This window comes from Orussus abietinus, unplaced genomic scaffold, assembly GCF_000612105.2.
Source record: "Orussus abietinus isolate OABI.00-Male unplaced genomic scaffold, Oabi_2.0 scaffold277, whole genome shotgun sequence".
In the NCBI taxonomy this organism is placed as follows: domain Eukaryota; kingdom Metazoa; phylum Arthropoda; class Insecta; order Hymenoptera; family Orussidae; genus Orussus; species Orussus abietinus.
In genome coordinates, this window is record NW_019394424.1 from 1 (window position 1) to 126289 (window position 126289).

Consider the following 126289-nt stretch of genomic DNA (forward strand, 5'->3'; position numbering starts at 1 on the left):
CGAATACGTGAACCGCCAGCGGCAACTGGTAAATGGCACAGCCATCGCGATTGCGCGAGCCCCTACCAGAAATTCGTTGCGCCGCCCTTGGGGGCAAAAAACGGTGAAAGCTAACGTACGAAATCAGAGGGCAGCACACGGGGCGATCGCGCGACCATGCGCGTGAGCAATCTCCCAACTCATCTCTGTAACTGATACGATTAACGAGTCAATATCACAGAATACGCATTATTAATATTAATTAATTGGCTAGGGTTCAGCATTAAATGAAAAGAAAGGAAAGAAAATTGAAAACATTTACACTTTGATTAAACTATCGCATATTTATCGTTCGTCATCCTGACCACAAAATTATCGTTCGTTTGGTCATTCTCCGTGGACCACGCAACCAATTTGTTAGGTTTAACCCGTTCGTAATCTATAAGTTATACAAAACATTTCCAAGTGCTCCGAGGGTGCTATATAGTAGATATCTGCCAGATATCTGCTACTCAAAACTATCATATAACTTTATCCAACGGATAACTTTTAAACTGGAAGTGAAAAGAACCGAATTGAAAGATATCTTCCGAATAACCTTATCGGGAACTTATCTATAGGTGAAAAAATCGGGCATAAATGTTACTAGCCTCTGCTCTCATCTTCTCTCTGGTAAAATTGGGTAAAATCCAGTAAAATTGAATTCAATTGGCGGCACCGCGAAACGTAAATACCGCCATGGGGGATATAAACGTGAAGATGGAGAACAAGTCTACAGAAACCGAATGAAAAGAATTGCACGCGAGTGTGTCGCCACCTGTTGAAAGAAAACAGAAACAGCATCAAATCACATCTCTACCGTCTTCCTTACAATCTCCTCACCCTTCTTTTTCCTCTTCCACCCAGAAACCATCGAACTTGACATGTAACATTTTTTTTTATTCAAAATATCTGTGATACACTTCAAATAAACAATTTCCGAATATTTAATGTTTTTCTTTAACGCATACTCTAGAGAGGTAATCCCCTTACTCCGTGGCAAGGGAATGAACATTAATTCTATCTTATTCGAATTAGGTGTAACTCTTTTTTTCCATATCGCTTTCAAACGGCACAAAACATCTGATAATGGTACCAAGCAGAGCCGAAGAACCCTTACGAAGAGACGTTACTTCATTTCCGTCGCAATTTTCCTAACACTTCGGATGACTTTTAAAAAGCGACTTGGTTCGCTTGCGCACCCTCGATAAACAATTACATCGTAAGGGCATTTCCGTACTGCTATTATCAATGCACTTCAAAGAAGACGAAACAGGTGTTTGAAACTACTCCCCATACTTCGATAAGCAACTAGGTATTATTTCTCAACAACTAAACTACCAACGCAAGCACCGACGAAGGATACAGAAGAGATGATTCGCCTAGAGATGAAGAAAAAAAAAAGAAAAAAAAAGAAAAGAATTATACGTATCAGAAATGAGAAATCCTTTTTGCCAAAAGATCGCCACATAAGCTTTCACGCGTACGCAATCAACGTGGAACTCGATTATTCCCCCCACGACGTAGATTCACTCGTTACCTTAAGGCTGTAATTTTGTAAAGTTTCGAGATTATGTTTATTCTTAGAATTAGACTCGACAGACGAGGTGACCTTCAGTCTGTTCTCCACGATCCGAAAGAATTCAAAGGGTTCAACCCTAGAGTGGAGATTGAACCTTTACAACAATTACCAAATAGTTCGGTCGTTATCCGCGTAAGGCAAATCGTGGCAAAGCTTTTGTACTTCTTTCTTTTATTTTTTTTTTTTTATCGCCCGTAGGCCAAGGGCGGGACAGAACTTAAGAATTGAAAGTTACCGTCAGGTAAATAACAAGCCATCGAAATCATTCAGAAATGGGCACTGGGTTTAATCAAATTATTACCGACCCTCGAAGAAGAAATATTACCAACCCAATGCGATGAACGTTCTCAAGAGAACGGCTATAATAATCATTTGTCCACGGTTAATTGATCTTATTTCGAAGGAAACCATTGTTATCTCGTTTTTACAGGTGCACCTCACCCTTCCGCAAGTGGAGCTCTAAATGTCAGGATATGTAATTACAGTCGGTAAATCTATCAGTAAGACGGAGAAGCTACTGCAAGAAAATCCGACACAACGAATGCGCGATTTAAACCGCCGAAAAAGTGAACACCGTTGCCCATGTCTGGAATAATTATCTCGTTTTTTTCTTCTCTTCGAGTTTCTTTTTTCTTTTTCCCCCCTCCTTAAGATAGAATTATTTTTCGTTAACAGTTACACAGAGGAAAAAGCAGATTCGTGGAGCTAGCCAGTATGCAAATGGCGTAACGGAAAAAAAGACCTAATTCAGACGAAGTGTCGAAGGAAACGAGAGATACCGTCCTTGCCGCAAACAAAAAATAAAGGAAATGAAAATTGAAAATGATAAAGACCTCGCGGGTTTCGATATATATATGTATATCCCTATCCTAATCAAAGTTATACATATTAATTTCGTAAATTCGACTCCTGTTAATCCTTGTTATCCAAGTAAAAAGGTTCCCCTCGATAGTCTAACTTTCTAACGCCCTAATTAGTTATTCATGGCCTGTATATTTACAATTGCAACTCGCGAGTTGCATATTTCAGTACGCACTTTACAAGGTTCGTGTACTTCGTTAAGGTGATATGAAAGGGTCATTCTAAATGTTTATAAAACTTTTCTCCAAACTAGATGCACCAAAACTGTAGCACGTGATTATGAAGGCCTTAAGGAAGAACGCGATGCTCGTGAAATTTCATTTTTCAAAGAAAATTTTTGTTATTTAGCCTCGACTAAAACGGAAACCACATTTTTTTTTCCCTCCATAATCACGTGTTGAAGTTTAAAATGATTCGATGCACTCAGTTTGAAGAAAAGTTTTATAAATATTTTCACATTTCATATATATTTATATATATATATATATAAAATAACTCTTTCATATCATCTTAAATGTTCAAAGAGAGGTGCTCCGTTTAACAATTTTTATAAGTTCATTCACACTAATCACCGTTACTTGTACAATCTAAAAGAACCCCACGACAATCCTTCACCCGACAAAAAACGGCCGAGCCGCGTACACGTTGAAATTGAAGTATCATTGCGCTTTCCTTCGGGAGAAGAAAGGGGGGGAAAAAAGGGAAAATAATTCCACGTGCCTGCCCTCGTAAGAAACATTCGCACGTGACGTTTACCCATTTATCGTCGACCGATAAGTCGTGTCGACGTCGACTTACAAGCACGTGTTCATTTACCGAATGGCGCTGTGAGAGCGGACTATTAAAGTAGATCCTATACCGTGCTAATCTTTACAATACTTTCGTAATAATACAATAAAAAATAAACGGAAAAAAAAAAGAGAGAAAAGTGACCAACATTATACCTAACTATCAATCTAAAACGTTAATTTCCTAACGTTAAGAGTCCAATTATCCTGGTGTCTCCCGAATAAAACCGGAAATGTTCGGTGTCGATAGAAGCCTACCGAAATGTGGGAAAAATTTCAGTTGGATATAAACGAAAACACTTGAAAAGAAAGAAAAAAAAAAGAAGAAGAAGAGGGATGGAAAAATGTCGCGAGACGTGTGACGGGTGTCGAGGAAACGAATCAAACGCGGAGGATATTAATACACTCGGCTCTTTGAACTGCCTTTACAAGTGCAATGTAAGCGTCGAATGGAATTCTAACTCGCGAGGCGTGAGACTGAAATTGCAACTAGAACGGCTAAGAGTTGTGTGTCGAGACAACGTGGCCTGGAAACGACGTTTAAATCAATCGAGGTGCAAGCTTACGAAAAAGGCTCGCCCTGAAGTTACCCGGTGAAGTAACATTCGCAGATAATTGACGACTAATAATTTCATCCCCTCTGGTAGGTCCTTAAGAACACTCGTGAGAAAATATTTACTGCTCGCCAGAAGAACTACAACACGTAAAAAATCGAAGAATCTGATACCCAGATGTATGGTTTAGCACAATGAGAAGAGACAGCGTATACTTCAAGCTTCATACATTATCCTAAACGAAATATGTTAGTTTCTGATTATCACGATTTTTTTTTTTTCCGACGCACCGTAATGAAAGAAGCTACGAGACTTTAAACCAATTTATGCTTGCTCGGTTGCAATTTGAAGAACTGAGAATTCCCAAGTCTCTAACCGAGGAGTCTTTTCCGACAAAATTGTTTTCCGCTTGCAGGACGCACCTCCTCTGAGCAAAGTTACGTGTCCTTAATAGCCGAATGCTATTTTCATAAAATGCTTTACTTAATAACGCCGTTTCAATGGCCACTCGTCTCTCAACAATTAGACCCCTAAACAATATTACGTCTTTATTGCTAAGCGATACCGGTAAATTGCGGCGAAGCGGAGTGTCCTCTTTGGTGCGCTCCAAGTGTACCAGCGACGAAACAAAAGCCTCGGAAATACGAGAAACAAAGTATGGGTACCGGCGCAAAGGACGACCTCGTATTTGGTTGACGAGAGGGACGCTCGTCGCGTTCGCACCGTTTAAAGCAAACGAAGGGGCCTTATTTGCGAATAAAATAAAAAAAGAAACCGATGCTCCTTCTTTGCTAGACTCTCGGTAGGCCAAGAGATGATTTCAGCGCGAAAAAGTTCTCGCACTGCGCCTCGCCCGGTTAAAGCGTCTCTTCTTTGTAGACATGTACAGCGACTGGTGGTAGAAAAAAAGAGAGAAAAAAAGAAAAAGAAAGCTCTTCTTCGAGTCTTCCAATCGAAAGGACCGTTCGACGTTACTTGGTCTCAGTCTCTGTTGGCGTGGTACGTCTTGCTGGTGTCCTTTCAGCCTCCGCTTCCGCGGTTGTTCCCGAATCCGGTCGGCTGTTACCCTCGTCCGGTAAGGTGTCTAAAGATGTGGGTGCGTCTGTGGAATTACACATACTCGATAAGTTTCTCCAACTAATATAAGTTACCGACTAATAACCGTAACCAGACGATATACGAAAAAGAAAGTGAAAATTAAAAATGGAAATATATCTAAGTTTCAGTGAAAAATGCCCGGACAGACGGATGCTGCAGAGTGTTCACCTGGACACGCGGGATCTGACATTAGAGAGAACATTTTTTCCTCGGGCATATCTTTCGTCAGCTCCTTGAAATGTACCACTTGATCGGAGAAGGACTGCCAGAAAGACTGACCTTCCGGTATGGTGAACATAGCCTGGGAACAGAAAAAAAAAAAAAAATCAGAATACAATTCAGCAAGTCCGTTTTATCTGCTGCATGATTGTCAGTAAAAAGACAAGGTATACCTTAAATTTGTTGTATATGTGTTCAGCCTTCTGCCTGATTTGTTCCGCCTTCTGCTTGAACGCGACCTGGGGAAGTAACAATCGAAAAAGATATATAAATTCTGAATTTATGACTGTAAAATAATTAAAAACGATCGTATATCCCACTAACCACTTCCTCCTCGGTCAGTTTCCAGTCCGCTAAATTGCCGATGTAACGCCGCAACTGAAAGGATATAAAATCAATTTATGCTCGTGTTATGAATAGTGAATGTGACTTTTTAGGGTGTCGCGTTTTTCTACATTCACTTCTCATTGATTCTTACTTACCCTTTTGATGGTTTCAACTATGTGAGGGTGTTTCTTCAGCATCAATGGATCGATGGGTAGACCCAGAAGATCGTCCATAGCCTGTAAGCATTTGTTGGCGTCGATGCGATCCAGGCCCAGGTTAGACTTTATTTGAGCGTCTAGCTGAAGCATCTGCGATTCTATGCGAAGCCATCTGAAATTAACAACGGAGGAAGATGATGAAAATGCCTTAAATACTCATTAATAACTCTTGCACCCACAAATATCTTCGGTGTACCTTAGCCTGTATTTCTTACGATGAACGGCCCCATCCTTTTCCAGGACCCTCTTCTCGAACTCCGGAACGTGCACGTTGAAGTCGAGGGAATCCTTCACCTGTTCCGGCAATATCTCACCACTTTCTAATTGAGCTTTCAATTTCATCGCGTTCCTGGCGGTCGACCAATCCCATTGTGTCCTAGCCTTTTCGCTTTCGAAGGTCTTCGGTCTGTCCACGTCGAGTTTTATGCCAACGTACTCCCCGGCGAAGGTGCGTGCTAACAAGACACGCCCCGGAGAGTCCGAAGAAGTTGTACTGGAGACAATGGGGCTTTCCGTTGCCAAGGAATCCGCAACGTTATTCTTTTCTGAAAAATTTCACATACTCTTGTAAATACGTATCATTTAGATTTACATCTAAACGTCCTAGAATTCTAAACAAAACAGTTTTTTATTAAATTATTAATCCTTTGACTGCTAACTGCTCCAAGTTGAAGCGCTTCGCGTGAGCGGCATGCGGCCCGCAATAGTGATCGCTGGGGACTGAATACTTTTTCGCCGAGCTTTCGCCGAGCGCGCATTTGCGTCCATAGTCTACACCGAGAGCTTTCGCCTGGAGCATATATGCGTCCATAGGCCACACTGATAGCCTTTGCTGGACGCATATATGCCCCCATAGCAGTCAAAGGGTTAACCAATCAGATCTATCCTACCAAACAACTTTGTAAACAATTTAATGAGTTATTATTTTTAGAAATAGTGATATATGAACTGCGAAAATTAATAAACTATTATTAGAAATAACATCATCAAAGTTTGCAAAATAATATTATTATCTTCAAGAAAGATAATGAAACAGCCACAGCGTTAAAGCATCGCACTCACTTTCAGCCCCGCGTTTTCTGTGGACAGCAATCGAAGGTGAAGCTTGACTTTCACTGGAATCTTCTAGTTTCGGTCTCCCCCTGCCACGTACTGGAGTATCTAAAACAAAATAACATTTGTTTCTTAAACGAAATTGTTAAATAATTTCGTACGCAATATATTATTTATTGTAAATATTAAATATTTGTAAATTGTGGCCAATATCGATACGTTATACGGATTAGACAGATGACCTAATAAAATAACAGACATAATTTCCCAATATTAAATATGAAGTAAGCAACAAGTCACTTTTCTAAGGAAAGAAACTGAACAGGAATTATCTTTTCAATGCACACCTTTCGCTCTAGACAAAGTAAAACCATGACGATGCTTAAAGTTGATAACCCACGAGTGAGAGGCCCTAAACTCTTGACGAGAAATGCCTTGCAGGCTTGCTAGCTCAAGAGCGTTTCGTTTGATCTCTGAACACGATACAGCAACGTTCCGGCTTAATTTTTCTTTGACATAACTAGCCAGCATTATCTCGAGCTCAGCATTGCGTCCAGTTTTTGGCCCCGAGAAGGATTTTCTCCGGTCCTGGCAATCTGACAGGGCTTGTATTTGATTTCGCCAGCGACGAATGCACCTAATGATGGGAAAGCATCGGATAGATTTAATCTGGAAATTTTCCTGAGAGCAACTATTCCAGAAACTCTTACAACATGGTGCCTCAAGCTTTTGTAGTCTGTATGTTCTGCTATGTAACTATACCAGATCGCTTAAATTTTCTTCTATTCAAAATGACGCTAAGAGGAAAATTTCCAGATATTTTATGACAGGCCACTACTAGCTGAGGTGACCACTTCGCAAGGTGTTATAATTTAAAATCTAAAGTTAGATCTATCACAGAGATCTCATTTGGTCAACTAATTCAGGAATTAGATAAGAACGCGAGAACAAGTGGTCACCAAACTAGACTGACCTCTCATCGATGCCATATTGTCGCTGTGCAACACGATTGCCAAATTGTTCCGCAAAGGTCACTACTGTCAACTTCAGTTGAGCTTCATACGTCGTGCGAGGTACTATTTCCAACTTGGAGCTATCATCTGTTTGAGCGATTTCTATTTCTGTCAGAATTTTTAAGAGGATCGTAATCTTAGAAATTTAATAAAACCTCATATGATACTTTAGAGTTCCCAAAGTTTGTATCTAAATTTATTTAATATTATTAACCCTTATAGTTAGTTTTATTAATGACAACAGAAATCAGATAATACAATTAAATTAACAAAATAGTACATACCATTTTTATTCGCCTCAGTTTCTTCTGAACTGGAGAAGTCGGCAAAACGTTTAGGTTTTATTCTTCTACCACTGCGACTAACAACTTCCTTTCCAGGTGACTCCTCGCCTTGTGAATCAAGTAACGCACTTTGTTTCAATGAAGTATCAGCTGTAGGCGTCGCCTTTTGCCTACCACGACGTTTCTTTACTTCAGGAGCACCCTGCTTACAAAATAAAATGCGATTAGATATCTTAGGTTACTGGATTCATCAAATCAAAATCATGTATACTAATTTATCTAACGTCAAGATAATTCAAAGGTATCCGATATACTGAAGTTTTATTAACTACTATGATTTCTAACATCTTTATAATTTTGAATTCCTCGTGCCTTGTACTATACTTTAAAAAGTATTTTATAATTTGTAAAGAATAATCGCACAGGACTTCTAGGCTTAAAGACGTCCTGTCGGCAATTCTTTATTGATATAGGGAATTAAAATGTATGCAGCACCATTACTCAACAGTATGCTACATGGGAAACATTGTATATCCCAAAATTCATTAAAGTTAAATTAAATTAAAGGAAGTTCTTAAATTTTTCATAAAAATGTTTACCGGAGTAGTGGCCATGGTAGGCAATGATTTTCTCGAAAGTGGTTTTTTCTTGTCTCCTTCGTCAATAACCAGAGGACCACCTTCTGCATCACTATCCATGACGCTAGTGGATTCTACCGTACTGTCCTTTTCTTTAACCGTTTCTTCACCTGCAAATATGAATCCCAGCACTAGAATACTATCAAAGAATATCGGCAAAATATCCACTTTAAGTTATTGAACAGTGTATTATTTTGTTATGTAATTTATTGTACTTGCCTTTAATGTCTGCGACAGTAGTTGTGGGTGCTGATCGGTCGTTTCTGAGTTCTCGCTCAAGTTGCTCTAGACCGTCGGTAAAACGTTTTCTTTTCGAGGGCTTTGCAAATTTATCCTTATTTTCGGCATAAACGTACAGTTCATCTACTTTACAAATAGCTCTGAAACATACATTTCATGCTATGTTCCATTTCCTCTTCCTAAGAATGAAGACAAATGGCTATCTCGTCTCGTTACTCACGTTTCTCCAGTACCGTAAAAGTACACGTTATATCTAGCATTCTTTGTGTTGGCATCAATGACTCCTTCTATCTACGAGCAAAAGGAATAAACTGCTAACCGATAATATGAGGCATGTATGCACAAGTGCTCCATAGAAATGCAAAACTGTAAATCTATGCTTGGACTTATTTCATAAAACTTAAGTATCTTTAAATGTATAAAGTTTAAGACTCCAAGGTGCTCCTTGCCCAAATATATAGACGTTCAAAAAGCTACAAGTCTAGAACATCTCTTGGATGAATTAAAATCGCTAAAAAACTTCAGCAAAAGGTGACTCGTTATTAAACGACGATCTAAGCACGTAGAATATATATAGTGGCATTCTTAAAAATACACAGAAGTGGATCATGAGTGCTTGGTCTAAGCAGTGATTAAAATATGTAGTAACCTTACTCCCTTATTCCCTGTACTATCGACTACTTTCCACAATAAGTTTACCGTGGACTACCTACTCGCCCTGCTAAACTATTTCCTACGTCGCTACCGTATCTCGCCCGACTCTTGGTACGCGTACACGCAAGCTTCAGATGGCGACGAGAAGCGGGAAGAAGCGGTATGCTCGCCCAGGGGATAGGATGCTCCAACGAGGTCTTCCTCTCTGCGGGATCTAACCTAAAACCAACGCTTCTACGAAAACCAGAAATCTCGCACCCTGTATTCGAAACGGGGGACGATAATCAACGAGAAACAATCGTGACGAGAGGATGCTTACCTTCGCTGGCCATGGCGGGTAACCTCGAACTTTCGCAAAGACCTTATCGCCCGCGTAGAACTTCTTCGCGAGTTTGACCATTACTTGTCTGCAGGATCCTTAAGAAACACGACGGAGTCCTTCTCTCCAGCTTCCCGTTTACCGCTCGCAAGTGATGAATCTCAAATTTCCGAAAACATTGCGCGGGACGCATCGGATTCGACAACCATTTGCACAATTTTGTCGCAAAACACGACGCAACGGTCGCCGCTCGGGAATGTCGGCTCCGGGCCGCCAAGTGTTCTCAAACACGCCGATAGTGACGCCACTATTACGTAGCTTCGCCTTATGGAACTAAGAATCTACACAACCTCTTAGATAGTCGATAAAGTAGATTTTTACAAACTTTAATAGTTTTATTATCTGCAAATGGAGATATGTATTGAAAACTGAGTAAACACAAGTGAGACACTACTTCTTTCATGATAATTTGTTTTTTTATTGGCGTACTCAATACAAACCGTTCCAAAAGTGACAAGAGCGACACGCAAAGTCCCTTTTTAATACACGACGACCTAACCTTCAACTCTGCATTCATTGGCTGTTGAGAATTTAGAGGGGCGATGAGTAAAGGCGAATTTCTAGTAGAATTTTTTTTCGTGATCTGCACGTTTTGTAGTGGTTTAGGAACACGTCGGTTCAGTTTGGCGATTTCAATGGATCCAATGGATGTGGTTTGCCTGTCAAACGCGTAGACGTCGAACCGATATTTTTTTTCAGAGTCGTTATCTGCTTTCGTCGCGGCACGGGACGTTGGCGCAGCCAAAAATGCGTCCTCCTTGGGTAAGGTTTCCGAGATTCAGGCCGATCTTGACGTAAGTGGAAATTCCCTGAGGAGAATTGTCAAGCGCCCTTCGTGTTTTTTCCTTTTCCTTTCGTCCTTTCTAAATGCTCCAGAAATATACTTCTCCACCGTTGCCTTCAACTTTGAGTTACTAACTTCAGATGTGAGCTTTAGTCCCATTGTTTAAATTTCGTTTCGTCAAATTGTGCATCGAACATAAGCTCCAATTATCTTGTAGTTGGTTTTAGAAGTCGTAATTGCTATTCTTTTTAATTCGCTGTATTTCGCAGTGCAAAGGATTGCCATGTGCAGAGTGATCGATTTGATGGCTTGGATGTCATGTATGTAAGAATTCTGTTTATCGATCTTCTTTTATGCTAAAACGTCATGAAATGAGTTCTGTATTAATAAAGTTTTGAAATTGCAGGTAACCTTGTGTGGATGATGACAGCGTGAACACATTTTTGCCAGGGGCCAGAAACATAACATGTAGCAGTGGACCAAGAACAAACAAAGATTGGAAAATAGTAAAACAAGGAATGGTGAGAAAAGTATACAATTATTCGCATAATTGGGTGTGCACAGAAGTTGTTTGTACACAACGTACTTTGCCTTTGATAACGTGTATTCTTAGCTAACGTGATCCAAGCCATATAATATTCTGATAATTAATGTACTGAATTCCATTTATTGTTTAGTAATGTATAACAAGATTTTTCTATTACTTCGTAAGTTGACATTCTGTTATATAATTAACATGTACTGTGTCATATACAGTGTCATATACAGTTGTTAGATATTTAGTACTTTTTTAAATGTTTTAAAAGCGTGATATATTAATTTCCTAGGTTCGACGTGGCTTAATATTCTTTGTACGAATATTTACAAAAATTGCTTGAGATGATCAGTTGCCATACCAGTTCTTTAATGTGAATAACTGTTGGCTGGTTGCTTAAGAAACAGCTTGTAATTAAGGCTCAGCTTGTTCCACCAAGCAGAAGGGAAAAAACCAAAGGCATACTTTTTATTTGCTACGTAACTCTCTTCATAAACAGATGAACAGAGAAGGCTTATGCCAGAGCGATAGAACGCTACAGCCAGATATGCCAATACGTAAGAAGCAACTCTTGTGAAGTGGCTTGGGCTCAAGAGGCCTGCCAACCCACAATGAGAGCCATTGTCTCTATGGTCCTAGCCACTCTGCTTTATGGGATAAGTTCGGCTCCCATTAATGCTAGCAGAATATGTGCTAGTCGAATGAGAAATAATGACACTGTCGTTGCTCTGAAACAACATGGTATATCCCACAGTGCATCAGATGATGATTTGGCTTTAGGACAGGTAAATACAAGTTGCACTTAGTCTACACAGTTAATAAATCATTTCCTAACTATTTGAAATGTACTAAGTATATTCGTGATCATGAGTAAATTTGTTTTTCATTATTCAAAAGAAAGTATCAAAAATTGCTTGAAAATATTTTTCCTTTGCAGGGTGACAACAGCGTTAAACATGAGAAATGTAATAATTTTTGCTATGCTCTGTGGAGGGAAGATAAGACGGCAAATGGTAGTCAGATTACTATTTTATTGCAAGGTATGTGTGTGTGCGCGCACGATAATGATTTATATGAATTATATGTTTATTTATATATTTGACAAATTCATATTGCATCATTGCAGGATGCTGGAAACAATCTGGTGAGCAAAAATGCGAGAACACAGAGTGCATGGCTTTACAGCACTCGACAAAAGCAATGAACAACACGAAGTTTTGCTGTTGTCAAGGAGATCTCTGCAACCTGAACATCACCGACACACCTGAGGTGTCTTACACGGACAATAAGCTGCTTCAGCCTAATCCTGCCAGTAATGATGAACTAAATGCAATCCGTAGGTCAATCTATGAAATTTTGAATGAAATATCCCAGTTTCTCGCAGAATATATAAGAATAAAGTGGTATCCATTGCGATTTGTAAATCTAAATTACTTAATATTTTACACTTCAATTCTATAAACAATGTTATTGTGGTGTCAACATATGTATTTCATTCAATATTTTTCTAATAATTCCTAGGACTACATACATGGTAATTGTAGCAATCGTTTTCATGGATAGCTTTCAATTTCTTGAATTTAATTTAAGTGACAGAGTATGTGGAGCAGTTGGAATCGGAGCGCTGGCTGCTTGTTGTGATAATAACATTGGTGTGCACATTGCTGGTCCTGGGAACCATATTTATGGTTATTTATAAAGTATGTAATAACAATATCTTTACAATGCTGAGGAAGCCCTTGTCATATAACGATCATCTGATGGAGAGTACAGCTTTGAGAACAGGAACTTATACGGTTGACCACTTAAAGCTAACTAATATCGTGGGTAAGACAAATGCGTACTTTGTTCATAATTATAAACAATTACAATTTAATTATAAGTTTTAAAAGTTGTACAACTCGTGGATTAATGGATATTGTAGGTCAAGGAAGGTATGGATCGGTGTGGCAAGGCAGTATGGGAGATCAAGACGTAGCTGTTAAAATATTCCCTTCTCATTATCGCAACTACTTTCAAAATGAGAGGGACACGTATTGTCTGCCATTCATGGAGCATCCATCGTTACTAAGTTATTACGGTAGGCATAAACGAATTGGAAATAGTGACAAAGATTTAAACGTACGTTCTACTACGTTAAATTAATCAGAGGCGTGTGGGTTCCAAAACGACTCCTGTAATTTTTATTTAAGTACAAATTTTATCTTATTTAATAGGAGTGCGAAATATTACTTACACGCCTTTGAATATTTATGTTAAAAGCTCACAATGTTATTCCAGCCAGACTTGTCTGTCATCAATGTTAAATGTTCTTTCGTCTATGTACTGTAATGTTATGCTTGCATTGTTACATACTTCAATGTTATCCATTAATGTATCGTAAGACTTTCGATACATGCAAAGTATGCTCATGCTTTTAACAACTTTAACGCAGGTGTGGATGAGCGAATAAGCATGGACAGCAGTGTCGAATATCTTTTAGTACTGAGTTTTGCACCTGGTGGTACATTAACAGATTTCTTACGTTCTCACACGATCGACTGGTTGTCCTTTTGTAAAATGGGCCTGTCTATTATAAAAGGTCTGGCTTATCTGCACACCGATATGCGTAAAGGAGGTTAGTCATTATTTCAACTCTCTGTACATTAAAATTGTCTTTTGTAACTATTATAAATCTTAATTAATTCGAAATATATAATACGTTTTTTTCAATTATTAATAGATTAAAATGTATATATTTTCAGATAAATTCAAGCCATGTGTCGCGCACAGGGATATAAACTCTAGGAATATTCTTATAAAAGCCGATGGCACCTGCTGCATCTGTGATCTTGGACTTGCGGTGCAAATCTCTGGGTCAAAGTATTATAGTAACGGAGAGGAGCAACATGCTGAAACGAAATCGATTAATGATGTAAAGGATATTACGTTATTTTGTTGTGGATTGATCTAACTTATTGCATTGTCTTTTTATCTAATTTGCTTTTAATACGTTTAGGTGGGTACCTTAAGATACATGGCGCCAGAAGTGCTCGAAGGAGCAGTTAATCTACGCGATTGCGAGAGTTCTTTGAAGCAAATTGACGTTTATGCAATGGGATTAGTTCTATGGGAATTAGTGTCACGTTGTTCAGATATTTATGTTCCTGGATCAGAAGTACCAGCCTATAAGCAGCCCTTTGAAAATGAGATCGGTCAGTTATCATTGAACATATTGAATTCTACAGCATACATTATATTTCAAGAAATTATTNTTTTATATAGGGCTTCATCCGACGTTCGAGCAAATGCAAGTTTTGGTTTCACGTAACAAAGCTAGACCTATTTTGGAGGGGAACCTGGTTGATAAACCAGGTGTGAGATTAATCAAAGAAACAATGGAAGATTGTTGGGACTCGGATGCTGAGGCTCGTCTAACTGCACTTTGTATAGAAGAACGTCTCACTGAACTTCAGTCTCACCGTGGTAAAAAATGTTGCATTTTCTGTTTATCCTTCTACTACATACATAAGTCATATAAATCATTTTAAATCACACATGGGCATACTCGTTAATTGGTATGATCGTCTAATCTTCGTTAATCGAGTTTTTAATGTCATTTTCAGTAATTATGTATTTTACCGATGGAAGTCCAGTGGTTAACTCCCACTGCGGACTAATACCATCGACAACGAACAGCCTGTACAGCGAAGGTCCCCCTCATCATGATAATGCCCATGCTGTTCAGCTGGCACTTCATATAATGCATGATGCATCCAGCACCGATGGAATGGTAGACAACCTTGTAACACTGTCTCCAACAGACAGTGTCCCTCACGAACATAGTTGTAAGTAAATAGCCTATAGAATAAAATCGGGGAAAACAATTTATTTTTTCTTGTTTACCCTTTTTAATAATAAAATTCCTAATTGCTATGTATAAATACGAATAATTTTCTGTTTCATAGTTAAAAACTCGAACGAAGTAGCGCCGTGCAACCACGCTCAGACGCTACAGCCTTATCAGGGAAGGAACCCTTGCATGGAGAGGAACTTAATGTCCCAGTCGGACTCTTTGGAGGACCTGAGCTCCAACGGGAAGGTACTGGTAGACAAGTCCTCGAAGCACACGACCAATGAACAATTCCGCCTTCCCAGTGAAGCCCAGGGTCTGGTGTCTCACGATTATTTGAGTCAGCATGCGACCCAACTGACCCAGCTAAGGCCAGCAACGCCCATTCCTTACGTGCAGAATGTCATCTCGGAAAACGGGGTGCCTATATACACCAAAAGGAAGCAGACCAATATTCCCGAGACGTGCTGTCCCCAGGAAAGTCCTCGAAAGAGACGGTTCTCCGGCTGGTCGAACCTGAAGCGTTTGCTGGTCCACAAGAAGATGTACACTTATGGAAAGTGCCAGATCGACCGGGAGGACTCGAAGTCGAATCTCCTGTCGAGGCAGAACGTCCAGATCAAGACCGTGGATACGAATGTGACGATATCCCCAGGTGGGAAATATGTAAACGGCATCGTAGGCAAGAGTTCGACCTCGGGGCCCATTGCACCAAGAAACGAGAAGAACCTGTCCAGCCAGGGTGTCGTTCATCAGCAGAAACAGGAGAACGAAGAGATATCCAGTGTAAGGCCTTCTACCCTGCCCTTGGTAAATCTGAGGAATATGAGGAAGAGCGAGAACAACCTCACCAGACAGGAGAGCATCGATAAGTTCAACGAGGTGTTTAATGTGGGATCCAGCACGAACGCCCTGAAGGACCCAAACATGAGGATAAAGACTCCTGGTGACTTGCCTCCATCCGTTAGGAAGATGAGGGGAAGGGCACGTTCCACCGCTAGATTTTCCCTGTATGACGATCGCATGATGTGCAATATACTGAGCGAGGAGGATGACAGGGCTGGAGATAGGACGACCTCAAATTCGGTGCCTTTTGGCATGGACCTCGATATCGAGGGCAAAGCTTCTACGCCAAACTTTGGATGCAAGAACGTTACTTGCTTTTAATAAGATGCATTTCATTGTGGTTTGAGTGTTCCGGTATGATGAAGTGATGTGCAATATACTGAGCGAGGAGGATGGGTGGGAATAGGATGACCTTGAATTTGGTGCCTTTCGGCATGGATCTTAATCTTGATGATAATGAAAGCCTCTATGTGGAAATATGGTGGCAGAGATGATATTTGTATTTAAAGTAGGATGCATTTTTTGTGGTCGAAATGAAGTCATGTGCAAAGTGCTGAGCGAATAGAACAGGACTTGGGATGACACGACCTTAAATTTGATGCATTTTGATATACAGATTGATGTAGAAGATGAAGTTTGCCTGTGCAGTTTTGATGGAAATCGTATCGTCTCAAAGTATATGTTAAAACGCATTTTTATCATGAAATGTTTTACATCACATCATGACTGTAGAAGTCCTAATACAGAGGATCCAGTTCACAGAGGAGTGCTGCACTTTTTGAGCAGCATGATAATTATACATTAGTAACTGCAGGAAGTATGTTAAACAATGAATAACAATGAATGCAGGTTAGGTAACCTGATTTGCTGGCATAATCAATAAATAATGTCATGAACACTTTAAAGATTAAAAATCCAAGTGAGGCATTGACAACCCATTGGAAAAAGCGACAACAGTTGACTGTTGATTTCACGAGCGAAATATTTTTCTGCTCCCTGATAATAATTAATTGATACCAGTGAAAATTCAAGTTGCGGTTAAAGAGTATCTTGACGATGAGATCAAATGAAACTGACAACCCACTCAGCTGGGCACCATTAGGTAAGAATCGTTGCCCAATTATCGAGTGTACAAAACTCTGTTTATAGGTGTAGGATTTTATACTCAACTCAATAAGTTGAAGGTGCAATCGATAGGAAGAGATAAGCACAACAGGAAGACACACTGGAAAGAAACTGTAAAAATATTTTGTATTTACTTTATCATACCTTTTGAATTGTGTTCATCGATCACAAACTGTTTCTGCAATTCAGGACCTGTGTAACTCTCATTATACTTTTTCTGCATATAATGTTCTTTCTGTCTTTTATGAATGTGACTCGTTACATAAAAATTGGGTTTTAGTTTAAACACCAGCTTAATTACGAAATGAAAATAATTATTATGTATCCTTTTAAAGATGAACTCTCTTTTCTTTAATTTTAATAAATTTATTATGGTGCAAATCTCTGGGTCAAAGTATTATAGTAACGGAGAGGAGCAACATGCTGAAACGAAATCGATTAATGATGTAAAGGATATTACGTTATTTTGTTGTGGATTGATCTAACTTATTGNGATCAATTTATTTTTCTATCTGTTAAATGGAAACCACCTAAATAATAATTTGTATTTTTATCTGGTTTAATGAGAGGACCCAAATAATGGAGACAATCGACTTTTAGATACTCACCTTGTAGCCACTGACACCTTCTCAGAGCTCTGAAAAGACGCCATTAAACCGTGAATTCCTGCTGTACTTGTCTGTTCGCATAGTTAAAAAAACCACCGTAGGACTTCGGTACGAAGCCTTCATTCTTGTACATTGAGAAATCCAACTTAAAGAAGTTTCTAATCTACCTGTAGTTTTAACTCACTAAAATGTAATTATAATTAAGCGATTAAGCTGAAGTGCAATGAAACGATTAGAACTATAAATAAAAAGAAAGAAAAAGAGAAGTTATGTCAAGCGAAGAGAAATTTTTCGATTTGTCCAAAACGAGGCAACGATATGGCACATTCTATTATGACTGAAATATACTGTTAATTAAGCACATGATTGCACTTTGCCATTGTTTCTGCCATTAGTTATGAACTGATGTTGCGATGACGAAAGCTTTGCGTCCAAAAGCACAAAGTATATATTTTAGTTAGGCGGAAATTTCGTTTCGTCCCGGTATCTCTTGTATACTGTTTTAAACTAAGTGAAACCTGTACATACATATACGTTTGTCTTTCCTTTATATACATATATTTTTTTCTTCAACGTCTGCATGAGTAAATAAACAAATATAGAGCACAAATCCCATGGAACATATGGTCCACTTGTTTTGTACAAGTGCCTAGATGCTTTCGTATTGTTTGTTAATATAATCATTAGTTCCGCTTAAGAAACTATAAGATATCGTACGTTTTCTAAATACTCTCTGGATATTATTGGATTGGCGGGAGAGTTTTTTCTTTCTTCGATATGAAAAAGAAAAAAAGGGGAAAAAGCTTTTCCACCAACCATATAAGTGAGGCGAAAAGTCAGACTTTTTGTCCAAGAAATGGGAAATTCTTTATATTGTTATCTGTATCGATGTTCATTTTGCAATGTTAAATGTACGTGACCAAAGCTAATCTAAAATAATAGCTGACCACGTGATCACTGTATGAAAAATTGCGCTAATCTCGAGTCCAATTCGTTAACTACTTATGTAAACAATTAAGGAGCGACATATACAATATACACATGTAAATTATGCGACTTTTTGTTACTATTCGAGCGTGCTGCACGTTATTTTGCGGTGTGCACCACAGGTTCTGCGTTTTTGCGAGAAATTGTATATATATTTTCGTTAGCTTAACGAAATTCTTTTTTTTACACGTTTTGCAAGTAGCCGTTGGAAATGGAACATTTTAATAGCCAGGATTAGGCATGCTCTGCCGATTTATAAAATAAATTTACGTGCCTTTTAGGCAGATACCATAACGGCAAAGAATTCAGACGTCTGAAAGATTCTTTGGTGTCATTTAAAGCAATGAAATCCTTTTGTCAGAAAGTTTCTTTAACATTTAATTGTATAGTTGGTTTGGAATTTATTCAGAATGAAATGTTTACAAGAAAAGTTGTACGTTCGTGTTCTTTGCTATAGCCCTAGGACGGTGACATGGCGTCCGGTCAACGTTTTCCGTCGAAAATTCCTAGAAGAAGAAGAAGAAGACTTATATGTACGCGACATTTTATTACTTCGTATGCTTAGATATGACTTACAATGTAAATTGTACGAGGCACTGTTCATTCTTGTAACGAATACATCTTAATCTTGGAGAGACCCCATTGATTCATTCTTCATTGATTTTCTGAAAATCTAATACTGGTCAATATGGCCTTCAATCAGTAGTTATGAATTGGTTTGTATGATGGTTGAGTTGTTAACTTACAGCTTTAAGGTGAAGTGAAATCAGGTGATTCGAATACAACACTTTTTTTTTACGGGTATTGGACCAAACTATCCGAAACTTCGTCACATTACTCGTGATCATCTAAGAATTGTTCTGACACATTCAAAATTTGGATTTTTGGAAAGAATTTTTTAACTTAGCTCAGACCAGATCCAAAATGGTGTCGAGTTCTCATATTTCGATCAATATCGAAGAGTCTGATGTGAGAACGGAAAGGGTCAGGGCTCCTATACTGGCGATATACCGTCGATTGAGATTTACTGCACCATGTTATAAATTTTGAACGTAGTATGCAATACGTCCCTCGCGCCCCCCGCCATTTTCTTAATTTTTGACATCTTATCACGGCAATTTTTTATGGGCAACTGGCGATCACCGGCCGAGCCGCGACCCGACTCCATGATTGGACGATGTCACCAGCCCAATCACGGTCCATCATCGGGCCGGTGATGGACCGTGATTGGGCCGGCGACGTCGTCCAATCACGGAGTCGGTCACGGCCGGGGATTGCGGCCCGGCCGGCGGATCGCCAGTTGCCCCTGAAAATTTGCCGCAAAACGACGTCGTCAAAAATTAAGAATATGGCGGGGAGCACGAGGGACGTATTACATACCACGAGAGACATTTATATCAAAATGATGCTATAATTCTCAATCGACGGCATCCAGAGATCGTAACGAGGTGCAAGGACGCTTCGTAGATGACGAGGTGGGGTGTACGCGCAATTTCCGAACCGACGCGAAGACAATGAGGTTAGGACGCGACAGTGATCACGGTCCGCGAGTGCCATGGATAAAAGATCGTTCAGCGAAAGAAAAGGAATTCAACGAAGGCAGTAGAAGCATGCAGCGTATCCAGCGTATCCAGCGTATCCAGCGTATCCAGCGTATCCAGCGTATCCAGCGAATGCAGTGAATGCAGCGAATGCAGCGAATGCAGCGAATGCAGCGAATGCAGCGAATGCAGCGAATGCAGCGACTGCAGCGAAAGCAGCGAAAGCAGCGAAAGCAGCGAAAGCAGTGGAAGCGGACACGAAGGCGGAATGCAGCCAGAGCCAACGTCGAAGGGAGGCAGATGGAGAGGAGGCCAGAAACCCCAGGTCTCTGCGGAGGGATCTCCTGGGGGAGTACCGCCAGAAAAAGACGTATCGTCCCGTTGGTAAGTCTCAACATTTTCTTCCTCCGATCCCCTCATGTCGCAGGACGACAGATCCGTACCGGCACGGGGATCGGTTGTATGTTACGATTTGTTTGAGGGACCGCGAGTGGACGGGGAGTGAACTCTCGCCGGCTCGCGAGTGGCCGCGTAAACTTTGTTTATTTCTTGTGTATTGACTTAGACTAGGAATAGCTTTCTCCTGGGTCAGCGGTAGATTACGTTTCGCGTTTCTTTATCGTGCGCCGGGAAGTCGGACGACCCTCCGACTTCGGGGCCATCGGTTTCGCGATATATCATTCGAATGATTTCAAAAAGACTTGGGAGGAGGATCTCGCGAGGAGCCGACCTCGAGTCGAGGTGGCACTTCGATGTGCCTGTGGATCGATTTAGAGCCGCCGCCTCGACGAGGGGAACGTTTCAGGATTTTCAGCTATTTTCGGCCAAGCCTTCCACTACCCTGGGGCCGTAGTGCGTGCCGGGCTTGGCCTTTTTTTTGGAAAAATTATAAAATATGGATATCGAGTAGAGTCAGTAGCTCGTTTCAACAATGTATAAATTGATCAGCGTAGGATTCTTTCAGCCTCTACAACGGTAGGTGCCCTTTCTTGTGGCCGCGTTCTTTGCTGGCCTCCACTCTTCGACTCCTCCAGGAGCGAGTCGATCGGGTCGGGGCCAGGAGACGTGGTAAACCGTAACATCGCGAATCCCTCCGTTTGCCATCCGCGTTTCGATTCCGTGGAAAAGTGTAATTTTTCTTTCATTCAACTGGCGATGGCAATCGGAATGTATGAGTGTGAGAACTGAGCTCGGGGGTCGGAGGCATCCCGGGATGCTGTCCCTAGGATTAGGCTTTTTGCCCCGGGCGGAATGAGAGAGAACCGTGGAGTGAGTGTGTGGGAACGAATGTGTTTTTTCTTTTAGATATAGCTAGGGAGGTAGGTCAGTTGTCTCGAGTGAATGTCTAGATGTAAGCAGGCAGGGCCAGGGCGGGATCTCTTCCTGGGGGTTTGGGAGGAGATCCCGAACCTGGGGTAATTTTCCATCGTCCGCGCTTCCGGAAGCGCGGAGGATGTCCACCCTGTGATATATCCGCGATTGTATCAATTTTCTTTCAGCAATAAAATTAATTAGACCGCGCTTGGGAATCGAATAAATGTGCAATACGCACGGACTGCGCATCCTCGGATCGCAGGTCGCCGTTTTGCTAGCTTTTAGATCTCCCCGCGAGTGATCTCTTTTTTTTTTTATTAATCCGATAAATCAGGGGATTGCCAAGCGTTCGAGACGTAGGGGGCTCTGCCCGAAGAGACTGCAAGAGTCGAAGAGGCTATATGCCGAAGCGGCCCCTTAAGAAGAGGGCAACTACGATGGCCTTCCATTCTTTCGAATGGACAGTCATTCATTTTTTTCGCCACGCTGTCCCTCTCATTTTTTGTATATCCTTCCGTCTGGATTGACGGGGAGAGACGGTGAACTATCGTTTTCATGAGATTTTCTCGAGTCTGCATTTAAGCAAGATATATTTATTAGATTTTTGTCACGCCAAGTAATGTATAATTTAATACATTTTTACTGGGTCAATTATACGAGATCGATGTACTGCGAAATATTCTTGACTTTAATGTTAACTTTAGTAAGTTATTAGCTCTTTTATCACCGTCTCTTTCTCGATTTCCAATGGTTTCGTTTGTGTCTCTGTGTTCCCTTTCAGCTTTAGGTGGGCCACTTCAGAGAATCTGGCGACTTCCTGGTGTTTCTTCAATGTTCCGTTTTACCTGTACTCTTGTGCCCCTTTGCAGGTTTAGGTGGATCACCTGGAAGCAGCCATTTTTGGTAAAGTCATCATGGTCAGGCAATCGAAATCGAGCTTGCTGCACTTATTGGTAAAAGATGTTAAAATATGTTAAAGGATGTTTGTGAATTTTTTTCGCGATGCGAATTGCGTCCACGGTAGCTTGATGGGGAAGGTTGTTCGGTTTAAATTGATCACTCGAGCTAGTGGTTGCGATATTTTTTGCAGGAGATACAGGGTTTTGTAGTTTTTGTGAGGAGTTCTTCACTTTTTCAGCCGGTTCTCCGGCTGCTCAGAGTTGTAAATAGATGGCAAGTGCATTAGCCGTCTGCATCCTCCACCGGAGGTCGCACAGGACGCGGTCGCTCGATCCTTCCCGTGAATCTCTCAACTCATCTCTGATTTAGCAGAGATGAGTTGGCCCCTACCAGAAATTCGTTGCGCCGCCCTTGGGGGCAAAAAACGGTGAAAGCTAACGTACGAAACCAGAGGGCAGCACACGATGCGATCGCGCGACCCTGCCCGTGAGCAATCTCCCAACTCATCTCTGGTGTCTGCTAACGATATCTCACATACGGGAGGAAGAGAGACGTATATAGAAAGGCGAGTATTGTGAGTAAGAAAGAAAGAATCCAATTCGCTATATATCGCGATAAGATTAAGAGGGATGGAGATATGATTACAGCGCCGCCATCCGTTGGCTAACATACTATTTATCGAGCATCGAACGGCCGTATCCTCTTGGGCTTCAATTGAAGACTTCTGAATTCTTTGGTATCGTGGACGTAACAATATATTTAAATATTCTTATCCGCCCCATAAATATCTGTAACAATTTTTGCGAATAACATGTAGATAGAATGCAATCACGAATTGCCATACTTTCTACTTACTCTCGGAGTAGAGAGACATATTTTGGTTGGTTTTTTACAGCTTATATTTTATTTCCTTGTAACAATGTATGCAATATCCAGTGGTATATACTACTTCAATAATCATCCATGTAATCAACTGAAATTATCTAATATTTTCTAAAAACATTAATTTGACTCCAGTTTTATAATTCTATCAGCTTCTCTCCATCCAGTCTCAATTGCGCCGTGGACTGTTGAGAAATGGTGGTCGTTTGATGCTTCTCCGGCGAATAAAACGACCTTGAAAATATGAATAGATGTTCTGTGTCATAGTAGATCTTATAACATAATGACAAAAAGGAACGAATTCTTACTGGTTTATCGTTTTTCGTCAAAGGCTCCGCCAACTGGGCAGGTTTAACGTTTCTACTTTCCGTCTCGATGCCGTGATAGCTATAGGTTCCTCGAAAATGTTTGTTGCTGTACCATTGACTCCTAAAAGTGATAATTTGACAGCATAATCTTGTAATGATCGGCTACAATTTTTAATATTTCTTTAGAGTTATGATACTTCTTATTTTGTAATACCTTAATAACTTTACAGGCCTTGTAATATTATAATCTTTTCCTATAAACCTGTGAAGGACTTCCGTTACACCTTCCAGGACGTCTTCTTCGGAAACTTGCTCCATTTCTCGTGCTGCAGTACTACTCATCCAGCCACATAACAATTTAGGTCTGTAGTTATCCGAGAAAGCAGAAAAAAATCCTCGCAGCCATTTCTTTTTCGGCTGTGAATATTAATAAAAATGTTTCATGATTTAAAACGTTAATTTACACTGTCCAAAATAATTTTAATTAAACAAGATTCTAAGTATGCCAAAATTAAATTTAAAGAACGTCGTAACTAGTAATGTGGCTTATTTTTAAATTAGATTTTCTCAGCAATTGTAACCTTATCAATTAAAACCAAAGTTGTCCATAGGAGACTTACATCTTTCTCGAGTTCCAATCTATCCGTCTCCTTCCATGCGAAAGTTGCGTAAAACATTTCTGGCCACCATTGTTCTTCGAACAACAGAAAAATTTTTGCCACGTTTCCAAAATTTATACCCTACAACATTGATTTGCATTAATATTTACATACATGTATACCTACATACACAATTATAAGAGAATGATACAAATATACAGATAAATAATCGGTGCAAAGCCACCACGCGCGTTGGAAGTGAAACTTCTAAGATAAAAAGAGTTATTAGATATTACTAATTGTTCTTTTACAAAATGTCCTTGCGCCCTTACGCATAATTGTTTTTATTTCACTTTAAATGTCAATAATTATCTATGAAAATAACGCACTGATACTAACGAAAGCGTTTACGCAAATTGTCTCCATACTAACACAGAGAGATAAATACAAATTGTATTTATCTCTAATTAGTAAAAGTAATTAACTGTAAAAAGGCACTTCATTATTCAAAATGGCTCCTTTCATAACATGCGAACTTACTCGTACTATCGCTGCATTAAGAAGTTTCATTTAAAAATTAGCTACAATTGTTGCATACTTTCATAATAATATTGTTTAACTAAGCCTTACCTCGATAGCATTGACTTTCCAGTCAGGTAAAGGAGGCTCGAACAAAGTTTGGTGTTGTTCTTTCAGAACACCCAAAGACGGTGTCACGATAACATAATCCGCTGAGTATACATCACCCCGATTAGTAGTTATCGATACTATATCATTACTATAATCAATTTTGGTCACCTCAGCATTGAGAATAGTATTGTTCAGCACGGGAAGTTCCTTTCCCGGGTCTGGGTACTTTTTCTGAAGTTATAATAAAGGATAAACTGTTTTTATAAGACAGTCATGTGCAACAATTGGGGTGTATAGATCCGTATGAATGACTTGTTACCATCAGAATGTCTAAGATTGTGGCATAAGTTTTTTCTTTCCAACCGTACAGTTGACTGCCAGTGCACGGCCAATATTCTCCATAGGTTTGGAGAGAAATGTCCGTCCAATTATCGGCAGAATCCAACGTCAGTTCCATCAACTCGAACATGTATAGAAGACCTTGACTTAAGTCCGAATTAATCTCAGGATGCTCTTTGAAGTAATCCTGAAATCTGCAATAATATTAATACAAATATTAATTTCCTAAACGTAGATTATCTGATCGTGTTCAACTTCAAAAAATATTGAATATAACACGAAATGGAAGGAGGAAAAGCTTAGAAAGAAAAAATATGCAAGAAAAGAGATGACTTCTTTTTATTTTGAATCTGAATATTTTTAAAACTCAGTACTCTTACTCTTTACGTACTCTTTAATTGCAATGTCACCAATCGAAGCGTTCGTATGCTTCGGTGCGAACTTAACGTCGTCATCCATTAAGTTTATGAAGAAATCCGAAATATTTTTAGTGATTTCGTGATCAAGCTGAGACCCTGAAGAATCGAAGATCGATAGATTAAGTAGTGGATTTGGATTTTCCTCTATCAAGCCAAGTGGCGATGCCATTTCATATGCAACGTTGCCTACTTTCCCATGGACCCATTGACCTCCAAGGTCTACAAAGTACTCTCCTGTAGACATACATGAAATAATTTCTTGACATTGGAAAAAATAGTACTGAATATTTCGAATACACGTTTTGCACTCCAAATTGAACCATTTGTAAATCGAATTCACCTTCTTGCAAATCAAATTTAATCTTTGCAAAAGGTGGAATTTGGAGTACAAAACCTATGTATAAAATACACACTTTATTGTTAAATGATAAAAATTTTCATTGATGGCTTACCGAGCTGTTTACGGCACACTCGACCTCCAATGCGATTTTCTGCTTCCAAAATAGTGACATTTTTGAAGCCATTCTCAAAGAGCTTTGAAGCTGCGGCTATACCTGCACTTCCAGCGCCTACCACAATAATCCTAGAAGAGTCACAACGCACAAGTTGAAAGCATAAATTGAATGTAAAGAATATTACTACCCGAGTCCACATTCTTGTTTCGAGTACGACAACTTCTCTTAAAGTGACCTCTTAGAGTTCATCTTCAGTTGTAGACTTGACTAGGAGCGGGATGGGAGGGCGCAGCTGCTGGCCGTAAATTGGAGGAAGTTGACCTCAGATTGGAAGAATTAGAGACATATAGATTCTGTTATTTCACAATAATAACTTCTTTTTAGAGCCAGTTATCTAATTTAAGGTTAAAGTTGATTATGACGTTTGAGCTATGAATGGGCACTTACTGCATGTGATATTCAGCCTCTGTACACTATCTACAGTTGTAGAAATGATAAAGATAAGATGTGCTAGTTGGCTTCTCTCTCTTTTAGTAACGATTATTTCTTTCTTCTATTTTATAAATCATTCAACATTTTGAGAATAATAATTGTATTTCTTTCTGTAATATCATTATTTGAGTTTTGTTGAAGCGTGTTATGGAAACCATTAGGAAGCATTCCATCTTTAATAACGTATTACAAAAGAAACCTCTGATTTGTAAACTTATATTTTTGGTGCCATGAATATTCGTTACACTGGAAGAAATATTTTAAATTTAGATATACATGAATTTATAATATATAATCACTAGATATATTTAGGAATAAATACATACTTGTCATTATGTCTCAATTTTTGGGTGAGAATTTGGTTTCTTCTTTCCGGTATTTCAACCGACTCTGCAGAAATTAAAAACAATGCCATTAGGATTCGATTTTGTATGCTGTGCGTATAGAATTCAAACTAGTATGGAATTTTATTAAACGATTCGATAAATGGTCAGAGTGGAAAAGCATACCACCACCATGCAAAAGACTTTACAATATGATAGTCCGTACTCATATCTTGCCTTTAGCATTAAAGGATGTATGTTATCTGTACTCTTTAAATGGTTAGGAAAGGTCTTGTAACGCTAAAAGTAACACATGAGTACAAATGTGGCATAAATGTTTAGTATAATGTTTATCCTCAAATAAAAACGAATAACCTGTTAAGTTGTTATGGAAGTGGTATCCGAGAGGTCAATGATCCATGAAATTTTTCTCCGAATTGGTATACACAATTGGTTGAAATTTTACCACGTGAACACGGAAGCCCTAAGGAAGGTCCTTGCACCCATGAAATTTCATTTTTTAAGGGCGAACGGTACTACTCGACAAACTCCGAGTTGACCGTGCTGCCGTACAACGGCAAGAAGTGGCAACGTTTCTGACGACTTGTGACGTGCAAGCGCTATTACTGTGTCGTGACAGTTAGAGCACCGCAATTTAAGGTGAAGTGAAACCCCCTTCAAATCAGTCGATTTGAATACAACACTTTTTTTTAAGGGTATTAGACCAAACTGTCCGAAACTTCGTCACATGACTCGTGATCATCTAAGAATTGTTCTGACACATTCAAAATTTGGATTTTTGGAAAGAATTTTTTAACTTAGCTCAGACCAGATCCAAAATGACGTCGAGCTCTCATATTTCGATCAATATCGAAGATTCTGATATGAGAAAGGAAAGGGTCAGGGCAATTTCACGACAATTTAGAACACTCTGGTAATCGATAAACACGCATTTGAACGGGATAAAGGCAAAAAAAGTGTTTTATGCGGTTCTATGCCAAAACGATGGGAATACGAGGTCTCGAAGTGAAAATTTAATTGACCTGGTCATCACAGATGGCGCAGGGGGTCCCTCTGCAGTCAATTAGGGCCCCGGAAAGCATGAATTCAGAGGATTTCTGGAGTTTTACTTTGATTTCTTGATATTTATTGTACGAAAACGACAGGTGGAGTATGCCATTTGGTACAATATCCAATATAATTCGACACAGCTATCAATATAAAAACGAACGCAGGCAACGTAGGCATTTAGAAAAATCTTCTTCATCGACGTCGATCAAGTTCCTCGACGTGTTTCACTTCACCTTAAGACATCAAGCAGCCGTGCTCCAGTAACGTCGAACGTTAGAGTAATCTGACGCTAGGTCTCAATAAAAATTTCATATTTCACCTAAAGAAATAAAGAGGTTAGTACTAAGAAATTCAATAGAAAAGAAAAAATATCTTCTGTATCATACGACAAAAGAACTCGACATTTATAAGTTTCGTACGTTTTGTGATGCATGTATGTACAATGTATGTACATACTGGACTTACTTTTCTCTCTAAACGTCTTATGTTTGTCTCTTGGTAACCGCCAAGATAAAATGAGTAAACCAATCGATTGAAAGACGTAGTCCTCTATTGATGTATTTCGATAAACAGAGTTTATTTCTTCTATTTCTCTTTTAAACTGTTACTAATACATCGTTCAGTATTCCGCAACATTCGTCGCAGTGTTTTGTTTATTTCAGGGATTAGATTAGACATTTGATTTCCCGGCAGAATTTAAACGTAGTCACGTGCGTTTGTAGGTCACGTGTTGCCAGCCACGAAGAGCGCCATCTCTGTGCGCTTCTGTGCACCGTTAAGCGGGTCCATTTTACCGACACTCGGGATGATTGGTTTGAGTACAAGGTAAACCGCTCCCTTCATTGATCCAGAAACAGAAGTTTGAAAATCGAGGTTACGAGGACAATTCAGAGGATTCACATCAAGTAATCTCTCCGTAGAAATTCCAAAGGATAGCCCATCCAGGATTTTTAGTATATCACATCGCCCGGGTTTACGACTAATAAATTACGAATAATAATTTGTCCGTTTGTAGGACAATTCGCTAGATTCAAGGAGAAAGCGCATCTTCGTCGCAAGATACGGATCTAGGATGGGAGATGCATCAGCCGGTGGATTAGTTAAAATTTAATTCGACGGAATAAATATTTTAAAGGAACGCCAACACAATGTAACAACATTTAGTGTATTTTATATCAACAAAGCATATATTTCACAGTTTTGACAATGGCCACGTCGATTCGCGGCAAGCCCAGTGTACATGTATACATGTATATATATATCTATATATATATATACGTATAAATTAAAAAACGAGTCGATTGTTAATATCCAACACGATCAATTCGATAAAGAAACTCGAACAAGTTTCTCCCAGTAGAAACGACACGTCCTTAAATCCAACTGCATGGGTGTTACGACAAGCTCGGTTAAACGTAGCTTCGGGAAATGCAAATATAAATGTAGTTATAAATTCACGCGTATTAGCGATAAAATGAAATACCGTTAATGTCTAGTCTCCCGGAAAAATGTCGACTCGGTATTCGAATGAGTAAGCGGGTCGAATTTTTTCGTTGTACATCGTACGAGCGTTCATCCATGCGCGGGTGTTGTATAAATCACATGTGCAAAGGAACTATCATCAATGCGTACAAGATATGTAAATAAATATCGCAATTTGTTAATTAGTCGGCGATCGCTCACGGGGCGAGGGGAATTTGCATCTACTCAAAATTTGATCCTAACCGGATAAGTGGAGATTTTCACAAGGGATTATCAACGGGAAACAATGAGTTTCACTGCGTTTCTCTGCAGCGTTGTAATACACGTGTTGGTGATAAAAAGCGCTAGATTTGGTTAGATTTATTCCCCTAGGGAATGCCAGCTTATTATTCCAAAACATACGGAATGAAATTCGGAAGAGTCCCCTTAAGGGGACTTTCAGCTTGTGAAGTTCATTTCAATCGAAGTGAGTTTAAAAGCGAATGAAAATTCATCGGAATTATTCGCTTATGATATATTCCATGTACTTGATTTTAATTCACGTTGTACGGAGAACTTATGACAAAAAATATGTTCAAATGATTAAAAATGCTGAGAATTTCTGATTCTTTTTCACGGTTCATGTGATTCTAGGGAAATGAATTCTAGGGAAGTGGTTTACGAAACTAGAGAAGATCATTTAAGGACCGATGGGATAGTTTTTCGATTAAAAAGAAATTCAGACTCTAATAACGGAAAGTGAATAGATAGTAACTTTCCACTGATTTATGCGCTTCAGTTTCTGGTAAATTTTGAAGAAAAACTTTCCCACAGAAATCCATGGCATCTCAAATAATCTCTTTCGATTTTCATAACCGCCTTATGAAAGAACCTCGTGAGCGATTATTTCCTTAAACTAATTGTTCTCTTTCAAACTCACTTCATCGAAAGGCACTTAACCCCTTCAGGCCGCGAGGGTATTTCACCGAAATTCGTAAATAATGTCTCTTTTTAATAAACGATACAGCCTGTATACATTAAATGCACATAATACACGTCGCATTACCCTGGGAGTCCCGGGCCACGTAAATCGGTCTAAAATAGTAGGAGTCGGAAATTTACAACGACACATTTTATTCAGGTCAATTCTCGACACTTCCTTCTCTCAGGGGATAATATATATATATATAAATACTCCACGACACGCTTTTGGCGTAATAAGCGGACATCCTTACGGAAGATAAACAACGGTAGAACATTTATCGAGACACGTATACCCGGAAAGGAGTATTTAGCACAGGTTAAAAAACAAAAAGAGAGAGAGAGGGAGAGAGAATAAAATTAAAGGAAGAATCGCTAATGCGGGCAAGAAATGTCGCACACCTACTCAGACGGGATTCTTTTTTAATGAATTTTCCACCGGGCCTTCCGGGCCGGGATTTTATAAGGAGTAAAAGGAGTAAAAATTCACCATTCGAAATCCTGATCGCTAAATATATATGTATACATATATATATATATCTCTTCCTCCTCGGTGCACTTCTCTACGTATCACTGTCTTATCAATGAGATGGATGATCTCAGAACGACTTACCCGGTGCTCGTGGAAGATTACCTCGGACCTTTTCTTCGACTCTAGAAGAGTTCGACACTACCTTCCGAGCAATCTAACCCGAGCACCGAGGAATTTAAAGAAAGAGTGAGAAAAGGTAACTAAAGACTACGAACGAGGACTTACGTAAGTGAAAAATAGGAAAAAAGGACCACTGAATACGAAGACGCAAATGGCTTTTAAAACGCGTTACACATAATTAAGTTGGTGCCTACTGTTAGACCTATGTGTACGTAAAGTCTATGCTTAAAGCTTTACCTAGTTATACACTTACGTCTAACGCTATTATACCTATAGGTACACACGTAGCGAGGGTACAACTATGATTGTAGGGAGGTCGCGCGAGTACGCGCATTTCACGTTGACCTTCTCTGCACTTGTGTAACATAATCTCAGACGGAAGGTGAGGAAGAGAGAGAGAGAACGGTGGTTAACGGGTTAGAAAAGGGCCGGAAGAAGCGGGACATGAAGTCAAATCAAAAGTTCCAGGGCCAAGAATCATTCAATTACGAAAAGAAAAACAGAGAAACAATTCCCGACGCTCCGATTCCGATAACTACGAGCGTGAGTCGTAGCTCAACAATAAATATCGTTTTCCGCCTTAACAATGCTTGTTATAGAAAAATGTTTCCAACAAAAGTTATTCCGCGTGTTATTCTGTGCAACTTTTGTATGAGAGGTATTTCTCTAAAATCACTGGGGAAGGAGATTTCGTCAAATTTTCCCGGGCACTTCCCAGGGGGTACTCGAGTGTACGTAAAGAAACTTGGCAGAGTTTCGAGCCAAATACATTTTGAGCGAGGATGTAGGTACATTACAAGGTTATCGTTTTCCCCGCAATATTCATAGCTATCAACGCCAAGGATGATGGACGATCATCGAATCTTTGTTTCTTTGACTTCCTCGATCTTCCACCCGGCACGTCTACTTGTACGTTATCGCGCGCGTCTCTCTCCTCCCCTCTTCCTCGAATCAGGGTGAACACGGTGATAAGTGGTAATGAGTATCCTAACAGGGATATGGTAACCATAGTAAACAGCCACTCGTCTTATACCCTACGACCTAAACGTTAATCAACGTAATTCCGCGGCGATTCCCCCGCACTGGTGCTCTGTCCGCGCGACAATTACGCGGCAGGCACTTTGTCTCTATCTCTACCGCATCGTCCTCCTGAAAAAATAGGAAATAGTATCTTCTTTTTTTTTTTCTTATTTTTTTTTTCTCGCAGGCCAGAAGGCACTTGAAACTCCCCTGTCAAATCCAGCCCTCCAGCTCGTCTCGTTACTCCAACGCCGTCTCGCGATAACGCGTATCTACCTACATACATCTCGTTTCGATCGCCGCTAAAGAAGGGTCTTGAAGACGATACCGACATTGCAGTTTCTCACTATTCGACGAAACTGGCTTACCAAACTATCTAAGAGCAGATCTTTCCTTTACGAGGACCTTTGCCACCCTACAAACCCTTTGATCGGTTTTGTGCAATCGTTTGAAAAGAATTATTGAAAAAACTGTAATGTCGGTAATCGTGGTGTAGGGTTTATTTCTAACCCTTTAGTCAGATGGATCTTGACGAGAAGAGACCAAAAAAGGGAACTACCACTTATGTTAGGGCACTGTGAGGCGTTAGATAGTGTTTTTAGTACAGGTATAATTAATTTAATACATGTGGCTTGTTATGTAGGGTATCCGCAAAGTTTTTCGAGGAAAGGAAAGAGAAGAAGAGGCGGAACTAGGATGTGCTACAAGTGTGCTAGAATTTAATACAGAATAAGGTGCCACATCGAAATTTCGATTTTTCGACTTTGACTTGGCGAAACTCGAGATTTTTGGAAATCCGAGGTCGCCATCTTGCGTCTGAATTAGGTTATCACCCGGTTATTTCTGTTCGACTTTTCGATCTCTTCTCAGGAAGATCCCTCGGGAGGGAAATGAAAGTGTTGAAAAAGTCTATCGAGATCTCGCGAATTGCTGCTTGGCAAACTGCGGCGCAGCAACTGTTGCTCTTGTCGGTGTTGCTCCACGCCGCGGTTTAAATACACAAGTTCGTCACCCAGAGTGGCCACTAAAATTAGTACTAACGGTAACAATAGTAGGGTGTGACGGCGTTTTTATAAATAGGGTATCTATCTACCATACAGGTCGGTAACCGAGGAAGGAGCTGCAGTAGCAGCAATAGTAGCGATAGTAGCGATAGTTGGGGGCGATTTCTTTAGCTGGGGCACCGATGACCACGTTTGCACCGAAATCATCTTCCACGGCCAATACGTAACATTAATATAATTTGTAAAATAAAATAACAATTAGAATTCCGGGACATTTTGTAAACGACTTAATCGCACATGGCAAATCACGACACATTTGCCGGTTTTACGATACCGAATTTAAATACCAAAGATTGCACGAAAGAAAGATTCAAAGTCTAAGCAGATAAAAATCGACATTTCAAGTCCCGTAGTATATTCAAGTCATTTTTTTTTTACCTCTGAATACGTCGAATAAAGTCGTACACTGGGAGACATCAATGCCCTCCCATCCTGCACAGACGATGTCGTATCTGTAGGGGAGGCATTCATGTCCGCCATTGTACTCATCAGGAAAAAGCTTTTAAGTTCGAAAGATGGAATCAGATTCAGGATGTTAGAATCCGGCCTGGGGTCGTGGGTCATAATTTTACCTATAGGGACTTTCCCTATAGGGACCTTTCCCTTTAGGGACTACCACGTGCGTTTCGCTGTCACGTGACTGATGTGTTCGAGTAACAAAAGCTTTTGGACAAAAATTGTACACTTCGACAATACCTGGGTCGCGGGTCGTGATTAAGTCAATGGGCGCGAACGTGGTCGGTGTCGGCGATATAGTGGGATCGGTTCTAGTAACAGCGATAGTAGGTACAGACACTGGTAGGCGATAACGAGAGTTCACAAAGGTAGACACGAGGTGCATCCCTATCCACTAGAAGTAATAGTGCAGAGGCGGCCTTATTTGGAGCATAGTTGGCGGGATTAAAACGACACGTAGTGCGGCTTCCTGACAGGGATTACAACCACCGCCTTCGCCTCGTCGTCTCGGCACTGATATGTCACGAATAGTTGATACAGTGGTCCATACATCTCACAGCAAACGATATGACAAAAGCTACAACCCGCGCATTCACGGCCTCTCGGGCGTTCCGCGAGCTAACTCCCCTAATAAAAGCGCCCTTTACGAGAGAATGAAATATTGAGGACACCAAATTCACGTTGAAATTCCCGATGATCACCAGGCATTGAGATCCATCCTTCTAAGTTATTACCCTAATCTATTTATCCTTATGTACAGCATTTTCAGTAGTCAGCTAATTGCAAGCGCGCGGAGGTCCTTCGCACGAGTGCCGCCCTTAATTCTGCGTAGGAGCTGTTTTTCACGGGAAGACTAATCATCTAAATATTGCTGATCGTTGCTGGCTCTTGCTCTAAGGTATCAGAGATAGGTGCGATTAAACCTTTTAACCGTGGGTGATATCTCGCGATGCTGTCGTTTAATCGCTGTTCCGGATTCCTGGAGAACACAGCCGATCTATCCGTCTTCCAGGGAACTCGTTGCTCCACGCACCCTGATCATCGATCGAACCCAAAGGCGACCAGGATATCGCCCCTCCTTCCAGAATTTCAGTGCCCTCGATACCGTTTCTCCGCAACCTTTCCACGCAATTCCTAAAGGAACGACTCCGCTCCTACGAGGAGGTACCGCCGAAGGTGTGACAAAAACCTTGAAAACTCGTCGAAAATAACCATTTCTCTGTGAATTCGGTACCTTCGTTCACCAATCCCCGTAGGAGGGCCTCATGGAAGCACCATCAATGGCGCCGATCCTTCGAAAACCGGGAAAGTCATCGGCATCGTCACCTTCCGGCGCGATCAATGGTACCTCCGGGGGACGGAGCGTTCGATTCCTTACATTCCCTAGATATCGCGTTTACCCTTAAAAATGGTCCTAAAACATCCACACATGTTTGTTTGTTTTTTCTCCGTTCAAGCTTTCGCCCTCCATGCATCCTCGAAGGTAATGCCCGATCACCCTGGATGGTTCTCCTCCGACCGATCTAGGGGATAGGTCGGGGGAGAGGTCCTCGAATCTGGACCAAAATAGGTTTTCTGGACAAGAGACGCGGCGCAAAGGTAAGCTGCACTCCGAGCTAGGTCGCCGAAGGAACCGGCGATGTTACTCGGCGATGTTACTCGTCGACGAGGGTCCCCGGGTGAACGGAGGCTCAGAAGGGTAGGCTCGCGACGAACATGGTCTCGATCAGGGGCGGCGCCGGGACCAGATCCTCCAGCTTCAGGTAGAAGATCCTCTGGAGACCCTGGACGGAGAGACTCCTCAGCTCTGGGAGCTTCCCCAGCAGGTGCGACAGGTAGTGGGCTTTCCTCTGGGCCTCGGCGTTGTACGTCACGTGGTCCCTCAGCGAGGCGATGATCTTCATCTGTAGCTGCTCCACTCGATGGGGTTCCCGAAGACCGTGCCTCTCTGTTGGTTAATTGGAGGATTAATTCATGAAATAACAGGGATTTTAAGGTGAAGTGACACACCACCTCAAATCAGTCGATTCGAACGAGACACTTTTTTCTTAAGGATATTGGATAGAACCGTCCGAAACTTTGACACGTGACTCGTGAGCACCTAGGAATTGTCCCGACACTTTCAAAATTTGGATTTTTAAAAAAGATCTTTTAACTTAGCCCATACTAGAACCAAAATCACGGTTTCTTTTTTGTGAAAAATGAAATTTCACGAACATCGCGTTCTTCCTTAGGGCCTCTCCATGATCACGTGCTGAAATTTCAAAAGATTCGGTGCATCCAGTTTGGAGAAAAGTTTTATTAATGTTTTGACGTTTTATATATGTAGAATGAGGCTCATGAGGCTTTCATATGGCCTTAAGGTGATTCTATATATCTATTCTGAAGGTCATTCTATATATATAACGTCAAGATATTTATAATACTTTTCTCCAAGCGGGGTGCGCCAAATGATTTGAAACTTCAACATGTGATTATGAAGGCTCTAAGGAAGAACGCGATGTTCGTGAAATTACCCTTTTTTACAAAAAGATATCATGTTGGTTCCAGTCTGGGATAAATATAGAAAATTTTTCTTTGAAAAATTAAATTTCACGAGTATCGCGTTCTTCCTTAGGGCCTTCATAATCGCAATAAAAGATAATACAAAATGGAACAACCAATTTTATAAATGCTTTGACGTTTTATATGTATAGAATGAGCTTTTCATAATAGCTTAAACTGCTGGATTAAACAGCTTATTCCATTTTGTATTATCTTTCACTGTAATTATGAAGGCTCTAAGGAAGAGCGCAATGTTCGGGAAATTTCCCTTTTTCACAAAAAGATGTGATATTGGTTTCAGTCTGGAATAAATATAAAAAATATTTCTTTGAAAAATGAAATTTCACGAGCATCGCGTTCTTCCTTAGGGCCTTCATAATCAGAATGAAAGACAATACAAAATGGATTAAGCAGTTTTATAAATGCTTTGACGTTTTATGTGTATCGAATGAGCCTTTCATAAAAGCTTAAACTGTTGGATTAAACTACTTATTCCATTTTGTATTATCTTTCTCGGTTTGTAACGGATCAAGATGGGAGAAGGTGGAAGGTGAACCAACCAGTGACCAGGGTGAGCGCGCAGAGGCAGGCGAAGGCGCTTATGTCAACGTCGAGGACATGAAGAGCCTGACAGAAGTCGAAGATTCCGTGGAGCCAATCGCCAAAGCTCCGTTGACACTGGGATCTGGCTAGGACGACGCCGTTGCAGAAGGTGAGCCTCGTGTCGTTGGCCCTGGTGCGGTAGGCTAGCCTCAGGACGAACAACTCAAGGCTGGCTGACTGGAAGAGCAGCTCCTAGAAATAAAAAAAGCTCCGATTAACTTCAAATCCCTAAACATCATACTATATTAGACTATTCCACATGTTATTACGGACTTTACCGTCTTCTTTAATGGAGAACATTACGGACTTTCCCGTCCTCTTTGACGGTAAAATTCCCGACTTCATATTGAACAACCTAAGATCATCTCCAGATAGAAATGATGATCATTATAGAACGAGGAAATAGATTTAGAATTTGCAGACGCCATTTGCAGCATGAAATCTCTGCAAGGTATGCACACGCATACTACACAAATAAATTAGAAGAAAAATTCCCGGTGAATTTGTCATAAATGGTCGTAGCAGTATATTTACCGCGTACTCGAGTCATATGCCAGTTATGCCATAACCAGCAGTTATGAGCTGAAAATTAATGGAAAATTTAACGGGAGCTATAACGTCGTTCCGTGGCATTAATTTGCGGACATTGTATGAAGTTAGTTAAAGCTACAAATCTGAGTTAATATGACGTTGCTCCATGTTTTCGTTTCCATCACGCCATGGCTCAAATATCAGCTACGGAGGCTGCAATTGTTTATCGGCAATGCGTGAGATAAATTTAGCTGTACATATGCGTACGAACATTGAGGCATTGCATGTACTTAACTTTGTTTCATATTTAAGTACTTTTGGTTCGTCATTGTGTCCTGCAGATATGAGGTGCAAATGAGGACTCATAAGCGACACCCTCATGACTCATTTGATAGGAGGCAAATTTGACGCTAATTTTGCATTGCTCTTTTGCATCACTTTTGTCTCTCTGGGTCTCCTTTCGCTATCTTTCAGATCCGTACCTCGAAGAAAGGGAAAGCGACCGATGCACTTCTAGTTGATAGTGGAAACAATTGGTATCGGATCGGCTACCTAGTGGAGTATCTTCGAGACAAGAACCCGGCTAAGTGGAAGTCCTCGGGGTGGTCGATGACGGTAAAGGCAAGGTAGGAACGGAAGAGCGTGCCGGAACTATAAGTTATCGTGTGCGTGACTCGGAGCGACTCTTCCGCGAGGTGTTTCAATAGCCTCGGCAGACCCGGGCCGAGTGTCAGAACTGACCTTTTATAAAATGCACACTAGATCGATAACGAATAGCATTGCCTAGGGATCCCGCCAGTCCGGACGAAGACCAACGCGAATCCGAAATCGTAGAAAAGAGCGAAAACGTCATCGTCATCGAACAACGATCGAACAAGACCATGACCAACGAACGGCGATTCATGAGTGCGTTTGGGCTGGCAGCTAATTTCCTATTTGATCTGGATAATTTTCGAAATTATCGATCATTTATAAAATGAGATCGATAATGAATAGCATTGCCTAGGGATCTCGCAAGTCCAGGCGAAGACCAACGCGAATCCGAAATCGTAGAAAAGAGCGAAATCGTCATTGTCATCGAGCAACGATCAAACAAGACTATGACCAACGAACGGCGATTCACTAGTGCGTTTGGGCTGGCTGCTAATTTCCTATTTGATCTGGATAATTTTCGAAATTATCGATCATTTATGAAATACACCCGAGATCGTTAAAGAATTAAAAAATTTTGCATTCATCTCGGATAAGAACTAAGAAAGGATCTTTTTTTTCGAAAGATGATATTTCACGGACAGCGCGTTCTTCCTTGCAGCCTGCGTAATCACGTGTCAAAGTTTCCGATAATTCGGTGCACCCAGTTTGGAGAAAAGTTTTATAAATATTTTTACTTTTTGTTATGTATATGTCACACTTTCATATCACCTTAAGTTTCTTAATGAGTTCTTCACCAGAATATCTTTCTATTTTAAATTTTGCATTATTTTCCACATTTTGACGAGAGTTTAAGCGTCTTGCACGAGGTAAAAGTGTTCTATTCGGGAAATGTGGGCGACACAGTCGACCTTAATTCCGACCTGGTCCTCTCTCGTGAGGTCACCTTAATATCATCCTATTTTAAATTTTGTATTATTTTCCACATTTTTAAGGGAGTTCAGATGTCTTATACGAGGTAAAAGTGTTCTATTCGGGAAATGTGGGCGACACAGTCGACCTTAATTCCGACCTGGTCCTCTCTCGTGAGGTCACCTTAATATCTTTCTATTTTAAATTATGCATTATTTTCCACATTTTGACGAGAGTTTAGGTGTTCTATTCGGGAAGTGTGGGCGACTCAGCCGAGCTTGATACCCACCTGGTCCTCTCTCGTGAGGTCCGAAAAGCCAGGAATCTTGTCGGCGAAGTTGCGGATCACGTCGACCGAGCTCGTCAGGAGGTTGTAGAACTGTTGTATCTTCTCTGCCTCGGTGACGGGCGGGTCGTTGGGACCTGCTTCTCGGTACTGGGAGTAGTCCAGGTTCGCCAGGTCGGGCGTCGTGTCCACGTGGGCTCTGACCAGGGCGGTGATCAGGGAGACGGGTGGACTCGGAGGGGACTCCTGGGGCGACTTGGGCTTCGAAGGAAGTCTCCCGCGGCGGCCCTTTAAGGAATCCGTCCGAACGACCTGAAAACCAGCGGAATTCCTTATCCTGCACTGTCCCGATGATCGGCACCGAATGCGCCGTACTTAACGATAAAACGAATAATCAAGGGAACAACCATCAACAATGTTTCCTGTCGACCCGTTTCATGGACAAAGACCCCAAGTCTAACAAGGAAACATTCCCAAGTGTCCGCCGCGGATCTTATTGATATTCACATGTTAAAGAACATAAAAATCTAAGAGACACGTGGTTTTTTTGATCTGCAATGGTCCACATTTAGCGAGATTTACCTCCTTGACCATGCCGACCATCAGGCACTTTTGAAAGCGGCAGAACTGGCAGCGGTTCCGACGTCTCTTGTCGACGGGGCAGGCCTTCTCCGCGAGGCAGACGTACTTCGAGCCCTTCTGCACGGTCCTCTTGAAGAAGCCCTTGCAGCCCTCACAAGTCCTCACCCCGTAATGCTGGCAAGCGGCGGTGTCGCCGCAAACGGCACACAGTTGGCTCGGACTGGGAGGTGCTCGCTCTCCGTTGCTGGAACAGGGCGAGCCCACGGAGCTGGAGGAACCACCACCTCGCGGCTTCGGCGACTCGTTGCTGCTGTTCTCAGAAAGGAAAAAGAAGATCAAACCACGCGTCCACCCACCAAGCATTCTATGTTACAGCTACATATCACTGGAATAGCATGATATATAAGGACGACCTGGAGGAATCACCGCCCCTCGGGTTCGGCGACTCGTTGCTGCTGTTCCCCGAGGGAAATAAGAAAATTACACCATACACCTATGTCATAGATACATAACACTGGAATAACATGATGTGTAACGACGACCTGGAGGAATCACCCTCGGCTTCGGCGACTTGTTGCTGCTGTTCTCAGAAAGGAAAAAAAAAATCAAACCACGCGTCCACCCACCAAGCACCCTATGTTACAGCTACATAACACTGGAATAACATGATATATAAGGATGACCTGGAGGAATCACCGCCCCTCGGCTTCGGCGACTCGTTGCTGCTGTTCCCCGAGAGAAATAAGGAAATTAAACCACACATCCAGCCACGAAGCACCCTATGTTACAGTTACATAACACTGAAATTATTACCGTTCGGTAACATTGTTACAAACTTGTTGGCATTGCAGTTATATAATATTAACATAACATGTAACATGTTACCGAGATGTTCACGTTACATTATCCGTCTTATAACAGTGTTATATAGCTGCGGAAGAAATGGTAGTACAAATCTTACTTATATAGTACATGTAGGTATGTTACGTAAAATGTTACAAACGTTATGTAACGGTTGTATTATTATTACGTAACCGTGTTTATGTCATTATCGAGACAATTTGCGTAATCTTTTTTGTTAGCGCGTTATTTCGAAGTAACACCGCAAATACAGCACCAAAAGTTAGTCGGTAATGTAACGTCAGTCGGCATTCGATAACCAGTAAGTCAGCAATTAGAGTAACGCAAATCGTCAGGAAAACGGCAAGAAAGATTGCCAGAAGAGGACAACATTCTTGAAACGACCTAACACTTATCATGCTCCAAGTAAGCATTCCTCCCTGGGAGCCCTTTACATCAACTTTACAATTTCTGGATGAAGTCAGGAACCCATCAGCCCCATTTCCATCCAGCAACGCGACATTAACCATCCTCCTCTGACTTGATACAAAACCCACCACCATAACAGCAGCAACAGAAACAAACCTCGTGGACTCGGATCGCTGAAGCGGCAGAGAGGCGCGCCTCGACCGGGCGTTGCTGGCGGCGTTGCTGGGTGCGATGCCAGGAACGGGCTGATGATGATCCGCCTGGGGTGGACTGAGGACCGTGTTCGAAGGAACGGGGTTGATGCCAGCGATGCTGGGGGGTCCGTAGACCATGGACAGGGTGGAGTATGGCGAGCCTTGCTGACTCGCAGGAACTGAGGCCATTGCTGGAGCTGGGGGTGGTGGTGGCGGTGGCGGTGGAGGTGGTGGAGGTGGCGGTGGAGGCGGCGGTGGCGGCGTCGGAACGGCCCCAGCAGGTTGGGGGGTGATGAGGGCCACCGTCGTTACCGGTCCGCTCTCAGGCGAGAAGTAATCCTGCCTGTGGTGTTGCTGTTGCTGGTGGTGGTGATGGTTGTGGTGGTGGTGGTGCGCATGGTGCAGCTGGTGGTGGGTCGGCCGCTGCGGAGGCTGCTGGCGACGTTGCTGGTCCTGCTGATCCTGGTGCTGCTGATCCTGCTCTTGGAGTCGCGGATTCTGTTGCTGGTGGTGTTGCTGGGGGTGCTGCGCCTGGTGGTGGTGCTGGTACGGCAGAGCCGGGGAGAACTCCGTTGGGTAGAGGGCTCCGCACGTGTAGACCGAATCGTAGCTGTCCTCGTCCATCTTGAGCCCTAGTCCAACGATGTCCTGCCGCGAGTATCGCTGGACCGTGTACGTCTCCTGGAAGCTGGGGAGCGGCGTTGGACTGCAATGGATGCATATATTGTTCTCTCTCTGGCTCGCGGAGCAACGGCGCTTGGCATTGGCCATTGCTTGGGTATCGACTGAGATTACCAAGGACGTGGAGGAGCATGTATCCTGGGAAGCTCTTTTCGAAATCTCTTAACATTTCTATCTCATTGAAAGATCCCGAAATTGACCTCCCATTTGGGAACTTGTGAATTTGCAAAATTCAGACGCTGGAATTTACTGACTTTAGGCGTTAAATGGAACTCGATCGATACCCTGGTAAAAATATTCATAAAATTCATGAACCTTTTAGTACGTAAGGTTGTAATAAAATCATGTGTTTGATGTTTCAGATGTTGTTTAGTATATGTTTATGGTAAATCTATTTAGAAATTTATAATTTTCTAACATCATGATCATATACTTTTATGAAACTGTGTGTGAAAATCAATACCCAATTTTATGTTAAATTTATAAAATGTGCTATAGATTTATGACACACGCATATGTTTATAAGGTGTATCAATAAAATGTTATAAACTTAATATAACATTTATGAATGAAACTTTAAGAAGAGTGTTATAAAATGACAATGTTCTTTTCAACAGTGTACCTCTGATTTTGATACAGTGGACCAGAAGTACCTACCTAAGGGAATCGGTTTGCACGTCTCCCGGAAGCGGCGGGTGTTGCTGATGAGGAGGTTGCTGGGAATGGACCGACTCGATCCCAGCCGAAATCGCTCCTTGGGGGTTGCCCAGTTGAATTTCCGGAAAGGGGTCCAGCTCGTCCGGCAGACTTCCGGCATCTGTCGGTTCCGAATACGGCACCGTCAGCAGATCCGCTAGGGTACTACATCCGAAAGGGCTCTGAAATTAGAGTAAGTTCCACTTTTATCATATGTATGAATTGATAACATCGACATCAGCAATGAAACGTATTTTTCACTCTGAAATTAGAGTAAGTTCCACTTTTATCATACGTATGAATCGATAACATCGACATCAGCAATGAAACGTATTTCTCAGATTGCGGTATCGTTAACAGATCCGCTAAGGTACTATATTCGAAAGGGCTCTGAAATTAGAGCAAGTTCCACTTTTATCATACGTATGAGTCGACAACATCGACATCAGCAATTAAATGTATTTTCCAGATTGCGGTATCGTTAACAGATCTGTTACGGTACTGCATTCGAAGGGGTTCTAAAATTAGGGTAATGTCCATATTTAATATTTGCATGTATCGTTAACGTTGAGATTAGGAATCAAATTTATTATTTCTAGAACACCAATCATCTGTCTGTCACCATAGGTCATCTGTTAGAAACAAAAATATAGTATCCTCGTATGTTGGCTTCCTGGGTTAGGAAATTGAATCACGTTCAATAGTGCGCTGAATTATCGATCTGCATTCCTGCATTAAGGTGATATGAAAGGGTCATTCTATACGCATGAAACGTCAATATATTTATAAAACTTTTCTCCAAACTGGATGCACTTAATAATTTGAAACTTGAGCACGCAAATGATTCGGTGCACCCAATTTGGAGAAAAGTTTTATAAATATCTTCACGTTTTGATATGTATATAGAATGACCCCTTCATATCACCTTAAGGGTCGAAAACTAGTGAAAATGTAAAAGTCGGTGAGAAAGGGAGAAGGGGAGAAATCAAGGTAAAAATATAAAATGATAAATCCAAAAAGGGCACGAGCACAATGTTCTTCCTTAGGGCTTTCAAATGATTCGGTGCACCCAATTTGGAGAAAAGTTTTATAAATATCTTCACGTTTTGATGTGTATAAAGAATGACCCTTTCATATCACCTTAAGGGCTGAAAACTAGTGAAAATTTAAAAGTCAACAAGAAAGGGAGAAGGGGAGAAATCAAGGTAAAAACATAAAATGATAAATCCAAAAAGGGCACGAGCACAATATTCTTCCTTAGGGCTTTCAAATGATTCGGTACACCCAATTTGGAGAAAAGTTTTATAAATATCTTCACGTTTTGATATGTATATAGAATGACCCTTTGATATCACCTTAAGGGTCGAAAACTAGTGAAAATTTAAAAGTCAACAAGAAAGGGAGAAGGGGAGAAATCAAGGTAAAAATATAAAATGATAAAGCCAAAAAGAGAGCAGCTCTCGGCGAAAGGGGCCCAGAGGAGATGCCAAGGTAGCGACACGACGGGAGGGAAGGAAGGTGGATAATCAATTTGCAGCGTCGGTTCCGCTTGTGGCTGACATTTTGTTTATTGCTCCCTGGGGAAGCAGCGCCACTCTCGTTGCTTCCTCCGCAATTTCAGGCCCGGCGTTAACAGCCGTAACCGCCGCCTCCTGAAGCTTCATTGATCCTGTTGTTCAGCCTGTGCATTTTCGTCCTTTTATCGCGGCGATATATATGTGTACATGTTTCATAAGGATGTACATAAAGATGTATATGCAACAAATACGTACACACGTATATTGAGCCATTGATGATCGTACACCTTCCCTCCTACACAGCCGATGGAAAATGGGTCTTCTAAAAAACCTTCTATCCCTCGCATACGTACAACAATTATTATAATATTGCCATTAGTTGAAACGTATTATGCAATTCTATTGCAAAACAAACAATTATTTTAAATATCACCGATAACTGAAACACAGGGTGCAAGTTTATTGAAACTGAACAATTGTTTTTTTTTTACACTGTTATTAATTAAAATATAATATACAAATCTGTTAAAATTAAGTAATGATTCTTTTTAAACGTCCCTATTAATTGGAACATATAACACAAAACTAATGAAATTAAACGATCACTCCTTTTAAACTTCGTTACTAATTGTAACACCTCTAAATCTATTGAAAATAAACAATTACTCTTAAATGTCGTTATTAACTGGATCACATTATTCGAAAGTATTGAAATTAAACGTTGATTCTTTTTAAACATCGCTATTAATCGAAGCGTATTCTGCAAATGTATTGGAAATAAACAATGATTTCTTTAAAAGTCACTATTAATTGAAACATATACAAAACTATTGGGAGTAAACAATTAATCTTTTTAAATGTTGCCGATAACTAAATCATATTACCCAATTCTATTTAAAATCTCATTATGAATCTTAATAAACATCACTAATAACTGAAACATTATATAGATTTATTAAAATTAGATAACAGAAGATACCGTCTGTAATGAAGTAAATCTGGAATGGAGCCCGCTAAAAATGTGTTTCCAAGGTTTGGGAATATATAGGTATAATCGGCTCGATAAAGGGCGGTAACGGTCCGGGTGCCGATGAATTAATAATCGGCGGTTCTGACATCCTTTCCCCGGATCAATTAGCCAGCCGAAAATAACGGATCGAATTAGGGACGACGTCGGATCGACGAGCGAGGTCCGGGCTCGAAACTTTGACTCCAGTGAAATCATAGTTGAAACTATAGTTTCTCACGCCTTTATGCACGAGGCGGCTTTATTAGCCTGCGGGAAGGAATTAAACGTTCCAACGGAGAGGCGGCCGAAGAGGTCTCGCGAGACGGGGCAAAATGGTTCCCGGAAGGCGCGGGTTCCACTTTGGTCTCGAGCTCATCCCGTGGCTTGTGTTTCTCGAATGATCGTCACAGACGTTGCAATGCATACGTCATGCATCATTTGAAGTATTATGTGCCTACTTTCCAACCCTCGAGGTTGCGGAGGGGTTGGGCTCAAAGTGGAACGTTCGGATTTTCGGGTCAACGGTTCTTAAGGTGAAATGAAACACCTCGAGAGACTTGATCGACGTCGGTAAAAAAAGGTTTTTCTAAATACCTACGTCGCCGACGTTCGTTTTCATTTCGACAGCCGTGTCGAATTATATTGACTATTGTACTAAATGGCATACTCCATCTGTCGTTTTCGTGCGATAATTATAAAGAAATTGAAGTAAAACTCCAGAAATCCTCTGGATTCATGCTTTCTGGGGCCCTAATTGACTGCAGAGGGATCCCCTGCACCATCTGTGATTTCCAGGTCAATTAAATTTTCACTCCGAGACCTCGGATTACCATCGTTTTCGCTTACAAGCGCATACAACACTTCTTTTGCCTTTATCCCGTTCAAATTCGAGTTTATCAATTACCAGAGTGTTCTAAATTGTCGTGGAATTGTCCTGACCCTTTCGTTTCTCATATCAGAGCCTTCTATAATTGTATATTGATCGAAATATGAGAGCTCGACGCCATGTTGGTTTTGGTCTAAGTTAAAAAATTCTTTTAAATATTCAAATTTTGAAAGTGTCAGGATAATTCCTAGGTGCTGACGAGTCATGTGTCAAAGTTTCGGACAATCCAATACCCTTAAAAAAGAGTGTTGTATTTGAATCGACTGACTTGAGGGGGGTTTCACTTCACCTTAAGATAGCCTTGGCTCTCTCGTCTCTTCTCTGTAGCCTGTGGTTCCGGAATTTTTGATAGATTTCTGGAGTTCGCCCGGGGATTATTCTGACTTTCACCAATTTTAATCCCTTTCGAATGAAATTAAGTATAGAAAAAAGTGTTTAAAACGCGGCTGTACTGTCATGAGGTCGTACCGTCTTTTTTTTTTCTTCCTAAGTACCGTTTATGAAATATAGATCTGCATCAGAGGTGTCCAACCTTTTGGCTTGTCTGGGCCGTATTGAGTGTGCAGGAATCGTCTTGGGTCGCATATAATACGTGTAGTTAATTTATGTATTCGTATAGTTAATTTCTTTTTTTTTTTGTATTTCCTTGCCAAGATGAAAAAGCTCACTCAGGGAGACGGAGTGAACCTTACACTATGCCCTTCTGTCCACAATGTTCCCTTCTCGCCTACTCAATCCACGTTCGCACACCGCGCAATTGGGTCATGAAATATGTCAATAAAAATCGCGTAATATTGTTAAAAGTTTAAAATCTTATGGCGACGTATTACCACCTGTTCATCCTGGGTGAAAAGTTTACTTCTCAGGCGAAAAAGTCTTAACGGCAGTTTAAATGTTTCTTGCTAAAGAAACTTTGTAGCTCCTGCCAAATTGATTTTATAGGAATCATCGATGTTGCGAATCAACGATTCGATGGCAAGGTAGTATGAAATAGAAATGAGTCTGTAAAAAGACAAAATCAGTCTCAAGCATTGACAAATGTCTATGTAAGTTGTATGATGGTTTTTCTGCAAAGGGTTGTACTTAATTTAAACAACTTAATACTTTATATAAAAAGTGAATAATAATGACTAGATATTGTTTTGTTGTTAATGCGAGAATCAGTTTTCCGGTGACTGTCAGGTTTGAGGGAAAATATGGGACGCGTGGTAAGTCTGTCAAATTCTAATTCGGTACAAGAATATTACGAATTCTTTCAAAGTCGCTTTTTGAAATAAATCAACTTTTCATCCCAAGACGTTTGTTTACATTCAGATACTCTTATGGAAATGGATAAAGAGAGCTTGATGAAGTTAAGCTCAAGAAAAGTGAGCATCATTTGGAGTATTCGTACAACGTACACTGTTAAAAAAATTCATAAAATTCATACACTTTTAGTACATAAGGTTGCAGTAAAATTATAAATTTGATGTCTTAAAAGTGAACTAGTATACATTTGTTGCAAACTTCAAAATAAATTTACAATCTTATAACGTGATGTCATAATTTTCTATTTCTTTTTCTAATTTTATAAGTTCTTAATTTTATGACACTATTTCATAATCTTGTAAATGCATCTTCTAAAATTATTACTTTTTTTAATAATTTTATTACACACGGATATCCTGCAATTATGATACATATATCATAAAATTACCAATATCCTTCATAATTTTATTACATACGTGTGTACTAAATTTATGACACATGTTATATATTTTATTTGAAACTGTTATAGAATTAGTATACCATGTCTGAATAAAACTGCCATCAAAAATGTTATAAAATTCACAGAATTCTTTTCAACAGTGTATATTGTATTAAGTTCACAAACCCTATAACTTATTATCTTCACAGTAGGAATGAAAGATCTATTTCAGACAAGAGTTTTCTATTTCCCAGAAAATTATTTCTGCCCCCAGTTCCACCTCGAATTGGACATCTCTGATTACTTCTTCCGCCACTTTCCGTAGTTCACGTAGAGTGGCGCTACGGTCGCGCGAGACTTTCGCTGGCGGTTTCTCACGCCTTCTCAGCCTTATCGTACACATCGGGAACGTCTAAAAAATAGTAAAAAAATGTGGAAAAAAATTGGGAAGGATTCCGACTAACTTCGGGATCCACGGAGAACCACTGGGCTGCGATGGGAAGTCTATAATAGAAAGTTTCGAGAATGTAAAACAGGTGAAAAGATGGTCGAACGGACCAACCTGGGTCTGCAGCAAAAGCATGCTTGAGGCAACGGTAAAGGCGGTGGCCGTCGTGGTGGTCGCCTGATTGTTGCAGGGAAGAGGAGAGTCGGATATGGATGCCGGTCGTTGCCGTTGCTGGTGCGATTGCTGGTGCTGCTGATGCTGATGATGAGGTTGATCGATCTCCGTCCGAGAGATCGCTCTATTCAGAGTGCCGTTTGCGTGCTCGGATTCGGCGCTCGGCGAGTGCAGTTGCCCTAAAAAACCAGAAATTAACCGTTCCATCATTCTTGTCGGTGATAAATTATATTAAGTTTGCCGTAAATGGCATATCAGAATGTCCCAAGATGATCGGATGTGCCCGCGAGATGGCTTTAGTATCCCGACAAAATTGAGACAGTCTAAATCCGTATATCGGTGGACATAAAAGCTTTCCTTTCGTGCCCTGGTGCTACACCATATCTGCAGAGGGGTATGTATGTCCGCCATTGTACATACAGTGTGTCGAAAAGCAACCGAGAAATTTAAATGTCTATATTAAGGATCGGTTGCGGATCAGTGGGAAATTACTTAACGATGATTAATTGATCTCGGGTCAGTGAAATTCCCGATGCACCGAGGAAAATTAAGCCGCCGGAGGATTAAAATCCGCTTAGGTAACCACCTGAAATCAGGCGATTAACTCTTGTCACGTGTAAGTCAAAGTAATCCTCGATTAAGGATTTTAACTCGAGGGTTGGTGCAATCTATCCAAAGTATTCACAAAGGCAGCGATTTAGTCAATGTGAACGTACATAATTGTGCCAGTCATTAAGAAAGTAGACTATGTTAAAAATCAAAAAAGAAAAACTGAATATGCATTGCATACATTTAAATTGCAATAATGTACGGTTAGTTTTTAGTTTTTAAAAATGATTTAGATCACTTTTATAATTACGGGCACATATAAGGGGTTTAGGAAAGCAATCGAAATGTAGAATGAATCCGTTTAATTAGAGTTCGTAAGGTATATTGAGAGATTAAGACTAAACGTATTTATAGCGTCCATAACAGCCATTGAGAGAATCAGACATCCTAAACCAACATATACGGTATCTAGGAAAACAAAGGGAAGATTTAGTCAGCTTAAACTTATATATTCAGAGACTAGGAAAACAACCGAAGAACTTTGCACATCCTGAACCTGTACCGTGTCTACGAAAATAATGGAAAGCGCTTATACATGTTGGACTTGTACAGGGACGAACATAAATGTCTTCCATGTCATATAACACCACCATATTCAGAGAAAAGGCGTAACGTAAACAGTTCATAAAGCTTAAACCAATACATAAAATGTTTACTGGGAAGATAATGTGAAAAGTTGATACAGCTTGCACGTACAATGTTTACTCGGAAATTCCTTTATTTAAAAGGACACGCATTAGCGGTAATTTCACGCATAACGCGTAAAAAACTTCGTACAAAAGTTTTAACTTCGTGCGTAACACTTATTCCTTATTGGTCTTTAGGTTGGTCTTCTTTCCCCTAAGAGACAACTCGGGCCGTTAACATTTTTTTTTTTTCGTATTATGTTTACACTTTGTTTGATATTTCTTTATTTAATGGCAAGCAATATTAAACTCTAAATTATTGCAGGTGTATAATTGGGGTTAATCATTTTGGTCCTTGCATAACGTTTGAACTTTTACTTCGAGAAATCACTCTGAAGCTGAAAATTATTTTGTAACGCGTGGAGTTAAAGAGCTTAAATCTGTACACACGGCATTTACACAGAAAATAACGTACAAACTTGATAGAGCTCAAACAACGTTTACCGATAAAATGGAAGAACTTAAACCCGTACATATTCAATGTTTACTAGGAAAACAATGTAAAAAGTTAATATATAGTGCCTGCATATACGACGTACATACAATATTTACTCGTAAAATAACATAAAAAGTTGATAGAGCCTATACACAGGCCGTTTACCGAGAAAGTAAGGTAAAAAGTAGTCAGAGCCTAAACCTGTACATACAGCATTCACGCAGAGACCAACATACAAACTTGATAGAGCACAAACAACGTTTACCGATAAAATGGAACAACCTAAACGCGTCCATATTCAATGTTCACTTAAAAAATGAGGTGAAACTTTGCCAGAGTTTAAATCCGTACATACAATGTTTACTAAGAAAATAATGTAAAAAGTTGATAGAGCCTATACACAGGCCGTTTACCGAGAAAGTAAGGTAAAAAGTAGCCAGAGCCTAAACCTGTACATACAGTGTCTACGGTACCGCGGATGAGCGCCGTCCATAGCGATCATCTCCGCTCGGCCGAGAGGCGGCAGGAAGAGGTCTAGACCGCGGCCTACGAACCGAGGCCCGAGACGAGATTTTCGGCAACCTTCACTTTTACGGGCTGCCCTCCGGGGCCGGCGGCCGGCGAAGGCCGCACTTTCACCGGGACGCTTCCTCTCGGCGGAGGCCTCCGGGAGGTCCCGCGGGTGGCGGCGCGTACCTCTCGACGGCTGCGACCTCGCAGACTGGCGACACCTCGGTCGGGCGAGGCCGTCTATATAGCGGCCGGTTGCACCCCGAGCTCCCAGGGGAGACATGAAATCATTGGCATTTAAGATACTACTCCCCGGTACGCTGCCATAATACGCCCCGTCCTACCCCCCGCACTTTGTACCGCCGAACGGCGTGGGTATGTCGCGCGCCGCGACGCCCTCGCCCACCCCCCGCCGTCCTTATTAACGGGGCTATTATTATACCGCCCCGATGGCGATTATGAGACACCGTCGAAATCTTTGCGAGCCCCGCGACCATTGCGGGGACTTTCAAACTCGTTTTTGGTACGCTTCGGTGGAATCGGTGTACCTAGGAGAAGGGAGGTTAAGTTCCGTTCTGTTACCGCGATGGCGTTTTCCAGCACCTATTTTGGCCTGCAGTGTCCGTTAGGACACCTTAGTCAAATCAAACTGTTACGCCGTTTTGGGTGTTATTTCTTTGTTTCGCATTCGAGTTTGTCTTCTTTATGGGTTGTAAGAGCATGAGGAGATGGTAGCTATCCACCCCGGTTGTTTCTTTGGGTGGCGACGCGGCGTTACCAGAACGTCTCCCGCGAGCTTTGTTTTTCTGCAGGTCTTAAGGTGAAGTGAAACACGTCGAGGAACTTGATCGACGTCGATAAAGAAGATTTTTCTAAATGCCTACGTTGCCGAAGTTCATTTTTATATTAACATCTGTGTCAAATTATATTGGGTTTTGTACCAAATGGCATACTCCACCTGTCGTTTTCGTACAATAAATATCAAGAAATCAAAGTAAATCTCCAGAAATCCTCTGAATTTATGCTTTCTGGGGCCCTAATTGACTGCAGAGGGACCCCCTGCGCCATCTGTGATTTCCAGGTCAATTAAATTTTCACTCCGAGACCTCGTATTCCCATCGTTTTGGCATAGAAGCGCATACAACACTTTTTTTGCCTTTATCCCGTTCAAATGCGAGTTTATCGATTACCAGAGTGTTTTAAATTGTTGTAAAATTCTCCTTTCTCATATCGGAGCCTTCGATAATTGTATATTGATCGAAATATGAGAGTTCGACGCCATTTTGGTTCTGGTTTGGGCTGAGTTAAAAAATTTATTCCAGAATCCAAATTTTAAATGTGTCAGGACAATTCTTAGACGATCAGGAGTGATGTGTCAGTTTCGGACAATTTGGTCTAATACCCTTAAAAAAAAAGTGTTGTATTCAAATCGACTGATTTGAAGGGGGTTTCACTTCACCTTAATATGTTGTTACATTGTTTCGTTCGTTGTCTTGGGTGTGGTTATTTTAATGCACTGGTTTTTATCGCGGAAGTATTTCATTTAAAACCAATGTTAGTTTATGCAACGAGTTTTTCACGACACCCCCGGAGATCGCAACGCCGGACGTCTTGTCGCCATCGCGGGAGAATCGCCGGGAGAATCAAAGTGAGGTTAGGTCGGGTCGCGGCATCATCGCCAAGGTGCCGTAGACGAGGGATGCATCGAGCCCGCGCGCTGATCCGACCATGGAAGGCGGTGGAGCCGAAATATACCCTAGTAGCACAAAATATTTGTCCTATATTTTCTATATATTTAACGAATATCGTACATTTTGTAAATATTTACCAGACATTTGAAATATTTGCAAGAGGTTTACTTTAGAATATTATCCCTATAATATTTATATAATATTACCTCCATGTGTATTCATAATATTTTTCTACCAGATATACAAAACATTTCATTTCATTTTAATACAAGTATTTTTTAAATATTATCTGCCGAATACCTTATAAACGTTTTAAAAAGATTTAAAACCAAAATCACACGTTTTGCTCCCATAATGAAATAGCGGAACGGAAGTATTAGAAAAATTCCTCGTGTTTTTTGATAACAAATGAAGTGTCCGATAATAGTCGTGAAGTAAAAAATGTATGTTTATTACATGTTCATAAATTTCTATATATGTTTATGAATTATTCAAACAAAATATCATTGAGATTTGATTTGAAAACAAAATGTCATTGAGATTTTCAACAAATATTTCAGTTATTTTCAGATAATGAAATCTACAAGAAATCTTAAAAAATCTGTAGCTTGAGATATTTAGCAAAGATTATAAACAAATATTTAGAAATTATTTTATGCTACTAGGGGAGGAAATGGACGCCGTTTTATCCCGATTTATCTCTCTTTTTCCGAGAATCGATTGTGCGCGCAATGCAGCAAATCGGAAAGGGAGAGAAAGAGCCCCTTCGTTGCTCCCTTCTGTTTCCGCTGCTTTCGGGGTAATTTCAAGGAAATTATTAGATTCGTGGCACTAATCTATATACTAACTGGATAGCTGATACACGAAGTAGTATAAGGAAATCTAACGCCATGTATTGAAATTGTTCCCACTTTAGGGGTCCAAGATGTTCCGAGGTTTTTCTGATCTAGTGCCGACAGCGCCTCTCCGATGACATTTTGCAATTAAACATTATACTTTGCAAGCGGGTCTGCTAATAAGAAATAAAGCGGAATATTTTTTTTCTTAAAGCTGCATTATTAACCTTCAATTTGCAGTTTTTTTAAGTTACTTTATCTTAATTTTTCTTAAAGTTACAATTTTTTGAGTAAGGCACCGCATTTCTGCCGAGTTGCTGCATTTGTTTAAGAAAAATCCATGAAAAAATCAATTTTTCTACAACTTTATGATTGATATATCAAGTTGAAGGTTTCCAACATAAGCACGAATTTTTTCAGAATTTTTTTAGTGTATTAACAAGGAGAAAAAACGGCCGGACGTGAAAGACCCAGGTTTTCAGATGGGAGATGCCGAAAAAAAGTTTACAGACGAAGGGTTAATTACGAAACGAGCAAGCAGGAAACCGCGAGTAGCTTGAAATTCGTCTCCTCAGGCCGGGTATTGCGATACCAGAACGCCTTGAACATTGCCGACGGTCGCAGGTGTGACGAATTATTGGAATGAAATGGAAAGAGGAGATCGCCTTCAGGGGGGAGGGCGAGGATGATGTCAACCGAGGATAGGAGGCGACTTTTATTTCCATTTCGGAACGGCGCGGACATCGCGTCGGCCAAGTCGACGGCCTTGCAGCAGCGGAGATGCGTCGTTAAGATAACCGCGGAAATTGAAACCTGACCCGAAATCGCCCGTCGATGCGCTTTTCGCGCTTTCAAGGGGGTGCCTCTTCATCCCCCGTTGTTATCGCGCGATCCAATGGCGGGGTTTATCAAAGTGGCCCCAATTTAATTCCCCGAACCCTGGGAGGTGACGTCATGCCGCGCGCCATCTTGGCCGCCTCCACTCACGCCGGACAGAAAATATTGAAATCGAATTAATGAGCCGAATCGAACCGTTCGCGTGATCGACCATTTTGCGAAGGGGACGTACAGAAGCCGGCGAGGTAAAATATAGAGTTTACAGAAATGGAGAAGAGTCTGAAGGGAAGTTTCATTAGGTTAGGCGTCTTTTGTCTTAACTTTTCCGGAAGTTCTCATCGCTCGATTATAGAATGCCGATAGGGCGGTTTCACTTTACCTTAACAAGACCCGAATGACTCTCCGCCGCGGGAATTTGTCAAAATTTTAGTTTTTCACATTTTTCCGAAAACAGCGAACGAAAGTGGTTGAAATGTTTACACGCAAGTATTCCTATCAAAATGACCGCGCGTCTGGTGGTAAAAATTCTCTACTCGGCGAGGTTTAGGGGATGTCAAAGTGGTATCCGAAAGATCAATCGTTCATGAAACTTCTACGAACTGGGTGTATCGAATCGTTAGAAACTTTCCAACGTGAACACGGAGACCATAAGGAAAATCCCGAGACCCATAAAATTTCATTTCTTATAAACAATTTTAGAAATATCGATAAAGAAATTTAAAAAAAATTGAAATTTCATCAGTGTCAGGACCTTCTTTCTAGCCTCCATATTTACATTGTCGAGTTTGAAAGGGTTCGGAAGATCCAGTTTGGAGAAAAGTTTCATAAACGAGAGCTCTTTGACGCCACTGTCACATCACCTTAAGGCCTGAGAAAAATTCTTTTTAACGATTTCCGCTCGAGCGAGTCACGACTTATCCGATCCAATTAAAGGTTTTTTTCTCGGATTAATTCCCGGCGTCATAAGTTTCCCGCGGAATGGTAATTTTCTGCTTTCTTGTGTTGACTAAAAAAACACAGGGGAAAAAAACGACTTCCTTTGTGCGAGGATAGGTCTGCAAAGACGGAGCGATGTAAAGCTCGAGATAAAAGGAAGAGAAAGAGAGGGCGGAGAGTGATTGGGTCGTCTCCGTTGGTTGAATGACTGGTGTCCCTGTCTATAGAGGGCAATGGTACTGGTTGTCCTTGGTGGACTACATCCGCAACTGCGCCAGTAGTGCAAAGAGCAAGGCAGGTTCAAAGTAATATCGAGTACGGCCCGACAATACATGTGTAACGAGGTATAATGCGGACTTATGCGACATAACGGAGAATTTAATCTACATATGTATGTATCTCAATTCCAAGGAATAAATATAAACGTCGTTCCATAATATCCCATCTTATATTTCCAGACAACTCAAGTAATAACAGCTAAGTGCGGGAAAAATGTAGGCGTATATTAAAATTATCTGAAAGGAGGAGGCATAATGCAGATTTATGCGACATTACGGATAATTTAATACACGTACATACATATGGTTATTTCACATGTTCGTAAGCATCAAATAATGTTCAAAGAAAATTCGCAACAAAAAAATGTATCCGCGAACTTATTGAACGATCCAATATATGTATACCAGCTGTTAAATTTTGCGTGACTGTTTCATATATATATTTATATTTTTTTTTTATCATTTCCATTGCACAGGTACTTAACAGTACTTCGTAACACAATTTTTTTGTGAACACATCTGAATATGCTACATTCGAAGGTGTTTTTTCTCAAAGGAAAGCAACAAATTGGGCATCCTTTTTAATATTATGCGATATTATAATCTGCAATTATCGGAAATAATAAAACTAATTGACATTATTGTTCATCGATAAGCTTTCTGAAGTAATAAAGTAATAAATCTACATTCCCCGCAAGTTCTTAAGGTGATATAAAAGTGTGATATGTACACGACAAAAAGTGAAAAAATTGATAAAACTTTTCTCCAAACTGGGTGCACCGAATTATCTGAAACTTTAACACGTGATTACGGAGGCCCTAAGGAATAACGCGCTGCTCGTGAAATGTCCTTTTTCGAACAAAATTTTGTACTTATCTACTTCAAATTTGTGGTGGAATGGACGGCCATTGCATCTTATGAAACTTTGCAGCACACTTTATACAATTACAATCAACGACTTTACCCCATTTCTCAACGTGTACTTCACTACATAGTGTATATTTGGCTTACATCTTCATACTCTAGTGGCCATGACAATTGCAATATCAAGAAATTATTGATATTTATAGATATGATCACTACACCTGACATAGGTCTATTAACCGTCTTGTATTTCTTCTTAAAAATACAAATAAATTTTTATATATTCGTTCCACTACAAAATCTGGTGTATTTACTCCCGGTATTTCGAAAAGAAAAATATTAATAACTATCAGAATAAATTCGTATAAATATCTCAGTTCCATAGTATTTATATACTATTACGCAATGTCATATCTTAAATCTCCAAATAACTCGAGTAATAACAGTCGGGTGACGGTGGAGAAAAAATGCTGGCATATTTTAAAACTGTCAAAAAGAAGTGGGGATGACGAGTCGCCATTGGCTGGCGCTCGGCCACGGAAGACAACGGTACTAGACGTCCTTGGGAGTCTACTTGTTGACCCGTGCACCCGTCTAGCGGTCTCGGTGGTTTAAGGTGAAGTGAAACACGTCAAGGAACTTGATCGACGTCGATAAATAAGATTTTTCTAAATACCTACGTTGGTTTTTATATCGGCATCTGTGTCGAATTATATTGAGTATTGTACCAAATGGCATACTCCACCTCTCGTTTTCGTACAATAATTATAAAGAAATTGAAGTAAAACTCCAGAAATCCTCTGGATTCATGCTTTCTGGGGCCCTAATTGACTGCAGAGAGACCCCCTGCGTCATCTGTGATTTCCAGGTCAATTAAATTTTCACTCCGAGACCTCGTATTTCCATCGTTTTAGCATAGAAGCGCATAAAACACTTTTTTTGCCTTTATCCCGTTCAAATGCGAGTTTATCGATTACCAGAGTGTTCTAAATTGTCGTGAAATTGCCCTGACCCTTTCCATTCTCATATCAGAATCTTCGATAATTGTATATTGATCGAAATATGAGAGCTCGACGCCATTTTGGATCTGGTCTGGGCTAAGTTAAAAAATTCGTTCCAAAAATCCAAATTTTGAATCTGTCAGAACAATTTTTAGATGATCACGAGTCATGTGACGAAGTTTCGGACAGTTTGGTCCAATACCCTTAAAAAAAAGTGTTGTATTCGAATCGACTGATTTGAAAGGGGTTTCACTTCACCTTAAGGCGCAACCCGGCGCGAAGGAAGGCAGGTGGAGGGAACGAGCGAGAAGAAGACGGAGCGATCTGGACGCCGTGAGATGGAGAAAGACGCGAATAGATGGTGCTTGGCATGTTAGGGCAAACCGAGAATACGACGGAGTAAGAGCGAAGAAGGACGGACATGGTAGGACGGAAACGCGATGACGATAGATGGGGAACCGCAACCCTCACATGGACCCCACGTGCCGCCACGTGATACCACGGGTTAACGCGAGGCTGCGCGCGCAATGACGCCACGTGGTTCCTCAGAAATGGGGAAGCCATGACTACAGGATGTATATAGTAGAAATTAAAACGGCGATCAACCGATCATGCGAATTGAATTTTTCTTCATCCTGATGGTTTTTATGAAATCCTCGGGGTAGATTTAGGGGGGACATGTTTTAGGGATTTTCGACTTAGGGGCCGGTACTCGTTGAAATCCCCTGAGGTTGATTTCGCGACATACATACATATATACAGACGAAATACGCGGTTTAGTAATGTAGAAACAAAGTATCCAAGACAGGTTAGAGAGAGATTTTCCGACTCTGAATTTGTTTGAAATTACATTGCGCGCGCGCATTACGAGTCTTCGCAAATAAGCGATAAGATGGACGGTAAGAAACAGGCAGAGAAATTTCTTTATTCCGACGGGACATTGACTTATTTTGAGGTATCTCTCTTTTATAACAGGGTACTATGATATATTCAACGCTTGCGTGATTTGAACTTCCGGAAAAGTTTAAAGGCGGAAGATGTCTTAGGTTACCCAACCTCCGGGCATCTCCACCGTTACGTATCTCTTCCGTTCTTATGAGTTCTATGGGCTAGCACGTTAATTGCCATTTTATCCAAATTCACGTGACATTTACACATTTCAAGGTTCTCTTGACAGTCAACGCGATAAGAAAGGAATTAGTTAAATAATGAGATATTGTGAATGAAGTGCACTAAATCTCCGGGCATCTCCACCGTTACGTATCTCTTCCATTCTTATGAGTTCTATGGGCTAGTACGTTAATTGCCATTTTATCCAAATTCACGTGACATTTACACAATTCAAGGTTGTTTTGACAGTCGACGCGATAAGAAAGAAATTAGTTAAATAATGAGATATTCTGAATGAAGTGCTCTAAATCTCCGGGCATCTCCGCTGTTACCTGTCTCTTCCATTCTTATGAGTTCTATGGGCTAGTACGTTAATTGCCATTTTATCCAAATTCACGTGACATTTACACACTTCAAGGTTGTTTTGACAGTCGACGCGATAAGAAAGAAATTAGTTAAATAATGAGACATTGCAAACTAAGTGCTCTAAATGGAGAATTACGTAATTTACCGAAAAGGACCGGTAAAACGCCGTTATTAAGATAATTATGTTAAGTCAAATTGAGATAAATATCGATGCATATATATTTGATACATATATTTATACATTTCGGAGTATATTAAACCGAGGAGATTATGTTCACGGGGATAATTGCAGGGACCACGGGACAAATTTATGGGACGAAACAACGCGCGTCAAGATTCGGATTCCTTCGCGAGAGATAAGACAAGCGAAGAGATGGGTACCATCCATAACGGATCGAAGGTGCAGCTGCCATCAGACACCGAGAAGTGCAACCGAGATGCATTCGCGTGAACCGACATGGCGAGTCGTATCTACGCACTCCCGGGTGCAATAAAGTCCCTCTTGCAGCCGGTATACTCGAAAGGCGAAAAATCCTATCTAAGAGCTCTCGAGATTTACTGCCGGTAGTCTCGCTGTAGCTGCACCCGTGCGTACATTCGCACGTGCGTGTGCTCGCGGATGTGGCGACGAGGGCGATATACGAAATTTACTTGTCGTACGTTCAACCGCGACACCTCCGGTCGAGCGTTCAACTCTCCGCCAACTCCGCGACTTCGAGTGCTCTCCACGTTGCGTCGGTCGATATCCAGCTTCATATTCTTATCGCGACTTTCTAGTAATATAGGTAAAAAATAACGCGTTTTAATAATGCACCGTTAAAAATATTCATTAAATTCATACACTTTTGGTACATAAGATCGTGGTAAACTTATAAACCATGTCTCAAAAGTGAGGTATCATACATTAATGATTAGTATATGTAATGATACCCAGCTTGATATTCTTATCGCGACTTTCTAGTAATATAGGTAAAAAATAACGCGTTTTAATAATGCACTGATAAAAATATCCACAACATTCATACACTTTTGGTACATAAAGATCGTTGTAAAATTATAAACTTCATGTATCAAAAGTGAGTTATCATACATTCATTAACTTCAAAATAAATTTTAAACTTTGTAACGTTGTACCTATTGGAAATTTGAGAAATTCTGTAGAAAAATGAGTACACTTGTGTTTTAGATTTATAACATGTATTATAAATGTTGTTTGGAAATGTTATAAAATTAGTATACCATGTCTGAATAAAACTTCCGAGAAATTTTATAAATTTTCATGACTTTTTTTAACAGTGTACCACACGGAAGAAAATACATTTGCACTTTTAACATAGGACGCCATTGTTGATAAAGGTCTCACTGCTGGGATAATCGCACCAACAGCAAAAATATTTGCAATTAGGGTAAAGTCCGGATAGACGCCTACGTTTTTAACATATGCTTCTAAAGTCGGTAATTGCTGCCGCTTCCAAACAATTCCATGTCCATATAATACCGTTATAGTTTATCTTCATGATATTCTACAATTATTTGCCCAGGATTAATAGTTATTATAATAGTAGAAAAATAAAAAAGGTCCCACAGGGGTCAGATAGATGCCTTTGCGTGAACGGATAGATGCTCTGCGTGAGAATAAATCAAATCATAATCAATTTACTTGAAACAATCGTATTTTTAATCTTAGCAAAGTTAACAAAAATAGTTTTGAATGGTTAACCTACGTTAGAACAAACATTCATTTCCTACATCTACTTTTCGAATGCAACGTCCCGGCATTCTGTAATAGAATACCATTACCTACTTAGAGTAAATATCGTTAAATACTCCGCGTTGAATACAAAACATAAAACAAAAAAAAACTACAAAATGAAATAATCTCGAAAAGGCATCTATCCGTACCAAAAATGTGATAGTTTAGGCATTTATTCTCTATAGGCGACTATCCGGACAATAAACTAAGGCATCTATCCTTTTAGGCGCGGATAGATGCCTTCGTATATATCAAAATAAACGTTACAATGTGAGATTAGGAAACCGTTGAAAGTCTTTACTTGTTATATTTCTGACGTAGAATAGAATCAATTCATACAGCACGTAGTGTGTTACACGCGGATGCGACCGTCATGGCCAGCCGGCATCGAACTCTCCAAAACTTAGACATTCAACCATCCTAGGAATCTCGCCATTTGTAATTCCATCAGGAAAATATTGCATCTATTTTCAGAACCACGACCTTACCAAGTTCCGGAAGTAACATAAAAAAGGAAACACATATAAAGAATTAGAATATAATAACGTAACGTCGTGCAGTTCGTTATGGATGCAAATCGCGGTATTCATAAAGGAGTCGTCAAGCCGGATTTCAATGGGAGAGGGTTTTAATGGTAATTGTTAATCGCCGAGTTAATTAAATTTCAAGCTGGCTTCGTAAATTTCTCCCCACCACCGCCCACGAGGCTTTCCGGAATCGGGGAGAATTATTCCCGCGGATTTTGAAGGCCGCTGGGTCGCTCGAAGGACCCAAATTATGTATAACACGGACGCATCCCGCGAGTTTTCGCCCGCGGATTGCGCAACGCGCGTCCACCTTTTTCAGGTTCGACCGGTCGCGCGTTAATTGCAATCAACCTGCAGGACAACTCTTAAGCTAGTCGGTTTCGGATAGTAACGCGCCGCTCCTTCGCCGACTGGTGGAAGCTGCCTAGTATAAGTCACATCCGCGTCTGCATCTGCATGGAAAGCTTTCCCGCTAGAGTTGGAAGGACGGCGTTCGAAGGTCCTTCTCGAAATTCGGAGGACATCGTTCCACTCACCGAATTTCGAGACTGATATTTCACTTGAGTGAACGGACTCGATTAAGGGGTTACACCACTTTGACCCATCCAAAAATTACGGTTTTTCAAGATTTTTTTTTAAAGAATTAATACGTTTTTACCCAAATTAAAGTACAGTAAGGTATTATACTGCTATTAAACAATAAAATATTGTTTTTTTATTTTTTTTTTTTACAAAAATGGCGGCTTGAAAGGCGATTTACCGGAGCGCTGCGAAAATCGATGATCGTGCCATGGGCACGATAACTCAGTTCAGGTTTAAGCTAAATCATTGAACGAAAAAGAATTAGTTTCTGTAGCCCAAAAGCTAGCGAAATACGTAGCCGTTTTCAAAAATATGCATTTTGCACAAAATGGCATCGACTTGAAAGGAAAGATACGTATTTTGCCCTAAATTTCGTTAATTAATGTTGCATAAAAAGCGCGAATATCAATACATTGAGAAAACCATACGTATTTCGCTAGATAAACATATCACGAATAAAATAAAAAAAGAATCAAGACGATTGATTGAAAATTGGCGGAGCTAGAGCGCCCACCGATTTTTAAAATGCAGTTTTAAGAAAAATGCGTTTAAAGTATAAACGAGTAAAATAAACGCGTAAAAATTATTCTGATTTTTTAAAATTTCAAAGTGGTATAATCCCTTAAATGCCCCGATCTCGCGAGTTCATTTGCATCGGAAGATTTCCTAGTATAGAATCGAAAAGATGGCACTCGAAGGTCCTTGTAGGAATTTGAAGGATATAAATATTGTCATTTTACGTGTTGTCGACTGTCATTTTTTATCATAATTTTAAATGAGTTTCGAGTAGATTTTCTTAGCTCATGTATCCATATGTATGGGAAGGTTTCGTGGTAGAGTCGGAAAGGAGATTTTTGTCGAAATCTGCAGGATTCACATATTACCGTTTATATGTTAATAGTTTTTTTCTTCTGTTAAATTTATAAACTCAAATTGTTCCACCCACGGAAGAAAAGTTTGGGTCATTGAACAAAATCGTTCGACTAACTGCACGTGGTTCATTTCAAATAACATTTTGGTTGAGTGAACCGAATTTTCCTTCACTTGACCAAACTCATTTGCCTCAAACGGCTAAAGAAAAAATAACGACCAAATAATGGTCGTTATCTTTCCGCCTGAGTTCATTATATCTTAGTCGTAAATTACTTGGAAGACTTAGATACGAAGATATTCATTCTTATAATTTTGCAATGGCCAAATTTGGTATAAAGTAATCATAGGTAAGTATGTATACATACGCATAGCGTCACGCATTCGGACATAAAGCGCGAATGTATCAGGCGTGAAATTCTACTACGTTTCCTAATCGCTTAAGGTGATGTGAAACACATCGAGGAACTTGATCGACGTCGATAAAGAAGATTTTTCTAAATACCTACGTAGTCGACGTTCATTTTTACACTGACAGCTGTGTCGACTTATATTGGGTATTGTACCAAATGGCATAGTCCACCTGTCGTTTCCGTACAATAATGATAAAGAAATCGAAGTGAAACTCCAGAAATCTTCTGGATTCATGCTTTCTGAGGCCCTAATTGACTGCAGAGGGACCCCCTGCGCCATCTGTGATTTCCAGGTCAATTAAATTTTCACTCCGAGACCTCGTATTCCCATCGTTTTGGCATAGAAGCGCATAAAACACTATTTTCGCCTTTATCCCGTTCAAATGCGAGTTTATCGATTACCAGAGTGTTCCAAATTGTCGTGAAATTGTCCTGACGCTTTCGTTTCTCATATTAGAGCCTTCGATAATTGTATATTGATCGAAATATGAGAGCTCAACGCCATTTTGATTCTGGCCTGGGCTAAGTTAACAAATTTTGTTGAAAAATCCAAACTTTGAATGTGTCAGGATAATTCTTAGATGATCACGAGTCATGTGTCAAAGTTTCGGACAGTTTGGTCCAACACTCGTAAAGAAAAAGTGTTGTATTCGAATCGCCTGATTTCGGGGGGGTTTCACTTCACCTCAATGTAAGGAAGGAAAGCCAATTAAGTGTTCCACTTCAGTGGTTAAATAAGCATGAAATCAACTCTTCGGGCACTAAATCCTCGGATAATCGCGACGATGACAGATACATCGAGGAGCAGCGAATCGAATCTAGGTAAGCCGGGCCGAATCCACGTAGGTGTTCGATTCCGGGTCTCTATACTCCGGCAGAACCGGAGAGCATCTTCGTGTCTGCATACTACGAGTTCCACTTTGAGTCTAAGGAGGACATCTTCCCGTTTGCTAGTTATCAGCTCCACTTTTCAATTCCAGTAAACGTCCTCAATTAAGCCTCCCGTCTGGCTGATTAAATGGGCGCAAAGCCAACATTCCTGGGGAAGCATCCTTTTTACCTATATATTGCCAGCTACTCCTAGCTATATGAGCTAGACTTCCAATGTAAGTGAACAATTAATTAATTGTCCGGGTAAACGACCAAAGGAGCATTTCGTTAATTTTTCATTAGGTGCGAAATAAAGAGTGTCAGGTTGAACCCAAATGGATCAGATCGAGCCATGGATTGACAGAAATGAAGGATCTCCATTTTTACACATTGTCAGCTTTGTCTTTCAATTCTGCTTTTCAATTTAAGTAAACATCTTCAACTAAATGTTCGGTCAGGAATTTAATTACTATGGAGCAACTTTCCGTCAGATGCAAAATCTATGGAGTGTCGCAGCGGATTGACACCCCGGGAAACGTCGGATCCAGTAAACATCTTCAACTATTACCTGAATTCACGTAAATACCTCCAAATAAGCTTGGGACGGGGCCAAATTTCCGTCAAGTGCAAAATCTACGAAGATGCATAAGAACATCTCACATCTTTCCATCCTGCGTATCGTGAGTTCCGTTTTGCATCTCCCTACTTACGCGTTATCGGTATTGTACGTGAATTCCGTAAATACCTCCAATTCCTTATGCACCTGCGTATCGTGAGTTCCATTTTGCATCACCCTACTTACGCGTTATCGATATCGTACATGAATTCACGTTAATATCTCCAATTACCAAAGCACCTGCGTATCGTGAGTTCCGTTTTGCATCTCCACCCTACTTACGCGTTATCGATATCGTACATGAATTCACGTTAATATCTCCAATTACCAAAGCACCTGCGTATCGTGAGTTCCGTTTTGCATCTCCCTACTTACGCGTTATCGATATCGTACATGAATTCACGTTAATATCTCCAATTACCAAAGCACCTGCGTATCGTGAGTTCCGTTTTGCATCTCCCTGCTTACGTGTTATCAGTATCGTACGTGAATTCACGGTAATTTCTCTAATTACCTATGCACCTGCGTATCGTGAGTTCCATTTTACATCTCTCTACTTACGCGTTATCGATATCATACGGGAATTCACGTTAACATCTCCAATTACCAAAGCACCTGCGTATCGTGAGTTCCGTTTTGCATCTCCCTGCTTACGTGTTATCAGTATCATACGTGAATCCACGGTAATTTCTCTAATTACATATGCACCTGCGTATCGTGAATTCCATTTTACATCTCCCTACTTACGCGTTATCGGTATCGTACGGGAATTCACGTTAACATCTCCAATTACCAATGCACCTGCGTATCCTGAGTTCCGTTTTGCATCTCCCTACTTACGCGTTATCGGTATCGTACCTGAATTCACGTAAATACCTCCAAATAAGCTTGGGACGAGACCAAGTTTCCGTCAAGTGCAAAATCTATGAAGATGCTTAAGAACATCTCACATCCTTCCATCCTGCGTATCGTGAGTTCCGTTTTGCATATCCCTACTTACGCGTTATCGGTGTCGTACGTGAATTCGCATTAATATCTCCAATTACCTAAGCTTGGGAGGTTTCCGTCAGGTGCAAAATTCACGGAGGGTCTTGGCTCTCGGGGAGCGCCGCGGTCGGGTCGAATCCAGGTGGATCGGGCCTTACCCACGTAGGTGGGCAGCTCCGGGTCTAGGAACGGCTCCGTGGGCCCGCTTCGATCCTCTATAGCCATGCGACTCGCTTTCTACCGCCCGCGGCGCTCGAGCCGCTCGACTCTAACTTAGCACTGACGGTGCGTGCGCCGTGCGCCGTGCGCCGTGCGCCGTGTATGTACGTGTCGCCGGTGTGCGCGGGAATGGCTCTTCGCGGATCGACGTATCCTCGATGTGGACGTAATCGCGCGGCCCGCAGGAGAGCAGCCGTCGTGCCATCCGTGACCAAGGAATTTTCTGACACGGGTCAGAAGGTTGCCCAATCTCGACAACCTTCTCTTCCCGAGCCGAGCGCTGCACGCCGGATCTATGCCATCGACGTTTTCTGTCGTCCTTCTTCTCTCGTTTTTCGTTCTAGAATGCTTCTTCTTAATCGTCTTAATCAGAAAATTGTTGACACGGGTCAGAAAGTCGTCATCGACATTATTTTTTTAAACCTAATAATGCTAGCTGTACATAGTTAATCGATGCAATCGACGTTTTGTGTCGTCCTTCTTCTCTCGTTTTTCATTCTAGAATGCTTCTTCTTAATCGTCTTAACGAGAAAATTGTTGACACGGGTCAGAAAGTCGTCATCAACCTTATCTTTTTGAACCTAATAATGTTCGCTGTATTTAGTCGATCGATGCAATCGACGTTTTCCGTCGTCCTTCCTCTCTCGAATGCTTCTTCTTAATCGTCTTAACGAGAAAATTGTTGACACGGGTCAGAAAGTCGTCATCAACCTTATCTTTTTGAACCTAATAATGTTCGCTGTATTTAGTCGATCGATGCAATCGACGTTTTCCGTCGTCCTTCCTCTCTCGTTTTCGTTCTCGAATGCTTCTTCTTAATCGTCTTAACGAGAGAATTGTTGACACGGGTCAGAAAATCGTCATCAACCTTATCTTTTTAATAATGTACGCTCTGATAGCCGAAACTGATTTCTTGTCGAAATTTCTAAGTCCATGGCGCCTTCCGAAAGATCTTCGATCGAACCAATAGTCCGCTTATTTCCTGTGGAAACTCGAAATTTTGTACACTAGGAGACATCAATGCCCTTCCATCCTGCACAGGCGATGCCGTATCTGCAGGGCAGGCATTCATGTCCGCCATTGTACTTCCTCAACGACCGTTGTTCCTTACGAATCATCAGCCCAAAGTTCCAGTCTTTTCCCTTCTTTATTATAGATTTCCCCAAAGTTTCTATTGGCTCCTTATCCTTTCTTCCCCCTTCATTTTTCCTCTCTGCGAAGCAACAACTGTTCAACTCCGAAGAGACAGATAGATTTTCCCCAGATTCCGACTCGTAAGGACAGAAGCAGAAATAAAAGACTCCAAATTGATTCTCGTCCGCTCATTGCTTGTGGATCCATTATATCCGTAATTCGCAAGATTTTTTTTTCAAGTGTTTCGATTTTTAGGCGAGCAGGGTATCTCCGACAGAAGCGCGATATGACTCCTGGAAAAAGTTTGTTGCAGGCGCTCGTCGCGCCCCTATCGGAGATTTGCCCAGACTTGAAAATTCGCTACCGCAACTTCGTGTCTACCGGTGGACAAAGTCAATGGAGCGAAGTAAACCGAGGGAACGGAACCGGTTACGAATACGATCCCCCGTAATTGGCGCGTATATAAATTTAGGCGAAACCTCGTTGTGGAGCGGGCGAGTAAGATAGCTACACTGTTAAAAAAAAAAATGCATAAAACTCATACACTTTTAGTACATAAGGTTGCAGTAAAATTTATGAATTTCATGTCTTAACAGCGAATTAGTATACGTTTAATATAAAATTCTAAGTAAATTTACAATCTTATAACACCGTGTTGCAACTTTGTAAAATTGCGGAGTAAAATTATAAAATTGACATTCGAAAGTCATTTGGTACGCATCGTTCGCACATTCTTTAGACGAGTTTTTAATTTTATCATCGTTTACGTAAGTTTATTTTTAAACAAATTTAATCGAAAGATGACAAGTATCGGTGGTACTGACGGAAAAGCATCGTAGCGACATTCTTCAGTCCGAGAAATATTTAAATAATATTTACAAAAAATCCTTACAATCAGTAGAAAACTCCGGTAGTATCATGAACAACGTACCTGCTACTTTTCCGTGAATTCCGGATTCGATACCACAATAATTGCAAAAAGATTTTTTTCCGCGTTTAAGATAGAGCTGTCTCTAAAATCGTCCTCGAACGTGCCCAGAACAAATGTCAAATTTGTTTGTTTGCAGAAAAAAAAACGTCTAATATCAAGTACCGATCAACAGAAATTTATAACATAAATTATAAATGTATTACACATTGGTACTAAATTTATAATATATATTATACACTTTATTTGAAAATATGTTAGAAAATTAGTATACCATATCTAAATAAAAGTTTCAACAAAAATATTCTAAAATTATATTATTTTGTTTTAACAGTGTACAAGGTGACGACTTGCGGGGACAGAGGCGGCAGCTCTTCCTCCTCGATCGAACGGTCGGATCTCTCTCACGCGGAAGTGGATGCTCGAGACGCCTAACGCCCGCCTCTGATCTCGGCGCATCTATGCAGCCTCCACATAGCGATGCGGCGACGCAGCGACGCGGCGACGCCGCGATATGGCTGCGCGGAGATGCAAAGATGCCGCGACGCGGCGATGCGCGCGATACGGTGATTTAGCGACGCGGCGATCTAGTAACGTAGCAACGCAGTGACATGACTTTGTAGCGACAGGGCACCGCAACGACGCCCTCTACATATATTACGTCCCAGGTACGCGGCTTTCTCGCTGTAAACGTATTTGGCTCGAAACTCTACCGAGTTCCTTGATAAGTATTCGTTGCACAAACGCGTAGTCAATATAAACCCTCATTTGCGAGGAACAAAACGCGAGTTCCACAAAAATGTTTCGTATCTTTAAAAGCAATCTTTACAATTACATCCGATATATGCTTGGTTCTCGTTCTAAATGTATTTGGCTCGAAACTCTGCCGAGTTTCTTGATAAGTATTCGTTGCACAACCGCGTAGTCAATATAAACCCTCTTTTGCGAGGAACAAAACGCGAGTTCCACAAAAATGTTTCGTATCGTTAAAAGAAATCTTTACAATTACATTCGATATATGCTTGGTTCTCGTTCTAAATGTATTTGGCTCGAAACTCTGCCGAGTTTCATAATAAGTACTCGTTGCACGGACACATGGTTAATACAAAACCTCTTTTGCGAGGAAACAAAATGCGAGTTCCACAAAAATATTTCGTGTTTTTCAAAACAATCTGAATATGTATTACATCCCATGTACGTGAGGTTCTCGTTTTAATGTATTTAGCTCGAAACTCTGTCAAGATTCTTGAAAATGACTCGTTGCCCGGCCATGTAGTTAATATAAAACCCCTCATATGGAGAAGAAACGGAGTTTAAAAAAAAATAATGTTTCCCATTTTCAGAAACAACCCACCTGTACATATTGTAGGAAGTAGCCGAGCTTATTAGAAATGACATATCTCATTGAACGGATGCGTCAACCTCGCAAGACGGCTGTCAATAAGCGACTATATGTCTTTCATATGTTTTTCACCCTCTTCTAGATAATACATTAGACATTATGTAGAGAAACGTGTACATGGCGTGCGAAACATCAAAATAAATTACATCCAATTTACTCGGAGTTTTCGCTCTATATATATTTCGCTCGGAACTCTACCGAGTTCCTTGTTAGATCCCCTTCCACGGCCTCCTGAACATAATCATAAATAAAACATAAAGGAATTCCACAAATCCATTCTCCATTTTCAAAAACCATCCATCGCGATGCACGTCCCAACGTCGATGTCAACGTCAACGTCAACGAGACGCTCTCTCCGATCGGGAGACATGGTAAAAGGAAGAAAGAAACGCAAAAAAGATGATTTCGAAAAACGGTTTCTTTGGTTACACAAGATTAGGGTAGACGGTGCGGCGGCGAGATGAGCTCAGCGTCGCTCGGTGTCTTCTAGCGTCGCCCAAGGATCGCTTCCGAGGTCGACCGCGGTCGATTTCGATTTCTCCCGGCAATTTCTCCGCAGGGGGCGCGCAGTCGCGCGTGGCCGGCTCGACTCGCGAGTCCTGCGGATAGGATCTCCTTTTCCCTCCTTCCGGTCCGATCTCGCTCCTTCGCTCTCCGCGACTGGTATGCGCTCGGCCGAGCGTCGGGCGCCGCTCGGCGGCCGGCCCGGGACGCGTGCACCGGTAGAGCCGCGGGGGCATGCGCGCGCACGTGCGCGCGGCGGCTCGAAGTTGCGCGCGCACACCGTGGCCCCGTGACCCCGAAACGGTCAGCTGTTCCAGACGGCTACCGAGCGGCGGCCCGAGGGAGGCCGACGGAGGTGCCGGACCCAGTTCAGGTGGCTTTACCACAGCTCAAAAGCCAACATTTACATTCGAACGAGCACCTTGGATTTTCGCGGTTACTCCGAGATCGAATGTACTCGGCTTCGCAAGCGAAACTGGTCGGAGCGAGATCGATTAAACCGGGGCAGGAAAAATTCTCGGAAATCCGGAGTTGATTTCTTTCACCTCGCGAACAATATCGGGGGTCGATATTTGCGTTAAAGGAACCGGAGGAATATCTAAATAGTCGCGATTGGCTTGGCCGGAAGCCAGCTATCGAGCCGGATTCTGGCCGAATAAGCTGGCTCCCCGGGACACCCGAAGGAACGCGTGTTCCTATTTGTTGGAAGACTAAAAATTGTTATAAAGGAAGTTAAGTGGATTAAGAAACGAATCCTCGATATCGTGCTCGAAAGGGAATGGTGAAAATGTTTACTCCGTAATTAGATTTCCATGTGCCGTGCACGATTCCAATGAGAAGACTATTCGAGGAAATAACTCTTATCGCGGTCGAGTCGACTACGTCTCGGCGCACTCCTCGACAAATCTATTTTAGGCGGCGCAGCTCCGGAAATAAAATCAATCTAAGGATACAAGATGTGACGAACGCCGCAATCGATCGCCCGCAATCGTCATCGCGAATTGTCGGGACGAGAATAGCTGGAACGGGGAATTCGCGCGGCGTTGTTCGGTTCCCTTTAAATTACTTGACAAGTGGCGCGACAATGGATCGTTGTTCCCGCTACTCGAACTGAACCAATTTTTATATCTTCGGAAGGAAGATAAAATCAATTCCGTTTAAAACACGGCATTGCAACAAATGATGGTCAATTTGAATCGTCATTGTGTTTCGTTAGGAAATGCTAAAGAACAATGAAAAGGAAAAAATTTGCTTGAGATCTTGCTTTTCTTTTATTATACTCATTAACAGGAGGATAACCGAACTTCTGAATATTATTGTAGGAGGTGAAATTACCGAAGGCGAATCTACTATTGACAAGTCTATATTTTGTGAAAACGAACTAACGAACGAAAACGAAAGCTATCCCAGGTCGATCTCTCCGATTTGATATCTTTTATAATATGTTACAGTAGACTAAAAACTAAGCGACACATATTTTTTTTTATCTGCCATTAAACACTTTAAGGGGGTGAAACCACCATCCAAAGTAAGGCATGTCAAGGGGCGATTTGGCAGTTTCACCCAGAAGAACATAATATTTTTGTAACCAATCCACCTGGAAAAAGCTTTCTCATAACGAGGAACGAGAAATATAATTTTCTGAATTAAAAAAGAAAAATTAAGGGGTGAGCCACCCCTCACAGGCCTTACTTTGGATGGTGGTTTTACCCCCTTAAAGTGTTTAATGGCAAATAAAAAAGAAAAAATACGCGTCGCTTAGTTTTTAGTCTACTATAACATACTATAAAAGAAATGAAATCGGAGAGATCGACCTGGGATACCTTCCTTGTTAGTCGACGAGCCATAACTATCAACGCAACTCGTCGCGACGATGATAGCTAAAAGCGGAAATTCGCGCGACGTGGTCCGTCCCCTTTAAACGACGACGCACCCCCGCAGACGGCGCGAAGCTCACGACAGCTGATCGCCGCGGCCGCTATTCGAAGCCGGCTCGACGCCTCCACCCCCGGCCGTGACGTCAGACTGGCGTGTGCCGATGACGTCACGGCTGTGCCGCAGTTCCGTTCATCGATCCGCGCCAAGTACATATAGCGCGCCGAGCGCCGCCGCGATCGAGCTCCCTCAGCTGGTCGGGTGGCTCAGCTGAGGCGCGGCCGACTCTGAAATAGCGACGAAGACCTCCACGGTTTTCATTATCGACGAGGAATTTCCGAAAACGTTCCTCGTCACGTTGAACGGAAGCCTTGATTAACACTAGGTTTACGGGCGTTTTTTATATACCTGTTTCTACGACCACCCGTCAAATTGACGGGTAAACGAAAACACGCGTTTTCTTTAAAAAATCGATTTATTCAAATTAAGTCTGAATTAAACAACACTAGGCTTTATGTTTAAATAAATGATTAATAAGTAAAAAGTGCTTTTTTAAAAATTATCACGGAAATGATTGGAATGCTTGTCCTCTCATCCTCGGAGTCAGAACTAGAATGAATGCGCATCCTTTTCTTGCTACGACACCCTTTCAAGAAGTTTTCCTCTTCACTATCCGAAGATCCTTCTATTTCTCCACTTTAAATGCAAACTTTCACTCTCATCTTCGCCTTACACTCACTGCAACGAAGCAAATATATATGGATTGTTTATGAAATTAGCTAGTCCGTCAATTTGACGGGTTTCGTAGAGATAGGTATACTGCATACAGATTTTAATAATTAGAAGGCTTAGGAAAAAATAATTGTGTGTACAAATTCTTTGGATGAAATGATTAATTTGCGATACAAAAATGGTTAAAATTAATGCTATGGTTATTTCGGTATTTCTTTTCGAAGTTTGAATTCCGTCAAATTGACGGGTCCCGTAAACCTAGTGTTAACTTTCAAAGAAATTATTTATTCCATTTTTATGCTTCTTCTAGGATTTCCTTTTACCCGTTTGTATGGCTTTGGAATGTTTTAGGGTTAATTAGGGAAATTAGAGATGATACTCGTGATTTTAAGGTTAGGGCAGCAAGCAGGAAGTACAGTGTCGGGTGCCTGGTGAAAAATTGATGCACCCGCTGGGAGTTAAAAATTAAACGGGGAGGTTAGCTCGAGACTTCGAGACCGTCTGTCACGCGATTCGCGGCTTTTTGCATCGTCGTCAGCGACAGCGATCGATAGCGGAACACTAACCGAACTAATAGGAAGAGTTGTACGATTCTCGCCATCTGCTCTTCGGGGAGGCGAATCGGTCTCGTGCCGACCCCTAAGATAATGGGAGTGGACACGAAAGAAATATGAGAATGCATCTCTAATCGTCCCAGTTTCCTGCGACCGATCGATTAGCGCTCCTGCCCCTAACTACATAGTTACAAGATTATAAAGAACATTAGTAGGGAGTTCACAACTTCATACCTAACCTAGAAAATCTACCCATTCGTGTGAACTCTTTTCGATTACTTATCTAAAATACATTTCAATTACAGAGAGCGAATTCGAGGATACTCTGTTCAATCATCCCAAGTACCGAAACCGGACAAATCGTAAGTAACGTCACGTTAGTATAAGTTCACAAAGAGCCCTAACATCTGCTTTATCATAAGAGCCGGACTTAAAGCCGATAATATACTAAATGGAACAGCCTAACCTGCGAAATTCGACCACACATCTAAAACCTCATCAATTAATTAACGAGGAATTTTCATTATACGCAGTTTGCGGGGAAATAGCGACGCAATGGCGTCGAGAGACCGAGGGGGAGAACGGCGACATCCAATTCATTATGGAGGTCCTGAAGCCATCCAAGGTGAGAGAAGCTAACCTAAAAAATCCCCGATAATCCTTAAGTTCTCATAAATCAATCAATCATTAATTAATTACAGCCGGAGAAGAATTTGCGAGGAAGGAGCTACGCAATGGCGGCAAGAACCAGAGGGTGAGGCAGCGTCGCCAGTGGCGCCGCCACGGGGGTGACGGAGTCAACGACGACGTCGCTCCGTGGGCGGTGGGGCTGCGCGCGGCGCCTATGACGACGACGCCTCCGCCGTGGCGGCATCGAGCGGTGTTGGCGCGTCATACCGGCTCAAGGACAACGTTATTTTCGGTACGCTGTCACGAGCGCGGCGTCATAGCTCGCCTCCACGACGCAGTCGTCGAGGTCTGCGGCATCGGCGCCCGTGACGACGCCGGAAAGAAACCCTCGAGTTTGTCCAACTTCTTTGGGGGAAAAGCGCGAGGCCCTAGCGACAAAGAGGCATTACCCAACGAGCCCACTTCTTACCCCCATTAACCTCCACAATTGCGCTTACATAACCTGGGCATAACACGGTGATGTTGTAAGAAACACGTACGAATTGTTACACAATTATTCTAAGGGCTTTACTATAATGAATATATAATATAGATGCGCGTAACTGGCTGCATAAGTTCCAATCGGGAGAAAAGTATCCACGCAACGTAACCGAGGTACTCGACTGAGTTTCGCGCCAAGTACATACGTCGGGAATCCCGAAGTTCTTTACGTCCATCGATTTTCCTCCTAATACATTTTTCCGCACTGGTGGGATATTTGGGAGCCGTTTGTACTTTATATTTATCTTATTTTATGTTTTTCAGGATCCGTGCTTTTCGATCATTTTGACGTTAAGGGGACGTGAAAGTGGCATCCGAAAGCTCAATCGTTCATAAAACTTTTCATAGAACTGGGTGCCTCAAATCGTTTCATACATTAAAACGTGAATATGAAGACCCTAAGGTAGGTCCTGGAACTCGCGAAATTTCATTTTCTATAAGTTACTTTTAAAATACCTATAAACAAGTTTGAAAAGAATTGAAATTTCATGAGTTTCAGGACCTTCCTTATAGTCTTCCTATTCACGTTGTAAAGTTTCAAACCATTGGGTAAATCGAGTTGAGAGAAAAGTTTTACAAACAAAACCTCTTACATGCCACTTTCACATCACCTTAAGGTGATGTGAATAAGAAACATTACAAGGTGAATAAGGAGACTATAAGGAAGGTCCTGAAGCTCATGAAATCTCAATTCTTTTCAAATTTTTTTATAAGTATTTTAAAAATAGTTGACAAAAAATGAAATTTCGCGAGTTTCAGGACCTACCTTAGGGTCCCCATATTCATGTTTTAAAGTATGAAACGATTTGAGACACCCAGTTCGAAGAAAAGTTTTATGAACGATTGAGCTTTCGGATGCCACTTTCGCATCCCCTTAAGGGTGATTTACGTGCAAAGTCATTACGTGCACAACGTCGGGAAGCCCGAGGTCCTTTACGTGGACCGATTATCCTCTTAATCGATTTTCCCGCGTTGGCGGGATATTTGGAGCCCTTCGTCCTTTTTATTTCTTTTTCCGAGGATTCGTGTTTGTAAGAGAAATCCTGTTTTTCGATTATTTTCGCGTCAAGGGTGATTTACATAGAGGGCGCCCCTGACGGTCGGCGCGGCGCTCGGCCGAGCGGGAATCGAGCGCCGTGGTTCCCCCTCTAGGTTCCCGCAAGCCCGATGACCCACCTCGCGTCCAACCCGGCTGCCCACCTAGCTCGTTCCACATAACCACATAACCTCTTTCCGCGTGACGATGCACCCGTGCTCGCATGTGCGCTTACACGAGCGGCCAGGTGTGAAACCCCGTCCGGCCCGGGAGCATGTACTCTAATGACACGGCTGCCCACTTACTTCCATCGATGTTGTTCGCGCCTTCTACACGGGATACGTGCCCAACACCTCTACCGGAAATCCTTTTTAAACTATGGATGTTACTCGAAACGGGGGGTCGAACGAGAGACCGCCCCGTTCTTCTGCGGGACACGTAATGCCATCTTTCGATGTTTCCCCGAGGCCGTGGCCTTTCCACTAAAAAGGTCATTTTCGTCTATGTTTTCCTCCGGTGTAACGCGGCGCTTCTTTTTTTTTACTTGTCTCTTAGTTTTTTTATTTTTCACAAACGAAGTAAACCGTGAACAGGTTGTACGGAGAAAAAAAAACGATCGAACAATGTCCGATGGTATTGGCTGAAATCTCGGGAAAAGTAATAACGGCAAATGCAATAGCTTAGGTTTGAACGCCGCCTGATTAAAGGATAAAAATCCCGCGCAATAAAGGGACGCCTTAACGTCACGTGTTCTCTTCTTCTTTTTTTTTTCTTTTTTTTTCAGGAAAGTTAGATTACTCGTCGCTGATTGAACTCGCACGAGGAAAGAAGCGCTCGGACAATGGCGGCCATCTTTCCGGAGGCAGAACTTTAATGTATATAAAGCTGGAATTGCCATTTTAGCATAATTCAATAAAATTTGTTGCAAAATTTATTGCTAATTCATTGCTATTTTATTGCACAAGAAAAAAATTTGTTGCTCCTATACTTTTCCGAAAAATGGTGGCGATGTCAGCTTTATATAAAGCTAGCACTGCCACAATAAAAAACAATTATTAAGTAAATGTTCATCGACGAATTATATGCAAGAATTTATTGCTAATTAATTGCTCGCAGAGAAACCAAATTTCAACTCTTTTGCTCACCCCTAAAGGGGTGAATCGCCAACCCTTGTGCTGATCGCAGGACAGAAAGATGAAAAGTATGGGAGAATCGAACTATTTCTTCACGTGAAAATTAATCGCTAATTAATGTAGGTTCGAACATTGTATTTTTACAAAGATATTGGTTCTTCTCGGAGCAATTAATTTCCACGTGAAGAAATAGTTCGATTCTCCCATATTTTTCATGTTTCTGTCCTGCGATCATCACTGGGGGTGGCGATTCACACCCTTTAGGGGTGAGCAAAAAAATTGAAATTTGGTTTTTCCGCGAGCAATTAATTAGCAATAAATTCTGGTATATAATTCATCGATGAACATTTACTCAATAATTGTTTTTTATTGTGGCAGTGTTAGCTTTATATAAAGCTGACATCGCCACTATTTTTCGGAAAAGTATAAGAGCAAAAAATGTTTCTCTTGTGCAATAAAATAGCAATGAATTAGCAATAAATTTTGCAACAAATTTTATTGAATTGTGCTAAAGTGGCAATTCCAGCTTTATATACATAGAACTTTAAGCACAACGGATTTGCGCCGTTAACGTAGCGCGATAAAAGGACTTGCAAACATCACGCGATAAGATGTCAATTCGGATGCATACAAGAGTAAGGAAACTTATAACTCCATCACGCGGTATACGTAGAGGTAGAAGTATGAAGGGCAATAGATTGATGTTGCACATAGCGCAACAAAGGTACACCTGTCCCTCAATTTACGCGGAGTATCCGTTCCACGTGGATTCGTTTTACGCGAATGAAAATCGTAGAAATAAAGTCCGTCAATGCAAAAGAAAAGGTATTGGAAATAAAAGCTAGGACATAAAAGTTTCAGAAATACATATTTGTTTCAAATAGCTTAATAGAAAAAAGTGTTGACGTTTAAAAAATGTATAAATTGTGTTATAATTTACCGCGTAAAAAAGGGGGGAGGTGTACTCTCTAACATCACGCGAAACTTTTCGACACTTCATTGCGCAGTATATAAGCAGATAAGAATATTAAGTGCAACGGATTAATTTTAAACATAGCCCAACAAAGAACTTCCAAACGTCAAGTTAATAAGATCGAGTTAAACGCATCAAAGGAAAAGGAAACTTTTACAACGCTCCGTTGCGCAGTATATGAGCAGATAAGGATGTTAAGTGCAACGAATTAATTTTGAACATAACCGAACAAAGCACTTTCAAACATCACGGGAAGAAGACTTCGAGTCAAATGCATCAAAGGAAAAGAAAACTTCGAGTCAAATGCATCAAAGGAAAAGAAAACTTCGAGTCAAATGCATCAAGGGAAAAGAAAACATTTATAACGCTCCTTCGCGCAGTATACAAGAAGATAAGGATATTAAGTGCAACGGATTTATTTTTAACATAGCTCAACAAAGGACTTCCAAATATCAAGTTAATAAGACTTCGAGTCAAATGCATCAAAGGAAAAGGAAACTTTTACACCGCTCCACTACGCGGTATATGAGCAGATAAGGTATTAACACTAGGTTTACGGGACCCGTCAATTTGACGGAATTCAAACTTCAAAAAGAAATACCGAAAAAATCATAGCATTAATTTGAACCATTTTTGTATCGTAAATTAATCATTTCATCTAAAGAATTTGTACACACAATTATTTTTTCCTAAGCCTTCTAATTACTAAAATCTGTATGTAGTATACCTATCTCTACGAAACCCGTCAAATTGACGGACTAGCTAATTTCATAAACAATCCATATATATTTGCTTCGATGCAGTGAGTGTAAGGCGAAGATGAGAGGGAAAGTTTGCATTGAAAGTGGAGAAATAGAAGAATCTTCGGATAGTGAAGAGGAAAACTTCTTGAAAGGGTGTCGTAGCAAGAAAAGGATGCGTATTCTTTCTAGTTCTGACTCCGAGGATGAGAGGACGAGCATTCCAATCATTTCCGTGATAATTTTTAAAAAAGGACTTTTTACTTATTAATAATTTATTTAAACGTAAAGCCTAGGGTTCTTTAATACAGACTTAATTTGAATAAATCGATTTTTTAAAGAAAATGCGTGTTTTCGTTTACCCGTCAATTTGACGGGTGCTCGTAGAAACAGGTATATAAAAAACACCCGTAAACCTAGTGTTAAGTGCAACAGATTAATTTTTAACATAGCCCAACAAAGGACTTCCAAATATCAAGTTAATAAGACTTCGAGTCAAATGCATCAAAGGAAAAGGAAACTTGTACAACGCTCCATCGCGCAGTACACGAGCAGATAAGAATATTAAGTGCATCGGATTAATTTTGAACACAGCGCAACAAAGAACGTCCAAACAGCACGCAATAAGACGTCGAGTCGGACGCATCGGAGGATAAGTAAAATTTAATAACTGCCCATCACGCGGCGCAGAAGAAGCCAGACGCAGGGGAAGGAAGAAAGGAAGACGGAGGGTGGATTCGAGCCACGTTCCATTATTCGTCAGTCGGCTCGGCGTGTTCGCGAATAACCGAAGGAAACCGAAGCACGCGCGTGCCACGGAGGGCTTTCGTGATGGAATAGCTAGAGTGGCCGACGACGCGACTTCCGATGAATCGTAGAGAAGCCGATGCATATTTCAGCGATTCGCATCGACTCGGCGGCGCATCGGAGGCGCCTAAAAGTGCGGCGAAGTCGGCGCGGTTTTCCGATCAGGTTCGCTTCCGCTTCCTCGCGGCCGTAGCTTCCGGGAGGCCATTACGGATCCCGAAGGAGGATCGATCGCCCTCGAGCGGCTTTCCGTACAATCTCGCATCCCTGAATGGGTCTTCGCGTGAATGGACGGCTACTTTGTAGCTTCCCGAATGGCCTCGCGGAAAGACTTCGCCTGATCCGCTTACGGACAAGTCGGACCTCGTTGAGGATTCCGCTTAGCCGGAATTGCCGAATCTCCGGGTAAAAAAAAACGAGAGAAAGAGAATTTCCTAAGAGGAAGAAACCCACGCCCTTTGGATATACGGAGTCCGCAAGCTCGAGCATTTGTTTGACACTTTTGCAAAGGCAAAGGAAAGGGAGGAGAACGAGTAGAGGGGTTGTTTTCCTTTCCGTCTCTCCCTGTGAGCATTGGATAGGCTGCTACCGGATTACGCAGTGAAACTACCCCGTATTGAGAAAAAAGTAGCATTAAATATTACCCCACGAGCCGTGAAACAGGCGCCAGTCCCTAAACAGGATATAATATACAACTACAGTTAATAAAATGATAATCCCTTTCTGTATATTGTATCTCTTTGAAGGATTGCCGCCCGTTTCGCGGCTACTTTTTCTGCGTACGTATAAGAAGAGAGAGAAGGAGGAAGGAATGGGTCCTTTTCTTTTTTTCGGCTCTTCATAGTCGGATCCATTTTATCTCGCTTTTGATACTAGACTGCCGCCATGTTACTTTGCGGAACTACTTCGCGTAAAGAGGGTTTAAAGTAAGGAAAGAGCCCCATTGTACCCTCTCTTTCCGATTTGCCGTCTCGATGGTCGGTACACTGGTTCGGGGACTATGTATCCTATGTCCAAAAGAACATCCGGCCGATCCAAAAAGAGTCGAAAAGCCGATTCGTGCCCTCGTATCACGCGAAGTGGAGAGGTGAACGAACCGGCGGGGCGCGCCGTCTTAATTCGCGGAGGAGCGCGTTTAGACCTCGCGAAAGAAGAGAAAGACAAAGTGAAATGTGGCGTAACACGGACCCGCTGCTCGCGAGGGAGAACGGGGGGGAAATAAAAATCGGAACGAAAATAGGGATAAAAAGTTAAGCGGGGCTCGGGCGAAGAAGTCGCGGCTCGCGCGCCGCGCGCGTTCAACTATCTTTAGTCGGGCCGCGAACAATGCAGTCGACCTCCAGGAAGCGAGTACCGTCTCTTCTTCTCCCTGGTCTATGCCAGCCGAGTGGCCTCTCGGTATTTCACTTTCCTTCACCGCTAGGAAGGAAAGTGCCGACTGGTCCTGGCGCTTCGAAAAGCTTCCAAGTGACGCACAAGCTCCTCCAAGGTCCTGCCACGCGAGATCGAGAAGTCCTCTACACATCTTTTATTTTTTTTATAAATCTTTAGATTTTCATTAATCCCTTTTCCCATCCTTTTCTAGAGGAGAAGAAAATAGCCGACCGATCTCCGCGCTTCGAAAGGTTCCGAAAAGTAGGGGGGACTTCTTCGAGATCTCGCCACGTAAATGTTGGGACGTCTTTTCTACTTTTTCGAGGCTTTAGTTCGCGTTCCTTCTTTTTTTCTCGAGTTTTCTTGTTTTACTTCTTTTCTTACCGGGGAAGGGAAATTGCCAAAGCTGGTCCCCACGGCTCCAAGAGTGTCTAGGAGGCGCGGAGACTCCTTCGAGGTCCTGCCAGGCAAAATAAGAAGTGTCTTTCTTATTTCCTTTTTTCCCCTTTTTGGGTCCTCGTTTGTTCCTTCTTTTCGGTGTTTTTCCCCGGCTTCGTAGCTAGGATCGGCAATAGGACCCACGCTTCGAAACGTCCTTCTCTTTTTCCTTTGTTTCTTCGACTTACGAAGCCATTCATCCGAGTTGAAAGGAAGATCCGACATTTACTGCCTCGTGTTATGTCCCAGGTTTGCCCTTAGATCAACCTTTTTTACCCTTCCGAACTTCTTCCTTTCGAAGGTTACTCCCCATAGGTCAACTCTCGGAGGTTTCGACCTGATTCCGGATGCTGGATTCAACTTCTTCTGGTCACCGGACTTATCGAGTAGCTCTTAGGGTAAGAAATCAGTAGTTAGCAGGGCCGCCATCTTGATAGGAAACGACGGATTACCATTCTACTTTCAATTTCCAATCTTCCCAAAGGAAGATGTGACAATTTTCAAAAGGCAACATTCTGCTTCATATATGCTCTTCCAAATCGTCTCGTCTCGGCGCCGAGTTCACATTGTCTGTCTATTCCTTTCCTTCCTATACAACAATTTCTCGTGGCAATGAAACGATAAACGTGCGCAGCGTATATAGTCGATAGTTGCAATCAATAGTGACGGGCGAACGACGGGTCGCAATGCAGGAAAATGCAGTCGGCTTACGTGTCCTGGCAAGCCACATCCGGAAAGCGAATTCGAAGCGTTGAAATCCAAAATCCTTAAGGTGATATGGAAGAGTCATTTTATATGTATCTGAGATGTCAAATCGTTGGGGAAAGTATTCCCCAAATTGGATGCACCGAATTCAAATTTTACCACGTTTCGTTTCAAATTTTACCACGTTTCGTTTCAAATTTTACCATGTTTCGTTTCAAATTTTACCACGTTTCGTTTCAAATTTTACCACGTGAGTATGGAAACCTTAAAGTAGGTCCTGAAACTCATGAAATTTCATTTTTTATGAAAAATTAATTTATTTATCGTGGATTAGAACCATGGCGTGGTCCGTGTACGTTTTCGATGTTTTACGTTTCTTGGAGGCTCAGAATCGAAAATAAAGGGTTTCAGGACCTAGCTCGANAATAAATTCAATTCATAACTCCGAGGATCCCCTTTCGGTACTGGCGTTGCCACTGGAGGCGACAAAGACGATCAGAAATCAGCTACTTCCCAAAAAACCCCCGAAATGAATATCCGCATTTACTCAAACGTCCGATTTCATCCAATTAGATGGGAAAGATTGGAATAAATTCAAATTCCGAAGTAGCATCCTCGTACCCGAATAATACTATTCACACGTTATCCAATGACATAAGTTAATGGGAATTTCAAATTTCACGCGTACTTGATCTCACTATCTGTTATTTCATGCCCAGGATGAAAGTCCCCATCATCCAAGCTCGATCCAACCCCGGAAGACTCGCTTTTGAGTCCTTTAGGTAATCGTAAGTAATTTTAGGCAACTTCAGATAATTTCAGACAATTTAGGTAACTTTAAGTGGTCTTAGGTAACGCTTCGGCCAACTTTTGGTCATTTCAGGTCATTCCAGAGAAGCTTTGAGCAACCTTCGAAGATTGTAGGGGACTCAAGAAAACTTTAAGCAACTTTAGGTCAGTTTAAGTAACAATGAGACTTTGGTAATAACCGATGCCGCTATTCATTTCTTAACGGCCGCGGATCGTCGGCGCGATGGCGAGATCGCAGCATCCCGCGAGAAGGTCCAGAGGATGATCGGAGGCCTGTCTCTCACGTTCACCTCCTCCCTTCCCGGAGAATCACGCCCCCCTCTCTCTCGCTCTTTCTCTCTCTGGCGAGCTAACCCTGCGGGACGCACCTATTGACCTTTGCTTCTCACTTTTATCTTCGATTAGAATGTACGCCGTCATCGAATCCCTGGTTCTCTCTCCGCGATCCGCGGGATCTCACTCTCCGTAGACTCTCATCTTTGCGCACCTTTACGTGCCGTGCTTCAACGGTGATAGAAACCGCGGGGGGGATAACAAAGAAAATCAGATTTCGACCTCATAGTCCACACGATGGACGCATCAACGCAGAGTGGATCAATTTAAATTTTCTTTTGCAAAAATATATATTATCTTCTGTTATGCGTTTTATATCGCAACAAATATAATATGACGTATGTAATTCAACGTCATAGTCCATACGACGGACGATTGCATCGACGAACGGTGGATCAATTTAAATATTCTTTAGCAAAAATATATATTATCTTCCATTATGCATTTTATATCGCAACAAATGTAAAGCAATAACGTAGAAACTTCTTCACGAATTTGTTTTATTTAGTACAATAACCGTTTGTAATTATTGTGCCGTATAAACATTCTTTGGGGGCGCGACACATCAACGCGTAACATAACAATCGGTGATGTAATTATTGGTACATTTTGGACAGAATGTGCAAACATTAAACGTTAACGTAAAAAAGCATTATATAAGAACTGTCGGATAACCCGAGACACTAAAAGAAATTTTTAATTATTGCCAAAAGTTGCATTTTGCCAAACGAATATTTAATTAGACCCACTGTGCAACGTGTACCGCCCTCGTCAGCAATCTCCATGAACAATGTCAGGTCGAACCTCCTAAATTCGGTTAATTCGATTAAATGGATTCGCATCGAGCGAACCCAAGTTGAATCGAACCTAACCTAACCAACTTTGGTTCATCCAATTCACGCAGTTGGTTCAATTACCGTCCGCTGAATGAAAAACGAAAAAGAAAAACATCGTTAAACCCGCTTGAAGTCGACCGAAGCCGTGTTTTATGGAGCTGAATTAGATTTTTCACCTTTGGTTGACTCGAACCTAACCTAACTTTACGTTCATTCAGTCCACTGTCATTGATTAGACGACGTTGATTTAGATCGGCTTCGAAATAACCAAAATCGCGTCTTGTAAAGTCGAGTTGAATCCTTCAAATACATTTATCTCGGCATTAATTTCCGAGTTAAGGCCTTTACAGATAACTCTAACATGGTGCAACTATAGACGTAAGAATTGCCCGGTCAAACTGCAAGAAATTCAATATGGCGTCGATGTTCGGCAGTTTGATCGACTAACTCATTCCGCTGTACTTGTCGTTGCTATTACGCGATATATCTGAACAAGACCATAAGGCCTTCGCAGATATCTCGCGTAAGCATAACGGAAAGCATAACAATAAGAACCAGCCAATCGAATTGCGGATATTCTAATACAGCAATTTGAGCGTTCAATTCTTCTTGCTATGCGAAGCGTCCGTGAAAGCCTTTATCCTAAACTTATAACGACTTCAAAAGTTTCTAGAATTACTAATTGCGCTATCCAAAACCGGGAAAATCAATCCAAGAGCCACAACATAACCCCCCTTCGACCTAATTGCAGGGCCAACTATTAGTCCCCACCCGGCAGACCTACACCATAACCACCACCAGGATCATAACCACCACCACAACCACCATCACCACCATCTCCTATAGAAGTAGATCGCCGCGATAAGTTGGCTTAGTTTACACCGAAAATTTATATGTGTACCAAACACATGGATTGATCAAGCTGTCAGAGTAAACGATCGTGTCCACCCGAAATGTGCAGACCGTGCCGACTACGCACATCATTGTTTACATCGATAGTCTGATAAAACGACACCGTTAGTACACATATCGGTGTAAACTAAGCCAGTCAGCGAGCACTCTCCCTCTGGTAGCAGAATCGTGTAAATAATCGGACTTACACTTGCTCCAATGTTCGTGACGTCGGACGTCACCGGGCTCGGTGGACTCGAAGTTCCGATGGTGGTCGTGGTTGTTGTTCGAGTCCGCCGCAAGGGTGGCCGGGTGGTAGGGCGCGGGGTGCGGGAAACCGGTAGCGGAATCGGTAGCGGAACCGCCGCGGCTGGCCCCGTGGTCGCGGTTGCGGCCGAGGTCGACCGGCCCGACGGCAGGCGCCGTCGAGCGCGGACCGACGTCCTCGACGGTACGCATGGCGCCCCTCCGTCGCTCCGTCACTTCCTCATTTTCTGTCCTAAGTGGGCCCGCGAGGTGCAGCTACCTCCTAAGTTCTCCAGTGCCCATAACGCGGCCAGATCGAGGAAGTTTCCCCTATAGGTTGCTCGCGACACGTGCGCCTCGGTGTACCAGGACTCGAAATGTCAGGCGCACAGCGCGAACGAGGAGGTGTCCGGAAGATACCTGCAGGGACGCAGGAGGTTGTCGGGTGATTTTGGTTGGGCCTTGCATGCACGGTTCCTATGAGTAGATCAGGAGGCGTTTAAAGTATCAGGAAAAATTTTAAAAAGAAGGTAGCTAAAGGAGGTCGTCCAGATTTTAGAGGTTACTGAGATCCAGGTGCCTGTTCAAAATCTATGCCATGTCGTTTAAATCTCGCGCATCTGACTTCTACATGTAGATTTGATTTGTGTATCAGGAGGTATAGAGAGTATCAGGAGGTTGAGGATGATACCTGCAGGAACGCAGCAGGTCATCGGGTGATTTTGGTTGGGCCTTGCATGCACGGTTCCTATGAGTAGATCAGGAGGCGTTAAGAGTATCAGGAAGAGATTTAAAAAGTAGGTAACCAAAGGAGGTCGTCCAGATTTTAGAGGTTACTGAAATCCGGATCCCTGTTCAAAATCTATGCCGTGTCGTTTAAATCTTGCGCATCTGACTTCTACATGTAGATTTGATTTGTGTATCAGGAGGTATAGAGAGTATCAGGAGGTTTAGGATAATACCTGCAGGAACGCAGGAGGTCGTCGGGTGATTCCGGTTGGGCCTTGCATGCACGGTTCATATCTGAGTAGATCAGGAGGTGTTTAAGTATCAGGAAGAATTTTAAAAAGGAGGTAGTTAAAGGAGGTCGTCCAGATTTTAGAGGTCATCGGGTTCCGAATACCTATTCAAAATCTATGTCGTGTCATTTAAATCTTGTGCATCTGACTTCTACATGTAGATTTGTTTTGGATCCGGTATCAGGAGATATAGAGAGTATCAGGAGGGCCGTTCCTGCAGCAAGAAGGTCTTCGAGATTTTAGAGGTTATTCAAATGTCCGATATCCTCGTAAATGTCCATTATGTAGAATTAAATCGGGTATCAGGAGGTATAGAGAGTATTAAAAGGTCTGTTACGCTAGCGAGGAGGTCAGCGAACTGTTACACACCTGCGGGAAGATGTCATTTAAGAAATCTTCCCGACAAGCAGATTTGATTTGCGTATCAGCTGTAGAGAGTACCAGGAGTTTCGTTAGTACAGCGGAAAGGTGGTCGTATGAATTCATTTGGGCCTCTTATCTACGACTTCTATCCAGCAGATTAGATCCATTGTGTACCAGAAAGCTATTCATTCCACCTAGGAGATGGCGAACGACCGTCGAATTTTCTTTTATGGTTATCGCGATGCTCGATCCGGAACACCCGGAGCCACTTCCCACGCTTCTATTCGGCTATTTGGGGGTCAAGATTTAGTATCAGGAGCACAGAAAGAGTTAAAAAGAGTTAGCCGCGACTCACCCGCACAGATTGGAGGTCACGGTTCCACCAAGGGCGCAAGAGAAAAGGAAAAAAAAAAGAACTTTGGTTCAGATTTCCTGGATAGTTTTGGAGGTCACGGTTCCACCAGGGGCGCATGCGGTGGGCGCCCTCGGCCCGTACAGGGGGTGGCTCGGCCTTCAGGGTCACGGGACGCTCGGATACCGTCGTATCCCTTTAAGACCCCACCGCCGCGCGTGCCGAGAGCCAGGGCGACTGAAAAAAAAATAAAAAAAAAATACCGCAGCAACTCGGAAGCCGATGGTAAAAGAACGAATCATCTCCAAACTATCAGGAGACCCAGAACCAAAACAATTCTGCACGAACTTCTGCTCGGATGGTCCACTTTTCATGAACCCTCCAAGAAACCCCGGCATTAAAAACGAGCTGCCAAAGATCCCACCCCAAAATGGATAATACCAAAAGTACCAGGAAATTGGTGAAGAGGTAACCAAGACCTACTCCGCGCAGGGAAAGAGTTCCTTAAACTTTTTACCCCAGACACCGAAGAAGATATGTAGATAAGGTCGATCGATATCGGGCATGCAGAGACGAGGGGATCGCCGCGGCCGATAACTCCTCGATAAGACCCGGACCGACCGAGGTTCCGATCGGCGGACAGAGACGAGGACCGATTACGTCACTGGACGCACGACGAGCTCCAAAAGTAAGAGGAGGTATCGAGCGCGGCCTGCAAGTATCTAATTTTCGAAAGATCGACCGGGGGCCGGGGCGGCACCGAGGAAGTCGTGCCCGCGCGTCGCCGAATCCGTATCAGGGGTCGAGGATCGGATGAGACCCTGAGGAGCTGGCCCGGCGGAGCAAAACGAGCGGAGGTCGGTGCACGCTCGGCCCGGTGCCGACCGGCAGGGATCCAACTTTCGAAAATAAAAGCCCCGGCCAAGGGGGTAAGAGCGCGCACAACACCGAGAGACAGGGGAGGAAAGGGCGACCCGCTTGGTGACCGACCTGCAAGCGTCATAGGGCAGAAGTCCTTCGGCAGAAAGGACCTCCTCTCGGCGGAAGGGATCGTCCCGTCGACGAGAGCGAACCGGTCGGTCCTGGGGACCCGCATGCGGTTCCGCGGGCTGGGGCGGTCCCGATCACCGGCCGAGCGCAGCCCGGGCGCGGCCCGAGCACAGCCTGAGCGCCGCCCGGCTCCCGCGCTCCCGGGCCACGTGACAGCGCGAGCGCCGCCCGATCAGCTGACAGCTGTCACTCCGCGCCGGTCCTCTGCGGAGGGCGGACGCGCCTCCTGGGGGCCGCCGCTCGACGTCGGCACACTCCGGGGTGGTCGTTAACCCGCGCCCGAGTTCGCGACCGACGCGATTAATTCTCCACAGTCGAAGGAAACCCGAGATCCACCGTCCCGGATTCACCGATGCTCGCCGTCGCGGCGTCCTGGACGCCCGGTGGTCACCGTCGCGGCGAGTCCTAGTCGCGAGACGCCCTCGGAAGGCCGGTCTCCGCGTAACTGAGTCCGGATCGCGCGCCGCTTGCCGCTATATTAAAACCGTACCGTGTGTAGCGGCGAACGGCGCCCCGGTGACGTCACCGCGGACGTCATACCCGCCGCGGATCGATGGCCCGCTGCCACGGGCGAGCCCATTGGTCGGCGCGCGGCGGTGATGTCGCTACCGTGACGTCAGCCGACCACGCCGCCGCGCGGCCCCGGGGCGCCCACCCCCGACCCCGCCACCCTGAACCCAGTCGTCATTGGATTACGTTAACCGGGGTCGTAAACGACCGTTTACCGCGAATGTTTACCCACGGAGCGCTCTCGCGCTTTCCGACCTCACGGATGTGCACGAAATCCTCGTGAATCTTTGCACTCGTTAATCCAAATCAGGTGGTTTACGTTTCCTCTCGCCGAAGATATATACGACCCCGGATACTCTATCGAAGCCACGAACACGTATTGGCACCGACTTCGAAAAAGTATATATATAAGCTATGCATAGGTTTCACCGCCTCGATCGCCCGAAATCCTTTCTAATTTTTACGTTCCTGCGTTGATATCCGGAGACTCGCGTTTCCCCTTTTTAAAGAGATTTAATAACATGGAAATGTAATATTCCCACGTTAAACTCTCAAATACCTCCTGGCACCGTCTCCAAAGGACTACATAAATACCAATCATCCGATTCGAATAATTGTACCGCTACCACACGTTTTATGGATAGCCAAAGAAGCCAAAAAAAGAGAAAAGACCCTGGAAGTATCTCGCTCGAGAAGTTATTCCAAGGCAAGGAACCTCCGACAAATCGCTATTTCTACCCAATTCCAAGTCGTTCCTCCGCCCCCTTTTTCCTTCCTCTCATTCCGCTGGCATTCTCATTCTCTCTTCCCTTTCTTCTACCTTTCGGTCCTTTCGCGACACCACTTGAAGATTCACCTGTAAAAGGGAAGATTCGGGATAACCTAATATATTTTCCCCCTCGATATGGTCGAACCGCGAGGGTACGAACTGCAGAAACCGTGACCGTCTCCTCCCGGAAGTCCGGAAGTTACCCCCGACGCTTCCCCTTGCCATTTTTCCCCGCGTAGGTGCGAGTCGTGGGGAGGGGAGGGGAGAGAGGAGGGTCGCTCGCGCGTCACGACTGGCGGGAGGGGAAGGAGGGTCGCTCGCGCGTCACGACTGGCGGGAGGGGAAGGAGGGTCGCTCCCCCGTCCGAGGGGCGGGGGAGGGGGGCGCCGCTTGGCCGCTATTTGCAGGGATTTCCCGCTATCCGGTGCACCCCCGTCGCCCCCACCACCCTCCGCGGTCCACTGCTCACTGCAGCCTGCTCCAGTCTGCTGCTACCTGCTGCTACCCGCAGCTACCAGGTGGTCCCGTCTTCAGCTAGCGGCGCCACCGTAGCCCGCGCCGCCGCCGCCGCAACCTTCGTTCATTCATGCATCACCCCCTGACCTCTTTACCGAGCGTAACGTCGAGGACGCGTGGCAGAGCGGAGGCGTAACGCGGATCTACCGCGGGCACACCGAGAGTCCTTGCACGTGTCGAACACGGACGAGCCGGCCGACATTTATGCACCCGCCTGTGGAGCACCGACGGGACACGTTAGAGAAGGTTGGAGTAGGTTGGGGGAGATTCGAGTGGCCGAGAGGAGGCAGCCTGGAGATCTTAGGCGTAGCCTAAAGTAGCCTAAACATGCGGAATGTGACGCTCGACATCCGGTTATTAATAACCTACGGTGAAGAATGTTTCGATTGAATGAAACGATTGATATCTTTTTATTTATTTGTTTTACTACAGTTAGTAGAATCTCCGGCATGTTTGGGGGAGAGATAAGAATTGCCGATGTTTTTGAATGGTTAAAGGGAAGACTCTTCGCTTGATAAGGGTGAATTACAATTGAGGTTTAATTACAGGTTTTGGTAACCTTGAAATATTGTGAAAAATTTATTTATTCGATGCCACTGTATGGTAAATGTTCCTTTACAGTGTTTCCGAGTTTTTGGTCGGTTAATGCGATTCGAATGATATTTAAGAACGATATGAGGAAGAGTAGTCAGTTGTGAGGTAGAGTACGCTAGAGTAGCGTAAAGCAGTCTACAGTAGCTCATAACCTAAAGGAGTCTAACTTAATCTTTATGTTAGGTTACCTTTAGGTTACCCTCCTTTGAGGGATAGTAGCTCATAACTTGAAGGAGTGTAACATTACCTAAATGAGTTTAAAGTAGCACGTAATCTGAAAGGATATATAAAATAACCTAAACAAGTATAAAATAGAGCGTAACCTGAATGAGTCTAACACAGCCTAAAGGGGTTTAAAGTAGAGCTAGACGTCCATTGCGGATAACTCACGCTGACAAAGTAAATTAATTACTGCAACTTTAGATTTCTTTCAGACCCACCGTATTTTGCCGGATGAATAAAAACTCTGAGAATTAGAATACAAAAAAATATTGCCGACTCAGCCGACGAGGGAAATGAGTGCATTTGATAAGGCATATAAAAAGGCTTTCAGCTAAAATCTTGTCGATACTTTTGAAAAATAGAGACTAAATTCGTCAATTATTCGGTTTAAATTCATTTATGGTGTTTTAGAAATTTTCTTGTCGAATAGGATAAAATAGAGGATTCCTTGGGACGATATCGGGAGGAGTAATCGGAGAGGAACGTGTTTGAGAACACAACCCTGACTCCGGTCATCTGGAAGAGAGCACATCGGATGAGAACCCCTGTTTACCCGTCTTCAAAGGACGGCGGGTAGGAGTACTACGCCTCCGGGGCACTCCCAATTTACGGTGAAGTACACCCGATCTGCTCCGAGAGAAACCAGGGGAGAAACTAGAGAGAAAACAGGGAAAGGTCTCGCACCTCTGGGTTGACCTTGAAACGTAAAAAGGGATTTTCGATTAGTGTCGTTGAACGATTCGCACATCTTGCACAAAGATCTAGCACCAATACTAAAATCATGCTGTCAAATCAAAATGTTCAAGAAAGAAATTCAAGAAAACAAGAAAACGTCTCGCACCTCTAGGCTGACCTTGAAACGTGAAAAGAGATTTTCGATTAGTGTGGTTGAACGATTCGCGCATCTTGCACAAAGAGCTGGCGACAATACTAAAATCATGCTGTGAAATCAAAATGTTCAAGAAAGAAATTCAAGAAAACAAGAAAACGTCTCGCACCTCTAGGCTGACCTTGAAACATGAAAAGGGATTTTCGATTAGTGTCGTTGAACGATTTGCGCATCTTGCACAAAGAATTGGCGACAATACTAAAATCATGCTGTGAAATCAAAATGTTCAAGAAAGAAATTCAAGGAAACAAGAAAACGTCTCGCACCTCTAGGCTGACCTTGAAACGTGAAAAGAGATTTTCGATTAGTGTGGTTGAACGATTCGCGCATCTTGCACAAAGACATTAACAGCATGCTGTGAAATAAAAATGTTTAACAAAGAAATCTCTAGAATCGTCTAGAAAGATCTCGAAACTTCGTTATTCATCTTCCGGAACATTCTAGAAATTCGTTCTGAAATGTGGACTCTGACGGAAATTTGTGGAAATATAGATCGAAATGGAATCTCATTTTCTAGAAAGATCGAACAAAGCAACGCGTATTGAACGCCGCTCGTTAATAGCCGCAATATGCTAAAGAACAAATTACTTGCTAAGTTATTCATTTCTACCTTAACAACTAGAAATTGTGGATTCGAGTAAAGACGATCGCAACTTTTCCAGTTATTTTTACAAAAATCACACCTCGAGGGCGATCTCGTCCCCGACTAAAGGGCTGTTCTAAATAAAGCGATATTCCATTGTTCGATTTCAATTCTACTGCTCCTAAAGTATCTGACTTTAACATTTATGAAGTCTCAAGATACAAACCTATTTTAGGTATTTATCCGAGGGCGTAATCAATTTTGAACGGAATCTACCGAAAAGGAAACGTTATTATGATCCTTTCATAAAAGCAAAAATTCGAACAGAACCATGGGATCGGTTTCTCTGGATGAATGGAAGCTCAGGTGGAAGAAGTCAGGATCAATATCTGACTTTAAAGTTTAAAATTACTGAAATGTACAATAAAAGGGCGACGTCGACAGAGAGCTTGTTCGGAATAACAGGAAATGATGGACTTGTTGTTCAGCCATGATGAATTTTTTTTTGCGGAAGACATACTCCTCTCTTTTCTTTCCTTTATGTAGGATATAGGATGACATGGCTATCTTGGGGTTCTTGAATGGGATGATATCAATACACTCTAAAGCTGCGCCAAGTAATGATGTACCCCGCAGACGACCTTTATAGAATTATGCAAAGTGATGCGTTAAATCAGACAACTTTGTCTTTTAATACGTCATTTAGCCTCTGAATAAAGATCGTTAAGGGTTGCCCTGAATTTCCCTCTTTCAAGTAAAATCTGGTCCAAGATTTCACGTGGCACTTTAATAGATGAAATGCGTTCGTTGACAATAAATAATTATATTGTATTGAAATGAATAAAGCAACGAACCTTACACTCAGAAAAAAGATTAGTTGACTGAAACAAATACATATTGCTGACATGTATATTGTTGCGGGAATTATATATCATTCCAAGAAACAATTATTTTAATGAGAAGAAAAACTATACCGTCGATTTTACAAATATTGTTCGTTGCATCTGATATTTCTTTGGACCATATTTGATCGCAGGATTTTGTTGTCACGATGCATATTTTCCCAGTGTAAGAGATTTGTACTACCCTGTAGATTTTTTCTTGCTCTCCTCCACCATGTTCTTTTCGTAGTAAAATATTTTCCAAATCTCTTCACAAGGCCAAAACATAACAACGCAACCAAGATTAAGTACTTTATTACATATTCTCACAATATTAAACCTAAATAAAACATTTCAATATTCTTCTTTTCGGGCCGCCTAGAGAAGACTTCTTCTTCACATGACCTCCCCTCCACGTTTCTCCTATGGATTATACTCTAAACTCGCAAATAAAAAAGACTTTATCCAATAGTTACAACATCAAACCAAGCCAATAAAAATGTCAGCGTCTCGACTGCTGGGAAACGCTTTTCCGTTTTTCTCTCTTCTCGTCCAACGTTGACCATCCCTCTTCGGGGGTTCAAGACAGACTCAAGCGCCGGGTCGACCCATCTTCCTCTCGGCTTTTCTCCTCTCCTCGGATGAAATATCTCGGTCTCCGTGTTTAGCCGTCCGGCAACCCGTAGTTTGACGCAGGATTCACCAAAAATCGGTCTATCGGGCGGCAATCGTTGCAAAAGTACGGTCACGACTCAGCTATACCCAGGCTGGAGTACAATGAGGCTAACCGATTGCATCGGCCGGTCCTGGAGAGTACGTAGGCAGGTAGTAGGCAGTTACGGTAGACGGCTTACGTGCGAGTCGCGTGTAAGTGCAGTCGGAGGAGCGCTCCTCCACCGCCGCCGCCTCCATCTCTCTTCCTCTTCCTCCTCCCCTGGTTCGGGATCGGAGACGATGGGCGATTAGCGTCGCGTGTGAAAGGGAAAGCGAGCCCGAGCGGTCCCACACGGAGAGGACGACCGCGGACTCCGGGTGCAGCTCCGGTCCACCGTAGCCAAGGCTGGCTGCGACCCAGCGCCACCCAGCGCCACCCAGCGCGGAGCGGCCGGGCCGAGAACTAGCGCCGACTGGAAGTAACTAGCCGTGCCTCCTAAATATATAACCTGCATGACACGTCCGCGCTACTACCTGCCTCTTCCAAGCCGTTCCACCGTTACGACATGGGTAAATATACTGTTTCTTTAATTTCCGCTATTCGAGTTTTATAGCGCTCCTTTTTAACCGGCTTCTTTATAACGGAGCTTTATCGTAGGAAAGTTGCGTGGGGTTCCCAAGGCGGTTTTCGACCAGTTAGGTGTAGAACTCCTGGTTTCGATAGTAAGAGGGAAAAGGATTTCTCTTGTGCTTCTCATCCTGAAAGCACGAGTAGTTCCCGGCGTAGTGGATTCTTCAAAACGTGCGAATGTTTTCAGACTTTAAGCGGGTCATTATTGAAAGCATGATCAAGCTGTGCTTTCAATTATGCATTGACCGCTAATAATAAGCACATTCGTTGGTTCATCGCAAAAGATCGGCACAAATGGTACGTTCTGTTCTGAACGGAATGTAAAAGTTCTTCAGCTTTAGGCGTGATCGGGTGATCGGTATGGTCCATGCTGAAAAGCATGCGAATGATCTTGTGCAATTACGATGCACTTTTCGCAAGACTAAGACCAAGAACGATTTTGCTCATCAATACATCTTAGTGATGAGCAAATCCAAGCCAATGCAAACCAGGACTGAAAGACTAAGACCGATTTTGCTCATCATTAACGACTAGGCTGCTATAAATAAATGAAAGCGATCACCCCAATAGTGAAGCTGGTGACTGAATTTGTATAATTACGTGTTTATTTTCTATGTTAAGGCTTATTTCATAGTTATAAATAAGTATTGGCTAAAATAAAGTCGATTTTTTTTTTAATTATAATTTTGTCCCGCTATATTCGCAAACTATTACCTACACCGTGCACTGGTCCAACGTGGAAGATTTTACATTTTAAATTATGTATCGTAATTATAAATAAATGAGTCAAATGAAAGCGATCACCCCTTTGGTGAAGCCGATAATTCTGACAATACTAATAATTGTAAGAATTGAATTTGTATAATTACGTGTATATTTTCTATGTTAACACTTAGCCGACCGGAACGGGGAGATCTCCCCACTTTAAAGTGGGTCGGCTAAGTATTAAGCTTTATTTCATAGTTATAAACAAATATTGGCTAAAATGAAGTCGTTTTTTTCTGAATTATAATTTTGTCCCACTATATTCGAAAATTATTCCCTACACTGTGCACTGGTCCAGCGTGGAAGATTCTACATTTTAAATTATGTATCATAATTATAAATAAATGAAAGACAAATGAAAGCGATCACCCCTTTGGTGAATCTGATAATTCTGATAATACTAATAATTGTAAGAATTGAATTTGTATAATTACGTGTTTAGTTTCTATGTTAAGCCTTATTTCATAGTTATAAACAAATATTGGCTAAAATGAAGTCTTTTTTTTCTGAATTATAATTTTGTCCCGCTATATTCGCAAATTATTCCCTACACTGTGCATTGGTCCAGCGTGGAAGATCGGCGCAGCTTCCATGGCGCGGCGCCTCTAGTGGGCTCGTGCAGTGGGAGCCCACGGGACTACTTACGCACGATTACGCGAAAGGGAAGGCCCCTGGACTATCTCCCGCTCGCCTCGACTTCGAAGCGATCCTTCCCTTTGGCTCGGCGAGATTGCATAATACTCTCGAGATGATTAGAGTCAGGATGCCGAACCGGTATTTTCCGTTTCGGCGAAATTTGCGTGAAAGCCGGCGGAGCTTGAAAGTTACGTGGAGGGTCTAGCCGATACTAAAACGCGACTTTCATCTCTAAAAAGGCGCTAATAAAACTCACCCACTACCAACTACCTAATAACAAGGTATTATATTTGTGCACTCCTCTATTACGAGTACATTAACTCCCCGAGCAAGCGAGGACAAATGGGGAAGTATCCCTTTTAAAAGTATATCCGAAAGAAGAGTCCTTCCTACGTCGGAAGCAACCTCTACGACGACGAAACTGCTTTTTTCTTTTTTTCCCCTCGATCTGTCGAAATTGCGTAACGAGTCAGATAAGCTTAGACGATGATGATGACGAAAGGTACTTTTCATCTTGGTGAATCCCGCGCGAAAGTAGCAGGGCCGTGAACCTCTCTCGAAGGGTCTTCTCTTGTGTGTATGTCAGGCGAATTTCGCCCATTTAACCACGTAATACAGGCTACATTGTTGCATGGTTATGCACGCATTTTGTAATAAGGGGCGTAATAATAAAGCTCCAAAATGAACGGGATTACCGCATCTGCACGTGATCTTTTCGAAGCAACCTCTATGACGACGAAACTGCCTTTTTCCTTTTTGTTCTCCACGATCGATCGAAATTGCGTAACGAACGTTAGATACGCTTAGACGATGATGATGACAAAAGGTACTTTTCATCTTGGTGAATCCGCGCGAAAGTCGCAGGGCCGTGAACCTCTTTCGACGGGTCTTCTCTTATGAGTACCTCAGGCGAATTACGCCAATTTAGCCACGTAATACAGGCTACATTGTTGCACGGTTATGCACGCAGTTTGTAATAAGGGGCGTAATAATAAAGCTCCAAAATGAACGGGATTACCAGATGCGGTGCATCTGCACGTTGTCACTTCGAAGCAACCTCTATGACGACGAAACTGCCTTTTTTCTTTTTTTTTCCCCTCGATCTGTCGAAATTGCGTAACGAGTTAGATACGCTTAGACGATGACGATGACGAAAGGTACTTTTCGTTTCGGTGAATCCCATGTGAAAGTCGTAAGGGCGGGAAACTTTCTCGAAGTGTCTTCTCTTATGTGTACGTCAGGCGAATTTCGCCAATTTAACCACGTAATACAGGCTTCATTGTTGCACGGTTATGCACGCATTTTGTAATAAGGGGTGAGGCTTGAAAATTAAGGAGGTTACCGCATCTGTACGTTGTCTCTTCGAATCTATTATGCCTCCGTGACAATGGGAGGTATAAAAATTCGTTATTAGAAAAACTGGGATCGATATCGAATGCGATTAGCGTAAACACCGTACAAGCCAGTCAGTTGGGACAGTTGTGAGCGGGTTATCCATGGTATTGTACGCTAATGTCAAGTAAACGTGTACAGTCAATAGATCTCTAATGATTGACAATGCGGCGAGGTGCATTCTTCGATGCACCTGCAGGTGAAGTGATAAATTGCTCGCTCTCGAGCCCCTGCTCTGGTGATCTGGATACACGGACTGATCTTCGTGGGCTGAGAAGTGACGCACACCTTTGTCAATGACAACCTTACAGGTTGTATAGTCTGCGAGGACGCAAAGCCCAGAAGTGCCGAGAATTTATCTCTCTGCCCCTCGCGTTGCTTCCTCTAACAATAACCCTAGTAGCACAAAATATTTGTCCTATATTTTCTATATATTTAACGAATATCGTACATTTTGTAAATATTTACCAGACATATGAAATATTTGCAAAACGTTTACTTTAGAATATTATCTCCATAATATTAATATAATATTGGCTCTACGTGTTTTCATAATATTTTTTTTTATCAGGTATACAAAATATTTCGTTTCATTTTAATACAAGTATTTTTTAAATATTATCTGCCGAATACATTATAAACGTTTTAAAAATACTTAAAATCAAAATCAGACGTTTTGCTCTCATAAATAGCGGAACGAAAATATTAGAAAAATTTCTCGCGTTTTTCGATACCAAATGAAGTGTCCGTTAATAGTCGTGAAGTAAAAAATGTTTTTTTATTACATGTTCATAAATTATTGAAACTAAATATGTCATTGAGATGTTCAGTAAATATTTCAGATATCTTCGAATTAAATCCACAAGAAATCTTAAAAAGTCTGTCGCTTGAGATATTTATCAAAGATTACAAAGAAGTATTTAGAAATTATTCTATGCTACTAGGGTTATTGGAAGTTACATTCATGATATTTCTCTCTGATCTTCAGAAAGTTCGCTCATGTATCATGCAAATTATTTCTCAAATTTTCACGGGTCGCTCATAGAGTTTATCTATGGTCCGAGTTTTCGCATCACGTTTTCCGCACTTAAATGCAACCACTAAGAGTACGATAGTCACGTGCAGGACGTGAGGTTAGATGTAATTCCGTAAGTAGTAGGGTATTGGATATGATATGAAGTTCTCAGTTAATATGCATAAATGGGACAGGATGAATTTATCATCCGAGCTTTACATCCAAGTTGACCGCATCTATGATCGAAATTCAAGTAACTCACCCATAGACCGAGTTTTAGCAACATGGGCATATATATCAGGCTACCAAATCAGAATTTTAACCCTGCTTTGAACCTACGTATCCTAAGAACCCTCTTTTTGGTTCTATTTCACTCTTTAAGTCCTGCTTTCGACCTTATACGTCCTACTTAATGCAAATTAAGTCCTCCATTAGGCCTATAAGAAAAAAATTAGTAGAAAATAAGTAACTCACTCATAGACCGAGTTTTAGCACCATGAGCATATATATCAGGGTACCAAATTAAAATTTTAACCCTGCTTTGAACCTGCGTATCCTAAGAACCCTCTTTTTGATTCTATTTCACTCTTTAAGTCCTGCTTTCGACCTTATACGTCCTACTTAATGCAAATTAAGTTCTCCATTAGACCTATAAGAAAAAAAATATATATATATGTATGTGCCATTTTAAAGTCTAAAGCATTACCGCAATTGCATAGAACTCAAGTTGAAATGTTTATCCTACTTAGAACCTCTAACTGTAAACCTTCACCGGGTTTCGAGACAATCTAAAGAAGAATATAACTTCCATGCAATCGAGGTCCTCCTTAAGACCATAAAAGCGTCAGATATTTCCATCTCTTCTACTTTTAGGCCTAAAGTAGGACAATTCATATTAAATAGAACGTAGAATTTCGGAAGTAAGACATAAAGAATAAATAGGACCAAAAGAGGTCTGCCAGTCGATTACGCGGGTTGAAAATAAGACTAAAATTTCGGCTCGAGAAATGACCCTTCATTATATTATTTCAAAGCCAACTTAATTAGCATAATCGCTCTAAATGCGCGTATACTTAAAAAATTGGACTCTTGGTGATAAGCAACAGTATTTGCGGATTATTCCGTCAAATGATGCAAATAGGTTAAGTCCTACCATTAAGGTGATGTGAAAGTGGCGTTGAAGAGGTTTTCTTTATAAAACTTTTCTCCCAACTCGGTTTACCGAATAGTTTGAAACTTTACAACGTTAATAGGAAGACCATAAGGAAAGTCCTGAAACTCATGGAATTTCAATTCTTTTTCAATTTGTTTATAGGTATTTTAAAAATAATGTATAAAAAGTGAAATTTCCAGAGTTTCAGGACCTACCTTAGGTTCTCCATATTCACGTTTTAAAGCATAAAACGATTTGAGACACCCAGTTCTATGAAAAGTTTGAGAAAAACAAAACATATTCTCAAATTTCAAGATGTTTAGAATATTTTGAGGCCAGGCCGGAATAAAACAAATGAATAAAAAATATAAATAATTTGAGATACACTCATGCGCCGCGTATGCACCGGCTGAAACAGCTTGCCATCTATTAGATATTATTTGTTTGAATTCATATATATTATACAAAAAAAAAGAATGGAACGTTATCGCGAATGAATTTTTTGCTAGAATTTGTTGAGGACACTGTTGCATCATATCCAATAACCCGGGAAAAATCGACACAAACTCGGCCATCTAGGCCTAATGTAACACAATTACTCGGAAATCATGTTCTGGATCATATACCCAGGACTTCGAACACAAAAAATCCTACCCGAAGGTGTGCACGTTGTTATAAACGCAAGATCAGGAAAGAATCCCGTTACTGGTGTTCCATTTGCAAAGTCCCATTATGTGCAACACCCTGTTTTGCCGAATACCACGCCACAGCAGGAATTTAAATTCTTGCTATCATATGCATTTAATTTCTCTTGCGTTTTTCGTCTAATAAGTGTCTAATATATGTTTAAGTTAACCAAATAAATATACATTAGTAATAAAAGTGTCAATTTTATAAAATAAACCCATCTTTTTGATCCAGTATCTTAACAGCGACACTTACTCTGTGATTGACGAGTATCTCGTCATCGCTTGATTTCGGCGACACATATAGGTGAGCGCTCGCAAAAGGGGGCGCCACAGCTATCTGGTTAAATATCGTAATTTAGGAAGGGCCCAAAACGAGTCTTTTGATTTTCGCCCGGGAGATATTTCGGGACGTGATCGCGTGCACGCGTTTCCAGGAGTTCCCGCGACGCGGTGCGAATCGGCGCGCGCGCGCGCGCGTTGCCTATCCATGCATCCGCATAGTTCCAGGCATAGAGCACGGAGCAGCCTACCCAAGAGAGCCAGGCTCGTCGATGATGCTCGAGCGCGGCTCGGCGTGTAAGGTGGAGGAGGTGAAGGGCCAGGAGCGGAGTGGGTGAGCCGACCCCTGACCCCGAGGGGCGCGGGGACCTTGCAATGCCGGCATAGCGAAGTACGTTGTAGCGGCATAAACTAGCATGCCCGACTCGACTCGCCCGCCTTTCACTTCGAGGAGACGCGAGTCGAGGCTTTACCACGCGGGGAGTGCCTCTCGCGTCATTATCATATCGTAGCAAATCACCATTGCCAGAACACTTTGTCCCTTTCTTTCCTGGCGGGCGCGAGCGCGTCCTCGCGCGTCCGGGTCCATCGGGGTGCCTCTTCCCGGCCGAGTTCCACTTTCGGGGCGGCCGCGCCGCGCCCGTGACGCGCCTCTAGCGACCCCTGCCGGAGCAAGTGGAACCCGCCGCGAGTGGGTCCCGCGGCGGCCCCCGACCCCTGGCTCCCTTCCCCCTACGAAAGTGTACATATCCTTTGACTCATTTTAGAATATCCCGCCCGGAGACGACGGTAGTCGAATAATTACCACCGATACGAGGAATATCATCCCGAGCGGCAATTAATAAGGGACTCCGTTTTATTTGGAGACGGTCGGAGTTGAACAAAGCGAATCGATTGAATTTCCTACATTGGGGTAGGGTAGGTCTGGGAAGTAGCTAAGGCCATATTTCGTTCGCATGGTGTACGTGAAATGTACCTTTAAAAGTTTAGCCATTCAAGACTCTTGTACGGAAAGATAGAAATTATTATATTTATGACGAGAGTGACGCACAACGCCGTCTTTCAGCAGCCGATCGGGATTATTCGTTTCTTCGTCCTACGACGGCGTAGAGCAGATGAAATAGGGCCTTAGAGCAGATTCAAGTTGGGCCTCGCCTTCAGAATGGATTTAGAAGTTTATTTAATGAGGACAATTAATTCTAATAGAAATATAAGTTTCCCGAAAGATGTCGTGGGGGTCTCGCCTAGTAGGAGACCCCCGGCGAGAGTCCGAGACTCCGAAAGATGTCAAGGATTTCACCGCGTGCAAGAGTCCAGCGACACAAAAATTCAATCCAACCGTCACCGGTTGCGTCAACCGAAGCTTATTTCACACGGACGAGCTTGACTGAACGCTTACCGCGATTCTTTTGCGGAATCCGGGGAGCCGCGTACCAATACGGGTAAGTGAGTTGTCGGCGGCCATCTTGGAAAAACAATGGATGCCGCGCGAGGGATCGTGGATCTCAACATGGATCTACAAAGAAACTAATAGACCATATAAAGTAAGATTTTAGACGAGGGGATTGAAGCTCGAGTCGCAAGAAGACGAGACTTCAGCAGCCATCTTACGTTGCTGCACCCTCGCCATCTCGTATTTATGAATTGCAGCAGCGAAAGCGTACGTACGACGCCTTTTTAAAATATGGTATATCCTATGCCAAAAGGTACAGAGTTAGTGAAATTAGTTTGACATTGTTATTATGGACATCAAAATCCCAAATGCCAGTAACAGTCAACTCTTTTTTTCCTTTTTTAAATTGGTTTTATATTCATTTACAACAGGCGACAATTTACCACGCTAGCAACGCAAGATGGCCGACATGCAGTGGTTCCTTACGCTTGTGTTTGGAGCTTCACCCGCGCAACGATACCTGACATCCCTTTCTTCGTATTTCCATGAATCCGAAGAAACGACGTTCCTTCCGGCTCTTGTGCCTCGTAGTGCACGACCTCGTGGTGGCGTCGTCGAACGTTCGATTCTTCCAGAAAGGCTCCAATCCTCTTGGCGGTAATCGTTGTCCCAGTTGCCGGTGGATAGCGTGGGATAGGCCCTTGGGGCGAGGATAATTATGCACGTCCCTGCCGGACCTGCGCCCGTACAGCCGTGCACAGCTGCACTCTTGTACGTTGCATCTTGTATGCAGCACGTTGTACCGCAACCCCGCGGTACTGCACCGTGTAACGACACGGCTACTTTCGTGTCCGTTGTGCTCGCAGATGCAACCTGCGCCAATCGGTCTAAAACTTGGTAAACATTAACATTTAACCGGTACTCCATCGCAAGGCCATCCTCCATCACTCCTGTACGCTCGTAAATATATGAATGTATATGCAATATATGAATGTTCATTTATTTTCAGAATAACCTGGAGGTTACGTGCGTGTAACAAATACTACTTGCATTTAAGCCCAGAAAGTAATTACGACTTTTGCTTTTTAAACTTCTACAGCTTGGTAAACATTAACATTTAATGGTACTCCCTCGCAAGGCTATCCTCAATCACGCCTGTATGACCATAATTATATGAATGTATATGCAATATATGAATGTTCATTTATTTTCAGAATAACCCGGAGCATACTTGCGTGTAACAAATACTACTTGCGATTAAGCTCAAAATGTAATTACGACTTTTTAAACTTCTGAAACTTGGTAAACATTAACATTTAATGGTACTCCCTCGCAAGGCTATCCTCAATCACTCCTGTATGACCGTAAATATATGAATGTACATGTAATATATGAATGTTCATTTATTTTCAGAATAACCCGGAGCATACTTGCGTGTAACAAATACTACTTGCGATTAAACTCAAAATGTAATTACGATTTTTTGCTTTTTAAACGGAATGCTTAACCATTAGAGTACCATTGAAATCCCATTGTTAATGTAACTTTTCCGTTCCTTTATTGATCACCGTGATTAACATGCGCGATGAACATCAGCTTTTAGTCGATTTAATCGTATTCCCCGGATTGTCAACGAATATCGAAGAAAAGTGTTAGGCTATAACGCTTGACCCTGGAACGGTTAAACTATAGAGTAAGCGTGATTACCCAACACCAGATTGAGTGATCTCGACAGGTGCTAAATTCGATAACGTTGTTAGCATGAATACCTACAAACTGGTAACGAGTTGAAGGGCCAGAGATCGAAAATGGAAGGAAAGTGGAGTACGGGGTAAAAAGCGATAAACAATGAGCGCGTGGGTGACTCTTGATCCAGACCCGATCCCGTGTTCGCGTAGTGTACCTCAACTTAACGTCTTTTATTCCCGCAAGGCCGTAAACATTCATTCCTCGCTTCGTAACTTGAAATATTAGTTTATTTACAAAGTAACAGAGTTTATGGGGACACGCGAGCGAGTCCGCGACCCGGCCGGTACTCGAGCATTTCCACGCGTTCATTGACCTCCGTCGCGCGTACTTGCGACTTTTCGCTCCTCGGAGTCGAGCGCTTGAACTATCGAGTAGGTGTGATTTCCTAACTCGAGATTCAGTAGCCTCGACAGGTGGTGAATTTGATAACGCCGCAGGACCGACGCTCGTCGGAGGGTCGGAAAGATCGAAAAGGGAGGAAAACTGTGTATCGGGGTAAAAAGCGAAAAACAATGAGTGCGTGGGTGAATCCCGATCCTGACTCGATCCCATGTCCGCGTTACGTATCCGCGAGCACTCCTCGGCGCTCCCTTCGCTCTCTTCGGCGTTCTCTTCGGTCCTTTCGACGCTCTCTTCGACTCGGGTCGTCGGGTCGGGTCGCGAGCCGAGCCTCGCGAGTGCTCGAGCCGCTCGGCTCGGCTCGACCCGGGTCGAGCGGTGCAGCTCGGCACCACTCGGCTTGACTCGGCTCTACTCGGATAGACTCGGCTCGGCTCGCTCTTTCCTGCTCTCTCGCCTGCGGCTCGCCGGGATGTCCGCCCTCGATCGGCACCTAGATTCGCGCCGAACCTCAACGCTTAGCCACACTTCGAGGAAAGGTGCACTTGGACTATCAAGAATTTCGGCCGAATGTTATTTGAAAATTGGAAGGTCCGTATCTAGGATGGGACGAAAACGAGTCAGGTTGTTCAAAAAGAATTAAAGAAAGACAGTCCAAGTTTTACTCCTACTTTGAACCCGCGTAAGCCAAATACGCTCTATTTTTGTCATATTTCAGTCTTTAAGTCTTCCTTTCGAACTTGTACGTCCTTCTTAATACGAATTAAGTTCTAATGTAGGCCTAGGAGTAGAAGAAATGGATATATCTGCCGTTATTAAGGTTTAACCCTTTGTGATCGGTGCCGCCACAGTGGCGGCATTTTCAGTGTCGTAGAAGTCGGCATCGTCAGCCGGCTAAATGTACCCCGAACTATTTCGTACTCCCATCGGAGAAATTTGCCGATCGCAAAGGGTTAGAGTAGGACTTCGACTGTATAGAGGTTAACCCTTTCGTTACCTTGGACGAGATATCTCGCGACCCAATACTGGCCGGTTAACGCTTTTGACGAGATATTTCGCGACCCGATACTGGCCGATCAACGCTTTTGACGAGATATCTCGCGACCCGATACTGGCCGATCAACGCTTTTGACGAGATATCTCGCGACCCGGTAGTAGCCGATCCTTGACGAAATATGTCGCGATCCGGTAGTAGCGGATTAACGCTTTTGACGATAATCTAGCTTTCTAGCACCAATATTTTGACATCCTAGATGAATATATTTTATAACTAATTCTATTCGTATAGCTAAAAGGAAGAAATAAATACAGCTACTACCGGATCGCGAGATATCTCGTCAAAAGCGTTGATCGGCCAGTATCGGGTCGCGAGATATCTCGTCAAAAGCGTTAATCGGCCAGTATTGGGTCGCGAGATATCTCGTCCAAGGTAACGAAAGGGTTAACCGTTTTTATTTTATCTCGAACTCCATTTGAAGACTACGGTTCTAATTGTATCTCTGACCAACTCTTATAATATTCTTGGAGTGATAAGGGTTAACACAAGGCGCTATTCGGTTTCGAAGTTTTGACTTCGCCTGAAAATGTATTTAGTCATCATTACCGTCGTCCTCCCTTCATTCATTATTCGGCCGTTTATCAGGTACTTCTCAATCACGCGCACTCGTTCCGAACTAACAACCGTCTAATTGAAGAAGAAAGGAAAATAGAAAATGCATCTCGACAGACACTCGAATCGGTCCGCAAGCCAAACAAAGGATTGCAGGTAACGAAGCTACCGCTGTTACACAAGATTGGTATAATTGGAACGTAATCATTTCGTAAAGGTGACTACACACGTAACGAGCAATCGTTGCAATGAATCTGCGCCGATTTAACTGACGTTGGATAACGAATCGTTAACGATATGTTTTACTAACCAATTTTCACGGATCTCTGACGAAAATTTTTGCTCAAAGATACGATCGATTAAAATGCAAAAAGGAATGAATACGTTACACAAGATTGATACAATTGGAATGTAATCATTTCGTAAAGGTGACCACACACGTAACGAGCAATCGTTACAATGAATCTGCGCCGATTTAACTGACGTTGGCTAACGAATCGTTAACGATATGTTTTACTAACCAATTTTCACGGATCTCTGACGATAATTTTTGCTCAAAAGATACGAACGATTTAATTACAAAAGGGAATGAACACGTTACACAAGATTGGTACAATTGGAATGTAATCATTTCGTAAAGTTGACCACACACGTAACGACGAATCGTTGCAATGAATCTGTGTAAACCGATCTGCGCCGATTTAACTGACGTTGGATAAGGAATCGTTAACGATATGTTTTACTAACCAATTTTCATGGATTTCTGACGGAAATTTTTGCTCAAAAGATACGATCGATTAAAATGCAAAAAGGAATGAGTAAGTGATTTCTATTGCCCTTTTTACCTAGAATCTAGATTTCATTCTCATCGAAAATCCGTGCCGTTGGTTCTTAAATAACCGTTTCTAGTTTCTGATAGGTACCACCTTAACATTTTGTCTTGCCGTTATCCTGGAATCATGTGCACCGTGATTAGAAAAAAAGAAATTAGAAATTTTCAGCCTCCACAAGTCCGTCATTTCGAAGCACTTTAAAAGTCTTTTTATCTAATACTTTCTGTAAACCATTCCCTTTTAAACTGCCTTCGATTAAAACGCATTTACAGCCTACAAACTCCTTTAAATCAATACAGATCGATTTGCACGGATTTATCACACCGATGATTGTATAATTCTTGTGTGGAATTATGCAGGCGTTTTTAACCCTTTGCTATACTTTGACGAGTCTGACTCATGATACAAATTTTAGGCCGAACATGAACCTCAGGAGTCAAACTCTTGATCTCAATTTCGGATAAAAGAAATTTCCCTGTTTTCCGAGCATTTCGACTCGTTTTCTGAGAAATTTTCGCGGACTACATTTTGCCCGGATTTTGCCGAGTTAACACATTCGCGACCGCTGACGTGAATTGACGTCTTTTCAAGTTCTATTCCTGGTTGCTGCTGACGTGAATCCACGTCATTTTAAATTCTATTCCTGATTGCCGCTGACGTGAATCACGTCCATAACGATACACGATACAAGTTTGCGGCAACCAGTTTCAGAATTTCATTGTTTTCGCCAGTATTCAGTATTTGAAACGGAAAAGATTTGCCGGTCGCGAATGTGTTAATTTGTACGACAAAGGGTTAATCCAACTATTGCCTAGTAGGATCGACGTCCCCGTTGCATAAATCGGCAGAGTGGCCGATTTCGTCGAACGAAGTCGCCCCTCGGAGAATAAAAGGGCCGGTCGTAGGAGAAATCGCGGCTCGAGTCGCACATCCCTGTTCCAAGATTATCCACTTATTTATCGCCGCCGCTACCAGAGGAAACGCGCCATAATCTTCAGGCCCGGCGCCTGCCACGGCTTTTCTAGTTTCACGATTTCTTCCTCGGACCATCCCAAGGAATAGTTCCCTCCGCCATGCCATAATCTCTTATTATATTTATGAACGTATAAATATTACACCAGAGGCTTGCCCGTAGATATTACTAGGAGTCCCTGTCTTCTCCGGATGTAATCCGGCGTTAAAATCGACAGTCTTGCAAAAATAGCGTAACTTTTCGACTCGACTATCGACATTCTACGTAAACGCTTGTAGCAGAGATAATTTGCTAAATAGTACTTTTTCATTATTAATGTAAGTTTTCAACTCGACTGTCGACATTCTACGTAAACGCTTGTAGCAGAGATAATTTGCTAAAGAGTACTTCTTTATTATTAACGTAAGTTTTCGACCCGACTACCGAGATTCTACGTAAACGTTTGCAGCAGAAATAATTTGCCAGACAGTACTTCTTTATTATTAGCGTAAGTTTTTGCCTCGACTACCGAAATTCTACGTAATCGCTTACAGCAGAAATAATTTGCCAGATAGTACACTTCTTCTTTATTAAAGTAAGTTTTCGCCTCAACTACCAAGATTCTACGTAATCGCTCACAGCAGAAATAATTTGCCAGATATTACTTCTTTATAATTAACGTAATTTTTCGCCTCGACTACCGAGGTTCTACGTAATTGCTTACAGCAGAGATAATTTGCAAAATAGTACTTCTTCATTATTAATGTAAATTTTCGACTCGACTACCGAGATTCAACGTAAATACTTACAGCAGAGATAATTTGCCAAAGAGTACTTCTTTACTATTAACGTAAGTTTTCGCCTCGACTACCGAAATTCTACGTAATCACTTACAGCAGAGATAATTTGCCAGATAGTACTTCTTCTTTATTAATGTAAGTTTTCGCCTCAACCACCAAGATTCTACAGAACCGCTTACAGCAGAGATAATTTGCCAAATAGTACTTCTTCATTATTAACGTAAGTCTTTGCCTCGACTATCGAGATTCTACATAATCGCTTACAGCAGAGATAATTTTCTTCTCCCCTTTTTAGGGGAGAAGAAAAGTGAAAACGGAGCACAAGGGGGAAGAGTCCGGCGAAGGATCGTCGCATCCTGGTCGAGTAATGGAGAACGCTCGAGGACGGTCGCGATAAAGAAACAATCGAACAACGTTCCGCCCACGGGGTCGCCAACATTCAATTGTGTTCTCTCGTCAGATAAATTCAGAACGGAGAAGGACGGAACGGGCGAGGGTGAACGGGAAGGGAAGAGAGACGGAGAGAGTCCGTAACAGTACCCATGGTGTACCTCTCGGGAAGAATGACTAGATACTCTCTCGTGTGGCTGCACCTCCTCGAGGATCGCTTAAGCCGGGCCGAAGAGTAATTTGGAGCACGAGGAGGAGTCGAATGGATCTAGGAAGAGGAAACCGCTTTTCGAGCCGGCGAGAAGGAGCGACGACCATTGTTAAAGCGCGCGGTTCGCCGATAATATCGCGATTCATGCTTATCGGGTATTCGAAAACTTTGGGTCGGGTCGAGCTCGAACTCTCGTGGGAACTCATGAAACGAGTTCGGGTCGAGTCGGGTTCGAGTTTTTTCGAGCACTTCGAGCTGACTTGCGGAAAGAGCGCCTCTTCGTCGAAATTCGGAATAGACATAACTGCTGGAAATAGGAAAACGCGAGACATAACTACTGGAAATAGGAAAACGCGAGACATAGCTACTGGAAATAGGAAAACGCGAAACATAGCCACTGGAAATAGGAAAACGCGAGACATAACTACTGGAAATAGGAAAACGCGAAACATAGCCACTGGAAATAGGAAAACGCGAGACATAACTACTGGAAATAGGATAACGCGAGACGTAACTACTGAAAATAGGAAAACGCGAGACGTAACTACTGGAAATAGGATAACGCGAGACGTAACTACTGAAAATAGGAAAACGCGAGACGTAACTACTGAAAATAGGAAAACGCGAGACATAACTACTGGAAGTAGGAAAACGCGAGACATAACAACTGAAAATAGAAAAACGCCAGACATAACTGCTGGAAATAAGAAAACGCGAGACATAGCTACTGGAAATAGAAAAACGCGAGGCGTAACTACTGAAAATAGGAAAACGCGAGACATAGCTACTGGAAATAGAAAAACGCGAGACATAACTACTGGAAATAAGAAAACTCGAGAGATAACTACTGGAAAGAAGAAATCGCGAGAGAACTACTGGAAATAGGAAAACGCGAGACATAAATACTGAAAATAGGAAAACGCGAGACATAACTACTGGAAATAGGAAAGCGCTAGAAAAAACAAGATGATCGTTGTGACGAGTACCCTATGCACCCTACGTACCCTACATATCGATGAAAGCGAGACATGCTTATAAGATGCAAACGAGTACTCGGAAACCTTGAGTCGGGACGAACTCGAACTCTCATACGAGCTCATATATCGAGTTGAGTTCGAGTCAAGTCGGGCACGAATTTTTGCGAGCACTCCAACTAGACACACGTTATGACATCTCTTCGAGCAGTTGGAACTGACCTACGTACTCGGAAAAGGAAACCGCAAAAAGGTACGAGATGATCGTTACAACGCTTAGAGCAGGGGGCGCTCTTAGGATTTAATCTCGAGGGGAGCCGAGTTGAACGGATAAGAGCAAATGCAGCTTAATGCAAATGCAATGTAAGTCATTAGGTGAGTATAACAATTGTTTTCCTCTCTTTTTTCTTTGAACAACGTCAGAGCCGCTTGCCCTACCCTCGGTGCTGATAAAAGATAATCCACAAGTTGAAGTTTCCAACGATCCGGTGCATCCAATTTGAAGGAAAGTTTTATCAATATTTTGACATTTTATATATATGTATGTCTGTATGTATGTATGACCCTTTCATGTCACCTTAAAGGGTTAAACGGCGTTTCCAAAATACGATCGCAGCAGGAGTACCCCGTCCAAGTTCCCTTTTCTTCGGGACTCCTTTCCTCCGTCGGACTCTCGAAGAAGTCCTTGGTGAGGACACTCGCGCGAAGAGGAGCGGGCCCCGCGTTCGTCGAGGGGACCGACGGAGGGAGAGGAGCTAGGAGTCCCGGGGCCCGGGGTCCGGGCCCCCGTACTCCCGATCGATTCACTCTTCGTTTTCCGCGAGAACTCTCGAGACGGGGTCTCCAAAGGTCAGCCGACACGACAGGCGCCTCACTTGGGGAGGTCGAGCTGGTGTCGGGACTGGTCGGGACTGGTTGGGCCCCGCGAGAAGAGCGGCGCAACCACTCGCGGCCCCGCGTTCTCCGGCAGCGCCGGCAGCGCGAGAGGAAAGCTGGCGCTCACCTGAGCGCTCACCTGAGAGCTCACCTAGGCCGTTCGTGCGCCGCGCTATGCCGCGCCGATAAAAAGACAATCCCGATGCAATCAATGTCCATTGGAAACCCCGCCGATTTGCATTATTCAGCGGTAAGGGGAAATCGACGCGGACGCGCTATCTAGCGCCCGATAAGCAGCCCCGAATCCGGAAGGACCCGAAACAGCGGACGGACCACGTGGTTTGGTACATCGCGATCGATTAAAGTGATATGAAAGGGTCGATCTATATATTAAAACGTCAAAATATTTATAAAACCTTTTCTCCAAACTGGGTGCACCGAGTCATTTGAAACATTAACACGTGATTAAGGAGGCCCTAAGGAAGTACGCGATGCTTGTAAAATTTCATTTATTCCAGAAAAATGTGATTTTCGTTCTACTCTAGGCTAAATAAGAAAATAATTCTTTTTAAAAAATGATATTTCATGAGCATCGATCGCGTCGCATCATGTTACATTCAGGTGATATGAAAGGGTCGTTCTATATATCATAACGTCAAAATATTTATAAAACCTTTTCTCCAAACTGGGTGCACCGAGTCATTTGAAACATTAACACGTGATTACGGAAGTCTTAAGGAAGTACGCGATGCTCGTGAAATTTAATTTTTCACAGAAAAATGTGATTTTCGTTCTACTCTATGCTAAATAAGAAAATGATTCTTTTTAAAAAATGATATTTCACGAGCATCGATCGGGTCGCATCATATCACCTTAAGGGTCATTCAACATATCGAAACGAAGTATAACGAACTCTACGAAAGGGTCATTCTACATATCAAAACGTCAAAATATTTATTCAATATTTATCAAAACTAGTTGCGCCGAGTCATTTGAAACTTTGGCGCATGATTATGAAGGTCTTAAGAAAGTACGCGATGCTCGTGAAATTTCATTTTCCACAAGAAAAATGTGATTTTGATTCTAGTCTAGGCTAAATAAGAAAAACATTTTATTCGAAGAATGAAATTTCATAAACATCGCGTTCTTCCTTAGTGCCTCCATAATCATGTGCCGAAGTTTCAAATGATTCGGTGCACCCAATTTGGGAAAAAGTTTCGTAAATATTTTGACTTTTTGGTATGTATATATGACACTTTCATATCGTCTTAATCGACCGCGATGTGTCATACATAAATTCTTCAGCGTTCTATAATAACCCGTATAAATCAAACAAATTATTTTCATTAAAATAATTACGCCAGTGATATGATTAACTTTCTTATACATACCGGTGGTATTCGAACTTTTTCCTCCGCGTACCATTATTATAATTCTTGACTGTTCATTACCCACCAAACACGTTTACATAACAATAATATAACCGTTATATAACGTCTGTGACATGTAATGTAACATACATATAACATATAAGTAAGATTTGTATTACTATTTCCTCCGCAGCTGTATAACACTTTTATAAAACGAATAATCTAACATATACATAACATATCGGTAACATGTTATATTTTATGTTAATATTATATAATTGCACTGCTTACAAGTTTGTAATAATGTTACCGAAGAGTAATAATTCGACCTTATATGATATTAATGTATCTTTTGAATAACATTCGTTATATATCATGTTATTCCAGTGTTATGTCACTGTAACATAGTGTTTGGTGGCTATATCCCAAAAAGTTATTGCTGCATGAGTCAAGTTGTACATAATCATATATAAAATTAATTGAAATCGAACTAGTGTATAAGATCATGAATCTTAAACGATAAAAAGGAAAGCGAAGGTATTAAATGAACGATACATGTTTCCTCTGGAAATAATTTTTTTTTTTCTGCGGTTCCAATTATTAACGATGAAATATTTTAAACATTACTTCATAAGATACCTTCGCATATCCTCGTTTAAATTCTACTGATATTGTAGGTATATTATGTGAGTGACGAGGTGCCTCAGGCGCTTCAGAAATTGCCCCGGAGTGGGCGAAAATGAGGTCCCCGATTTCACCCCTTTAGGGGTGAAATTTCGAAAAACGCTGAAATACCTGTTTACTTATTTGCAGCGAAGTATTTACATAATAATTTGCACTCCTCAAACTTTAGCGGCCATCGAGCTACTGAGGGATTCTTTATAAAAAATGTATATAACGCTCACTTTTTACCTCCTTAAGGATGAAATTTCAAAAGAAACCTTTCTTAATAAATGTTCGCGTTATAAAAGCAACGCATAATGGAAATTTCACGATTCCAGCTCTAGCGGTTTGGCTTGACCGATAATCAATCAGTCAGGACTTTGTTTATATATATATATATATAAATGTCAAAGTACCGTATCTAAAACACATTGCAATATTGAACTATCAAATTACACTTAAGAAAAATGTAACTATGAAATAGGCGCCAGTCGTCACAAGAGACACGATGTACGACTATAGAAGATAATACAATAGGGGAAGAAGGGAATATACTATGTACAGTTATTCTTTCTTTCTGTAGTTGTATATATCGCACCACTTGTGGAAACTGGTGTCTATTTTGCAAGTATAATGGGAACGTATCCCGCTATTTTTTTTCTCAGTTTAGCTTCGAAAAATAAATTGAAATATTTGTGAAGAACTATGTTTAATTAGCTAACATTTAAAGAAACGGAATATTCAAGGTTGCAAAACCGTGGTTTAAAGAGACTAAGACCTTTTTAACACATTCGTGACGGCTGACGTGAATTCACGTCTTTTCAAATTCTACTCCTGGTTGCCGCCGACGTGAATTCACGTCATTTTAAATTCTATTCCTGATTACCGCTGGCGTGAATCACGTCCATAACGATACACGATACAAGTTTGCGGCAACCAGTTTCAGAATTTCAATATTTTCGCCGGTGCTCAGTATTTGAAACGGAAAAAATTTACCGATCGCGAATGTGTTAAGAAAGGAATTAAAAATAGCGACCCCTAAAACATGGCTTTGTTCCCTTTCTAATGGAGCTTGCACGGATCTTCTTTGACCTAAACTTGATTAATCTCCTTTGAGGCACGTTTTCGGGGACTTATCGGTAACTATTTTTCTAAAGGTATCAACTGATAAAAGGTTTTATCGCGGAAGTTCGGTAGAGCGTCGCCATTTCTTGCGTACCAACCAGGTAAGGTTCTATTTTACAAGTGTAGTGGCAATGTATACCACTATTTTTCTCAGAAGAGATAGGCAGTTGGTTAATTGTTTAGAACTCGGCTCGGTAGCTGATCAACCAACTGATCAACTGGATAATTAAATAACTTCATTACCGATTTATTCTTCTCTAAGTTCTAGTCCAATTGAATAGCTTTCGAGCCCTTTAAAACTATTTTAGAAAGCAATTCCTTTAAGGCGCGGGCCTACACCCACTCTCGCAATAAATCAGCGGAGACTACGGCTGGAGCTCGGTTGGTAATGTATTTTTTAAATTCTCGCCATCGAAACGAAAAATCGAAAAGTCGGAGCAATCCTATCTAAGAGATCGACAGAGCATTGCACGTAACAGCGTAGAACGCACCGCGTCGACCCGACACAGAGAGAGTCGCAATTTTCTCGAATCGTTTCCCATCGCGCGATCTGCGATTAGGAATAATGTTGTAATGCGAGACACTCGGAAATTGATTTCATAGAGAATTGTTGGGATCTATCGATCACTCGAGAGCAGAAGGTGCCTTTTTCTCGATCCACATTGCGTGTCGAGAAATCTTGGAATGCAAAGTGGACGAAAACCATTCTCGGATCTGCTGTTCTTTGTCCGCACTACGAGGAGACTTGAATGTTACCATTTACCAAACGGAGTTACTGACATTGCAGTATCACGTTACACTTAAATTTAATGCAAGGAACTCTCCAAAATGTTCACTCTAATCTGAACGTGTAATTTCTCACTTATTACTGAATATGAATTCCATTAAAAAAAAAAAAAAAACATTTATTTAAATATCTATATTCTTCTAATGTTGATAAATATTTTCCTCGAGTAGGCTTAACATGTGATTTAAGCTACTAAGAAATATTATAAAGCATTGAGCAATAATTTGCCTTTAAAATGGCTTTATAGTTTGATATGACAGATTAATAGAAATACCGAAACAAAGAATACGCCATCTTTTGGAATTTTATTGTTTCGTGTTGTAGCAAGAATTTACTTCGGCACAGTAGGAGTAATATATGGGTACAAAAGTTGATTGGTCGATGGGACGATATCCATCCCAGCTCTGGGCGAAAATCGCTAGGTAAAAACATCTATAACTGTGCCAAGGTATGAATATCGTCAGTATCTCTACTTCCATCATTTAATTAGGAAATAATATAACTTTAAATTAATCAGTCTGAGATACATAGGGGTACTCGCTCGGTGTCCACGTTAACTATTAATGATCACCGATTGCATTCAAAGTCTTATCACCGTTGGAACTAATTTTCCAAAAATGACACAAATTGTGTAAGTTTATTCAACTGATCTTCGGTAAGGCTTGCTTGAGAGAAAGATTGTTCCTTATCGGCTTTACACGGTTGCACAGTGTTTCCATCAATGGTCCATCCTCTTTCAGTGATGGTATGACGAGCCTCTTCCATAGAAAGTCCTGTCATTCTTACTACGCAAAAGAGACTGAGCGAAGAATATGCTTCTGCTATTAAAGACAGTGCTCTTTCCCGAACATTCTCTAAAATGTATTAATGTTTCTTCTCAATTGTTACATTCCTCAACGATAATGCCCTTTTTAAATTCATCAGTGAAACGTACCTTTCAGTGCATTCATTATATGTTTTACATCCTCGCTCCACTCAACTTTAAGTGCTAGATGTACCGCTGGCCAATGCCTTTGCCACATGTGCTGTCCTACGACCCATATTTGCCATAATTCTGGGTTAGCTTCCTTAACGTCTGACGGTATCCTCTTCCATAAATACTTAGCATGACACCTATTATTAAAATGGGATTTTACTTTAACACGCCTAGCTACTTTGTTTGTATAAATCAATACAAATGGAAAATAAGAAGTTCAAATAAAAATATGTGTCAACTTTTTTACTTACAGATCATTCCCATGTAAATATAGTGCCAATAATTGGGCATATGTTTGAGGGGTTGCGATTCCATTCGGTGCCTGAGAACAATTTATTTTCCGTTTAATAAACCTCGACAACCAGGCACCCTCTTAACCACATATAAATAAATATTAAATGTTTTCACGGAATATCTCTAAGTAATACCACATTAACGAATCTTAGAATAAAGACTGCAAATGACACACGGACATAACCTGTAAACTACCAAAGAGATAAGCCGCTACGTACTTCCAGTTCGGCTTTCTCCAACTCCGAAATCAACTTTCCAACTTCAGTAAGCACCATTTTGCCAGTTTGGCTCTGTACTTCACGTTTTATTGAAGAAATTTAATTCCAGAAGTATACACCTCTTTCCATAATTGATTTGATACACACGCAACTCAACAAATTTGTGCATATGAAAACCATGAACAATAAACACTTTAGATATCTTATAAGAATAAATCTTCGACTACTTCCTGTACTCTGTTTATAATTCCAACGAATAACGCTACTAGTCGATAATCTCTACATTTTCCAGCGAAAAGAAACATAAAGCAACGTAGAACAAATGAAAACTATTACAATATTTCATTGAATTTCGCTGCGCAATCCATATTCTGAAAGCCAAAAACTGGACAAAACTAATTAGTAATTCCAAAGTAAAGGTTATGACAGCCTCGACAGTTCCATCTCTAGTTACAGCTCAGAGCTCAGATTTTACAGGAACTAGTTACTCTCCAATATCAATTAAATATACAAAATATTATTGACAATCCTTCCTGTTATTCTTATTCAAATGAAACCTCATTGATTTTTATTAATTTGACGTTGCAGCCGATACTAGATCCATCTGGCGGACATCGTCTCAAACGATGGAGTTTTAAATTCAGAACGGTTCCCTCTGAAGCTTCACTGCTCCCCTCTAGGACGGCCTTCTCTGCGTAGCCGAACTCATGGGCGGTAGTTTCAAATGCGCCGGACATTGCAACGGCAGTCACGGAGACAGAACTTGACCGCGAATCCCGGGATATTAAAGAGAACAGGTGACAGTACACCAGAAGCCTCAAAGCTGCACCGTTATCCTCCACTACTTCGATCTCACGAATCCCTGGGAAAGCGAATCGACGATAGAGGAGAAACCGTTGCAAAACTCGCCACTCGGAACGAGTATTCTGATAACCAGTGATATTTTTTCGCGGCCGCTGTACAGTGATTTTTCCCCGCGCAACGGTAGCGTAGCATCGCGTCGCGCCGACTTTCTATTAATATCGGGTCGAATCGGGCGGGATTTAAAAATAAAGAGCTCTTGCCTGTTGAGAGAGGCGACCACCGTATCCGACCGAGCGAGTGGAAGAGAGAAGGAAAAGCGCAGGGAAGGTCTATTTTAAAATTGCTTGAGGCCGTCGTCACCACGTCTGACGCATCGACTGGCGATTAATCGTTCCTCCTGCACCTTTTTTCGGGGGTAACAGCTATTAAACATTTCGCCAAAAGACCGGCGAGATGGGCATATTAATTTCCAGGTTTCGGGTAAGTACTTTGTTGCTTGGATCGTCGCATGAACCGCTTTCGAAATTACCGATCGGACGCGTTGACGCGTTTCGAGGTTATGAATCTCGCGAGAAATGCGCGGCTCCACGGCGGCTATTTTGATCATGTTTTCCGAAGTGATGTTTCTTTAATCTCAACTGCCAACCGACGAGGGCATTGCATTTTGAGGTTAGGTTTAAAAAGAATTCCAAATTGGATTCTTAAAAGCGCGCTTTACCGATTTTGAAAAAAATAATTGAATGGTATTAGACTTGATGCGTTTCTTTTTTTTTTTAATTGTTATCTTATAAGATTGATTATTATTTAGAGTATAGAGTTTAAGGAAGGGAAGATGTTTTATTTATCTTAATTTTGAAAGGATCTTATTTTTAAATCTAATTAATTAACTGCTATATTTTTGCTCAGCGTAAATGGTTTGTTATATGAATTTCTCCTTTTTTTGTTCCTACACCGAATTGCAAGCTTTAATTAATTCCTTTAGTTTAAGTGAAATATCATGCGATGACACTGCAATTCCATTGTGTTGCTTTTTATTCAAACTAAGGAAACTGATCTACATTGTTGGACTTTAAATTAATAGAAATTAATTTACGCACAAGATGTTATAAATAATTGTACACTTTGAAAATAAAAATGTGTAATACAAAAGATGTTATCTTGAAACTGTAAAGAATGACGCTTGATTAAACGTTGGTTTTATTGATGCCTCACATTAGTATGCTAAAGCAATAGGTGTAAGTGAGGTCACTCTTTATATTTAGTACACATCCTGTGCTTCTCATTAAATATTCGTCAACCATTGCCACCAGACCTTATCCTTTTATGTTTCAGAAAAAGAAAACGACGATTGAAGTTTTGGAGGATCTTGATGTTGTAAGTAAATTATATTATATATGTATTATATTTATAATTTTTCATGCCCAGCCAAATTCCTTTTTCTTGTAGAAAATTAAAGAAATTGAAGAATATGGACAACATACAGAGCACAGGCATAAAAAGATCGTCGGCACTTTAATTATCTACAGCGTAGCACTGTACATTATAGCAGCGTTCATTTTTTATTTCTACTTCTTTCCTGCGTCTCTCTACGACCAGCTAATCTACATTACTCCGCTCCTGATCTTTCCTATCATGTATGGTATCGTTCTAGTATTTCTATATATTTTGACATAAATACTTTACAAAATGATTACATAAATGTGATTTATTTATGCAGAATATTATTAACAAAGAAAATGGTCTCTTGGTACTATAAACGAAAAATTTCACGAAATTATGACAAGCTAACAACCATGCAGAAAGAGAAAAAGAAGATTTTGGATGAAGTTACTGAAACGGAAACTTATAAGAAAGCTAAGGAAATTTTGTTGAAATTTGCACCTGATCAGCTGAGAATGACATCCGTAAGTTTTATCATGCTCCATACGAATCTAGTCCAAGTGATATGTGGTACCGTTTTGTTCATTCCTCTATTTTTTGTTTTTCAGTTATCACCACAGGTTTGTATGACTAGTCATAGAAACTTGGCAGCTTGAATGCATTTCATCAGTTATTTTAATGGAATTTTGCATTTGTCTGGGTGAGATTATAGGATATTATCTATATAATCTGTTAATTGTAGCAAGCACCTAAAATAGTAACTGCAATGGAAACACCACGTCGACCCAGTGCACCTCAAGCTGCCGTGCCATCGCTGCCGACAGCTGATGGATTAAGACGCAGAGCACTTACAGTTTCATCTGTACTGCCACAATCGCCAATCGGTATGACATCTAATGTCGGATTGGCACCATCAGGTGTATCTCCTTTCCCCACACCCTTAAGCAGCCCATATCAGGCAGGCGTTAGATCTCTTAACAGTTCGGCCATGGAACCTCGTTAGTGTGATTTTGTTTACTAATTTTTTGTATTGAACCCGTAATTATTCAGTTAATCGTAATGACGTGTATATATCGAGTTGATTTCGATATGTGTTTTGTCTATGATATGAAAATGATTATTGATATCAATCGTTTTCTTAATAGGAACACCATTACCCCGTCCCATCTTTCCACAGCAGAGGACCTATTTGGATCGTTTGGTGGAATATCTAGTGGGTGATGGACCATCTAATCGATATGCTCTAATCTGTAGACAATGTGGATCGCATAATGGAATGGCTCTAAAAGAGGAATTTGAGTATTTTGGTGAGCCATCTCCTTCACTCTGTAGAAATCATGCCGAAAGACGATATTTGGATAAAATTATTGTAAGACAATAATTACAGGATATAGGTGTTCGTATTGTAACTTTTGGAATCCGGCTAGAAAACAAAAACCGTCTGCTCCAAAGTTGGAAAGTGATTCCAGCAATGTTTTCTCCCCAAGTACGCTTTCAAGTAGTCAGCAGCCAATATTGAGTACCCCAAGTACTATTCACTTATCGGAGAGACAATCGGAGCAAGATATATCTTCTGGTCCTTCAGATACAGGTGATAAAACAGAAATAAATGAGCGTGTGCATCAAGTCAAGTGTTAAAAGTATATATACATACAATAGCGAGCAAGTCCTTCAAAAGTGTAAATCAATGAAATTTAATTATAATTACATAACACCCTTTTGCTTCTCCAATTACTAAGCTGCAAATTTTAATGTAATTCTTGTGCATTGGTAATTTTCTATATTTCTTTCAGAATCTGACGCTGAAGTTGCCGAAAAGTCTGTTGAAAGGATTGAACACACAAAAGAGCCGACGAACGATGAAGGTAAGGAGAGATTATTCGAAACATGTAGAGTATTTTAAAATATATATTAATTATCACATTTTGAGTAGTTCGCAGTTCACTAAATCCGTTCGAGTCTGGTTCAGAGGAAGAAGCAATAGAGGAGGTGCCCGAAAGAGCCGATGCTCACAACAAGAAAGAATTTGCTATCGAGAGAATGGAAGTGGACGAATCTCCGAAAGTAAATTGAAAACTTTTGGGATTTCTTCGAAATCATTGGAGGATCATATTTTGTCGTCTGTTACATAGCTCTTACCAGTACGTGTTCACGCAAAAAATCACAACCATTCCGAAACCTTTCCGGTCCCCAATTAATGCTTTAACAGCATGTTATTATTTATTTTATCACTACTGTACACACTCTGTTGCATTAATACGAAATGTTTTATCTGCGTATGTTATTCTCTGCAGTCCGTATTCTCTTCATTTTAAAATGCTGTATAATGTAAAAAGTATTTCTGAAAAAGAGTAATTCGCTGCGTATTGACGCGTTAAGGTCAGGATGCTGTTAATTCATTCACTTCTATTAGGTGAAAATGGAATTTTCTGTGATAACTATGCTCTTCACTGAGAAATAGTTTAAATAAAAATTTAATTGACACATCTTTTTATACAGTGAGCACAAAAATGTTAAGCGGCCTATGTCTCAAACAGCAAAGACTGCAATTAAAACCTCTTCGTTTAATATAATATTGAATCGATGCTCCGAACAATTTCTATAATACATCAATGAATCAGAAAAATGTTATATTTGAACCATGAAACTTGAAAACATTTTTGATTAACAAGGCAGTATTTCTAAACTTAATCCTTATAGCGTTATTGGACTAGGATCAAACTTCAATAGTGCGTATAAAGAGAAAACACAATGGTGATTACTTACATTATTTATGTTTATCTTAGCATTGCGATATTCGTGGAAGCGGTCCCACTGATTTTACCCGTGATTAAACGATAAGAGATTTCATCTACCATCAAAGTGTAACATAATGCGCAGTGTATTAAGCTCCCACTTTGTGAAGCACGCCTTGACATTATGCGTAACATTATTAAATATGATAGAAGATTTAAACACGTAATGTAAGTAGGAGAGTGCGTTTGTTATTTGGAGAATTGTGACAGGAAAATATACTTTTGTAACGAAGTCTACAAAAACTAATCTTTAACTTTATACCTTTTTTTTTTTAGGGGGAGTTTGAAAATTGGTTCTCCCTCGATTGTGTAACTTAGTAATTTATTTGATAGATGTATGAATGAAACTCAGTTATTCGAAGCAGTGATATTTATTTGTCATGTGTTTTAAAATACCTTATTACAGGCATTATAGCTATTTCATTATTTATCTACACCTTAGTCTATGAAGTTATCTAATAGTCCTATATGAAAGAATGTACAAATCAAGTTGTTTTCAACAAAAGCAATGAAATGCCTTTTTCTAACCGTCCACTTCCTGCTTTAATTTATTAATTTTTATGGGAAGTAATTCCACGATATCTTTGCATACACTGTATTCTGTTTTAACCAGTTCTATAGCACTTGGGTGTTGGTTGCAATAGTCTGCTACAAATTTATAAGCTTTATAACTATGATTAATGTTGTCTAATTGCATACGCTTGTCGGGTGTTATGATTTTACTGTACAATATGCCGACGTAGAAATATGAGTATAATCCTAAATGTACCAAGTTGTCAGGGAATTTTTTTGAGTCGGATACATCAAAGTCCACCAAAGAGTCTATAAACTTTTGGAAATACATGATGGCACTTTTTGCTAGATGGTTTACTTTATTTATTGCAGCAGGCGCAGGGTGATCGGTAGCCCGTAATCGATCCAGCTTAATATCCAAGATAGCGGAGTATATATCTCCAATCTCGATCCAGATTTGCCTACAAGCAGATTGATAATATTGCGGATTTAGCTGTTCGACAAGGTTTTCCAGGATGTCCAATCTACGTTTGTGCATCTTAGCCTGTCGGTCTTCGCTTTCCTCAAAAAATGCCAAATGCTTGTACGCTAAAGACATGTCTTGAATTATCTGAACATGATCAGACGCGTGATCCTCCAGAGAATAATATTCTTTAGCCTCATCTAACCATTTTTGCACGTTCAAAAATACTGCTCTAGCATCATTAAAATCTAACACATACTTATCAGTTATTTGACTAGAAATAAATTCTAAATTTTTTTCCAAACTCGAGAACTTTAAGTCTTTTAAGCAATCAGTATTTTCATCCGATGTTTGGTTTTCATCAATGTCCGATTCACTTTCTGCTTTTTGCATAAGATTGTCTCTGGACATACTCAGTAATAATATCCCATACTTAGCCCAACATCTTGCGACATCGGCACTTCTGTGTTTGAAATTTTCCTCCTGTGCCTTACTCTCTTCCTCACTTTTTCCAGCGGAATTTGCCAACTTCTTTTTATATTCACTGAGCATGTACGACGCTGCAGCCAAATGATGCCTTCCTTGGTGAAAACAATTTCTTTCTATAAAAAATTGGGACAGTGTTGCAGCATTCAAAGCCCAATCGACGTAATCCAAGTCATCGCTTTCTAATTGATGGCATAAAGTTGTGTGACAATAGACAGCAGACTTAAGATGCTCGTTCAGCATTCCATATACTTGTGCCAGATAATAGATTGTCAGGGTGTGCAATTTCTGGAGCATCTTCGTAGAACTGAGATCATCCGTGCTTACATCAAATATTTCTGCCATACCAATAGGAGGTCGATAATTTTCATCCTTTGAGTAATCATTGTAGATTTGTTCTGCACGTTCAAAAAATTCCTTTGCTTTTTCAGGTTCATTCCGTGTTGACCAAAGTACTCCCAGTTCATTGAGTACTCCCAGCATTTGTAAAATAGTATCTGGTCTGTTTTCCTTTCCTTTCAAGATGTTAAGGCAATTCATAAGGTATTTTTCCCCAACTGAAAGCTCTTCAGTTGCAATGGACGTGACGCTTAAATCTAACCAAACCGTGGACAGCATTGGTAGAATCAAATCTCGTTGTTCCTCGGTGAGATCAGAATTCAACAATGCAGAAAGCCGAGTCTGCATTTCGTTTAATATATCAATTGCAGCATACTTGCTCTTATAAGGTTCGTTTTTAGAATCCAGAGTGCTCTTTTCATCTAACAATCGTCTTACTTCTGCATACTTCTGCTTTATTTCTTCTAAATCTAATGAACCCATCTCGCCGGCTTAAAAATAAATTACATTTATCACTAAAAATTAGCACTCTATTCAAGTCAATCTCTACACATATAATTCTTAAAAGTGTTGTCACTCATAAATAATTACCTTCTTCACACAAGCAGAAACTGTATACAATATTGATTTATATCCTATAAATGTTTTAATAAATATATATTTATTAAATTGAGTCCATACGAACTGTATGTACGACTAACTACGAAACTGTCACACACTGTCACAGCAAATATAAACATTATTGCAGAGATGAACGGGGAGATGTTTCACGCCATTATTTGAAAGTGAGGCACGGCCCACTGGCGCCCTCTACGCTCTTTACACCATTGTAAAATTGGAACTACTTTCGAAGGGGCGAAATTTTTGTAATCGGTAAAACAGGGCATACATATGTACCGCGTCGTAATTTTAATCATTCACACATAACAACTTTATTTGGTATTCATAGTCTTCTTTCCTAACCTACGCTGATGCTAATACTGAAAACGAAAAGGCGATAACTTCATTCTATCAATACTGTGCTGTATTTGAAATCTGCGGACGCATTTTTCTTTACCTATGGAGAACATTTCGCCCCTTTGAAAGCAGTTCCACGGCGCTAGGGAGCCATGCCTCACTTTCAACAAAGGCGTGAAACATCTCGTTCATCTCTGATGCCATATATGCGATTTAACTGCCACCTTCGTTTTCTTTGTCTCTTAAAACTCGTGGGTTGTTGATACGAAGTTACCGGTAAATTTCATTTTCAAAACGGAGTAATAAATTAAGAAATGGAAGACAGCGATGAGGATATTATGTTAGAGGAGGAGTCTGAAGGTGAAAAACGTACTCCTGAAGATACCTTTAAAATTCTGATAGCAACTGATTGCCATTTGGGTTATGAACAGAATAGAAAGAGAGGTTTGTTTCATCGCTAAGTTAACGTGATCATTTTATTGTAACCACTGGAAAAGTTAACGTTTCGTCCTTGATTATTAGGAAACGAGTCAGACAGTTTTATAACATTTGAAGAGATTTTAACTTATGCCAAAACACACGATGTAGATTTTATTCTTCTTGGAGGTGATTTATTCCATGATACTAAGCCTTCTCAAAATGTCGTTATGCAGTGTATGAGCTTGTTAAGAAAATATTGCTTGGGTCCAAGGTATGGAATGATCTGTTATACACTTTATGTATTTTGTAATAATTAAGTATACTATGAAGTGTGTAACAAATTTATATCTCTTCTATGTAAGGAAACAGAAAATTAAATTCCTAAGTGATCCCGAGGTAATATTTCAACACTGTCAGCACAAAGTTTTAAACTATGAGGATCCAAATATAAATGTCAGTATCCCTGTCTTTTCTATTCATGGGAATCATGACGATCCAAGTATGTAATTTCTATTTGAATTAAAAGATTGTTATTTCAGGCTTTAAATATGGCTCTTTAATGTTTAATTCCATTCATTAGGTTTTGGGTCAGTGGGCTCTTTAGATTTATTAGCAGTATCTGGTTTGGTTAATTACTTTGGCAAATGGACAGATTTAACCAGAGTTATTATCCCTCCATTAATTTTTAAGAAAGGTAAAAGCCACGTTGCACTTTATGGTTTGAGTTACCTAAACGATCAGCGATTGTCGCGATTATTCAGGGATTTTAAGGTAATTTGAAAAATTTAGTATGCTTCAGATTAATTATTGATACAATGTACATATATGTACATAAGATACATTAAACATTGTTACAGGTTGATATGCTCAAATCAGAAGAAATGCCGGAATGTTTTAATATTTTTGTACTTCATCAAAACCGTGTAAAACATGCAGAATATGCATACATTCCAGAAAACAGATTCCCAAACTTCTTAAACTTTATTTTGTGGGGGCATGAACACGAATGTCGGATTGAGCCAGAATACATTGAAGAACAAAATTATTACATTTGTCAACCTGGTACGGTTTATTCACATATAACGTTCAAATTGACCCATAACACTATAAATAAAATTCCTGCCAATTTATAGGTAGTTCCATTGCCACATCATTGTGCCAAGCAGAAGCAGAGCCAAAGCATGTGGCCATTTTACAAATCCATAAATTTGATTTTCAAGTACAAAAACTGAAGTTAAAAACAGTGAGGCCCTTTGTTTTTGACAATTTATTCCTTGATGACGAGGAAAATATTTCTAAAAACTACATTGAGAAAGGGGCAGAAAGTATTTATGAATATGTAGATAATTACATTGAAAATATGATGATACCAAAAGCAGCTAAACAATTGACTGGTTTGTAGTTTTCCTTTAAATGGTTGCACATGTAGCAATGAATTGTTACGATCAATTTATTCAAATAAATTATAGTAGATTTAACTAATATGTGGATGCTGTAGAAGAACTTGGTTCAACTGCACAGATTACAAATTGATTTCATTTAGTGTAAGGTGTTTAACCACCTTTAGTATGTCTTTATATGTTATTCAGTATTTAAAAGAAATATTTTTACATGTACAGGGCATCCGCAACAGCCTCATCAACCTCTAATTCGACTAAGAATATTTTATTCGAATGAGGAGCATGTTTTTGATACAATAAGGTACATAAATAGAAGAGAAAAGGCTTTTAATAATTTCACTGTTTCATCTCTTTAGTCATTCATTTTATCCTATAATTCAATATTTATCAGATTGGCCCAAAAATACTGTGATGAAGTTGCAAATCCAACAGACATGATTATCTTTCGAAAAGTGAAGGGTACTGGATCAAAAGCTATGATGAAAATGGATGCAGACAACGATGCCTATAATATAGCAGGGATTTTTGGTTACGAAGAAGTAAGTAACTGTGGCATATAGAAATTACATCTTTTTAATCGTTTTCTTTTTATCTTTAACCTTAATATAATCATTGCTATATTATCTTCACCATTTTTCTTAAAACGATTTATTAATTCTATACCATAGTATTTAGTACAAATATGTATTACTAATTTCAATCTTGTTGACAAGGATGAACGAAACTGGAATAAGAGTATAATAGAAGGAATAAAGAAGCATTTTGAGTCACAGGAAAACCAAGATAAATTAACTGTCTTATCTGTAACTGGATTAAATGAAGCCTTGATGAGATTTGTTGAAAAAAATGATGGTGATGCATTTAAAGATGTTATCAAGTAATTAATTCTTACATAATATCTCATTTAGTTCATTTATAAAGAAGTATTTTATTTGTAAAATATCATAAATTATGACTAGACATCAGAAGAAAAAAACCATGGAACGTCTGCAGGGTTTAGATGTCGAATTGCCTGAAGATATTTTAGAAGAGATAAAAAAATATCGAGATGAAAGACTCGAAAAGGACAAAGAAGAAGAAATGGATGTGAGTATAATTATCTATAAGTATTATATTCGATTTTTATTAATTTTCATAACTTTTTTGTTTGGTGGATGTGGCATAAGTTATATTTTTAGACTTGTAGATAAAATTTTCATTACATATTATACTCTGATTTAGTTATTCAGAATATGAAATGATGGACTTTGTGGATTCATTCATTTCAACCATGTATAACATACACAAATACGCATTGAATAATTTTAACATTCCACCGACATAGGTACGTGAAATGTTAAATGATAATAATCGTAAATTTGGTGGAGAAACTTTAAAAGATCTGGATGACTCTGTCAGTGATGAAGAATCTAGTGACTTTAATAAAAGTGCCGTAATCGGAAAAGGAACCAGAGGTGTAAAGCGAGGAAGACCAACCAGCTCTAAAGTTACTAGCCGAGGTAGAAGTAAGGCAGTCAATAAAAGCATTTTTGATCTTACTGAATCTCCACCTCCAACATCCAAAGCTCGAGCACGCGGTAGAGGAACCGCATCAAACGCTAAAGCAGCTCAGAAGACTCAAGATTTAAAAGTAAGTAGAAATTGCTTAATTAAAATAGTAAATAACTACGTATGATGAATACAAATGTTAGTTATACATATATTATTTATATATTCTAGGGTCAGAGTTCCATGCAAAACTTCTTACGGCCACAACAAAGTGAATCTCGGTCCACAAAAGCAAAAACATTGTATAACGTAACCATATTTGATGATTCCGACTAACTGATAAGTACTTCTTTACATTTAAGCACAGAGTTTTATCCTTAAAGTGCAAAACGCATTGATTGCGTACAGCACAATATTTTATGTACTACACATTTCATAATAATATATTAAAACTACTTTGAAATATATGCATATATGTGCATTTGATGTTTGTTTATAATGGCTACTTGAAGTTGTAAGATTCGTCACTAATATTTGTATGAAAATATATAAAGGTGGAAGACCAAAAAGTAAATTATGGGATGAAACAAATGGACAAGATGGATGCAGAGATGTCAAATCCGAGATGAGTTGAGAGATTCACGGGAAGGATCGAGCGACCGCGTCCTGTTCGACCTCCGGTAGAGGATGCAGACGGCTAATGCACTTGCCACCTGTTACAAATCTGGGCAGCCGGAGAACCGGCTGAAAAAGTGAAGAACTCCTCACAAAAACTCCAAAACCCTGTATCTCTTCCGAAAAAAATCGCATCCACTAGCTCGAGAGATCAATTTAAACGGAACAACCTTCCCCATCAAGCTACCGTGGACGCAGTTCTCATCGCGA

At 41.3% G+C, this 126289-nt stretch overlaps 8 protein-coding genes and 1 long non-coding RNA gene across 13 annotated transcripts; 3 read left to right on the top strand and 6 right to left on the bottom strand.

The window, feature by feature from the left end:
• Positions 1–3195: 3195 nt before the first annotated feature.
• Positions 3196–10108, bottom strand: LOC105702556 (PC4 and SFRS1-interacting protein). Of its 2 annotated transcripts, none has more exons than XM_012430207.1 (12): positions 9867–10108; positions 9114–9184; positions 8873–9033; positions 8615–8763; positions 8016–8217; positions 6728–6826; positions 5862–6210; positions 5603–5777; positions 5445–5498; positions 5294–5359; positions 5070–5202; positions 3196–4905 (listed from the first exon to the last, which is right to left on the bottom strand). In XM_012430207.1, the coding sequence occupies exons 1-12, from the start codon at positions 9945–9947 to the stop codon at positions 4775–4777; spliced, it is 1671 nt and encodes a 556-aa protein (XP_012285630.1). In that variant the 5' UTR covers positions 9948–10108; the 3' UTR covers positions 3196–4774. The 2 variants fall into 2 exon arrangements, with proteins under 2 accessions (XP_012285630.1, XP_012285629.1); XM_012430206.1 differs by having other exon boundaries at positions 8016–8220.
• Positions 10109–10565: 457 nt separating this feature from the next.
• On the top strand, positions 10566–17415 carry LOC105702558 (bone morphogenetic protein receptor type-2). 3 transcript variants are annotated; one of them, XM_012430208.1, is made up of 14 exons: positions 10566–10720; positions 10980–11030; positions 11117–11231; positions 11538–12030; positions 12183–12285; positions 12372–12581; positions 12836–13072; positions 13170–13325; positions 13680–13862; positions 13990–14159; positions 14244–14439; positions 14510–14710; positions 14851–15072; positions 15193–17415. In XM_012430208.1, exons 4-14 carry the CDS (start codon positions 11857–11859, stop codon positions 16242–16244), a joined length of 2904 nt encoding a protein of 967 aa, XP_012285631.1. In that variant the 5' UTR covers positions 10566–10720; positions 10980–11030; positions 11117–11231; positions 11538–11856; the 3' UTR covers positions 16245–17415. The 3 variants fall into 3 exon arrangements, with proteins under 3 accessions (XP_012285631.1, XP_012285633.1, XP_012285632.1); XM_012430210.1 differs by having other exon boundaries at positions 12372–12557; XM_012430209.1 differs by having other exon boundaries at positions 10567–10688.
• Positions 17416–18995: 1580 nt separating this feature from the next.
• Positions 18996–19445, bottom strand: LOC105702560. Its single transcript, XR_001104299.2, has 3 exons — positions 19390–19445; positions 19220–19308; positions 18996–19149 (listed from the first exon to the last, which is right to left on the bottom strand). It is a non-coding gene; the product is annotated as an uncharacterized LOC105702560 (long non-coding RNA).
• Positions 19446–23279: 3834 nt separating this feature from the next.
• LOC105702559 (spermine oxidase) lies at positions 23280–26904 on the bottom strand. Its single transcript, XM_012430212.2, has 10 exons — positions 26849–26904; positions 26478–26768; positions 26028–26351; positions 25548–25809; positions 25137–25350; positions 24818–25048; positions 24209–24328; positions 23803–24005; positions 23589–23709; positions 23280–23514 (listed from the first exon to the last, which is right to left on the bottom strand). The coding sequence occupies exons 3-10, from the start codon at positions 26227–26229 to the stop codon at positions 23401–23403; spliced, it is 1467 nt and encodes a 488-aa protein (XP_012285635.1). The 5' UTR covers positions 26230–26351; positions 26478–26768; positions 26849–26904; the 3' UTR covers positions 23280–23400.
• A 2152-nt stretch (positions 26905–29056) lies between these two features.
• LOC105702551 (nuclear receptor subfamily 4 group A member 3) lies at positions 29057–84051 on the bottom strand. Its single transcript, XM_012430200.2, has 8 exons — positions 83802–84051; positions 48161–48399; positions 42461–42681; positions 41085–41828; positions 39660–39969; positions 39081–39389; positions 36655–36889; positions 29057–35498 (listed from the first exon to the last, which is right to left on the bottom strand). The coding sequence occupies exons 1-8, from the start codon at positions 84049–84051 to the stop codon at positions 35242–35244; spliced, it is 2565 nt and encodes an 854-aa protein (XP_012285623.2). The 3' UTR covers positions 29057–35241.
• Positions 84052–113241: 29190 nt separating this feature from the next.
• LOC105702555 (COP9 signalosome complex subunit 8) lies at positions 113242–114848 on the bottom strand. Its single transcript, XM_012430205.2, has 4 exons — positions 114360–114848; positions 114099–114169; positions 113806–113984; positions 113242–113725 (listed from the first exon to the last, which is right to left on the bottom strand). Exons 1-4 carry the CDS (start codon positions 114414–114416, stop codon positions 113475–113477), a joined length of 558 nt encoding a protein of 185 aa, XP_012285628.1. The 5' UTR covers positions 114417–114848; the 3' UTR covers positions 113242–113474.
• A 219-nt stretch (positions 114849–115067) lies between these two features.
• LOC105702554 (endoplasmic reticulum junction formation protein lunapark-A) lies at positions 115068–119570 on the top strand. Of its 2 annotated transcripts, none has more exons than XM_012430203.2 (10): positions 115068–115643; positions 116496–116537; positions 116610–116797; positions 116881–117067; positions 117152–117163; positions 117286–117541; positions 117689–117850; positions 117931–118134; positions 118337–118408; positions 118477–119570. In XM_012430203.2, exons 1-10 carry the CDS (start codon positions 115617–115619, stop codon positions 118614–118616), a joined length of 1290 nt encoding a protein of 429 aa, XP_012285626.1. In that variant the 5' UTR covers positions 115068–115616; the 3' UTR covers positions 118617–119570. The 2 variants fall into 2 exon arrangements, with proteins under 2 accessions (XP_012285626.1, XP_012285627.1); XM_012430204.2 differs by having other exon boundaries at positions 117286–117427.
• Positions 119571–119739: 169 nt separating this feature from the next.
• Positions 119740–121871, bottom strand: LOC105702553 (KIF1-binding protein homolog). Its single transcript, XM_012430202.2, has 2 exons — positions 121731–121871; positions 119740–121630 (listed from the first exon to the last, which is right to left on the bottom strand). Exon 2 carries the CDS (start codon positions 121620–121622, stop codon positions 119862–119864), a length of 1761 nt encoding a protein of 586 aa, XP_012285625.1. The 5' UTR covers positions 121623–121630; positions 121731–121871; the 3' UTR covers positions 119740–119861.
• A 424-nt stretch (positions 121872–122295) lies between these two features.
• LOC105702552 (double-strand break repair protein MRE11) lies at positions 122296–125867 on the top strand. The gene is made up of 12 exons (XM_012430201.2): positions 122296–122540; positions 122619–122787; positions 122879–123015; positions 123097–123287; positions 123374–123578; positions 123650–123910; positions 124136–124217; positions 124308–124455; positions 124630–124793; positions 124876–125002; positions 125241–125546; positions 125636–125867. The coding sequence occupies exons 1-12, from the start codon at positions 122411–122413 to the stop codon at positions 125738–125740; spliced, it is 2025 nt and encodes a 674-aa protein (XP_012285624.1). The 5' UTR covers positions 122296–122410; the 3' UTR covers positions 125741–125867.
• The last annotated feature ends 422 nt before the right edge of the window (positions 125868–126289 follow it).

Excerpts from the sequence above, each read along its gene's own strand:
- LOC105702556 (XM_012430206.1), bottom strand. The coding sequence starts at position 9,947 with ATGGTCAAACTCGCGAAGAAGTTCTACGCGGGCGATAAGGTCTTTGCG. Across the intron at positions 9,185-9,866 it reads ACCCGCCATGGCCAGCGAAG|ATAGAAGGAGTCATTGATGC; the intron begins GTAAGCATCCTC and ends TTTTGCTCGTAG. Across the intron at positions 5,499-5,602 it reads TAGTTGAAACCATCAAAAGG|TTGCGGCGTTACATCGGCAA; the intron begins GTAAGTAAGAAT and ends ATATCCTTTCAG.
- LOC105702558 (XM_012430208.1), top strand. The coding sequence starts at position 11,857 with ATGAGAGCCATTGTCTCTATGGTCCTAGCCACTCTGCTTTATGGGATA. Across the intron at positions 12,582-12,835 it reads TGATGAACTAAATGCAATCC|TGACAGAGTATGTGGAGCAG; the intron begins GTAGGTCAATCT and ends ATTTAATTTAAG. Across the intron at positions 13,073-13,169 it reads AAAGCTAACTAATATCGTGG|GTCAAGGAAGGTATGGATCG; the intron begins GTAAGACAAATG and ends TGGATATTGTAG.
- LOC105702559 (XM_012430212.2), bottom strand. The coding sequence starts at position 26,229 with ATGTGGACTCGGGTAGTAATATTCTTTACATTCAATTTATGCTTTCAA. Across the intron at positions 25,049-25,136 it reads CAATCTTAGACATTCTGATG|AAAAAGTACCCAGACCCGGG; the intron begins GTAACAAGTCAT and ends TTATAACTTCAG. Across the intron at positions 23,710-23,802 it reads AGGCCTGTAAAGTTATTAAG|GAGTCAATGGTACAGCAACA; the intron begins GTATTACAAAAT and ends TATCACTTTTAG.
- LOC105702551 (XM_012430200.2), bottom strand. The coding sequence starts at position 84,051 with ATGCGTACCGTCGAGGACGTCGGTCCGCGCTCGACGGCGCCTGCCGTC. Across the intron at positions 39,970-41,084 it reads CAGCGATCCGAGTCCACGAG|CAGCAACGAGTCGCCGAAGC; the intron begins GTTTGTTTCTGT and ends TTCTGAGAACAG. Across the intron at positions 39,390-39,659 it reads TGGTCGGCATGGTCAAGGAG|GTCGTTCGGACGGATTCCTT; the intron begins GTAAATCTCGCT and ends GCTGGTTTTCAG.
- LOC105702555 (XM_012430205.2), bottom strand. The coding sequence starts at position 114,416 with ATGGTGCTTACTGAAGTTGGAAAGTTGATTTCGGAGTTGGAGAAAGCC. Across the intron at positions 113,985-114,098 it reads TATTTACATGGGAATGATCT|GTGTCATGCTAAGTATTTAT; the intron begins GTAAGTAAAAAA and ends TTTTAATAATAG. Across the intron at positions 113,726-113,805 it reads TATAATGAATGCACTGAAAG|AGAATGTTCGGGAAAGAGCA; the intron begins GTACGTTTCACT and ends AATACATTTTAG.
- LOC105702554 (XM_012430203.2), top strand. The coding sequence starts at position 115,617 with ATGGGCATATTAATTTCCAGGTTTCGG. Across the intron at positions 115,644-116,495 it reads TATTAATTTCCAGGTTTCGG|AAAAAGAAAACGACGATTGA; the intron begins GTAAGTACTTTG and ends TTTATGTTTCAG. Across the intron at positions 118,409-118,476 it reads AGAGCCGACGAACGATGAAG|TTCGCAGTTCACTAAATCCG; the intron begins GTAAGGAGAGAT and ends CATTTTGAGTAG.
- LOC105702553 (XM_012430202.2), bottom strand. The coding sequence starts at position 121,622 with ATGGGTTCATTAGATTTAGAAGAAATAAAGCAGAAGTATGCAGAAGTA.
- LOC105702552 (XM_012430201.2), top strand. The coding sequence starts at position 122,411 with ATGGAAGACAGCGATGAGGATATTATGTTAGAGGAGGAGTCTGAAGGT. Across the intron at positions 123,911-124,135 it reads AGCAGCTAAACAATTGACTG|GGCATCCGCAACAGCCTCAT; the intron begins GTTTGTAGTTTT and ends TTACATGTACAG. Across the intron at positions 125,547-125,635 it reads AGAAGACTCAAGATTTAAAA|GGTCAGAGTTCCATGCAAAA; the intron begins GTAAGTAGAAAT and ends TATATATTCTAG.